The 136,770-nt window shown below is 41.8% G+C and overlaps 4 protein-coding genes across 9 annotated transcripts in view; 3 read left to right on the top strand and 1 right to left on the bottom strand.

Annotated features, from left to right (window-relative positions):
• The first annotated feature begins 28,410 nt into the window (after positions 1-28,410).
• On the top strand, positions 28,411-60,423 carry AP1S2 (adaptor related protein complex 1 subunit sigma 2). 2 transcript variants are annotated; one of them, XM_082304471.1, is made up of 5 exons: positions 28,411-28,560; positions 30,023-30,201; positions 37,662-37,770; positions 38,723-38,860; positions 58,423-60,423. In XM_082304471.1, the coding sequence occupies exons 2-5, from the start codon at positions 30,023-30,025 to the stop codon at positions 58,468-58,470; spliced, it is 474 nt and encodes a 157-aa protein (XP_082160597.1). In that variant the 5' UTR covers positions 28,411-28,560; the 3' UTR covers positions 58,471-60,423. The 2 variants fall into 2 exon arrangements, with proteins under 2 accessions (XP_082160597.1, XP_082160598.1); XM_082304472.1 differs by lacking the exon at positions 58,423-60,423 and adding an exon at positions 54,696-54,971.
• A 681-nt stretch (positions 60,424-61,104) lies between these two features.
• Positions 61,105-79,288, bottom strand: ZRSR2 (zinc finger CCCH-type, RNA binding motif and serine/arginine rich 2). 5 transcript variants are annotated; one of them, XR_014227404.1, is made up of 13 exons: positions 79,218-79,288; positions 77,270-77,349; positions 77,006-77,108; positions 76,604-76,712; positions 76,205-76,291; positions 73,970-74,008; positions 72,021-72,136; positions 68,916-69,129; positions 66,523-66,578; positions 66,259-66,368; positions 65,143-65,620; positions 62,789-63,221; positions 61,105-62,086 (listed from the first exon to the last, which is right to left on the bottom strand). XR_014227404.1 is itself a non-coding variant. In XM_082303877.1 (12 exons), exons 1-12 carry the CDS (start codon positions 79,262-79,264, stop codon positions 63,188-63,190), a joined length of 1,473 nt encoding a protein of 490 aa, XP_082160003.1. In that variant the 5' UTR covers positions 79,265-79,288; the 3' UTR covers positions 61,105-63,187. The 5 variants fall into 5 exon arrangements, 4 of the variants coding, with proteins under 4 accessions (XP_082160003.1, XP_082160004.1, XP_082160005.1 ...); XM_082303877.1 differs by having other exon boundaries at positions 61,105-63,221; XM_082303878.1 differs by lacking the exon at positions 73,970-74,008 and having other exon boundaries at positions 61,105-63,221.
• A 6,880-nt stretch (positions 79,289-86,168) lies between these two features.
• On the top strand, positions 86,169-108,005 carry CLTRN (collectrin, amino acid transport regulator; the record flags this gene model as incomplete). Its single annotated transcript, XM_082337683.1, has 6 exons — positions 86,169-86,235; positions 86,617-86,675; positions 92,440-92,525; positions 99,937-100,053; positions 102,978-103,172; positions 107,849-108,005. 6 exons carry the CDS (start codon positions 86,169-86,171, stop codon positions 108,003-108,005), a joined length of 681 nt encoding a protein of 226 aa, XP_082193809.1.
• Positions 108,006-118,244: 10,239 nt separating this feature from the next.
• Positions 118,245-136,770, top strand: part of ACE2 (angiotensin converting enzyme 2) — a gene marked incomplete at both ends in the record, with an annotated part of 24,557 nt that continues 6,031 nt past the window's right edge. Inside the window, 14 exons of the mRNA XM_082337673.1 lie at positions 118,245-118,427; positions 121,429-121,587; positions 123,509-123,602; positions 124,227-124,370; positions 125,681-125,793; positions 126,301-126,409; positions 127,139-127,236; positions 128,731-128,900; positions 129,956-130,182; positions 130,960-131,104; positions 132,699-132,797; positions 133,471-133,593; positions 133,955-134,127; positions 135,091-135,149. Of these exons, the coding sequence (XP_082193799.1) occupies positions 118,245-118,427; positions 121,429-121,587; positions 123,509-123,602; positions 124,227-124,370; positions 125,681-125,793; positions 126,301-126,409; positions 127,139-127,236; positions 128,731-128,900; positions 129,956-130,182; positions 130,960-131,104; positions 132,699-132,797; positions 133,471-133,593; positions 133,955-134,127; positions 135,091-135,149 (1,896 nt within the window). The remainder of the gene's footprint in view (positions 118,428-121,428; positions 121,588-123,508; positions 123,603-124,226; positions 124,371-125,680; positions 125,794-126,300; positions 126,410-127,138; positions 127,237-128,730; positions 128,901-129,955; positions 130,183-130,959; positions 131,105-132,698; positions 132,798-133,470; positions 133,594-133,954; positions 134,128-135,090; positions 135,150-136,770) is intronic.

The raw sequence follows: 136,770 nt of genomic DNA, 5'->3' as shown, positions 1-136,770 counted from the left end.
TGGACAGCTTTCAGAGAACAGAGCTGAAAAGCCTTCAGCATTTGCAAATTTATACTAGTTTAAATGTTGCAACTCAGCAAATGCGGGCGATTTTTCAAAGGGAAAGAAAAAGGTGTGCCTTCAAACCCTGGGTGAGTTCTCTGCTCTTGAAAAACTCCGAGTTCCTACTCCAAAGCAGGAAGATGCCTGCTGACACTGCTGAAAGAAATCACTTATAAAACTGTTTGAACTTAGTAGAGCAATCTGTTGTCTTCTAATTTCAGTCCAGAAAATGGCCAGACCACTTTTACTGAAAATTCCTTCCCCCCGGGGTCTCCACCCTCCTCCCCCCAAAAAAAAATACCAAGCCTAAACACCTAATCAGCCTACAAACATTCAGCAGGTACACTGAAGTTAGATGTAAACAGCAGCAGGGTAACAATACAATATCCATGTCAGTCGTAAAGCTGCAATAGGCCCTGGATTTTGCACTATCCATTACCCTTTTCCTAGGATTACTCTTCCACTAGGTTTCTGTATGACTCTCCTCTTATTTTGGTACTGAGCATCTCAATATTAGTCAGTGGAGTTAAGGTGCTGTATTTAATGTATATGGTCTAATGATATTTGGAACTTAGTTAAAAAATCAGCTTGTATTTCTTTAAATACAAGCCCCAGTTTACTTAATATATCTGTGCACGCGTTCCGCATTCTAGTATACTGGCTATAAAGTCCAGTTTGAACTAACATTATATTACATGACTGTCACTCATGATTACGCAGTCCCTTTTGCCCTTTGCTTTTCACAAGCATTAATCTCTAGAACTGTACAGAGAAAGGAAGTCCTGAAAAACCTTTGATGGTTTTCCACACATTTCTAAAAAATCTTGCAAAAAGAGTTATGAATATCTATTACAATCACATATTTAAATGGCTCTATAACATCTTTATCCATAATTAAATACTGCATAGCACCGAATGAATAAGAAATTGCTGAGCATACTGGAAATTCTGTATGACTTCTTTTGCTGTTCTAAAGCTCCCTTTTTGCTTTGCCGTGGAAGAGAGTTATTGAGATCTGCAAGCAGCTGGTTCACTTCACACCACAGAGGAATACATCAGCCCTGACTAGCAAAGCAGAAGATGGACTGTACTGTATGAGGAAGGCTGGAATTGAGCTAAGTCATGTTAAATTAATGGGTAAAGCTTTCAGAAATACCATTTTATACATGAAGCTCTGCTACTTTCACAAGTTGCCCAAAGCAAAACTCCTTAGTTGAATTATTCACTGAGGGCAGAGCAAATTCTTTTCTCCCCTGAGAACTGATTTTCTAACTCGTGTCGAGGATGTATATTCTTCAGCCACGGCACTCTCCTCCATGCTGGATGAGGTTGGATTGATGCTCTGTAGCTCCTGCGTTCCCTGGTAAACTTGCCAGGACAATCTTGACAGTGTGAGGCCAACTGATTTTCCAGCTGCTATTCTCTTGGCTGATCTGCATTTGCTAGGAGACACCAGATTTGCACAACTTGTCATCAGCTTTTCCCAGACTGCTGCTAGATATAGCATCATTCATGCTTATTAATCTTTGCGAACCAAACAAATTCAAACAGGAGGAAGGTGCCAACCTCTCCCCAGAGCATCAGTTAGCGCTGAAAGCAAGTAAGGTGGACACCCAGTGGCACAGGTTGAGAAAGATTCAAGGCACCTAGCATGTGCTGGATGTGAGCTGTAACCTCAATGAACAATATCCATAGCCACACTTCTCCTTTTTAATGTTTACCATAATGACACCTCTAGTTTTCAGGAAGCCTCCAGGAACTCTGCTGGTCAACCCAACTTCTTGCAAGTGTCATGGAGCAAAACTGGCCAAAAAGTCTCTTCTTGAGGCAGTAGTATATCACCAACCAGAGAGGCCCTGGTGCCTTCTCCCTGTTGGGGCTTGGTTCCTCGAGCGCACCTTGCACAGAGCTCTGTAGGGCACAAAACCTCCCTATGTGGGGCCAAGACTGGTGGCAGTCATTAATTTGTCACCTGTAGTCTTGGCAATGCATTGTGGATATAATCAGGTATCAGCACTGTAAATCTTTTTTCATAGCACAGGCTTTATGAAGCTCCGTAGCAATCCTGAAAATATGAAAAGCAAGAAGGCTCTTGAAGCAAGAAAAGATCTGCTTGGTAATGGCTGCAACATCAGTGCACGTGCAGAGGAGCTGCCAGGACTGGGACGTGTCCCATTTAAAGCCTTTGTAGCTTGAACATCAGAACGCAATTCCAAGGACGGGGAGAGGAAGATGGGTCCCTCTGCTCAGGAGGGAAGATCCATAAGTGATCACAGGCAGGTGGGATAGAAGAGCTCGGTGATACTAAAGCTGTGCTGAAGAATTGAAGAAAAGGTGGGAAGGGCATCCTGCACACTGACAAGACAGGTAAGGAGAAGACTAGATGTTGGACAAAAAGAGAAAATACAGTCACAAAGGATACTCCTCAGTATAGGGGGACTAGACTGTCAGTCCCTCTTGTTATCTGAGATGTGGGAGCAGCTCTAATTGCTAGACATCATAGAGAATTGTGCTTCATAGATTTATTTTTCTCTTTCTTTTATGTGTTTCTAATTCCAATTTCTGTAATCAAATGACATAATCATTTTCTTTTCTAGAATAAACTTGCTGGTTTGTTCTTAAATTTATCTGTTATCAAGACTAAGTCCCTCCTTACAGATATTAGGCAGTGACCAACCAGTAAGCCACAGCTTCAGGAACCCCACATGATATGAAGGGAGTTATACGAATAAAAATAAACCTTCATTCTGTTTCTTAGGGGAAGAGGCAGACACAGAAAAACTGCATGTGTACCTACAAATGAGTGGAGCTCTTAGAAACCCTGATGTCCTCTAATTATCATTGCTGCCGTTTCTAGTGTGACTTCTAGACAAATATCACTTGATGAATAGCACTTTATTTCTACATAACCTTTCTACAAAACCCTTTTTACTTATGTCATTTTTCATATCATCCCTATTTTGTCTCCAGCTATGCTGGCAAGATGCAAGTTTGCCTGATTTTCAGAAAGTTGATTGAGAAATATTTCAGTCATGATGCTGACAACAAATTGATTTAATAATCGAACACTAATTTAAAAGAAAATAAGTAGCTTCAGTCAACTAGACAAGTTCATCACTGTAACAGACAGGTTTTTTTTACCTCAATTCATAATTTTAGTGTATAGAATCTTCTAATAAGAGATATTTTAAAACAACTGGACCTTATGCCTTCAATAGTTTCACTGAGTAACTCAGGAAGATGCCATGCAGGTGTCCACTGAGAAATGATAATTATTTTCTGAGGTCTCTCTGTTAACCTCTCAGGCTTCATCCAGGGATTTGGAAGCATATGGAAAAGCCCTCAGCAAAAATAGTTCAGACTTGGCAAGCTTTCTTCAACGGCAGCCTGTGAAAGAACCTATTAGGGAATTTAATGATGGACTACAAGAGTTCATCAGCCACAAATTATATCAGTCCAAAAGCTGGCAGAGGTTCCAGTTAATGTATTAAAATACTTTCGCCCTCATGAGTGGATCATGGGGCCAGGGCATAGAAGAATAGTGAGCAATATAATATCTACTCTTACTGAGCAACCTTTGCACAGCTATTGGGTTTGAAGTGTTAGCTGTCAACGCTGTTTGTATTCTTCCTAAATTGACTGACTTGACCTCAAAAACTCCTACTAATTGGGATAAATGCGGGAAGAAAGGCTGATGTGGGAAAGGTGTTTTGGAAGTAGGTTACAGCTTCTTGTCAGGCTGAAAGGAAAATGCTGTTTCCACAAACTCTCAGCAACACTAATGTGATGATCGCCTTTCCCCAGCGTTGGGCTGTCCAGTCCCCTGCCCCACTGCAGCACACTGCGCTCTCGGTTGTGCCAAACAAGAAGTTCAGTGCTGGGGAAAATATAACCCTTCTTCTCATTTTTGACCTGGGTCGTTTCAGTGATCCAGCCACAGCTCAGCCCCCATGAAGACCTTGGTTGGCAGAGCTGAGGGGAACAAACACAGGGACAGCAAGGGCCGGGCTGGGCAGGAAGAAAGCTGAGGGGGTGGCACTCTTCAACGAGGCTTGGTGTTAGCAGCAGTGTCGGTCAATAGGAGCAGGTCTCTAGAGTGCAACAGTTGGTGCTGAGGACCTGATGCCTATGCTATACCCATCCTACATGGGATGTATACCCAGCTCTAGCCCAGCCTTGTAAACCGAACACCCATCTATGGCTGTGATGCATTCGTTGTGCCCCTGAAGCACCTCCACCCCTTCAGTTTTCCCAAGGAAATCCAGTCCCTGCAACCCTGCTCTGGGATCACCAAACCGACGTGCAGAGGGAGTGTCTGGGCTGGGACATTTGCTTCAAAAGCTCACCCTGAGCTGAACTAATGCACAACTGTGGGTGCTCTCTGCAGTGCTGCCATAGCCCCATTCAGCCTCAGCCGCTGCCAGCAGGGTGGACAGAATTGCAGACGGAGGGTCTCAGCACGGCCGCAACACTGTTGTATCCATGCTAGTGGCCTCCTGGGCTTGGGTCCAGGACCACGAGTGGCCTCTGAAGCCTCTCAGCTGCACTAGCTGCAGAACCAGGTAGGCGTTGATCAATTTAAACTTTTCACTACTGTTCTCCTCTTGATTTTATCATGCAGCTTCCAGAGGGCTCCTATCACCTTGCTTATCTTCCTTGGCCAAAAGTAGTCCTTCTTGATCTCCACAGCTCACAAACCAGGTCTCCTGCAGCTGGCAGCAAGGGGGGTCAGGAATGCTTCACAAACAAAGCAATCCAATGCACTTTTTTCTCTTGCCCAACCATCCTACAATGGGAACCCCACCTCTCCCATGCAGGCATTGGGCAGGGTCCATAATCACTGTGGGTGGAAGAAAGGAGGATACATCAGTATTGTGTATGTCCTCCATCTTAAGGGACAGAGTGATAACTCACCCTCCCTGCTAACAGCAGGTGGGGGAAATGTATTCTTGCACGGTAGTCTTTGTTTGTCCTATTAGATTTAGGTATCCACATAACCTATCCAGCTCACTCACTTCCAAGACTGGAGAATGAGAAAGGCCCTGGTACAGATTCGGAGACTGGATTCCACAGCTGCTGGTTCTATAAAAAGCCTGAGGACAGGTGTGTGGCATAATTAATTAGTCTTCTTTTTATTTTTGCATAGGACACATAAATGACAAACAGATAAACTAAAATGCCTTTTGTTTTTGTAAAAATGCATTGCAGAGCAGAGCTATTCTGCTTTCATTGTCACAATTTGGACACTGTGCAATTCCTACGCTACAGCTACTTGGGAGCTTCTATAGCATTACCAAGCAAATTTACTGAGATTACAACTTTTACAATGGATGACCGGAGAATTAATAAAGATGACGCATTTAATTTATGTGCTTGACAGGAATACACTATTTAGGTCTATTTAAAATTAGAAAAGGAGCCTGAGACTTTCTTTACCTCAATTTTACTTCATGGTTTATTGTAAGAAATAAATTCTACTGTTCAATTATTTACAAGCCTAATGGTGTTGCTTTCCTTTAATTGCTGAATATAGATAATATTTTATTTACAGATAAATATATATTAAGTTTATTCAGGAGTTAGGGGAGAGCAATAATTAAATACACACAAAATATCTGAATAACTGCAAATTAAAGAAATTAATAATAACCAAAGAGATAAAATTGTTTATATTACTAGAAAAATTATCTCCTATTTGTGACTAAATTCTGCCAATAATATATTACTGCTGTCCTCATATTTTGTTCTACGAAATTAACTTGTCACTTCTGCAGTAATCCTTTATGAAAGATGTATTAAGGTCATGTCACAATTTCTAAGTAATTTCTAAGTATTTCACAAAGGCAATGATTAAGTGTTAGAAACTAAAAAAGAATCTGACTACAGGATTACTTTATAAGTGATGTTTTTGGCCACTGGATCTGAGCGTGTTGGAGCCTGTTAAATATTAACAGACAAGTGCTAGGAAAGGATTAGCTTGGACCATGAGCAGGTACGACGAGAGGCAATCCCTTCTTGCTGGGTCTGAGTAGAACTGACAGTGCAATATTTTTCGATACCTCTGAGGTGAAAGCAGGAAAGTGGATGTCTATCTGATATTCTAAATGGACAGATATTTTTGTCCGAAGATAAAGTAAGTGGAAATAAGAGGAATTTTTCCAGTTCTTAGCACTGTTCCCACATTTGGCAGTTATAAAACATTGTAGATACACATTACTGAATATATTTTTTTTTTTAAATAAACTCTTTTTTATTTTCCTTGGCCAAAAAATCTGAAAAATAATTTGTGATGGCTATTTACCCAGCAAATCTAACTAGTGGGAACAAGAAGTAGGTTCTAGCATGTGGGAGGATGACGATGGCCTCATGAGTTTTGTTATCTTTGTCCGCTGCTTTGATCTTTCCAGGCGTGTCATTTCAGACAGTTATTGAGGTGCTGCAGCAGTGTCTTGTTAGTATCATCCATGCTATTAGAGTTGCAAAGTAATCCTGACCAGCTTCTACAAACTAAACTGTAACCAGGGCTGGATCTGGCAGAAGCTCAGTGACTATACTCAGATGCGTTATTTTGCTGCAGGAGTCCCCCTTAGGAGCTGTGGTTGGTGCCTGGGTGCAAGAGGCTGCTGGTTCTCCAGGCTGCTATGTCCTGGTGGCACTCAGATTTAAGTATTTCTCTCCATTTTTGGACTGCTAAAAGCTTCCTAGGTGACTAAATATGGGTCGTGCAAATTTTCATCAATAAAAGAATCACAGAATGGTTTGGGTTGGAAGGGACCTTTACAGATCACCTAGTCCAACCCCCCTGCCATGGGCAGGGACATCTTCCACTAGACCAGGTTGCTCAAAGCCCTGTCCAACCTGACCATGATCACCTCCAATGATGAGGCATCCTCAGCTTCGCTGGGCAACTTGTTCCAGTGTCTCACCACCCTCATCGTAAAAAATCTCTTCCTAATGTCAATATCTAAGTTTGAACTCAGTCAGTGAAGGACTATCGTGATCCAGAGGTAAGTAGAAACTTATACTTTAGCAGAAACATCTGAGGAGCTTAACCTGTTAGACAGACCACCTCGGACGAAGACCTGTGCTGACCGCTCTTGGTGACCAGCCAAAGGAGGACTGAGGATGTCAGAGCAGGACACGAGCTCCAGGCCTGGCCTGGGGATAATCACCCTGCTGAAGGCAAGTCAGTCTTGGAGAGTCTTTTGGACTTGGAGAGTCTTTGGAGAGACTTTTCAGCCACCCTGTTGGAGATATATCCATGTATCTGTGTCAGCTGAGTGAACTGACTGCTTCTCACAGAAAGCAATGAGTCAGGAAAGGGCTTGGTGATCACTATAACACAGAAAAATCAATACATAAAAAGGAATATCGGGCTAGGGCTGGAGACTGCTGCTAGAATAGTGTGCCACCAGGGAGGATGTCGGAGAGGCGGAATTCAAAGGAAGGGCACAGAAAATGATTCAGAATGGGAAGGGGATTCTTAGGATGCAGCAGGATTAAGTTATTCACCTTGTTCAAGAAAGGGTGAGTGGTCTTACAATCATTTTAGATGGCTATTTACATATGAAAAAAATTGCTGGCTTGGGGGTTGCTTTTACAGGCATGAATTCATGGCAAAGAGGGAGGAGGAGGACCTTAAGAGGGTTGCAATCTACTAACGGCACTGGTCAGGGCTGTGCCTTTGCTTTGCTAGTGATACAGGAGCAACACCCACACATTCCCCCTTCCGCCCCTGGAAAGCTGCACAGCTCCTCCAGCCCTGGCTCTCCCATCCTGCAGACAACAGCTTACTAAGATTCAGTAGCTAGAAGCTGAACTCTGCCAGCTAAACTCAGCCTTGAAATAGGACACAATTTCCTTGAAGTAAGGAAATTAACATCTGGAATGATTTACCAGGGGAATTGCACAGGCTCTTAAAATGAAATTAAGTGTCTTTCTAAACTGGCTGTCATCCAGTTGCAGAGAACAGCTCTTACGTCCTGTTCATACAGGAGACCAGAGCGCATGAACACAGGGGTTCCTTTCACCTCTACAATCTATGAAAGATACACCTGACGTTTATAGATACTTTGGTTCCTGGTTGTGCTGACTTTGCAGCAGTGTGTGTTCCTGACCTGACCCAAGGCAGGTGCAGTGCCGCTCTATTTGCTACTTGTCAAATTTAGCAGACACAGGGAGGAGGGAAATGAATCACTTGCAAAAAAGAAACAATGCATTTCCTTCACTTTTTTTTCCTAATGTCAATCAGTGTAGCAGCTGATTAAAAAAAAAAAAAATGAGGGCAGAGAGAAAAGAACCAACATCTAGTACAAAATTTCACGCCTGTTTGGGTGAAATTTTCAAAATAAATGCATGGATGTACAGAAATTCTACCTTTGCAGGCAGAAGTACCTGTACCAAAACAGGTCAGTCAGATCCCAACAACCAGCTCCGGCCGCTTGCATTTCGTTCAGCTCCATCCCTTTTGGTGCGGCACATCTGAACGAAGCCCGCAGCGCTGCTGGCTGCGCCTCAGCTGACACAGATGAGGATGCACCTGGGAGGAATGGGAACACCGTCATGCCCTCAGCTTGCTTCTCTGATCCTGATGCCTGCTGGCTATGAAATGGTGGTTTATCACTTCTGCTTTATACATGCGCTGGCCAAGCCTTAATGTGCATTCAGAGCAAGCTGTCTTTCTTGGGCATGCCAGCTGCAATGCAGAGTAAAAGGAAAGGCAAACAGGCACTTAAATGGGTTTTGAAGCCCTCATTGCAATGCAGCGAGAATAAAAGCCTTTTTGCTGCCAAAAAAAAATCAATTGGCAGCAGTACAGAGTCTCTCTTTTCACTGTATCCCCTGCTTACACTCGCACCTTTACTCCGTTATGTTCTTCCACAAATCGACACCACTTAAGACACGGCAGCACATGCCGTCTGGAGCTATTACGTGGCTAGCCTGGGAGAGCTCCCCGCTCCTCTCTTCTCATAACTCGCCTTGCTTGCCTCCCTTTCAGCACGGAGGCGGACACAGCACAGGGATGGCAATGCCTCCCCGCATCCCTCTGCGGGGCCAGGTGCTGACTGGGCCAGCGGCACCACCGGGATCTGGCTGTGGGCTCCCCTTCCTGAAGGTGAGTGTTGGTCACAGCACTGCCACAGGCTGGCTCGGCAGCTTTGGCCAGGCGTTTCCCATCACTGAGCCTTTGCTTTCCTCCCGCCCTCATCTTGCAAGCTCCTCAGGTCTGGGGCTCTTTTTTTTTGCTGGGCAATATAAAGTATTATGTCAAATAACAAACAAATAACCTGTAACAGTCTGTGTTGCTCCGTTCCTTCCCTGGCTGCATACGTAGCAGCGCTGTTACTCCATGCTCGTCCATCCCAGTCAACCCAAGCAGGTTCCTGAGCACAGGACCACAAGTCTCTACCCTAAACTGCTCCCTGACCCCCATTTTTGGCTGAGCTAGTGCTCCCCTAGAGCAGCTTCCAGGCACAGTCTGGCAGTGAAGGCAGCGGGGTGGCCATCCCTAGCAGGCAGTGTGCCTACAGCTGCCTCCCTCTACAAGCCAGATGGTGAACTGGCACTGAGACGGGCTGTCCCACAGCGGTCAGTCCTGATGCCCAGGGAAGCTTCTGGGCCTGCTTCATTTATGAGTATAGACACGTGGACATGGTCAGCATGCCCGTGAGCCCATATAGCACCGACACAGCCAGGGTCTGCACGCAGAAGGGGTGTAGCTGTACCCAGAGAGTGGGTCCAACAGATGCAAACAGTGTCTTTTTAAAACCAAGCTGGACTGAACTCGTAGCCGAAAAGGAGTGGGAGGTAAAGTGGCTTCATATCCATTTTATTGCTTTCATTCCTCAGCTGTTCCAGAGACTGGAGTTGTCTCGGACATAATTAGGGCTCTATAGCTCTGCCTATAATGTGCCCTGTACCAGAGCTCGTGGTACAGTTCCTGTGAAAAAACCTTGATGGCAGTTATCCTCTATTGCTAAAAGATTTCTGCAATCATACCCTTGGCTTTTCCTTCATTTACTGAAGAGTCTGGAATAAGAAAGTGGATCTTTATGTCGCACAAAGCATACCAGAGCATTGGGAATAGTGTATCAAAAGCAACAGATTGTATCTTAACTTCATGGGTAATTCTTGAATAATGAACTGGACAAAAATCTACACTTTAGTGCTCCCAAAGTCTATAAGCTTTATACTCCAGGCATATTTTGCATTTTTATTAGTAGTATTATTAGTATTGTTGGTATTATTAGTATTATCAGTATTATTAGTAATATTATTACTCAGCTTTGTACCTGAGGTTGAGAAGCGAGGAAATGTGAAAAATATAAGGTAGTCCTAACAGCTATTTATATCACCCTAAATTATGGAAAACATAAGCTTTCCCTTGAATAATGCTTGCACCACCTTTTTCCAAGCAGCTGCACAAAATCATTACACTTTGCAAAATTAATATGTTTGCTTGACTCTGGAAAAAATAAATTGCACATATCAGCATTTTGTTTTGATAACTTAAAAAATGATTATTATCTCCAAATGCCAATTTCTAGGTTATGATTAATAGCGGACAATTTTACCTCAAAACTGTCCAGTTTTTACTGTAAAGCCCCGTAGGTCTTAGTGGAGGACTTGGGTTTATAACTAAATCTGAAAATGCTGGTTTAGTTATTTTGCATCCCCAAGCTGGAAGCATAATTGAACTAGTTTCTCAGAAAAGCAAGCTCAGGCTTGTGAGATGAAAATCCGACCACAAGATGGCATCTCGTTCTCACAGTAACATTCAGTAATGGGCAGGAATATTTCTGAAAAGAAAATGAAGCGGTGATGGGCATTTCAGTAAACCAAAACCATTTTAGAGAGGGCACTCGCTCATAGCGCTGCCCAGTGTGGCACAGGACCGGAGCAGCAAAACATAGCGCAACGAGCATCTCTTTCTCTCACCCCACCCAGACGGCGGTTTCCTCCATTCATGGCTCCTAATGAAATTTTGACCTAATGTTTTTAATTGCTGTAATTAAAAAAAATAATCTGAATCCACCATGAATACAATGCAGGCACTTTGAGGCTTTTAAAGGGAAGGTTGATCATTAAAACAGATTTGAGAACCTTTTGATTGTGAATTACTCCAAAAGATAATCTGTGGCTGATTTTCTTGACAGCAAAATACTTTGTCATTCTCAAGGATGAGACAACCGTTTTCCATCATTCTTAATTTCAGTACATGCCTAATGGTATGTTTCCAGTTATCGAAGAGTGATGAGACACAAAATAAGGGTATGGACTCAGTTGAGAATTACTTTAGTAATATTACCACAGGGAAAATGTGACTGGCTCTGGAACTGACATAGTATGAAAGCTAAATTTAAAAATACACACATTTTAGCTGACACTGCTGTTTAAAACAGAAGGCTTTAGAAATGAAATGTCTTTTATTTCTTATGTGCCCTACTAAGTATTACCTTTCCAGTCTCCAAGCGCCGTATTAACTAAGGACCCAATCAATACATGAGCGTGGATTCTCTCCAGCCTCAGACATTTCCTTTCCCCAAGTAGCGCTATGTCCCTCTGCCCCAGCAGCAGTGCCCCAGGGACCCCAGTGCCGTGGGGGACGTGCCCCCAGAGCGGAGGGAGAAGAGAGGCAGTAGGGCTCCAGACTGCCCTCTGCTTTGTGGCATCATCATCATCAGCGCATTCACCACCATCTGGTTTCGGCTAGGGTTTAAAGAGGAGCTGTGTGATGTGGGACGCGGCAGGGAAGAACCAGTTGCCTGCTGGCTAGAAGCTGCCTGAAATCTCCCTCTTGGCCTGAGTCATGCTTCTCTGCGCTGGAGGCAGCCACGGTTACAGGCAGCGCCGAGAGCAGGGGAGCAGGAGCAAGCAGGCAGAAAGCAGATGTGCTGCAAGGTGGGTAGAGTGGCCTGTGAAATCCCCCGAAACATCAGTCTATTTGGACAAGAGAGTGTCTTGTAAATCACGGCCCTTCCAAAGGCTGTTCCTCTAAGGGCGCGCGTGTACACCAGTCCTTCGCTCAGGCACACTGCCCTGCTTGCTGCCGCTGTTCTGCTTGCTCTGAAGTGAAATATCTTGTAAATGTTCTGTAAATCACAACCTAAGACAGCAAAAATGCTGCATCCAGCTGAAACTGCAGGGAGAGTTCCAGGAGTCAGGCTGCTATCATCTGTATTGGATTGACAGCACCTCTTCACAAAATTCAACGTGGGATCTGTAATGACCATGAGAGGTCATGAACCCACCACAATGGCTCATCAGGAAGACAGCATCATGTTCCCCAGTAAAATACTGAGGCTTCAGCTCATCTGCTGAACCGTGAATATTGACTGCTGCAGCACCTTTGTCTTATTGAAGGCTTTCACTAATGCATTGGACAAGTATCCTGCTGCAATTACCATCTGAAATCTAAGAAACAAAAGCACAGCTCTTTTCAGCTGTGGCTTGGAGAAATGCCATATCAAAGTTTTCCCAAGCTCTGCCCCTTTTGTAGCTGCAGAAGAGACTCCTTGTTCCAAAACATTAAGTGAATGATTGTGTGCTACTCCCATGTTTATTAGTGGGAGGCAACAATTTCCAAAGCCTTGTCTGTTCTCGAACCGAAAGAACTGTGCAATAAAGAAAAAAAAAATACGAGAAGTGTTCAGAAAATATCAAGGAAAATATAATTGAAATTGTCCTTTTCTTTCACACACTGAATTCTGTGTCATTTTTATCCAGCCTGTTTAAAAATGGCTCTGTTCTGTTTGCAGTGGGAAAACAATAGCGTAGACAATTTATTCGGAACAATCACTTATTTGAGATCTGTTATAGTCAGAGAGCTTCAACAAAGCCTGTGTCATCACAGAAGCTCATGAATGCTATTACATATCCACACACACCTAATGTGACATTCCTGACGCTCCATTGTCATCTGAATAGCTGCAAAAAAATATACTTTGCGACACACTTCAGAGCTGAGAGCATCTTGCAAGAGTTTCCACAATTTAAAACACAGAATCCGGGGGGGTGTTTGATAAAATTTATTAAGAAATTTGTACTCAGAATTATTAAGATTTTGTTTCTACTACTGTGGCTTAATTTCAGCTTTTCTCCTCTGCACTGTTTTCACCCAGGAGAGCTATTGCTCCATCCTGTGCTGCACTAAGCCCCTGACACTTGGAGAAAAGCCCACCTGGAATGCCACTGTGCTGGCAGAGCTCCCCAGAACTGAACACTACTCAGGCAGAGATGACTGCTTTGCCTACATACAATGAGTCTGAGCTTCCCAAGTCAGAGAGGGAGCAAGACTGACCCAGATTTGAGATCTTTCCACATAGTCTTGGGACCAGCTCCTTCATTTACTAATACCTGAGAGCTGGGACTTCACAGCAGAACTGTTTAGTTTAAATCTGGGAGCGCGCTTGAGTTCTGGTACCTGAAGTAGAGCAAGAACCAACGATGAACTGGCCTCTCCTTCACTCTGGTTCCCACAGGCAGAATGATCAGATGAGAGCTGCAGTGTATCTGCAGGTAAGTACAGGTGCAGCTTCAGCTTAAACAGCTTAAGCTGCAGGTTTTCCCAGAGTTTCAATAATATGAGTACATGTCCTAAAGGACACATGACATATGTAGCGTATAATACATGCAGGCTTCTCAGATTCCAAAATGAGTGGATCTTCGCTAAGGTTATGCAAACAGTACAAAGAGATAGATTAAATAATAAATGCAATATGTACTTCCCTCACTTAGTATTCCTTCAAGTTGGAACGGGATCATCTAAGATATTCACACAAGTCCCATAGCTCCCTTTCTGACCATTATGCTTCTTTTGCCACTGAAGGTCAGCGCACCTGACGTGGCAAGTCCTGTGGTTAAAAGATGTTCCCATTCATCATCCCTCCTACCAAAAGAGCCCTCCCGACTCTCTTTCTCCCTTTATCCCAAAACTCCTCACATGGCTCCATATGGTACAATCTGCTTGAGAGCTGTGATTGGCACACAGTGAACACTATGTTCAGTGAGACCTCCCAGGGTCCAATGTAGTCACGATACCCAAGCCTCACCATGAATCAGAGTTAATTCAGACTTGCCAGTCATCATAGGGAAAGGAAGCTGTACAATGCACAGTCAGTATAACCTTGGTAACGCTGCCTTTGTAGCTCCAGGTTTTATACTGGTATCACAAAATTACTGTCACAGATTATGGTGAAAATCTTGGAAGTCACAGGTGAGGACCATCCTTCCTACCTACCTACAGCTACAACCTCCAACAGCCTGCCAACAAATACTTACTTATTTAATGGGGCTCTTTTTTTTCATCTACAAAGCCAACCTCCAGACACATTTTCCCTTGCAGATGTTTTATCTAGACACTTATTTCTACAAAGAGCTTGTACTTTTCCTTCCTTATGCATCTATTCATTTGTGGTATAAGCCTTGTAAAGGTTTTAATATTTGTTCTGTTTTTACATGGTCCATAAGCACATTATTGTGACACAAAATAAATGTTTCAGTTCAGAATGTATATAGCCTAGGGACAGATCACAGACACAGATGCGCCTCAGAAATACGCCAGAGACTGGTAACATTCACTATTTGGTTAGCAAGAAAATTTTCTGCTTACAGTAGATCATTCCCACCTTGGCTGCAAAATTTATTTGAAGAATGGGATTTAGGAGAGGGTACAAATGCTATGGTTCAGGAACAAAGAACAAATTTAAGCCTTGAACATTCTTCTGGTTCCATGACAAGTGGATCTAACCAATTAGTAAAATCAGTAACATCTCTTCGAAATGATGTTAAGGAATTCTTATGAAATGAATATGGGTGGCATCATGGTACACAGAATACACACGGCACATCTGCAAGATCAATTGGCCTATAATCTTCTCTTTTCCCTATGAAACAGGGAAAGGTAGCATCATAGTGCCAGTGCCACTGCTCCAAAGCGGTAGTGAGGATGTCCTGTGTGGTGCTCAAGGGACGGGAGCGGTGACAGCAAACTATGCAAACTTCTGCACTCACCCACGCAAAACCAGCCGGGGTCCAGCTGGACAACACTGGATACAGATGGAGGGATCAGACCATGAAGCCCAGCGCTCTTATGCCTGAACGTGAGGTATGAAGGCATTTAAATGAACCCCTGATTTAGCTTATAAGCATCCAGACTGCAGTTGCAGAGTGCCCAGCACACTGGGCTTTGGAAGCTCTAGGGATCAGAAAATAATAATATTTGTTTTCTAGATAGGATTTAAATAAGCACTATAGAACTATTTCAGCAAATAAATAAATATGCATTAATATGCCAGATAGCTTCCTCTACTTTAAATTAAAATGACCTAATAAAAATATCCAAATGTTTCAGTCAACTCACGTTTTTATCTGTGTGACTTAGAAGAGGATTATCTTGTGGCCATATTATTTACGTATTTTTCAGGCACGATTAAGAAAACATAGTGATTGGAACAGTATCCCAATTGGGACAGATAACATTTATGTGATACGTGGGCTGATTGGCGATTTAAAAGTGCTGTTTGTTATGCTACAGCCAGTTATGAAACAAATGATCTGGCTCCAACATAAACTGTTAAACTGAAAACATGCCAGAGGGAGACAGCTGTCAGTACATTAAAAAGTCATTTTCTCAGACAACAAAGACTTAAACCAATCATTTTATAAACATATTTCTTTGCCCAACCAGATTTCCATAACTCTAATGGTTCGTCTGCTGCATGGAGAAATAAAGTAAGTTTTTGCTCATATGATTTGTCAGGAATTTCTACTTGGGAAGAACAGATGGTGCTAAAAAATTGAACAAGGATAACAGCATTATCAGTCTTTCAACTACAAAATCCATTCTTTCTACACACATTTAAAATGGAAGCAATGCATACCACAAACCTTTGACCGCAGCCAATCCACAGTTTGCATTTAAATGACACCATTCCCAGTGTCAAGGATCACATTTTGGAATAATTTTCTCCAGATTTGTGACAAAGGCTTTGGATTATAAATTACAGACATGGCCAAACTTGCCAGTGGTGTAAACTCGTACATCTCTGTTAAACCGGTGGATGTAGGGATTTATACAGCACAAGGATCCAAAGTCACACTTTCCAAACAATCTATGCCATGTTTCATGCTGACCCAGGTGACTGCCTGGACAGGTCTTAGGGAGTTGGCCCTCCAGACAAAGCTCAGAGCACTGTGTTTTCCCCAAAATCATTTTGTACTTTTGTAGCATCATCCAAACAATTATTCCTGGATCCCCCACTGTCTTAATTCCTCTTCTGAAAGATCGTCTTTGCGACCCTCAGCCACCTAGAGAAACCAGAGATCCCGAATTACTCTGTCCTTCTGCACCTGCATATTCAATAGCCCAGAAAGGAAAGGTAGCACTCAAGTGTCAAAGCCTGAAATCCCAGTCCTCTCACTTCAGAAAATAAAATAAATTTCAGCACCAAGGTAGTCCATTACCTGGCCTGCTGTGGGTTAGAATCCCAAGAATCATGAGTACTGAGAGGACAAGAAATCTCAAGTTCACTAATTCAAGCCAGGGAATTTATGAGAAGGGAATGGGGTGGCTTTACAACCCTGTTAACGTCTGTGCTGGCATGGATAATTTTGAGCTGACAAGCTATTGCTGGATAAAATATACTCATTTACTTTGCCTTTCACTCTTGTTCAGCGAGCCAAGTCTTGACAGAGATACTTTCTCTGGTTTTATGTGAAACTTCTTTTACCTGTTACTTTTCTTAAAGGCACAGTTCCTGATGTTGTTTTGTAGAAATTATTTTTCTTTTCTTCTTCTTCTTGCTTGCTATTCTTCCCTTTTTCCCTTCCCTTCTCTCCCTTCTTCTTCCCCTCCTTCCCTCCTTTCCTTCCTTTCTTCTGTCCTTCCCTCCCCTCTTCCCTCCTTCCTTCCCGCACCTAAAATCTTAGCCCGCTGTAGAGAGAACAATGAAAAATGACCTGTATGGATGCTAAAGACCCAGAAGCCAAACAACAAGGAAAACCTTCCAATGTATTTATTTCTAAATTGCATAATTTGGGGCCAGGCTTCCATGGGCTTTGAAAACATGGAACTGACAATAAGGTCACCCACTAAGATTTAAAACCAGGGCTGTCTCTACAGCACAGTATTGAGAGTGGCAGGTGGCAGCCATGCACAGATACAATCTGTTAAAGCAATAATAATTACTACTCAGTGCTCCTCTCCAGAAGCAGCACCACTAATGAAAATGTGATCTGCTGTAACCTAAATATGTCATTACCAGAAACTTCTAAGACAAGTCTAACGGTACCGGTTGCATACACCACCGGCAAGGCCCACAGCTTCTGCTTCCTGAGAGATGGCGGGGCACTGGCTCCACTCTGCAGCACGGCGGGAAAAGAGCAACCACATACATCTGCCTGCCTGGCGTCTGGCAAATCTGCCTTTTTCTCAGAGATGGACCCCGCACGTCTGGCTCTGTCTGGCTCTGGGGGCGTCTGCCTGGCACGGGTGGCAGGGCGGCTGTGCCTGCACCCAGGAATCAGGAGCGCCCCAAGCCCCAAAGCTCGCCCCGAGCCCCAGCCAGGCACGGCCCTTTGGCACGGCGGCATCCTTCCCTGGCGTCCCTTCCCTGTCCAGGTGCTGTTCACCCCAGCAGAGCGGGATGATTCAGCGCTTGGTGGAAGGCAACCGTAGATGCTGCCAAAGTCTCCTCCAGTGTGGTGATGTCTAAACTGGAGAGTTATTCAGGGCTCTCAGCCAGTTTTCAGCCTGCACCCATCCATCATCCACTCCTCAGCCTGGTGATTTCATTCTGGCACTGCTTTAAGGCCCAAAACTGATGCAGCGCCCGTCTGTTTCTAGGACTGGGTGGATCTGCAGTGAGAGTACAGGCGAGCCTGAGTGCTGGTGGCCCTGCATCCCTGTCGCCCAGCCCCGCCACCCCTGGCCGCGCCAAGGTTCCTGTGGGCAGCACAAGGGCAGGTCCCGGCACACCAAGAGCCAGCAGCTCCGTGCTCCACTGCACACAGTGGGTACGGAAACAACGATGGGAGCATCCGTCACGCTGCGGCACGGAAATGCTCCCACGCTGGGCTAACGGGTAAGCACAGAGCTGCTCCCCTCTGAGGGAGGACCTCAGCAAAATGTATAGCGGGCAGGTACCCTGCAAGCATTCGATATAAACATGCACATCCTGGTCTTAAAACTTGCTGTGCAACGTGTCAAGTTACACAGAAAGAATCTTTTAAATGCACACCACTCCTAATTAAGGAGATACTCACAAAAGTTGTTTTGAGCGTTTACAACATATAAATGAAAGACAAGAAAGGAATTTTTTTTTTCAGCTTCTTCATATTCATAATGTGATCAATTAAATCAGCATAAACTACACCCATTTCCAGTTCAGACTCCACCTGGTTTTATGACGTTGCATTGCCACTGTACACAGAATTTTCCCAGCAAGGAACAAATGAGTGCAGTCAGTACCTCTTTCAATTTGCAGGTGTACAGTCAGCAATCCTTTCTCAGACACAAACGCGCACACACACGTGGACACACACACTTTGGGCTCTTGCTGAATGGAGGTTTCTGATGCCAGGCAGGCTGTGAGGCCAAGTCGGACAGTGACACAATGGTGGTGGTACCCTCTTTTCTGGGCCATCTACAGGGACGATCTCCTCAACAAGTCACTACCCTGTTCCGTGCCCCTTGCTCAACCAGGAGCAGGAAAGTCAGCTTCACGGTAAATATTTACAACGCAAGCATTCGTGTTTCCATTTTTAAATCACTGTTTGCTCATTATATTGCCCATCCCTTTTATGGTGATATAATTGATGTTTTCTTCTATCTCCACTTTGGTATCACAAGTAGTTCCATCCAGCTGCCTATGAAGACATAACCTTTCTTCTTCAATTTGTCAGTGAATTAGGTATCCAACAGAGAGGAGCCCAGCTGAATTAAACTGTTTCAGTAGGAGGTATACAAAAACTGTATATCCTGTATGACAACTGTATGACAATGTGATATTCTTAGGTGTGAGGCCTTCTTTTTGGGAAATTCAGCTGACACCCCCGATTTGTATTTATTTTCTTTAGACAGTATTTTTTAACCGATATGTATCATAGGCATCCATTTGACTAGCCACCTTCAGTTATCAGTCATCACCTCATCTTAGCCAGCTTGTGTGTTCCATGAAAATAAAAGGGTAACGTGGGAAAAAGCAGACTAGTTTATGCTCTCTTAAAAAGAGAGTTGTGAGATAAATTATGCCTATCTAGTAGCTCAGGTAGCATCTACACCTGTAGCCTCTACAAGTTTTAATAACCAAGGTACACTCTGTACTCAGGAGAGGAAGAAATCTTCTGAAAATGATGTTTTGTGCACAGAACTATCACTCAAAGCAGGCATCCATGATGGAGAAACTACTGATCTTTCGTTTTGGACAACCATGCTGCTTCCCTGGTTTTGCACTTGCATCTATTTCCTTTTTTATCTACTCAGCTGTGTGATGAACTGTAATGGGAGCTGTTCTGGGTAACGCAAGGAAGAGTGGGCTAAAGAAGGCGAGCTGCTACATAAGTTGTGCTGTTTGTTACAGCTTTTAAGTTGCTTAAACAGCCATACTGATGAACTGTTGGTAACCATCTGCTACCAACATTTGTAAATAAATATAAACCAACCTAAATATTCCCTGGCTTGTTGCTCTGTTTCAGGCATAGGTCTCTTGGTTTTGGTTTTCGGTGTGTTTTTTTTTGTTGTTTTTTGTTTTTTTTTTCTTTTAAGTCTATACATAGTTTATGCACAGACTTAATTTCTTCTGACTGTTTAGCTGCCTGGGGGTGATTTCACTATGCTGTTCTTTGGTACCCCTCAATGTAAATTACTCATGACTGAACAGAGAGGAAGGATGCCTAATTCTGATTATTCAGTGGCAAAGCAAGCTGTAAAACTGTAATTTCTTCATGGCAGACTGGGAAGAGAGATTAATTATAAGCTTTCTTTACATGAGTTCCTTTTGCAAATCTGAGCAAGTGGGACAAACCTGTTCTACTTACAGAAGGAAGAGATTTCATAGAATTTAGGAGCCCGGCCCAAAACTCAGCTGTGTTTGGCTGTATAGAAAGAGTCAGAATTTTGAAAGTTTCAATCTTTAGTTTTAGCCTTACATCAGGGTCGACTGTATTATACACAGCAGCTCTGGAACAGTACTCATTTCAGTGCATCCTCTCCCATGCATGCTTCCTTTCTGACTTGCGATCATGCAATCTCTCTTTTGTTTCCACAACAGTTGCTTACTGGGAAAAATAATATTATGAAAACTGTACTAGAAATCAGCTATTGGGTACTTCTTCAAGCATCTACCACAATAAATGTTACTTGTTGACTGTTGCTATCATTTTGCACCATAGTGCCCCAGGGAAATAAAAGCTGCTCACTCTCAGATCTGATTTCTTTTCTGACAGCTTTGTCTCTCTGCAACAAACAGTGCCGCTAAGTTAAGAGTGCTCAGAGGGAAACGCACATTTTGGAGAAAGCATTTAAAAAATTAGGACAAAATGAAAGGACTTCTTGACAGACAGATTTTCCTATTAGAGTGTTACTTTCTGACAACTGGTAGTTAAGTTTTACAACATGATTTTACAACTCCTCCAACACATCAATTGCTGTGCACATTTTAGACATCTTTTTTTCTTTTGTTGATGCTCTGCATTGAGTTATTATCTCTTATTGAGCATGACTTCTAAATAGTTTGCTGAACTGTAATATAGTAGAAACGTCTCTTGATTAATTTTTTTAAAAAAGTTTAAGTATTCCTTTCCCACTAGAGAGCTAGATCAAATATGAACATAGCTGTATTATTTTGCACAAACCAATGATCTTTTTTGCTTCCAGATGACTGCAAGGCTTATGAAAGCTGCCAGAATGTATTAAAATCATTCATGAATTTGTAATAAGGGCCTTAGGTTCCACACAGCAAGTATTTTGCATTGCCAAAGGATTCATCCTTGTTAATAGCACACTCTGCAGTTTTGAAACACTGGCCTTTCAGACTTGAGCAAATAGCTGAATCTCCTTTTGGCTTTCTTCTGCTAATGACCCATTGGAATAGGACAGAATCCTAAAGTCATAGAGTAAATAGGGTCTTCTTACTGGGACAGGCTTCTAACTGTATTTGATATGCTATTGTATAGATGGAAATAAAAAGTGAGGCTTGCAACTGAGGAACAAAGTGTTCAAGGAGAAGGGAAGAGCTACTTGGTTCTCTTGCAGTGATTTCTAACAAATATTAAGATTGGTATTAAGGGGGGGGAGGGAGAGAGAGAGAAAGTACCAGAAGAAGCAGTAGAACACGTATTAGAAAGAAAGGTATGTGAACGAAGAGAAGGAACAAACTAACATAAAGTATCAAACAAGACAAAGGAAGTATCAAACAAGACAAAGAAAGTATCAAACAAAAGAATAAGTTCAGAGCCATAAAATACCCAAAGGCAACAAGACATTCATGAATTTGTGAAGGATGGAACAAAATAGTGAGGCAAAGTATCCCAAACACCATCCCCTCCTACAGAGTATAAAAAACAAGTCCAAAATCAGTTCATTTGCCAATCAAGAAACCCAGAGGCACAATGAGGACTTAACAGACAGCATCCTTATCCTCTGTGTGATCACACATGTGATCTTGGCCAGACCATTTGAACACACAAATTTGGGTGCTTCCAAGTATGTGAGTTTGAAAGTATACAGAGAGACAGTCAACTGTTTACAGACATTTTGTTTATAAAACCACATTCCCCTTCCATAAGATCTCATGGTGAGCTCTACCACACTCATTTCCTATGCTCTTTAGTTCTTCAAAAGCCTTCAAAACCTAGAGATCCCAGGTACACACTCTTCCAACTGATGCACACATCCCCCTGGCAAAGATGTTTGCTGTAATTGCTATTTAGCAGCTTCAAGGTAGGACGAGGGTGGCACTGCAAAGATAGGCTTTACAATGTAATGGCAACAGAGGGGGTCTAGACAGCTTGAATGATAAAATTTTGAATGGATAAAATTTTCTCACATGCAGACACAGCCAGCACAAAAATCTACGCATCATTTAAATTCCTCTTGAGCCTTTAAAATTTGGGAGTAAATGGTTTTCAGGCCTTTGGCTGCCCCAGTTTCATCCTCGTTAAACACTTCAGCCAAAAAGAAAATGGCAATAAACAAAGGCCTTGCAGACTGCATCATCCCTTTATGGCAGTGGCAAGAATGAGACAGATCATGTAATACATTTTCTTTAAAACGACAGAGGAAGTTGTACTGAGTTTTCCAGAAAGATTTGAAATGAAACCTTAGTGTAATACTGTAGGATCACTGTGGATGCTTGGGAGATTTAGGAGTCTGATTATAACACAGAACATTTTAGTTTTAGGTTACCATTTCAGATTCAGACCAGTTTCCAAGTTTCCATGAAAAGTTTCTATCTATCTGCTGAAAATTAGGACACATTTTATGCAAGTCTGTATCTTCTGTCCCGGTTACACAAAGCAACGTGCCAATCTGGGAAAGTCAGAAGTTGGAAATCGGATTATCTCCTTGGTGCAAAAGACGGTACCTTCTGAGCTATATTAGATCAGGCTCCACACACAGCTGTATCAAGAGGCCTTACAGGATCATCAGTTGTGCATGTCTCATAGCAAGGACAGAAGACGACATATATGCCTAAATGAGGACTTCCGTGGATTTAGGGTGATCAAACTGTGTTCCAGAAAACCTACGCACTGTCTTACCGTGAACGTGCCTGACTTAACAGGCGTCCTATCCAGAATTGTGCTCTGGTATATTAAAAAAATTCCTCCTCCCAGGCAAAATTGAGCAGCTCTGCACAAGCCTGTCCAAATACTTCTTTCATCTGAGGGGATGGATCCAGTAAATACGTACTGCTTAACCTGCAGCATCAGCCACTTTACAAACCATAGTGGCAGCTACTGCTTTCTTAGGAGTGCCAGAGGATGAGCAAGATGTACGCGAGATGCTTTATTAGACAACTCCCTAAAGTAAAGTACTGACACATTCTCAGAAATCCCAGCCTTCTCCCTTTCCTTTCCTCTCTCCCCCTTCCTCCCAGCAACTGCCTTGTAAGGCTGAAAAGCCAGGTTTCCTCACACACTTACTTCAGAAACCATTCAATTCCTTGCTGCACTGTGGCACAATTTGTAGCAGTGGAGCAGAAAGGACCACTAAGAGTCGTGACAATTTCTTCAGAAATGTCTGCATAGCAGTTCATTTCTTCAGTTCTGGGGCCTCTGAGCACTATTCCAACATAAACATTGAAAAACAAAAGAACATCACCTAAGTAAAACAAGACAGAAATCTGCTGCTCACTAGCACAACATACACAATGCTACGAGCTGGCTTGTGCATGTCTTATTCAAATGGCTGCTGTGCCTTTCACAGGCTCAGGCCAATGAACATGGTAAGTAAGAGTAAGCCCTCGCTGACTGGCAGCTACCGCATTCCCTTGCCTCATTTCTGCATATTCAGATACTTTCAAAAGCAGGTTTTTATTTTCCAAAGCAAATTACATGTGTAAGCCATGGTTTCCGTTCTGTAATCCTCATAACCAGACTGGAAGACCACGTTTCAGATTCAAACTATTCTTTCAGCTCCAAAAATTCAGCTTCAAGGACGAACATCCATGATGCTCATTTTGTACCTGTGCCTATCACACATGTGGCCTGACATCCATGTTCCTGAGGGAGAGCCATACATGACTGTTAGAAACCAATCGTATTTAAAAGAATTTCAATGTCCAGAAGTTTCTCACATGCAAACCTGTAACATCTACACAGAAACGACAAGTGGGTAAGGATTCCAGGCATGATCTGATGATTTACCAGCATCTAGCAATCAGGCTACTAGATTGCACTAAATAGTATTTCATCAAGAGAGAGAGCTCCACATAAAAAAAGGAGCACAGCAATGAAAACTGTCATTTACAGTCGCATGTATACTTACTTTGGCTCCACTGAGATTAAGTGTTCTGCATGAATCATAGTGGTACACTGATAGTTTGGCCAACGCTCAGACAGTACATCAGGGAAGAGAACTGCATATAATAATGCAACATCCTGTTTGGAGGCTCAAGAGGCAAAAATCTAGCAGTAATCACTTCCAAGGCTAGTAACTCAGTTCTTATTGCCTTCATAATGACTCCACGGTTATTCAGTCAATGAAAATGGAGTCTGATATTGAGCATGAAGAAGATAAATTAACAATAAAATGAGTCTCACTCATATATCCACCACTTACTTTACTAGTAGAGGCCTGCAAAGATACAGTATGCACTTTTAAAGTATGTTGTCCTCCTCTTTAAGGTGCTGAGATGGTTGAAAGAGAGGCTGGAGCCAAGACTTTCTTTACTAAATACTAGGTTGCTTTCCTGAAAGAAGAAAAAAAAAAAAAGCTGTTAAAATTTAATAAACAAATTTTCCATTGGAATTAATAAATAGTTCATGTTATAAAGGCCTTTTGGTTTACCCATCATTTTGGCTAACAATGAAAACATAACAAAATTCTTCTAGGGGCTTCAGATTTGACACTAACACCATGCATGAAGTGCCAAATGCCAGGATGTTGGTCTTATTAATTTTGGTGTAAGACCCAATATTCCAGACAAATCTACTATGTTCTAATTAATTAATAAAAACAAACAAAACCCCCCAATCAACCAATCAAACAAAAAACCTCAGGAATTGACATAAACCATACCAGGGAAACCCAAGCAAATTTAATCTTATTTGATGTAAGCTTCCTTCCTCCCACCCTGTCTCTCTCCTCAGCCCCAGGCAGTTCTCTTCTGTGTCTCAAGTCATGCCGGAAATAACCTACAGAGCAAACTCTTGGCTGGGGACCCCGAATGTCTTATAGCCAATATATCCCCTGAAGACTTGCCTTACATCTAAAATGGAATACCAAGGATTTTACAACTACAGCAGTTGAAAAATCCATCCCTAATAAACCAGGGGGTTATCATTCATGGCTTAGAAACCAAAATCCTGAGCTCATTCTTTAAAATCCATCTTGTTAAAGCTGGTTATAAGACAATAAACAAAGGCTAATGAACAGAAGACTCACTGTGTCATGTCTAAAATTAGACTACATGACATTTGCATTGTCACTGGTTTGTGGAATACTCAAAGGCTATTGCATTATTGTTTTAAGCATCATATGTATCTTTATCAATTTGATAATTACAGCTAGTTCAGTATATTGCTAGTTCAGTGGGTAGGTGACAGGGTAATTTCTTACAGGAACAAACAATGGAGTCAGTATAAATAAGTGCAATTAGTACAAATTGCAACACTGAAAAACAATGCAAACAGCAAGTCCTCTGAAGCTCCTGAAAGAAACAGCACAAACAGAAGGGACAGCATTACCTTTGTTTTTCACCACCCTTCCAACACAGGTACTCAATCCTGAAACCGACTCACTCGGTTATTGTATCCTCACCTGTATGGCCAAAAGCAGCCTTGCTGGCAATGCCTTGTGTGAGACGCAGCAAAGTGCCAGCACAGGAAAAGCAATGGGAACACGGAGATGAGAATGGGAAGAGGGAGTGGGTGAAGTCGGGATTTAGATCATCTGAAACTGCCATGGAATCGCACCTTAAACTGCTTAAAATAAGCAGGGTCATTTTGAGAGAAATGAGTTAAGGAATGATCATATGAGTGGCAGTCTGGGCAGGCTTGAGAAAAAAGCATCCTCCGGCTGGAACAGTGATGAGGAGGCAGGACAGGCTGAGGAAGACAGAAAGCTTCAGCTGAGCTAGACCTGGCTAGACACAGTGCCCACCATGCCTGATGCACCACTGGTCTCACATGCCTTATCATACCACCTAAAACAGCATATCACAGAGTGATTCTGAGCAGGAGGAGATTTAATTAAGAAACTCCAGGTTAAAGTCTGAAGAAATCCAGCCAAGTAACAGAGAGGAGGGAGAAAAACAGCAGAACAACTGCCCTTGTATCACAGGATAAAACCATAAACTGAAACTGAGCAGGAAATCTGACAAAAAATTAAAACAAAGATACAGGACCAAAAAAAAGAAACGATGGAGCTTTGAGACTTTGTCTCTACGCCACCAAAATACATACATTTCTTGAACCATCTGGGTAGTTCATCTGATTGCAATCAAGTAAGCGTTTGTAGAATGTGTGGTTTGATCCATATGCAGAAATATTTCACTGAGCTGGGAAGTGACAAATCATAATACAGGTCTGGTGCGACTCCTTCAGAAATTCATTTCTGAGCTCCCATTACCATAATGATGCTAATATACTGGAAGTAGCTCAGATGAAGAGAAATAAAAGTTGGTTGCTGGCTTAAATAATGATTTAGAAGATGCAGAAGCACCTGAAGTGTGCATGCACTCATAACGGAGAACTCATGGGATATATAATGCTAAACTCAAGAATAGCAAAGTGCAGATTGGGAAAGAGATCATTTGTGAAAGCTTTCTGAACAACAGGGTATTTTAGACCACGGGATAGCCTCACAAGAAACAAGCCAAGCTGCAATATGTGGCAACTACTGAGGACAAGATAATACACTGGCATAAGGCAAGACGCTATGAAATAACAGATCCATACACATCTGTTTCTGTGCTTGATGAAAGGCAAGTTCAAATTGAGAACAGGATGGCTGCTAAACAAACATTAAATATGACAAGAACAAGCCCCTACAACAGTAGTTCTCACTTTCGATGTGACCTCCAATATTGTAATTGCCTTATCCATTCAGTTCGGTTTCATGTGCACCTCCTTGTCCTCTTGTCAAGTACAATAGCATTCCTTGAAATGCCAGAAAATTGGCTTTCCTTTCAGACCATCCACATTTTTACACAAAAGCATTTCCAGCACTGCTTTCTGCTGCCACAGCTGTTTTGTAGCCAAAAGAATAGGCTTTTTTTTAAAGTGTCAATAATAAAAAGTAATAAAAGCATGACACATCCCAAAGCGCTCAGAGCTACTCCTAACAGAGAGCTACGGAGGGGAGCACAATCTTTTCCCCTCATCCTGTCAATCACTGTGTTACACCATTAGAGGATCAGCTGGTTGAAGTAATCTTTTCCGATTACCGCCACCTTTAATCATGGGGGGGGGGGAGGGGGGTGAGCATCGATGACGTAGAGAGCTTTAGGTCCTGAAAAGATTTTTTTATAAGGTGCTCCAACTTTGGCTCTAAGACACACGTCTCTAAATTTCTTTCAACTAAAATTTCACCATGTGTTTTCAGCCTACCTCAATTATAACAAAAAAACCCCAACAAACCCACAAAAAACCAAAATCAGCCAACCAAACAAAACGCCAAATCAAACTGTTCTGGCACAGAAAACCTATTTAGCCGCACACGAATAAAAAATATAAATGCAGTTGCGAAACACAGCACCGCTAAATACATGACGGCGCCTCATCCTGCGAACCTCATTACCTCTCGCAATCAAGGTGACTTTGGGGAAAAAAAAAAAACGACACAAACTTTCCGGGGAAGCGCGGTCCCGCCTGCCCCAGCCCGGCTCCCCGCACGCCGCGGCCAACGCCGAGCGCCCACCCCGCCCCAGGCGGGGCCGCGTCTCCTCACGGCAGGGAGCCTCCTCACGGCGGGGGGGGGAGCCTCCCGCCCAACGGCTCCCCGCCCAACGGCTCCCCGCCCCGCGCGCGCCCCTCTGCCTCCACCCCCCCTCCGCCCACGCGGGGCGCGCACGTGCTAGAGGGAAACACGGGGCGGCGCAGGCGCGGGGCGGCCGGAGGAGGAGTCTCAATCTCCGGGCGCCTGATTGACTGATGTCATTTCCCCAACTCCGTGTCTTGTCACCCATTGGCTGCTTGCGGACCGCTATCTGCATTGTGCTTCCTGGTTGGCTGTTGCCGCGCCGGCTGCTGCCCTATCTTAATTCGGGCCGCGCGGATTTAGGTTCTTTAACCCCGCCTCCTGACTCAGCCCCTCCCACCGCCGCCGCCAGCTCCTCCCTCGTCGCCTTTTCCTCCCTCTCATTGGTCAATGCCCTGCTTCGCTCCGCCCTCCCGCCTTCTCGCAGAGCTCCCCGATTGGGTGGCGGCGAGCTCCCTCAGGACCCCCTGTCTTCGCCGCACTGCGCACATGCGCACATGCGCCCATCCCGCGCCTCACCCTCCCCGCCCCCCGCCGCGAGCCGGCGCGCTAATAAAGTTTTGTGCGGAGGGGAAGGGGGGAAGCGGCGGCGCCCTCCGGCCACGCCCCCTTCCTGCCCCGCCCCCCGCCCGGGAGCGGCGTCCGCGAGCCCGGCCCCGCCCCGCCCCGCCCCGCCCCGCCCCAGCGGGGAGCGGGGGGGGGGGTTGGCCGTTGAGACGTGCGCGCGCGCGCTCTCGCGCCGGGCTCGAGCCGGCGGCATCTCCCCTCCCTTCCCCTCAGTCCCGCTCGGCAGCCGCGGCGGCAGCAGCAGCAGCCCGGGAGCGGTGTCGCCTCCTCCTCCTCCTCCTCCTCCTCTTGGTTCTCCCCCCCGGGGCACGGTGAGCACAGCCGCTTGGAGACGGGCTCGCCTCCCTCGCCGCGCTGGGACGCGGCGTCTGCCGTGGGGTGCGAGGGGACGCGGGGGGGTGTGCTCCCCGCCCCGGGCTGCGGGACCTCCTGCTCCCCTGCCCGCCCCGGGGAGCGGCCGCTAGCGGCCGAGGGAGGGGGCGGCCGGCGGCTCTCCCTCTCGCCCCCCCCCGCCAGCACACAGAGACACCGTGGCGAGCGGGGCGCAGCCCCGGCGGCAGCGCTTCCCCCCGCTCCGCAGCCCGGGCTGGGACGGGCGGCGGCTGCCCCTCGCCCGGCGGAGGCGAGCGGGCGCTGCTCTTCCCTCACGGGTCGGGGCGGGCCCGCACCTCTGCGGCCGCCCCTCGTCCGCGCTGCCGGCGGCGCTTCTCGGGTCACCCGCGACCGCTCCCGCCTGGGGAGGAGCCGCGGCGGCTGCTCGGGGACGGCGGGGGGCCGGGAGGGTCGCCCGGAGGCGGGGGAGCGCCGGGGGGGGCTGTGGCGGCGGTGCCGGCCGGAGGGGAGGGCAGGGCAGGGCAGGGTAGGGGGGCGGCGGCGGGCTCGGAGGGCTGCCTCCGCCGAGGGAGCGCCCCGGCACCGCCGGGCTTCCGAGCCGCTGCCGCCGCCTCTTGTCTGCGCTGGCGCTGGTCGGAGTTGTCACCCGGGACCAGGCTGGGCTTTCTTACCCGGTTTCACGTCTGTCATATTGCCTGGGAAACTTCCTCAGCCCAATGTAACTTTGTGCAAAAAGGGGGGGGGGGGGGGGGGAAGAAAAACCATTTCCTTTAATGTTGCAGCTGCTGGAAAACACAGCAGACAAGTTCCTCTTAAAATATAATTGCAACATCACTCCTTTAGAGGAAGCCAGACCTGGAACATAGGACCGCAGGGAAAGCACTTAATCTCTACTCCTTTTGTGTAATGTGAGAAAAGACTAGGCTTTTCTATGCCGTAGGACTCTCCATTGGGAGATTTAATGTCTTTTAAAGTATTCTGAGGCTTTTCAGAAAGATCTTAAGTGCAAATTGCTCCTGCTGTAAGGCTCTAATCCGGTGAATTGAAAATGAGTTTGGGTATTTGAGGAGGCGGCTGTGCTGGGTTTTTTTTGTCGTTTTCTGTAGTAAACGCAAATGCAACCGTACCAGTGCTGGACGTGGTTTGTCTGAAATTTGGGTGTATTCACTCGATACCTGGTGGTTCTGATACACGTTTCTGAAACTTGTGTATCCTTTCTACTGTCTTTGCTTTGACTGACCTTGCTCAGCGGAATCCTTTGTAGTACTGGTACTTCCAAATCTTGTGTAACGTCTGCCACCACTATAGAAACAATAATGTAGTTAGAGTTTTGGATGGCTATCTTGCTTCCTGTTTGGTTTTCCTCACAGAAATCTTTTTAGAACTAAGAGACTGAGATTAATGCTTTTTTTTTTTTTTTCCCTCCTTCCAATTCAACAGATGCAGTTTATGTTGCTTTTTAGTCGCCAGGGGAAACTGAGACTCCAGAAATGGTATGTCCCATTATCTGACAAAGAAAAGAAGAAAATCACAAGGGAACTTGTTCAAACGGTATTAGCCCGCAAACCGAAAATGTGCAGCTTCCTGGAATGGAGAGACCTGAAGATTGTCTACAAAAGGTTGTTCTGTCTCACTAATCTTGTAATTGCCATACATCACAAACAGTGTAATAAGTAGCAAGAAAATAATGAAGGTTGATTGTTGTTGTTGTTTTTTTCTCCTTCCCTCTGCTGGTTATGGAGAAGACTGACTTTTCCCTCGAATCTAATTTGATAACCAAGTAGGAATCATTCATGTGTGGAAAATCACTCATGCGTTTATAAATGTGCTGAAGAAAAGAAATGAGGTTTCCTTCTACTTTCATAAGGAGTGGTGGTTCTTAGTTCTCTGTTTAGATTGACAGTACATAAACACATACAAATACGAAGCATGTAAGATTTAATAGGTGATAAAGAAAAACTAAATTTTATAAACAGTGACTCGGGCAGTGACTTCATAAATCACCTGAAAATGTAACTTGCTTTTGAAGGCTCATAGAAATAAGTAACCCATTCTTTCAGAGTACCTAGTTTGTTTTTTGTTTGGTTGGGGTTTTTTTGGTTGTTTTTTTTGCGTGTTTTTTTTTTTTTTGCTATGAATACTAAAAGGCATTTCTCCTAATTGAAGAAGTCATGGCTAGTTTTCTTTTGGTAGAAATACTGTATAATTTTCTTTGCAGTAGTTTCATTTCTCAGTTGTTCCCTAACTTTTCTAGGAGTATTTGGCAAGTGTTTTTTAGCTTTATGCTGATCTTTAGAATGTATTACAACATAGAGGTGTGAAAATAACTTTTTCAACAAATAGCAGTAGTCCTCATCCTGATTTGGTAGGCTGCATCTCTTCCAGCTAAAGCCGGTGCTACAAAACCTTGAGTTATCTCCCTTCCCTAGTTAGTTATAAACTTCAGAAGATTTATGCATTCTTATTTCCTCTGTGAGATGGTAAATAATTTGTGCCCTATGGTAAATATTCTTGTATTCTTTCTGTAGGGAGGACAGAGAGAACTAGAGCTGAAATGAAGAGTTTGTAACTCTTTTCCAGTGTACCAAATGGGTAGAATCAAAAAGGTTTAGATGTTTTAAGTCCTGGTTTGATATATACGTTTGTGCATGTGACGTCATGCATGTGAATGTTACCAGTCTATCTAATGCATGTAGTTCTTTAACGCAAGGGGGAGGAACAAAGTGTAAGGCTGTGCTTAAAGAAAGTGTACAGAGTTTTTTTTTTTCTTCTGCCTCTTGATTTCCTAACAAAACTTCTTGTACATACCTGTAGACAAGCTTGTGCAAATGCTTTGTGTGCTCCCTTAGGGGATAATGCCTGCAAGTGCTCTTACAGCTGGGCTTTTATGGGACTAAATTAGAAAAATTCGGCATGAGTAGGCCAGTCCATTTCCTTCCTTGCCCAGTCTTGAATGGCAGTAGCTGTTCTGGTGGTGAGTTGATTCCAGGCAGCTGCTTTCCGTCCCTGTCTGTTTATTGCAGGTAACAACTACTTGTCATGTCCTTTTGTGTCTAGGGAACTGGTGGAAATTACTGTTTGAGTTGTTGAAAGTTGTGGTGTTCGTGCATCTCAGTAGGGTGCTGTGGGTCCTGTGGTCAAGGAGAATGAAGAAATTTGCTGGGAGGTGTATCTAGACCATTTTGGGCTGGATATAGACTGCAGTCCATCTGCTAGACTACTGGTGTGCACAGCTGACTGCAGTAGCTTATTTCACCGTCTGCAAACCAATCTGGCACAGTTGTCCTACGAAATCTTGCTTAAGATTAGCTTGTATCAAGCTAATGAACATCTCAAATCTTGTTTTGCCTTTGCTTTTTTGGCAAGTTTCATTAGGCTAAAACATCACCAAGAAGGACTGGGTATAAGAGGTGATAGTTTAAATTCCTGTATCTGATAACATGAACAGCTTTTAGGTTTGTGGGACAGACTTTTTCCAATCATCACACTGTAATTGAAGTTTATGAATACCAACTAGTATGATTTCTTTGAAAAGGGAGGTCTGTTATAGCTCAAAAGTAGATAATTCTGAGAGGACAGCCATGATAGTTAAAGTCTAATACTTTCTGAAAGGTGGGTGGCTAAAAGAGAAACATGCCTGCAGGAATGTTGTGTGGCTTGTGAAATTGCAAAAGGTCCTCCCAATTGCTCACAGACGAAAGGCTCCTGAGCATCTCTACTAAGATCTCTTTTTGTCTGATCTATTACTGGGAATGATCTGAACCTCTTGGTACAAATGTTTTTCAATATAAGCTATAAAAGTATGTGTACAGTGCTATTGTACGTGTTGCATGCGCATATTGCTATTATGAGTCTTAAATTGTGGAAATTGATATGCTATTCTTTCTAGAGCGTATTTACTGTCAACATGTAAGAGAGAATTGACCTAGATATTGTGACTCAAAGAATGGTTGGCATTATTAGAAGTATACTCAAGGGTCTCATTGATGTACCTTTTTGCAAGTACAGAATGAACTCAAATGCAAAATTGGTAAAGCCAGTAGTTTTTGCTGCCTTCTGATACTTAACATTTGTCAAGAAAGCTGGACTATTTTGATTAGCCTTAGCTCTGCAGCATTTCATCCTTATAGGATGCTTTCTGAATGAAACTTCAAGAAAATAGAACTAAGTGTTTTAAAATCCATCTGAATGTGTGACTAATTTTTATTTTCCTTGGTTTCGTATATGTAGCATTGATAATGGTTGCAAAATAGTCAGTCATTGCCTTCTTAATTTTCTTCTTTAGTGCTACAAAACACAGATGGAAAGGTGCCCTGCTTTTGACATGGTTTGTGAATTGGGATGTATGTATTCTGTAGCTGGTTTAGAAGAGTTTTTAAGGCTGTTGCACATCAGAAGATTGAAAAAGGATGCGAGCTTCTAACTTCAAGAGACAAATAGAGATTTCAAGTGACTTGCTGGGGAAAAAAAATTCAAGTATGGGGAGCCAACAACAATTGCACTTTATGAAAATAGAGAGGGAGTCATCTGCAGACAGCTGATTAGAAACTTAGCAAACACAATTAATGATTGCTCTTCATGTTTTGTCATTTTAAAAACTAACTGTAGTGGTATTGGAGCATATAGGGTAGAAGTTCATGCAGCTTTCCCGTTGTGGCAAAGAAATGTGTTAAATGTTAAACTTTCTAATTTTACTAAAAAAAGGAACTTAAGATAGGATTTTTTTTTTCTTTGAAGATCTTGGCTGTTCACTATTTTAGCTTTTGGCAGTATGAGTTATTTTCATTGTGTAGTATATTGCAGTCAAAATCAGAAATTTCAGAATAACTGATTTTTATGTAAATTTTACTTTGTTAGCATTTGGTTAACTGAGATCATGGGACTGGGTTATTGTTGATTGGTAATTTGATTAAGGATTGTGGCTTTGCCTTTATGTGCCAGTTTGGAACTGTATTTGCAATATAAAGTTATAAAATTGTTGTAGCTTGTGCTGCCCTTAATGTTGCGGTAATAGTCTTTTACTTTAAGATAAAATAACCATAATCATAGGTTATGTTAAAGACTTCTGGAAAAATAAGTTTTAAAACTTTTTTTACCCTCCCCCCACTGAAAGAAACAACGAAAGAGCCTATTCTGCAAATAGTGTGCATCTTAGCTCAAAGTATTGTGAACCTTAGGTGCAGTCGTGTGGCTAGTGTTATGTGCCCAGCAGCTGACGTGATCCCTGTCTGTCTTTACTTACATTTTAGCTGCCAGTTGTATCCTTTAAAAATGTTACTGTGGTGTTGATGAGGTGGCTTTGTAAAACTGACTGAATGCAATGATTATAGGGAATTAGGTACTTGGGTTTGATTATTTTAATTTGATCAGGTCCTCTTTGTACAGGATTCTAGTTCATGTGGCACTACGAGGACCTCAGCATCAAGAAGCAGCAGCTTTTTCTTAGAGGATTACTGATACCAAGCTTTTGTTCATTTTTAAAACTGCTGGGGGATATAGCCTTACTGAAATGAGAAACTGTAAAAGAAATGCTTAATTTTGGTAGTGTTATTGTTGTTGACTTCTGTATCCTTGACTGAATAGTGACTGATCTGCCTGTCCTAGAGTCTCAGAACTTCTTGTTTTATTAAAGAAATGTGTAAGTTTTGGAGGAGAAAAAAATCTTGCCAAGCACAACTTTTTAGTGGTCCCAGTTTTCACTGGGTCAGCTATTGCCAAACCGCAGATTCTTGGGCTCCCTTAAGCACCTGTCTGCCTCTTAAAGGCAGCTTGGCTGTCATTTGCAGTTCAGCTCTGCTCCTGCCAAACTCTGTAAGCTTTACATATCTGCAGTTAGGATCTACATGCAAAGTGACTTGGATGCTTACAGACATACGGCTTGCTTCCAGCTTTACCTGGTGACAAACTTCCAGGGATGACTTCAAGCAGGTGTTCTCTCATCTAATAGGAGAACACCACTGAACTGGTAGGATTTGCAAGTGATGCTCTGCCTGCGGTGACCTGATCCCCCAGCAGAGTTACCGAACCTGCTTGCGAGCAGAGCAGTAGGGGAGAACTCTGCTGAAGCATTGCCTGCCAATTGTGAGGCTTCCCGCTACTGAACTACTGCAACTGTTGAGGGGGAGGTTCATGAATTTGTTTCCTATCAGAAAAAAAAACCCTTAGATCATCTATCTAAAAGCAGGAATATGTGTAAGAATTTATACCTCCCATGTTTCCTTTTTGTTCTTTTATTCCATATTACATTTTGAGGTGATTTTTCCACATTGGTTTTGGTCACTTTTCTGACAAGTGGAGGATGTTTATCATAAAATACTTCCCTAAATGCATGTGAGCAGCTGAGCTGGGTCTGAAGATTCTGCTAATAATGCCTACTGAGAAACTGTCCCCCTTCCCCCCGCAATTGCAATAAAAATAAAAAGGGCAGAATGTTTCTTACAGACTGCACTACATTTGCTTTTGTGTGGTGTGACATACTTTACTATCAGATTTTCCTTTTCATCAGGTGCATATGAAGGACAGGTTTCTGTCAGGCTCATTAGGAAGAAACAACACTTCTGCAGAGCAGAAATCTCTTTCTGCCGGAGTACAGTAATCTACTCATCTTTGTATGGGCACCCTCCACGTTAGCTTCTACACTTGGCAAAGCCTCCAGTTTATCTGCTGTAGACTATATGTGGACACTTTTTTCTGAAGCCCTGGCCTGCAGAGAAAAAAAATTACAATAAACTTGCCTTTGAGGTTTTGGTCTGAAGAAAGGTACACCTTTGTGTACACTCATGTCGCTTGCAATGATGGCTGACTTGTTTATACTCTTCCACTATTTGCCGTGTAGGCTTATTGAATCTGCATTTGTTTTCTTTTGTTGATTAGTGATCCATTAGTCGCTGTTCCTACTTAAAAACTACTTTGAAAAATATTCTCTGCATTTAATGATAGATACCCAGGCCTCCGTTTTGTGTTAAGATGTCCACTGAGTAGTTTTTGTTTCTTGGTATTCTTTCTCCAAAACTGCAGTTGACAGAGCTTGAATGTGTAGTCGACTCACTAGCTGCCAAATAAGGTCTTTCAAAACTATGTTATGTTTTCTCTTAAATGAAGACACTGAGAGCAGACCACTTTTTGGGAAAGTATTTTGTTAGGTAGTCTCCCTCTTCGCCCTCTCTCCCCCTTTTTTGTTGATGCTTGCATAAAATAGTTCTGTGCATCAAAAGAGACTCTTTAGTAGGGAAGCACAAAAGGACTGTCCCATGTGGATAAATTTCAAATATTTGAGTCAAATTTGATTTGATAAGGGCTGCTGATATGTGATTCAACTTGTGTTTAAGCACTGTAAGGGAACAGTTTAACTACACTTCACCATAATCAGTGCTGCTCATCTGAATATGAAGAAAGCTTTGTTTAGATGGATTTAGCCTGAGTGCTGGTAATTAGCGTAAATGTCAACTAATGTGCCAAAGCTCTTTTTTTTTTAGACCATAAAAACCTGTTTTTTCTTTATAGTATCACTTTCCAATACTTATTGAAATAGCTTTGTCTAAAAGATGCCTTCTACAGATCAAATCTTGCAAGCTACTACAATGACTGTAAATGTCCTTGAAAAATTAGTGAGGCACAGACACAACAGTGTAAAATCAAAAGAACTGTGCTCAGATAGGACTTCTGATGAGCTGACAAGTCACCATGGTGAAGAGATGAAAGAGCAAGGGAATTAAAGTGCTTCAATGGTGGTGTCTTCCTCTCTTCCCCCCCCCATCATGTTTTGTGGTAGGATGGAAAGAAGTTGTAGGCAGTAATTTTTTTACAATAGTTTAAAACTTTTGAATAGAAGTTATTCTGATTAGTTGTTCATGATGAAGCTATAGCAATTTGCCTCGGCTAGAGCAGAATGGGGAGACTTTCAGGTCATAAATGATGAGTCACTAGGTGAGTGGCTGGGAGACAAATTTGAACATACTACAAAATAGAGCATTTTTTTGCAGGACTCCTAGCCAAAAACCCTGACAGTTTCTTTGGGGGCTTACAAAGTCCCAACTGATAAAATATGCGTGATGTTTAAAAGGTGTATGCATTTCTGTGAATGGGAAACAAGTCTTAAACGTGGCATTCAGACCTGCATGACTTCTTTTCAATAGGGCTGGCTACTCAAAAGAGTGCTTAATGTGGCCAGTTGTCCTCTAAACAGGCAAACAAAAGCTGTTTCTAGTTCATGTAAATTATGAGTTACACCAGGTGTTACTTGAAATCTCATTTGTGCCATGTGTGTCTGTACGGCATATGGTTTTGGCACTTGAGAAAAGACTAAATGGGTTTTTCAGCTTTCATTCCTGTTTTGTTTTTGCATCAGCTTTTTTAAACATGCCTTGAACAAGTGTATGGCAGAGCACAGTAGAATTGGATGGCCTTTTTGCTGAAGTGGAACTCAAGATCATATCTGAAGGAAAGAATTCCCTGTCTTCCAAGGTGGAAGTGGATTGCTAGAAACTAGCTGATGGTCTCTCTTCAGTCTGATACCAGGACAGTTGGTAGTGATTGAGTTGTTGACTCAATAGCAATTGGCGTATATGACATCAGTGTTAGTACTGGAGTTTTTTGGGCATTTGTTCAATACCCTATAAAGACTGAATCCTTATTGCTAATTCAATTTATCTTTCCCGAGTAGTTTTTAATATCTCTGTGTGTAGCATATGTGATAAAAATTTAAGATTGAATCTGTTGATTAGTATACCAGTGTTTGGATATTACTGATAGTAGAGAAAATATCTTGCCTCAGAACTCTGCCAGGAGGCCAAAAAATCAAATACATTTCCTTTTCCAGCCACCTCTTAGGCTAGTTTAATTGTCAGCTAAAGGATGGTAAAGACTGAAGTCGTGCTTGACTCGGAGGCAGAACCCTTTTGTACATGCATATGTCTGCTGGTCTTTCAGCCATTCTTTGATAGAACTTGGATGGCTGTTGATTTAGAGTAATAGTGTGCTAAATTTGACTATGAAGGACTACTGAGAACATAATACATCTCAAGTGCATTCATTTTGCTCATGTTCTTATGCTAACATCAGGATTATTTTATTATTACAGATACGCAAGCCTCTATTTCTGCTGTGCTATTGAAGATCAGGACAATGAACTAATAACTCTGGAAATAATTCATCGTTATGTAGAACTTCTTGACAAGTATTTTGGCAGTGTGAGTTAGTAATTTCTTTTTAATTTTTATGGATTCACAGTCTCTTTATTATGTTATTTTATGTCCACAGCACTTTTAAAAAACATAATCAACTAGTTGTTGAAGAGGTGCATCTAACACATTTTATGTTGCTTGCTTGGCAAACTAAACTGATGGTTGCCTATATAACTGTTAAAATACAAAATTAAATTATTAATTTGGGAGAAGAACTGTTATTAATCTGGTGTTAATTGCCGATATTTATTTCATTTTGTAGTAGTCTCACTTGGGGTCAGATAAATTCTTACCTTAGCTTTCTGTCTAGGTGCCCAGCTCTCCTGGCACTGCTTTAGTGTGTGAGCACTTCTTACATCTGCTTCCAAAGGAGGCAGTTGGTTGTGAGCTAGCAGGAGCTGTAAGGAAAGACAGACATCTGCTTACTCAGATAGCAAACACAAAAAACTGTAGTAATGTACATTAGCACTCTTAGAAAAACTGCTGCTCATCCTTCTGCCTTCCTAGTCCTTCTGACTAGGAAATGCATGGAATGAATAAGAAATTTGAGATTATTGTGTTTTCACATTTTTCTGTAAGATTGCATGATCTGCCCTTGGATACTGCAGGCAAGAAGAGAACTTTTATAGGGATATTCTTTTGCCTCATGAAGAGCCATATCATACTGATGGTTGTGAATTGAACCCCTTTTAACAATGAAAACATTTTTCTAAGAGGTTGCTATAACTGTTCTTAATTCAAGCAAAAAAAAAAAAGATTTTTTTCATTTTTTTCTCAAAGGACTGATTTTTGTTGTTGTTGTTGTTGTTGTCCTGTTTCTTAAAAGGTTGTAGCCTGGGGCTAACATCTTGATTTGGTGAAGTCTGGTGAAGCTGTGAACAAGTTAAGTGTTGCGAGAGGAGATACCTCAATAGATAGTATCCTCCCACTTTGCAATAATGCTTGATGTTTTTTTCAGGTATGTGAACTTGATATCATCTTCAATTTTGAAAAAGCCTATTTCATTCTGGATGAGTTCCTTTTAGGAGGGGAAGTTCAGGAGACTTCCAAGAAAAATGTTCTCAAAGCCATTGAACAGGCAGATCTTTTACAGGAGGTAAGCAAATTCAACCTCTCTGGCCAAAGTATCAGCATGGTAGGCTGTGACTCAAAAAAGCTCCTGTTTCTCTAAGCTTATAGAAGGTGCTTTTTAGCATGCTTAGCATGTAGTTTCTAGGTAGTTGTCCTGATTGTGCAATAAGATGATATTAACTGCTCTTTTCATTTTTGGCATGTGTATACTGTAACCTACTATGATTTTGTGTTTTGCTAGACATGCAAGTGGCTGTTTTATGTGTATACCTAGATAACTTAGTTTTGTTCATGTCTTTCATTTCTTCTTTTTATTAATCAACCATTAGTTTTTTTGTCGTACCTGATGCATGTTCACTTCTTTACTGTTCCATTGCTGAAATCCAGAAGCTAGACTCTCTTCTTTGAGACTCATTCAGGTATAGTTCTTATTCTAAAGACCTGCCTTTCTGCTATAGGTTGCTTACTCTGGAACATGTCTGTCTTTTAAGTTGACAAAGCAGTAATAGTAGTGCCATAGAAACATAAGGAATGAAGTGTAATAACATTTGTTTTTTCACTTTGAATGCTTTTGTTGTTCTTTACTAGCTTCGAAGACAGACAGATTGCATCTCTACCGTTTTTCTTTGGAAAGCATTTGATGGGAAGGGGTTCAATGGTATAGAAAAACTTAGTATTGTTTCCCCATGTTTCTCCATCCTATGCTGGATTTTTTTTTGGGGGGGGGGAGAGTGTTTGGTTGGTTGGGTTTTTTTGCTAAATTGCATTAGTCTTGAGGTCAGTGTTAAGGTCCTTGAATGTCTAAATGGAAGTAAAAAAAATTCTGGTGTGCTGGGGGAATCATCAGTCTTATGTGCAAGTCATTGGAACATACAGTTTAACAGGGATGATGAGCCTTAATTTTTTTAAATGTACTCGGGTTCATTGGTAAGATTGAGTATAAATGTAAGCTCCTGTATTTTTTCCCCTCATGTGAACCTTCAATTTGTTATTTCATCCTGTGAGTTAATTGCTTAATTCTCATATAAGCATTCTGTGTTCCACTTGGTACTCTTTTTTTGTTGAATGTGGTATTAATAGGATGGGGAAACACATAATGTTCTTTACCCTTGTAGTTGTGTTTGTAATCCTTTCAGAGTACAGACAAATCCACAGCACATTAAAGTTCTTGTCTGTCAATAGCTAGTTAGTGTCATGAACAGGGTCAGCCATTACACACAGATTTGCTACCCGATTTTTCTGGGGAGGACATGCATGCACTTATTTACTGCTTGTGTTCTGATGCAGTTTTTGTTGGGCCCTTCTTTACTTTTAGAAGGAATTATCTTATCCAGAAGTCCTGTTGCAGTTTACAAAGTGTGTGTGGGGGAATAATCTGTTTATTCTCTTTAAAACCTTTTGCTTTTCTTTACATGAAAACAGATACAACAGATTATTTATCTATTCCAGTCTGTCTCCTGCAAATACGCAGTTAATTATATATAAAATAGAATTACTGTATTTTTTTCTCATTCTTACTGGTTTTGAATTTTATTTTCACCATTTTCTTAGGGCTATTCTAAAGCAAAAATGCATTCTGTCTCTAGGAATTAATTACTGATTTTTCTATCCAAACAATTAGCATTCTCTTTCTACACTTAATATAATCTCAAATTAGAAATTTTACACAAAAGGAAGTGTCACTTTTTCAATGGGAGACTTTCCCTTGCCCTGATAGCTTTACTCTGATTACCCTTCCTTTTCCCCATCTCTGAGACTGTTCTGTCAAGGTTTATTAGATCTTTTCTGATTAAATTGGAATGTAACAGTTTATCACAGCACAACTGTAGTCTTAAGTTTGATTTTTGTTTTTCATTCTTAGTTATATTGACCGTGGATCAAGTATAAAACTACTCTGTATATCTGATTTTTAGTTTATAAAACCCATTATTATAAAAGTCTGAGTTCATATTTAAATTGAGCTTCCAATAAAGTTGGACTCTTTCTGCAGAGGTTTGTTTTTGTATCAACTGCTGCTATGTGCATGCTGAGTTTGATGAAGAGGGTTGTTAAAATAATAGTTTGTCACAACTGGAGACTTTTCAGTACTTTCAGTTAATTTCTGCTTCCTAGAATACTTCAAAGCTACCTGAATGAAATGTGGTTTGATTCCAAATGCAAACCATTTCTAGCAGGATTGTCGTGTGTTTGTTTTTGACCATGTCAGATTCTAATTATGTGCAACAAAAGGACTTTTATTTGGCCCTGAATACTGATATTGCCTAATTTAAAAATTATTAATCAGTGTTGAATACACAACATTATTAATTAGTAACACTACATACATCAATGTATGAAGCACCTTAAAGAGGAAAAGCTGTACAGAATACTTACACAAAGGAAAATCACTACAGATACATTAAGTGGCTATTTGTGTGATGTTAAAAGAAAAGATGCAGAGGCATAAATGGCTGAATAGTGAATTAGTTCTTAATAGCCTTGCCTACTTGTATTTTCTGTGGCAGTTTTCCAGGAGGTACTTCTGTTTCTGAGCACCTGCTTCAGTTTGTCATTGTTTTTGGTGCTGTGCAGTCCACTTACTAACCTGCTAGAGTTGGTGTGACTGAAACATACTAAGTTTTTAAGCCTTTTTCACCTTCACTTTCTTGTTAGCTCTTCAATAATGTGCTCAGTTCAAATATTCATTCTCTAACAGTTGGTGTGTGTCCCCTGTTTATTACCACCTGGTAACTTACCAGTAGTCAGTCATCAATACTGGCTGTGTTATCTGTATGAATGGTAGTAAAACCTAATTACTCCAGTGCTTCCATGCTTCCTTGTAAATCTATTGCTAGAAATACTTCTGTTCAAAAGAATGCTGTCACGTGTCTTGTTTGATAATTTTATATCTTGTTTGCTATAGAAACTTTAAATACTTAACTAGTGATTACAAAGGCATGCATTTATGAAAATGTGTATTTTTGCTTGTGTGAACACATCAGTTATACTGAGAGAAGAAAATTGGCAGATGCAGTACGTTGTTGCATGAGTTATATACATGTGGTGTGTGGAACAGCTAAAAGATAATCCTGTGCATGATTTCATGATACTTAATGCATGAAACTAGCAACAAAATATGTTCTATGCAAAACAGGGTCTGATTTTTTTTCACTTAAAAGTCTAATTGCTGTGTTTTTACTTGATGATCCAAGTAATTCAGTGTGGTGCTTGGAAGTTCATGGTCATTTCCTGTGCTAAAACACTAAAATCAAGGAGTTAACAATTCTAATATCTAAAACAAGCAGTTATGTGTATATTTAAAAGCAAAACTGTACAGACTCACTCATCTTCATTTGAAGTAGAGGAAAGTTCCTAAACATTGGCTTTAAGTGAAAATTCTTTGTTGTTCATCCTATGTAATTTTTATAAAGTATTTTGGAAATTGTCCCCATTTTGTCCACCGCGATTCTTTTGTAGGGTGCGTATGTATTCTTTTAGTAGTTGATTACAGAACAAATACTTAAAAATACATATTTTTTAAGAGGTTTCTCAATAAAAAGACCAGTGGATCTATTGACAGATCACACTTGTTTCCATCACTATTTTAGTAATGATAAAAAATGTAAAAGCTATGTGAATGTTTTTTCTTAGGCTCTTGCAGTTTGGCCTCAGGTACTATTTACTAGTCCTTCCACATGAAGAATAATAGATATGCTATCAATTAACTGTATTTCCTTTGCTATTTCAAGCCCTCACCTCATCCTGTATCCAGAAGGATGCATAAATTGTTAATGTCAGTTGACTTGTGCTAGATGCTTAGGGTTGCTATGTAGATTTAAGCTTTTAGTTTTAGAATGAGCATCTTTGACTGGAAATGAAAATTTGGTGAATTTCCTGCATATGTCATAAAAATTTTTTTCTTGGAAATGAAATGTGCTAACTACAAACTGTAGGTTTGAAGGTATGCATAATTGTGGAGAGATGGTATTAGCTTGTCCTTGAGATATGACAAAATAAAGGAATGTTAGCATTAGCAATGACAAAAGAAAATTCCTGATACTTAAGCCTGGAGTGGGTGGGAGTATAAGGGGTTTTGTCTGGTTTAGGAAACAGCCTTTGTAAGCACCTGTTTCTTACTAGTCTCCTGAGAAACTTACCATAATTAATGCAATTAATTCAGTCTTCACTTAATGTCAGCTCTTAAATATAGACTGCTGAAATACACTGCCTTCCTAAGTTGGCAGTGACATTATTTGCCTCGGCTACACCTGTATTCCTCTCAATGTGAAACAAGAATGAATAATGAAATCTTTATTATAATGGAGATCTGACTGCCTTGATTGCTGTCTGTTCTTCATGTGTAACTTCTGGCTCAGTTTCAGGTAGTCAGCTTGGTTGGTCAGTTTAAGACTGCGGTTCTTAAGACATGTATGTCCTTGATTTTAGGCACAGATAATGATCTGTAATTACCTTTAGAAGATATGTATAGGGAGCTATGAGAATTACCATGAATGAGAAGGGGATACATTGTTAGTTCATTATTTAAGGATTAGGAAATAGCTGTGATCTTTGTGGATTTGGAATCCCTCCCAACTCGCAGAAGATACAGTAATATGCTTCACTTTGAAAGAATTTATTTGCACCTTGTCTTAGAAAAATTTGTTTATTTGTTATTCAGTTATGATGTGGGTTATTCTTGTGGTCATAAAAACTACACTGCTGCTTAAATTCGGCATTCACAGGATGCAGAGCAAGGAGATACTGAAGTTACAAAGTGTTTGATTGCGTGGAACTGTGCAAGCGTGGCATTTCCAAAGGTGTCAGTTAAAGTTCCAAGCCTTGTCATGCTATCATCTATTCTTTGTGTATGTTTTAATTACTTTGCTCTTTGAAGCATTCTGTTCAAGTAAAAAGTGACTTAAAATCTTTACAGAACTGCATTTCTGGCTTCATATATATATTTATGTTAATGTCAGCTTGTCATTGGCTGTACTATAGACTTGAGTTTATAAAATTGCTGATAAAACCTGCCAACAGTTTTTTAAGAAGTCATCATAGCTTCATAAATATCTAATATAAATTCAGCTGGACTTTAGATAGAATGAACTGTAAGAATACTCATAATCAGGAATCATAGGAACATAGCTTCTCTTTGGAACAAACCTCTAAAGACCACTAGTTGTAAATTTAATAGTAGCAGACAGGTCTGTATACCTTTATCAAAGGTGCTTCCATATTTTTTAGTAGATATTTCTGAACTGTCCTCCTTGTACTGTGGAGTAGGCTTTCCTGCAAATACTTATCAAATCATACTCTTGTGTTTAAATCAATAGGAATTGGTCCAGAAAATTAATAGAACCTGCATCTCTGTTTTTCTCCCAAGTAGGAATGGGGGGGAGGGGGGAGTGGGAGTTAACCTTTTCAGACTTAAATGTCGTCTTGAAAAAGTGGCATTGAGTATTCAGGAAGTTATCATATCATACTTCACCCCCTTTCCATTCTCAGACTGCTTTTTTTTCTGGTAACAAATATTTCACTGGTCTCTGTGTAAGTCTTTTGATTCTTTTTGGAAAAATGGAGTTCAGTATCTTAATGTTCTTTGTGAAGTTTCTTGCTCTTCTGAATGTGTCATGATGCTGAGGACTTATCATAGATTTGCAGGCTGTGATTTCTAAATGCTTTAGAAATCCAGTTGTCTTTCCAGAAACATGTTGTCAAATCTTAATCTATCCTTGGCTCTATGAATTGAAAATGATAGAAAGCAGTCTGCTTTTCACCTGAGCAGCTTTTGTTTAGCCCTTTAAAATATCATTTTAGTAAATCTGTCTCCATACTATTTTCCTTTTTTCTGGACTGTTTTGTTTAGTGTGTGTGTGTGTCTAAGATGTCAGTAATCTTATTCTATTAAAGAAATCAAAATGCTGGTTAGAAGTTCTTAAGACTCAACAAGTTGGGAGGAAGGAGTCTTCCATATAAGTATTAAGTATGCATTCAGTCAGCTTTGCAAATTGAAACATGAGGAAGTTTCAGTTATAAGTAAGACAAATTAGTATGTGAAGTCCTTGCTGTCTGGTAACTGTTCAGTACCCTCTCCAATGTGTATTGCAATACTGATCAACAACATCCACTTCGCAAAACTACTTATGAAGTTGATCATTGATTGAAATAAGCAATTCCTGTAGAATGGTTGAGGGTATATTAACAGTACACCGAACTCCTCATAGATTATAATTCTATTAAGGGTATATTTATTATCTGTACACTGAACTGATAGATTTTTCTCCAGAGATATTCTTCTGTTGCTGTCTGTAGAAGCACTGCGTCAGGGTAATACGATGAAAATTTTAGCACTGCTGTGTATGCCATAGCTGTTTTCAGGAGCTTAGTCGTGCGCTTTTGGTCAACAAACATAGTAAATTCAATGAACAATTGCAGAAGACTGCTTGACAGTAAGGAGTATCTTATCTTCAAAATTAGATGCTCTTTCTGAATGAGCACATTAATCTGCATTTTAATAGAACATGTTCCCTGAATCTGGCAGAACGCTGAAAAGAGCAATGTTAACGTTTGAACCTTGAGATAGTGAGCAGAAAATTCCATTTTTACTCTGTGTCTGAGAATTGTCTGAGATGATGTGTCATGTTGCAGTGCTACTACCCTTTCCTAAAATTCTCACTACCTATGAAGATGGTTTTAGAGTGCCACAGAACAGAAGGTGAAAAGAATATGAATGCCCCCAGGAGGCATCCCATTGTGTTCGGTTTTTAGATTCTCATTTCTTTGTGGTCTTATCTGTGTGTTGTACAGATGTCAGGCACATTGCTGGTATGTGTTTTGGGGCTTTTATTTATTATTTTTAAGGGAGAAGCTATGTTGTTTTTGTTGCCAAGGTGTCTAGTGACAGTAGTAGTTCTGGTGATGGATATCAAGATGCATTAAAAGTGTATATATTTTAAATCTCACGCTGAAAATTTGATTTTAAAAAGGCAAGGAAAAAAGTCTGAGAAGACCTATTGTTCACAATTCTTTGAGAAATCTAAGTATGCTTGATTAACAGGTGGATTAAAGTGAAAATATTCAACTTTTTGCACCAAGCATTGCTACATGAAAATGACTGGCTTATCACATACAGCTCAGCAAGTCACAGTGATGACTTAATAGTAAATAGGAGTACATAGCTCTTGAATTAAATTGTTTAAATTACTTCAGGGATGGTAGGTAGATAAGTTGAATGAAATTCTTATTTCCCTTCATGGAACAAATCTTACTTTGATATCAATGTTAGTAATAATACTGTGTGAAGGTTAGTCACTGAATTAAATATATGTAAATTTGGTAGCATCCTATTCCATTATGCTCTCAATCTGTTGAAATAATGAACAACTGATCTTAAGTTCTCTTTTTAGAAAAAAAAAAATCTTTGAATTAAATTTCCTTCAAGCACAGGTGAAGCTTTCTAAACAACTCTCTAGAACTTATTCTTTTAAGGTACTAATTTCTTTATCTTGTTAAGAAATGAAAAATAAACTTAAGAGCTTTTTTTAATGCATCTACTTGGAGTCTTTGAACAGATGTTTTTTACTGATGCATTTCTGTTGTTTGCTTTCTTAACAGTGGACTTTTAGTAGGACCTAATAAAATTGTATTAACTTAAAGAATAACAATAGCTGAAACACATTTAAGTGAAATAACTGAATTTACTTTTGTATATAGTTTAGAATATTTTCTAAGTTTTGTTTTAAATGGAAATAAGCTGTAAATAATTGGTAGGGTGTTGTTTTTTAGTTTTCTTTTTTGTTGTTAATTAAGTAGTTGGTATTACATTTTCACTGCTGCTTGATTTTGTGTTTGTAGAGCCAGAATGAAGACTGGGGAGGTTTGTCTGAGGATATCTTATGATTAAGAGCAATCTAAGGCATTAGCCCTTTTGACCCCCATCTAAATGATTGGTAACTACCGAGTTTACCATTTTGGTGGCATGGATTAAATGGGTGCTATGCAAAGACTGCTGCACGTGTAATTAAGTCCTTGCAAGGGTAAACAGAAAATGGGTGATGGGCTTAACTTTCTGCAACACTTGCATGATGGTCTTTGACGAGTGCTTTGAGTGTTCCCTTTTATTTTCCTTTTTTGTACTAACCGCATCAACTTGAAGTGTCTGACTTCTACTAGCTTTCTTTGGTGTTGATAATTAAGTGGGATAATGCAAGTTAGAGAAATGGATACCAAAACTAATAACTAAACAGATGTTTGGCTTTATTTACTTACAATCAACCCATGTAAATGTGTATTTACTGGAAAATGAGCTGTTTACATCTGCTGTGCAAAGAAAATGGGCCCCAAAAAGACTGGGTGCTGCTGCAATTGACTGTATATCAGGTGCCGGATGCTGCATGACAGAACAAAGCTTATTTGCATATATAGTGCATTGCAACATATTTTTGTCCAAAGCATAAGTGGAATACATTGTGGCAGTCCTACTAATAAAGGTAAGATTTTATTTTACATAAGGCAAGCTTAAAACACACATGAAAATTATTTGCTGGAGGAAACTTAATTAGTCCGCTGCTTATTTGATATCATGATAAACAAGTAGTTCAGTAAACAAATTGGCTTTTGTAATGTGGAACTGCAGTAATAGTTCTACTTTTATATGCAGCTTTATAAATATCAGGATTTAGTTTCCAGACAAAAGAAAATTATTATAACAGACAAAAATACTTTGTAACATGTTCAAAATCAAATTCACTGTTGGTGTATGGGTGTTTTTACCGTTTAAAAGTTACCTAGTGTATGATACAGCTGTTGATCTGTGTTGGGGAGTGGCTAATAACCTGCTTGTATGTTAGACCTGTAGAATTAGGGCAGCCAACAAGTCATTTGTTCAAAATGGAATTTCTTATATGAGTTTGGACATATTCTAAAACAATGATAAGAAAACCTGAATGCTCAAGCTTGATTTTTTCCGCAGTTTTTTCCCCCAAGTTTATTGTTTTTACTTTCTTCTTTGTGATAACAAGTTCGTGTACGAAGAGTGCGATTCTCATGGTGAGGTTAGTATTAATACTGTGACTGTAAAAGTTTCCTTGTGATTAAAACTTTTAAAAAGTATTTATGTTGCTTGGAACCTATACTAAGCATAGAGCTTTTACTTAGGAGTCTTAATCTTTTTTGTTGTCCTGGCTACAAAGACCAATTCTGGAACATGGAAGCTCAGGCTTAGAGAATTATGTGTGACTCCAGTTTACTTGTCTACAGTATGTCCCTGATGAATGCTATGTATCGGCACAGTTTTAGTTGAAGAAATGTGCTTTGTCCCTATTAATTTAATCACAGTGGCATTATCAGATGCCCATGGGGTGCTTCTTCCTGGCCTGTAGTGTTCCCTGGAAGGAGTGGAGGAATAGTCACTGTGTAGAGCTTAATTTACATGGTTGTCATGATTCCACAGAATATGGAGAATCGGGGATGGCATCTGCTGGGGTGAGTGGAGAGGGACAGATAGATGGTGGCACATAATGAGAGATGGGGACAGTTTGCCTGCAGGAAGGAACTGCAGCTTGTGTATAGGAATGAAGATGCCTCCTGAGGTAAAGAAGGTTGTCTTTGGGCAAGGGGAGGAGTTTGACTCATATAGCTTCTGTGCTTGGATTAACCTGACATTTAACTAACAGGTTATACACCTTCAAATTACTTAATCTGTGTTACTCTGTCAAGCATAAACAAGCACTAAATGTGTAGAGTTTGTTTTTTTGAGGCCTGTTTCAGAGATTTGCTTGTAAACTAAGGTGTTGAGTTCTACATGTGCTGTATGGCAAGTGTAATAAGCAACATATTCAGAAGTAGTCTATTCCATACAGAATTTGGTTAAATTTAAGGTAAGCCTTCTGTAATGTTGAAAAACCTAAGTGCTATACAACTAGACAGGCTGAAATTTTTTATTGTACACTCAAGTTCTAATGAATAGAACTTATGCTTTCTATCAAGAGCAGTTTACAGGTGGGAAAGTCATAGTCTTGAGTCAGGGTGCAGTTTCTTCATCACCTAAAACCATGCTGACAGTGACTCTTGTTGAGAAGGCCAGATCCGTTCCTCCTGCTACCTTTGTGGTGGCACTTGCGTTGATCCACTTGCCCTGTGATACGTGGCTCCTGGCTTGTTAGCTAAAATCTGAGAGTATGCAGGGGAGCATGAGGGAAGTGCCAGGAGGAGGAAAGCAGTGGCATTGAAAAGAGAAGTAAAAGGCAGCTGTTTTGGGTGGTAGCCAGGGCTTTTTCTAAAGCTAATAGTGTAATTAAATTATGTTTTATTTTTAACAATTCCCAGTGTATCTGAGTGTGTTAAAAGTCAGTGTTCACCTATCTTGTGTTGACTCATGTCTGCTGTGAACCCCCAAGTCAGCTAGCATAGTTAGATAAGTTCTAATTTACCTGTCCTATGCTGCACCCCTGCAGTTGGCCAGAGTCATAGGAGCATGTCAAGGAGCTTCAGCAGCAGTATTGACTTACGGAGTTTTCAGCTGTCCTTTGTCTCCCTCTTTCCTTTGTGCCAGAGAAACTATTTATATGACCATTCTAGAACTGGATTTCAGATCTATTTAAACTGATCCGATTTAAATTGCTCATTTCTAAAAAAGATAGTCAGCAGCTTTTCTCTGTTTACAACTTGGCCCTGCAAACATTTATCCAAACAACTATAAGAAGGCAAAGTGCTGCAGGAACAGGAAGGAAGGGGAATGCTTAAATGCCATTGCCATGGAAGCTGAATGATATTGGACGTGACATGGCTTGTTACAGCAGTATATTCTGGTCATCCCTTCAAAGATACAGTCTTGCAGTTTAAGAAAGGGTTCCTTGAGCAGAGAGGAATAAATAATGCAAACCTGTAACTGCAGTGCTGGAAGAAAATGGAAGAAAACATTAATGAATCCTTATGTACGTAGTTTGGCAAACTGCCAAACATACAGACACTGTGGGATTATCTGATCGAGAACTCAGTGATTTTTAATAATTTTGGCTCTAGCTTCACAATACAGAGTATTCGGCAGTAGTATTTGCTTAAAGCATTTGTGTTACTGTGGTGGGGAAGCAGAGCCTCCAGTGGATGCTTAGAACCATCCTTACCCTTAAAGATTAGACTGCCGGTTCTTCATAGCTCAGCATAGCAACTGATTGGCAGGTAGAAAGCACTGCCTCCCGGAGTGATTATCACCTCTGATCCAGCAGATGAGAATAGCAACCAAGAAGCAGGAAGCACCCACTATTATCCGGTTACAGTACATGAAGTTTCCACTGATATTTTTACTTCTGCTTTTGGGAGGGAGGCAGGTAAGCCGGCAGGCCACTGCTGATCTTGCATCATATTCTTCTGCTCTGGTCTGTTGAGGTGATGTTTTAGAGCTGAAGTGTGTGCATACAGTAGGATGTTTTTCTGAATAAAACTTGCATGATGACTGTTGCTGTTTCAGACTCTAGTTGAGTGTTGTGTTGACTGATTTGCGCCAATCTTGAAGATTTCTTTTTTTGTGCTCTCTGTATAGGAAGCTGCAGACAAGATCTTGACTTGGAGTTGGCATTGATGTAGGATTTTTTATTGTTTTTTGAACTGCATCATAGCTAGTATTTGTCTTTGAACATGTTCACGACCTCATGGGTGTTTCTAGGTTCTCTGAGAAAGCACTTTACTCTCCTTTGAAAGTAAAGTAGAATCTTCCCAACAACCCTGTAATTGGAGTTTCTGAATAGTTAGTTAACCAAGGATTGGGAAACAGATACTCTACTATTTTGAAATCCCTGAAAAGGCAAATGAACAGCAGCAATTTCCTAAAGCAGCCTTTCATTAGAAATATTTTCTAATAAAGATTCAGAAGTAGAATGTAAAAGTAATTGCCTCTGAAGCATTGCTAAAGAAGTGCTTGTTAAATGTTAATCTCTTCCTACTGTAAGAGCTTCATGTTTCTAAACAGAAGTCCTTATCCCTCCTTTCTCTTTTCCCCATAGCCTGTAGAATTGTTCCCAAACTGCTGTGCACTCCATGGTCCCACATATCTTGTCTGTTGTTCTAGCTTGGGGTTTGTTTAGATTCTGGGGGGGAAAAAAGCCAAGCCTTTATCAAAAGGTAGCAGTTGTATTTTTTGCCTGCAGTTTAACATGGCTTGCCTTTATAGGCTTTGTGCTGGTTTTGATGGGAAAGAAGTTAAAAAAACAAACAAAAAAACCCCAAACCCTAAGCAAACTTCCCCTGAAAAAGGTGTGCCAAGTATTCACAAAGTCTATGTCACTGCTGTGTGATGTTGTCAGTAAAATGGCAGCACTGCAAAACACTGAACTTGAGTCAGTTTGGTGTAGGCATAAAAAATTTGTCTCTCTTGCCTGAGGAAATAGACTGTTTTGTTGTCCACTACAGACATAAAGTAGCTTATATTGCAGCAAGAAAATAATTTCAAGGTAGATACTAGGCAAGTTTTCTAGTGGTGATGATAATGAAGCATTTAAGTAGATTGCCTGGGGGGCATCAAAAAGTTTCCAGCACTGGATGCCTTTAACAGATTAAATATCTCTCAGGAATGTTATAGGTATGCTGTTTGGGGGACTGGATTAAGTGAAGTCCCTTCTAATTTTAGTTTGGTTATGATTTTTAATTAGGTTGGGTCATGACAAAGTTGGCTGAGAAGAATGTCAGTTGGGTTGGGCTACTTAAATAGTTCTGTTGACTCAAATCAACTCTACGGTTTTTCTAATTTAAAAATCTCATGAATCAGGCTGACAATTTCAGAGTATTACTAGCTTTTTAAAATGAGTTGTAAACACAGATGTCATTTTGAAAAAGATGGATTCTAGTAACTTTAAAACATTGTGAAATTGCAATGTGCAGCTTGTATTGTAGAGCTATTATTGCTTTGGCAAAACTAGGATCTAAGACCTATGTGTTAAAGTCAGATAAACAATTTACATCCAAATTTTTAAATAAGTGATGATTTTTCAGAGTTAATATTACATGTTAGTTTGCCATTGTATTGTGCTGTAAGGATACCATTGCCTCTTTCCTAGCTGCTAGATCAGCTCATTTATAAAGTCATTAGATCCAGATAGCTGGCTATCTTAAGGGTATGCTTCACAGGCTCAGATGTTGTCTGAGGTCTGCAGAGTCCCACAGAAGGAAGGCAAGGTAGTCTAGATACTGACTGTAGAAGTTGACATCTGTCCTTTCCCCCAAATTGTCTTTTCTGGTATTGAGACCAGCAGGCTAACTGCTCTGGAGACAATGTGGCAGGGAACACAGTAAAAAATTAAACAAATAATAGTTGGAGCTTGTGAGATACTGTAGTTCTGTGATGGGAAATAGTTTGTCAAAACTTTATTTTCCTTTCTGTTGTTTGTCAGGCTGCCCACAGTGCCAGACCCTCTGTGCGTGATGGTCTTGGACATCCTCAGTGGAGTACAGAGGTCTCACTGAAACTGCAGTGTTTTCCATCTCACAATATTGCTCTGTTATCGCTTCGTATCTCAGTTACTGTTGTCTTCCATTTAATCTTTTAGATTCACCTCTACAAGGTCAGTTTATTGCTAGTCTAGTTGCAGCTGGTGTTTACACTTTCTGTAAGCTAAAAAGCCACCAGGAGCAGAATAACCACTTTCTTCCTATTGTTACTTGACAATCCATCTTGCTTTATCAGTAGATACTAAGTGTCTGTCATGATGAGATGCTAATCCCATAACAGTAATTTGAGTCAATCATCTAATTTTGTGTACCAGGATTTTTGCATCTAGGACAGTTAATTCCGCAAATTATAAACCATTGAAAATATGATCAGGGTGGGGAATACCCCGGGGGTGTGTGGGAGAGTAGAACTTTGAAAAGTACTGAAAGGTAAGAAGTGGGTAAACATGAAATGAACACTTCCATTTTCTTATTTGTTGATACCAGTTGTGTAAAGCAATGGGGTCAGCGCTTCTAGGACAAAGAGTGTGCTAAAGAATGTGTGCAGCCTGGGATAATCTTCAAACACAACAACAGTGAATGGTAATCAGCCTCATAACAGTACTAGAAAATGAGCTGCTCTCTTTCTTCTTTCTGTCCAGAGAGCTATAGTAAAATTAAGGAGAAATCTGTTATGAGATTTGACAGGCATTTCAGTGAAGACACCCAACTTTGGCTCCAGGTTTCCAAGGGTGAAACACTGGAAGACATGAGGTTTTTTTCAAGGAGGAAGAGAATCACAGTCACATGTGTGCATATATGTTCCAGGTAAAAACTGAAAATATGAAACCGTAACAATTGGGCATTTGAGATTGTTACAATATGCCTGTTTTTCAGTTGCCTTCATGAATCTGTATCATGCCAGCAGTGTTAAGTAAAGCAGAAGTTTTCCATAAGTACCTCTGGGAACTTTTTGTCTGTGGAGGCTCCAGCAGTTCTAGAGTTAATATTTTCTTCTTAGTGAAAGCTGCTACTTCTTGGGGCTAGTACTGTATACTACCATCATGCAATTTCTTTTCCAGTTAGGAATATGCCTCAGCATTTTGGTTTTAATGTAGGCTGACACCTGACTTAAGCACCAAGAGAGGTTTTAAGAGTTAAAATTCACATTCGTAATTCTCTTATATACCAAATTCTTTTGAGTTCTACCAAAGATCACAGCAGACTTCATACAACTTATTTGCAACTGTCACTGAGCTATAGCTGCTGTTATTTTGAGAACTACTGGATTCATAGTTGGCTTGTTCAGAATAATTTTAACTACTATGGAATAATGTTCAGATTACTGATACTGAAAAGCAGTTTAAATCCTGTAAAGCTTCTAGGATATTTCTGTTGTGCTTTTTTGTAATTGGAAATTAGAATTTAAAAATATACAAGCTTGAATGTGTGAATAAACTGAGATGGCACAGAGGAAATTGTTAGGTTTGGAAGTCATGGGAACTTTCTCAAGTTCTCTTATAAGACTTCTATAATTTTGGGGGGTGAGATACTAAAATAGATTGGAGATTTTAATTGGTACATCATGAAAGACGGTAACTGATATGCAGAGTTTTGTGCCTGCCCCCTCCCTCCCCCCCCCCCCCCAAGATGTGTAATGGGCATATGTGGGGCTGATAACTCCTAAATTGCTATTACTCCATTAAAAATGTCCTCATCTGTCTTTAGGGCACTGATTTTAATACAAAAAAATGAGTATTGCTTCCTTTCTAACTCATCTTTCAACAAATTGTATACTAATGTTCATGCTAATAACATGAGAGTATTAAGTTGAGCGGCATAATTGAAAAGCAAAGAAAACTTTGCCTGCTGTGAGAGGTGTCTCAGATACCTACCATTTTTTTAAACAGGCACTCTTTGATAGATAATTTTTGTTGCAAATAATGCCACTGCTGCGGCTACCCTGGCACGGTGCTGCTCACCACTCTACTCTAGAGGCCTGTTGCCGATGTGTGTTTATCAGAGCAGATATGGTAGGTGATGTCAAAAGTTCACTTAGGCCAGTACCCTGTCTCTGACAGTAGCCAATAGTTGATGTCTATCAAAGAGGCTAGAACGGAGCAAATATATAGGGTGATCCACCTCTGGAGCAGTATCTCAGCTTCAAACAATTTTTAGCTGAGAAGAAATGCTGAGCTTATATAATACAGTAGTTACGATGTGAAGTTGTCCTGTATGTTGTTGGACCCAGCATGCAAGTATAGGGGGGGTAAAATGATAGTTCTCCCCACGCCCCACTCCTTCCACCCCCGGAGGTCTAGAGTAGTCCAAAATACAATATTCTATTTCTGTATCAAATGTGCTTTTCACGTCAGAGATAGAATAGTGAGGTAATCTTTTTGTTTTCTTGCATATCTGTCCACCTTTTATTATGTATAAGAATATGTACATTTCTTTTGTAGCCACGTCATGAATACTTTAATGTCCCAGTGTACTAAATGGCTTCATTCATCATGCATGCAGAATTTCAGAGGAGATAGACCTGTGACTTACTCATGACAGAACATTATCATCAGCTTGGTGAATCCAGTCATCTTGAATCTAATAGAATACCACAACCATTCTCTGCTGTTGTACTTTCCTCGTCTCCCTCTGTTTTACAGTGTTGTCTCTTCACATGTCTCATTTCAACAAAACTTGTGCTTGTTGGCATATGGTTTAACTTTTTTATTGTGTGTAAGCTTGAAGTCTTATGCTTAAAAGTTCTGTAGAATTTTCTGAGCTAAACACCTATATACTGCAACACCTATGCTGTAACATTACTTGACCTGTGTTTATCTTTCAAATAAGTTGTAGTGGTATTTAAACACACATTTAAAACCTGTAGATGAAGTTAATATTTACAGAGAAAGTAGAGAAGGGGTAGTAGTATGTGAACTGTGTATACACACAAGTATTAAATGATGTTACACACAAGTCTACACAGACCTTGCATCTTTAAGATGCACATGCCAATATCCTTTTCTGAGACTGGCACGATAGTGTGGCTTACCTTATAAAGAGGAGGAAGGCAGAATTGATTAGGGTAAGTAAATCTGAAGTTACAACGCTTGTATTTAAATGTTCAAAACACTCTTGTGAGTAGTTGAACAATTGCTACTACTGAAGGAGAGAACAAGTTGTTTGCTTTACAAATGGTTAGGGTTGGAAAGACTTTTAAGTCCATTAACAGAATACTTGAAATATGTCTCCTTCAGTTGGCATTTCCAGTTTTAAGTGCAGACTACCTTGTATATCAGAGAACTGCCACGAGGACGAATATGATAAGTACCTTTCAATTAAAAAGTGTGGCCAGAGTGAGAGGGCATGTGTTGCATCCTCTGTTTGCCTAGTAGAAGAGAATAATTTGTAATCTAAAACCAATGCTGTTTTTGAAAAATATTTAAATGTAATTAGCAAGGAGGTGGTTACTGGGATTAACCACAAACAGCTAGTTCCACGTACTATATGTGGTAATGCACTACCTTTCAAATGTTAAACTGACATAAAAATGGGAGGTTTAGGGGTCTAGACAAGATTTGGATTGGAGTTGCAGCATTCTGAAATCTTAGAAAACAAGATCATAGGAGTGGTTTTCCATTTCCAAGTTTGCCTCTTTCCTTTAAGACATTAACAATGCGTCTGAATGTCTGGTTAATGCTGCTTTAGCCTGCATTATTTCATGCCTGTTGGCTTAAAATGCTGTGCATTGAGCTGTAATGAGATGCTGTTTTTCTTGTTATCTGTATACAGCTGCTTGCTTCTAAATGACTAGGTAATGAATTAGCTTTCCTGGCATGTTTGAAATAAAGTATTGCATGCACTTTTGTCTCATGTGAATGACTTTTTTTCCTCATCTGTGTTCTGATGTATTTCAAATTTGCATTGTTTGCCTTGGGTGATTCTAAGCTGCAGGTAGTGTATAATACTGCAGAATGTTTTCCATAACAATTGGATAAAATGTTTGACACTTCCTAAAACAAATAATGTGAACAAAACATAATTCATTCTGTTTGTTTCTTAAAAGTCATAATTGATGAAATTATTCCTCTAGCAAAACTCATTAGCCTTTAGGTATTTGTTTTGAGTTTCTGTTGTTGATGTGCACATAAGAAGGCCTCAAGGTTACTGCTGTAGTATTAAAAAACCTAAAATCTTACTGAGTTTTACTGGTGAGGTATCTGTGGACAAGTAGCCAATGTCCTTGAAATACATTGCTTTAAATTCATTGTTAGCCAATGACCTTGATTTACTGGAAGAAATTTAATCTTTATTTAAGTATATGCCTGGTGAAAATTACCTACGACTTTGAATTGGCAGTAGAGACAATAGTACTAAACTGCTCTAGAGATCGTAGCAGCAGTGCACTGTATTTCTTCATAGCTATTGAGCAACTTTTTTTCAGGTAATTCGGTAAATATCCTGTTTCACCACTGAGTAACTGTAAGTGTCCACTGCTGTCTAATCAATTTAAAAACTTAGTTTTATTAAATATTTTCAAGACCCTGAAATGCTTGGGAAGTTATAGTGTGTTAGAATACTGTTTGAGTTCTGTTGCTATAGTTAAGAACGTACAATTTTTTTGAGTAGATTGTTTTAAATTGCTGGATAGGGGAGATGCATGTCCTCTAAAATGAATGCAACAAAGTAACCTGGGAATATAATACAACAGGTTATATTAAAAATGCTACGTAGCCTTTTCTTCAATCAGTGTCTCCTTTGGGGGGATTTGTGTTAAAATGCACATGTAAATCTTTAATCCTGCCATCCATCCTGTCTGGCTTTATCAAGGTCACTGCAGTTCCACGAATATTTAAATATTGCATCAGTGAGAGAAAAAAAAGACCCTCTATATCTTTAATACACAGAGTATCTTGTTTCTAGTTTTAACTTGCCTTTTTCTTGCAATTTCTTATTTGCTGCTGGATTTTGGAAGCAATGTCGAAGTGCTCAGAGGTGGCCTGTTCCAAGCACTGACTTGCTTCCAAATGAAGTTGCCTTTAAAATATCATAGCTTGTTCCTTCAATACTAGATCACCTCATACATGAAATGAATGAGGATTGTAAACTTGATTGATTGTTTTGTGCTACATAGTCAAGGTTGATAGACACAATGTTCTGGTGTTATTTGCAAGATTTAAGGCATTTCATTATGCATTTTACTGACAATTTTTTTTAATAAATATTTAGAAAAATAATGTGTTTGCTGCCTTAACTATGATCTGCTTTTTTTTCTGCTTCATGACATGTCTTGTTTTAGGATGCTAAAGTAAGTTTATCCATACTCTGGATACTAAAACAGTTTGTTTCCATAAGGACACAGTATCCCTTTTTATTTACTATGATATTGTTAATTATTATGGCAAAGGACAGTCTAATGTTTCTAATAAACTATTACTCTTTTCAGATGTAATAGGAATAATGAACTCAAAACTGATGATGATCCTTTGGAATTTTGTATTAAACAACTTGCTCTGAATCTAAACAAAGCTTTTTAAGATTAGAATTAACCTAAAACTTTATGCCTGGTGTGGAATAATACAATTCCAGTCCTGGCAATTCCTCCACTTCTGCAGGGGTCAATTTATTGACAGCAGGTGTACCCAGGTACCGTGACCTGGTTTTATGAACTAAGCATGAGACCGGTGTAAAAAAATCTAGACTCTTCATAAAGAGCTTAAGGGATACTGTATCTTAGTTGCATCAGTCATCTCATTCATCCATTCATTCATTCTTCCCTAACAGATTTTTGAGACCCATGAAGCAATTCACCACAAAAATCACAGACTCCTTTGCAAGATGCTTCCCCATCCTCTGCCCCCCCCCCCCGCCCCCCCCCCTCCCCCGACAGTTTATATCTCTGTTACTGGGCTGTGATTTGTTCCCCGCTGGTACATCTGAATTGCTTTATTTTTATTACGCTTAAGGGCAATAAAATCTACCAGCTATTCCTGTGAACCATGACAATCTAATTAACAGCTCTTTGAAAAGTGCGGCTAATACCATGTTTGCAAGCTGCAGTACTTTTATATTTTCACATCTTTCAGCTTTTCTTTTTTAATTAAGCATCTTTCATACTAACTCATGTGTGGTACTGTTCAGTAGAAGCACAGGGTCCATTTACCACTGTCTCAAATTTTCCCTCCATAGGAAGCAGAGACCCCACGTAGTGTACTTGAAGAAATTGGATTGACATAAATCTTCACTTCAGCTGATGACATCTCAGTGTTTCATACTGTAAATGTTCACTGCCTTCGTTGTAATGTTTAGCTAATGGTGTAAGATGCTGTTTGTCAGTATTACTGTTTTGCTAAGCTGCTTCATTCAGGCCTACAAGAAAAATACTCCTTAGAAAAGGGAACAAGAAACTAAAGTCCAAAAATTGTAAATGAAAGGGAATTAGATTTAAATCGACTCAGTGTCTCCCTTCACTGCATTTATAGGAAAATTGCATTTGACTTCAATAAGTGTACTGTTTTTTTTATAAGCAAACTTGACTTCAGGAAATAAATGTGTCTTTATGACATAGCATATGTAAACAAAAAGAAACTACGTGGACAACTCCAAATCTAAAATGTTATGGTGTAGAAATTGTGTTTATGCAACCAAAGACTCTTGTTCATCTGCATTTTAGTCACCACTTGTGATAATTCTGCTTATTTCAGTTGGTGCATAAAGATTGGAAATATCTGTTTACTTCTGAATTTGTCATTATACCAAAGAATCCTGTTAGGATCTGCATATCAAACTGATAAAAACTGTTAAGGTGATACTGCTTTTTGCAAGAAAACTGCAAACTGATCAACTCACTAGAAATGAAGGTGTACTTAAGTGTAGCTACCTTGAGCAAAACTCTGCAAGTTACTATACTAAAAAGGGAATGCATGTAGTTAAAAAAAAAAAAATTCCAAATAAGGAAACTATTTTTAGATCTGATGTTAGCTTGCTCTGAACATAAACACAAGAAAAGAGAGAGGCTTTCTGACTGTAGAGAGAGGTGTGTAATGGAAATTGCATACTTTTGAAGATGGGAAAGGAGGAGCTTTACAAAAGGGACTTTTTATTATTTTCTTTCAAACTCTACAAATTAACTTGTATTTATTGGTGTTTTATAGTTATGCTTTAATGGATGTATAGGTACCTTAAAAAAAATAAAATGTTGTTTTAACTGCTTTCCTTGACTTACACTTTTAACATGTGACACATCCCTTATGACACTCCTGGGCGATGTACAGTTGAACCAACTCATTTGCAGTGAGAGCTTTTAAATATTAGATTTGTATAGTAGATACACTGCAAATCATGCAAAGTGATATCAAGTAATATTTTGACACTTCTAGCAAGCTTTCAGTAATGACAAACCAAACCTGTTTCACTTGAGGAAACTGGATTCACGTATGCTTTTGAGTTTTTGAGGAGGCAGTGCCACGCTTTGGAGTAGCTGAGTTGTGCTGCGTGCCTGCGTGGTCCCCGAGCAGGCGGGGCTGCTCCCCCCTCCCTCGCTCCCCAGTAACTTCACTCCAGTAGTCAATGTTTTGGCTCGTTCACTTGAGTAAGTAGTGCCACGTTTTCACAAAACTTAGCTTTGGCGTTGTTGCTGGCAGCAGTCACGCACTGCTAGCGTAAGCGTTTACTCAGCCAGCTGGAGAGCTAGGCTGCGGGCTCGATGCGATCTAGGTTGAGTTTAACCCACCAGGCAAGGCTCAGCACTGCTGCTTGCCAGTCCCCCACTCTGGATCCCAGTGTAAGCGCTTGGGGCAGGGGAGCGTTAGCACGTGTCTGTGGCTGTGCCAGGGTGGAGCCTGTGACCTCCCAGTGTCAGAATTTGTCTACTTACGCCCTTCCTGGGATTTAACCATATCCCATTGCTAGAGACTGTTCGTAACCTAGGGCATGCAAAAGCAATGGCGTGCGTCTCCCCAGTGCGCAACGCGCTGGGATAGATAAGGTTAAAGTGGTAGCAGAATGACCTTGTGCGTGAGATTGAAGTGGTAAAATTACCTTAAGTCAAACCCGAAGCAATTTTCTATGTATTCAACATGTTTTTTAAAGTTTACACTTTCACTTGTATGTGCTTGGCTGGATTAAGCTTTGTTGTGATTGTGACAAATAAACTGTTTGACCTCTGTCTGTCACATTGGTTTAGTTGTAATAAATGTCCATTTTTACACCATTGCTTTGTGTTTATGTGTAATTAGGTCTGTTTTTTGCAGAGGAAAGAAGAGGCTACTCAGTGCTAGCTTAAAAAAAGGGAAATTTTATTACAGTGCTTAACCTGTTCTTGAGCACTTTATTAAAAAATGTGTGAGTATACTGTGTCCAAGATTAGTTATTTACATCCACTTAAATTGTACAGAAAGCAATAAATTAGCAAGTTTTTGGAAGGTTTACCACATTAAACATGAAATTTATTAAAGTGTATGTTAAATTGATGCAGTAGTGCCACTTTATCTGAAAATTAAAACAAACCACATGTTGATTGAGGGTTCTGGATAATACAAACTCAATATTCGGTTCCTTAAATGGAATTATGAACAAGTCAATGCAACGTTGACAATCCTAGCCTCAAACAAAAATTTCTCAGATTAATCTCTTCTTCAGCTTTCTAAGAGAACTGAACTGGTTGATGTTACCAGCAAAAGCATGGGGAAAACTTACCATCTTAGGGCATTTCTTAAATCTAATATGAAATAAAATTTTGTTTCTTAAATTTCCTACCTTATGGGGAAGGGGGGGTGGAGCTAAAGACTCACTTAGAATTTCTGGATTGCTTAGGCAAGTGATTGTTGGCTTGAGTGTCTTCAACTTCATTGCTGAGTCTTAGTCTTTAACTTGAAGAGGCCTTCCTAAACATCTGCCGTTCCTTCTGAGTTAATGCCATGACGATGGTCGCCCTTGTTAAGTTACGGTGTGCCATGGGTTATGCTTGTATGGCTTGCTTTGTAATCAGTCTCCTAGTTCACTGAAATGTACCTAACTTGTCAATGTTCTCTCTCTCTTTTAATCAGAGATAGATACCAAATCAGTGCTGAATAGAAGGATATGTGGAATAACGGGGGTTTATTTTAATTACAACGAACTTGCAGTGAAAGCAAAATCAGCTGCACTCTTTAGATGATGTAAGAAAGTAAATTAAGCTTTTAAGTTATTAACTAGCATAGACTTTCACGTTTTGTAAGAAGTGCTGATCCAGGACAGGAAGCAATAGCATCTTTAAGCAGGCTCTTGCATTTCTTTTGAAAAAATGTTATTTAGCGCACAGGAATGTCACTGGTAAACTTCAGGGCAATTTCTGATACACTGAATGTGGTAATGCAAAACTGAATCTGAGAAAGACATGCTATCATCAAAGGACATAAAGCCGGGAAGCTACTGAGGTTGCATTTCAGACTGCCTGCCCTATAAGCCAGGGAGGGGCCAGGGAGGACAGGCCTTTCCACAGGTGCTCGTTCCCCTCCTGTAAGAAATGAAGGCTTTGCCTTCGGCTCAGGGCCTGCGCCGCCCGTGGCGGCAGCGGTTACCTGCTGCGGGCGGGCAGAAGGGGCCATGGCCTGGAAGCAGCCGCCAGCCAGAAGGCAAGGGCAGGATGCTGCTCCCGGGCAGTAACACTTACTGCCTGTGCTTACAGGAGTTCCGCCACGCTGTTACGATTCCCCTTCTGCCACTGGAAAAACGGGATCTTACTGCCCGGCTGGGCTGCCTGCCCTCTCCGGCGGGAGGGAGCGCCACGGCCGCCAGCTCCCCGCAGCGCTGTGTCAGCGCCTGCTGTCATAATCACTCTAATGCACCTCAGTGATCCTCGCAGAATTCACAACTGAAAAAAACAATTTTGAAAGCCACTGCTTTTAAGCAGTCATTAAAAACACACCAAAACAAAATTGGCCAAGATTAGTTCACTTTATAAGGCCCTTGTATGTGGAATATGCAGAATAATGCGCAGCGAGAACAAGCTATTCCTTGCAAATTTAAATCCTTTCTGTGTTCTTCTGGGGCTTCTCCCCTTTTGGAAAAAAAAAGAATTAAGCTTAACATTTAAGAACTTCTAGTCTCTTTGTCTCTTCAGAATAAATAGCTCACTCGGCTAATAAGGAAACACAAAACCATGCATATAACACTACTTAAGATTATGAAGTAGGGAAACAATATTGAAATACATGAACTCTGAAGTTCGAAAACAGGTTGAATTCCAGGTTTCATGCTAACAAATGCAAACTAAATGTCAGATCTACAGCACTCAATTTCTGTGTAATAAACAGACTGCGAGTGAAAGTGAATGATAATCACAGCTACCAGTCCTACACTGCACAGATACAGCCAGTAAGTTTGGGTCCAGACCTCAAGAAAAAAAGCTGAAGCTTCAGCCATTATAGTAGCAGAAATAAAGCGTATTTAAATTTTTACATGCATCTCTGAGCAAGTCTTTTTTTTAATTATAAGAACATTTTTTTTAAAAAAATACAGCAGCTCAGCTTCCCAGATCCCATTACAAAACCGTGGGGACAAGGAGCCTAATTACCTGTGGAATTCTCACATGGGTCTTAGTTGGCACTTGGTTTCTAATCCTACAGAGGCCTGCTTTGCTCATTTCACCCGACCGGTCACAGCTTCCCACCGCCCATTCCACCACTTCTGTTTGAGCTCCGGAATGGCTTTCGCTCAGGTAATGCTCAGCGATAGCCTGCTGCGTGGCACAGGACGTACAGCGTACTACAGACGGCGTAAGTCAACTCTTCCACCCGAGAGCCTTAACCATCGGGCTAGTCGGCCAGCAGGAGCTGTGGGACCCGAGGCGGCGCCAGCGGAAGGAAGGTGTCATTGGCCTGTGGTGGCGCACCTCGGCGAGTAGGAAATACCAGTTCAGTTCTGCTCCGGGGAACTGAACCAGAGTTTGCCACGTTCTGCACAAGTGACCCAACTAGACAAGGGAGCATCTATGAAAAAATAGAAACCTAGGGGAAAATCCGTCTGTAAGGTCTAGTCAGAAAAAGATACATTGTGAGAAACTGGCGGTCACAAATTTCTCAAATATAATTTAAAACTTAGTGCTGTCTCTCCTTGGAAATACGCCTTTCAAACAAAGTTATTATTTCAAAAGTTATGCTATTAAATTACAATTCCTACATCTGTTAATAACTAAAACATTTAATCAAATTAACTAAGCTACAATTCTGCCTACAGTTATGACAATATATAGTGAAAGTCGGGTTTGAACTGAACATCAATATATAGCACTTTTGTTGTATTACTCCATATTGGACAACAGTTACACATGAAAGAAGGAAAATGTATAATCAGCATGCTAGATGCAGTATGCATTTAGAAAAGCAAAAATATATATATTATATCCAGAAGCAATGTTCATTCACTCCAAACTATCCTGGGGGTAAAACGTTCTTGCTGTGAGAAATGCTATCGTAAAGTTTGGATATCCAGATTTTCTACGGGACTTTTATGTTGTATTGTTGGAGTCGTAATGAATATCTGTTTGGGAGCATTTCATGTCTACTTTAGGCTTCTAACTCAGGCGGTCTGAACTGGACTCTGAAGGCAGGAGCCCAAGTTCTTTGGAGAGGCTAAAGAGAGGGAGGTATCTCTGCAGACCATTCAGGGCACCTGCACCTTCAGTGCCACAAACTGCTCTCTCCACGCGTCTAAGGACGCCTACGTGCCTAAGTTAAATACCTGAAGTTAACCAGTGTGAAGTACAGTCCATCTAACAGCACAAGTCTTTCATTTAACAATGAAGAAATACTTGTAAGGATTTATCTAATTGCAGGTACATTGCTAATATAGCTGTCATTTCAAACAACAGGTTTTGTCCTGATAACTTCATTTTTATGTACCCTACTCTGCACCTTGACTGCAGGGAAGCTAGGCAGTAGGGTGCCTTAAACTGTTTGGAAAATAAGCCTAAAAAGGCTTTAAGTCAAGTCCTCCTCTCAGAAAAATGTAAAGTATTGTTTCAGGTATAAAACTTTCAGTTTCTTTAGCCACCCTGCAACCATCTTGAGCCTTCACAACTACATATATGCATCTTCAGTTAACCAGATGTACGCTTTTCCACCACTCCATCACGGGCTAGGCAGGTTGTTTTCAACTACAAATGGTATGCAACCAAGAGGTATGCAAAGTATTTTTCTATCCTCACTTGAGGATTACAAGTGCATGGTCTCCACTCTTACTTGAGGATTAAGGTACTGAATAAATCGATTGTTTTTCTGTGTACTTTCTACTTAGTCTACTGCAATCCCTACAGGCAATTAGCTCAGCAGCTCAGTCAGGGGAGAGAGAAAAATCCAACGCTTATGACCACAAAGCTCCTACTGGGCAAGTATTGTACAATTGAACAGTGATGTCTGTTACATTCCTTTTTGCCAACTCATAACGTGATTATATTTACTTTGTCTAGAAAGAGATTTCCCATAAACAGACGGAAAATATAAATGGCAGTCTTCTACACAGACTTCAATTTGCAGTATGCTGTGGTGTGAATTTGCAGCACGCTGGCTGTTCTGTACTAACTCCTTACAGGGACAGTAAACACTTAACACACAAATAACACAGAAATAAGCATATACCAAATAAGCTTTACTTCTCTTTCTATTTGTACTCAGTATGCATCCAGATGTTGCAGCAGTTCAGAGGGACAGAGTAGCTAGAGTACTTGACATTCACACCTCATATAGGACTTAAACTTTTTAATTTTCTGAAGCTTAGCACACAATAAACTAGGTTCCTTTATTAGGAAGAAACACTTTAATGTGCAAGAACACTTTATTTGAAACTCAAATATATCTGGTGCCCTACTGGAAAGATTTCTTTGTCAGCTCTATGTTTGATCAATTAGCAACTTCTAAAAGTAATTCTCACTTTGTTTTGGGAGTTTCACTATTTTTTCCTCTGCTGCTTGATCTCTTTTTACCCCTGCTCCTGGACCGAGAGGAACTCCGACTTCTGCTCCTACTGCGTGTTCGACTATGACTTCTGCTGCGACTGCGGCCTCTCCTCTTTCTCCCCCTGCTGCGAGACCTCCTCCTTTCTCGACTTCTTGACCTGCCAGACCGGCGCCTTCGCTTGTTTCTGCGGCGATTCTTTTTTCTCTCAGATTCTCCGTTTCTCCGGTAAGAATGATCTGGGCTTGGGCTGCCCCTTCTCCTTGACCGGCTGTAATAGTCATCACGATGACTCGTTCTGTTTCTCCTTTCAGAGTTTTTAGACAACTGATTAGTCCGTTCAGGAGAAATACGTATGTCTCTATTGGCCTCCCAAAACTCATTGTTTGGATTTTTGAATACATGAAGAAAGTTGCAGTGTTTCCCTCTTGGACACTTCTGCCTTTCAAATAAGCCTGCAACAGATTAGGGTTTGCTTTTTTTATGAACCAGACCTGTTAAATCTCTTTCTTCATTACGTACCTACTGGAAAGAAACTTACTAAACTGAATTTTGCTTCTTCAAACAGAAAAACACGGATCTGACCACCTATCAATTCACGCAAGATTATTTTTTCAATATGTACTTTTCTTGGAATTAACTTTCCAACTGCTAGGAAGGTTTTAGCTTAAAACGATTCTCATAAATAATTTTACTACCTTAATCTAAGAATGTAAATATAAATAAGTCAAATGTGATCATTACTGCTAAGAACTGTTGATGGTTCAGAAACTGCTGTTGCTTTTTAAAGAGATAAATTACTACTTCCTGTAGTTCCACCTTAAGATTATTATTTCCAAAGTTAGGATCCAAACTTTCTTTTCCAGTCCAAGGTAAATCCACTAGAATGATTCAGACAGTTACATGACATGGTACGAATATTCCCTTTTTTTCCTAGATCTACACAAACAAGTTAGCATATCTGTCTTCCAAACAGAAATGAACTACAACATCAGGCAGGTCTGAAAGCTACAGGCTAATCCCCTCTTTTTCACTTCCATAAGTACTCTTTCAATAAAACACATTCTCTTTTCCAAGTGTTTATGTGACTTACCACATATAGCAGTTTTCCACCTTGTCACAGGACAAAATTCACAATGAAGCTGTCGGCCTGCATACCATCGTCCACTGAATAGAGCAAGAGCTGCTTGACAGTCCTTCTCCCTTTAAAAAGTAAAAATCACACATAGCATTATCATCATACTGTCATTTAAGATGTTACTTACCAATTTTAGGCTCCCATTACAGTATGAGAAGGAATCATTTGGATTATACAGTGTTCACAGTTCTGAAACTTAGTAAGATTGCAAGTACTTACGACTGATACTGGACATACACATTTCCTCGCAGGTGAGGCTCGTAGTTGCAACTGACCTAAGGGGATGGAAACATTAAGTTAGTGAAGGTTTATGCTATACAGCAGCTCATGCATGTTGAGATGGCAGCCATTCTGATTTATGACAGCTCATCAGTATGAACTTACATGTGATTTTCTTCCGAACACTTCGTTTTAGCCAAATAAAAGGTTTTGAAGGAAAAAAAAAAAAAAAAAGCCCTTCTGGCTTATGTTTGACTGTTTCCAGCATTACACTCTGATTAACATTGGGACCTCTGCTTAACTTAGTCCACAAGACAGCTTGTACTCAATTGTCTTGCACTTGTCTGGGCCAACCCTACTGTGCAACAGCATACAGCCAAATCCTGCTCTGAAAACAATTAGTAGTATCCTCAGTGTGGAAATGTGGGATTCATTACAGTAAGAGAATCTTTAGAGCAATTTTGCTTCATGGCATCTGCACTGCGAGATGAGTTAGAAAAGCTGAAGTCACTAGCTTTCACCGTACAGTTCTGAAACACCTTTTTTTTTCATAATACTTTAGCATTAAATGTATATCTAAAGATCTCAAAAATACACAATTTAACTTCCAAAAAGCTTGTTGCTAGTCACAAAGGATTCTGAAACAGGCAGGCCCAAGAAGGCTAGAACCCAGTTCTCCAGGGCAGAACTGTGAGCCCATCCTCTTCTGCCCCCAGGTCTCTTCCGATATCCAGGCCAAATGAGGCAAGTGGCTCCTTTCATCCCTCAACCCTGGCTGACCCTCAAAGAACACCTCTCTGTGCACTGGGTTAGGCAGGGGCTTCAGACACAACACCAAGCAAGCAGTTGCATAATTACATATTACAGAACAAGCAGTCAAACTATTTAAGATAAACATCATCAGCACAAGAACAAGCAAGAATGATTTTGCCATGGACACTTTTCGGGTGGGAAAAGAAGTGAGTTTTGTAAGGGTCTGCCAGATTCTGGAGTAGCTTCCCAGAAAGAAGAGCAAGAATAAAACCTTGGGCTACATTGGAAAGGTAAGTCAGCTGGAAGAGGCGTGTGTACAATCTGATTCTAAATGGTAGCAGAGACTCAACTCAATCACAGCTAAGATCCCTGCAGCCAACACATCATTCTAAGCATCTCTAATATAATGAAAATACCCATGAGAATCATATTACAGTTGCACAATTACGTCAGAAGCCAAGAAATGCCATACTAAAAGCTCTTACGCCGTTACTAGTCACAGGGACCCAAGCATGTTCAACTTTGCACAGCTGCCTATAACAACAATGATACAAAGTCGAGGATCTGAGTTTGATGTTAAGACAGCATTTCAACCCACGCTCCACTGGGAATCTACGTCCCGTCTTCTAGGGCGGTGCACAGCTTGCTAATATCCCACGAGTGAAAATACAGAGGGGTTACTCCTCCAAACAAGTGCAGCTTTCTTGCCTATAAAGCTCATTATACCACTACTGAAAATTCATTTTCTCTACTTTCCTCTTGCTTGAAATGCTAATACAATCTCAGTTCTGAGGCAGCTGTCAGTAGATGGAAACAAAAGGAGAAAAGGCACTGTGTGCCTGCTGGTGACTGTGCGAAAACACTCAGGAATGGCACACAGAAAGGGATGCTGCAGTAGGTTCTGCTACAAGAAGATTTCACCATCCAAGCTGCATATTTTGGGGCAACATGGGACTGTTGGCATACATCATTCATCTCCGAGGCCTCCATTTACAGGTCCCCCTTTTTCCTCCATAAGAAATCATAATATAAATGGGTAAAATTCAGGAAAGAACATTCAGCAAACCAAACACAGAAACTAAGGATGGATAACAAATCTCAACACCATTTATGTAACTTACCTTTTTATAATTCTTCCTACCGAAATATCTACTACCTTTTCAGTTCATTGTCATTTGATTTTATTTTATTGAACCAGTCCTAAAATGACACTGTTTGGGTGTATACTCCAAATACATTTTATACCCCCACTACTTCATTCCTTAAGCACAAATACAATAGCCCAGATACACTGTCTACCAGTCTTAGTGGACCCTCTGGGGCTTATCACTGGCTAAGTAAAGAAGGGACTGTGAGGTAAGTGGACTGCTGAGCAGTATGAATAACTTGTACGAGCTTTTATAACAGTTCAGGGGAATGGGAGACAAGATTCACCCAGAGTAAGACAATGCTCTGTAACAGCAGTGACAAGTTACAGGTGACATGAGACGCACAGTTTACCGTAGGGACACTGTATAGTTCTCTAATGTACATGGGATTTAGCTAGGGCGTGCTGGACAAAATTCCTGCTAAGGCTAGTAAAACACAACTCACATGGTATATGTTATATATTTAACAAGCTGCTACACTCAAATGCATACCTTGAATTGAACAACCTTCCCCACGTTCTGAAACTCGGGCAGCACGTCCTCGTAGAACTCCAGGAACTGCTGGTAGGTCTCCTCGTCACTGTACTCAAGACTTGCGTCCGTGTCATAGTCATCTCTTCGGCACTGCTCCATGCCAAAAGTAATGAACATCCCTCGGACGAGTAGTGTCTTACTAGATGTTGGATAGTTATGCTTGCGAGAACACCTGGACATTGGTAGTGAAGAAAGAAAAGTGAAAAGATCAGCACTTTCAGCAGAAGATGCGCTTCTTGAAACTTCAAATACTTGCCATTTTGACTAACAGCTATTACGAAAGAAAATCCATTAGTGGAAGATCAACATATTTCAATTATTAAAACAAATCTTTTGGAAGTGAGCTTGCGTATAATCTTAATGCTTTCTGCCATGCAGAAATACATTCTTGCTGAAAAAAGCACGTCTGCAAAAGCTATAAATACCAGTAACATAATAAAAGCTAAAGTAATTTCTTTTAGGCTACCAGGGTTAAATGCATTCTCCATTTCTGAAGGACTTTACAGAAAGACTACTGACAATCTTTAAAGACATTTTAAAGCAAGTCCCTGCTCTTCTTTTTGCAAACTGAACAACTTTTACTGCAGTTGTTCTCATCATACGGGGCAGTGGGGAGGGAGGGAAAGCACGTTTAGACCTGAAGGTGGATAACTATGAGATTGATCTTTTCCACTTAAAAAAAAAATACTTCGTATAAGTAAGTCTTATCTTAATCTGCATCTTCTCGGCAGCCATAAAAGCATTAGATCTCCCTCACCATCCATCATATTCAGGCTACCTCCGTCACATGCTGAAATACAGTTCTTCCCCACAAACCTTTACATTCAGTAAGAACATAGATGTTAGCTTCCATGTTTATTTCACTGTGATCTCCATTTCAAACGCTTCCCTGAGCAAGTGGGTCATGCACCTCCAAAACATTTCTCCTTTTCATGGCATGATCAGAAAAACAGTCAGACTACTCTACTTTTTTTATCTAGCACTGGCAAAGCACAGACAAATTGGAGGGAGGTCAGGTCTCAAAATGGTCAATTACAACCTAGACTTCAGATAGGAAGTTTCTTTCCACATCCAGTCAGTCAGAAATTGACTCTGACTTTCTGGTTGGCACCTTAGACTTCAAACAACAACAAAAAACCTTCCAAAACTAAAACTGGAGACAATTAATTTGATTTTTTTTTTTTTTTAACATTTTAGAAGCTGCCTCATTTCACTGTTGTATATTTGAATGATAGAACTCAAAATATTATATCCAACCAATATTGTCTGTACACAAAATGAATATAGCACATGACAGAACAAAAGGAACCCCAAGGAAAATGAATGACCGAAAATCCAGTATTACTACAAAACATTAGGGTTTGAATTACTGGGGAAATTAATAATAGTGAACTCAGCCAGTTTTAACTTCTTCAAGACATAGTGAGCTTTGACAAGATTCAGCAATTATTTTATTGATAACACTGGCTCTCAATTTTTCACCATTGTGGTCCATTTCAGCTTCCAACCCATTCTTCCAGTCCTTATCCTAGCTGTATCTCAGTCCTTCAACTTACGGTCAACACCAGAAGTTAAAATGACCAGAATATAAGGGAAGCAGGTATGCAAGGAAGAAGAAGGAAGATGAAGGAGAGGTAGCTGAGACCAACAAATACAGGTGAGAAAAGAAGGGCAGAATATGATGTTTCTCAGTATTTATTTACCAAGCCTATTTATAGTTCAAAGCAAAACTGATTTTTATCCAATCCATAATTAATCCAAGGAGGTCACCTCCATTAAATACCACTGAAACAAAAATACTGCAAAGACTACAAAGAACTAAACATTTGAAAAGCTAAAATGCTGCCTGCAGTGGAACAGCTGTCCAGTTCTATTTAGGAATTCAGCACATATTTCAGAATAGAAAAAAGATGGGGACTTGAAGCTTCCATAGAGTTGAATTATCACATCATTATCCACAATATACATCACACTAAAACAAATTACTTCTAGGATAAAGACAACTACAATAGATGGACCACACACATTTCAGTGATACAAGTTAGTAAAATAGCCTTACTAGTTTATGTTGAAGATTCACATAATAAGTATCAGAGTTTTTCCATGATGAGCTATTTTTCCTCCTTAACACACACACAAATTCAGGGATTTTCTAGCTAGATGCTGCATTTGGCTCATCATCTTTAATGGTCATCTATGAACCTGTACTCCATGAATCCATTTATGCTTCCTCTGTGTCCTCTGGCAACAAGTTTCGCCATTTGTTTCATATGAGAAAGTACTTTTTTTTTTTTAAAAGCTGGTAAACAGTCAGGTGCACTTAAACTATTTCATAATTAAAAACAAATAATCCTTCCCATCCTACTCATGAGTTCAATGTCCATCTACCACAGCCCTCTTCCATCATCTCTTTGAAAGCAGAGTCTAGACTAGCTAGCGACTCCTCCTACTGAAGCTGTTCCTCATCTCTGATCATCTTCTTGTCCTTCTCTCTTCTTGCCTTTTACTATACTTCCTTTCTGAGAAAAGGAACCCATAACAGTATAAAAAAAAATTACCAAAAATGAATGTATCATGCATTTAAACAGTATACAAACAGGAGAATTCTAGAAGCTACAGAGCAGCTTTCTCAACTCTGCGGATGTACCTCAACGTGCTTTAGTCCATTTGAGATTTGATTTTATTTTTTAAAAGATGCAGCATATGCAAATTAGACAAGATAAAAGACAGTATCTGACATATCAGGCCTGTACTAACAGCAGATATCAAATATATTCTGTCTGAATGTATCTGTGCATCTGTCACAGCTCAGGAAAAGTGAGTTTGACCTACGTAACCAGAATGCACCATCAATAATATGCCATAACAATAAATAGTTCAATTCCAGCCAGGCAACACTTTTGCTCTCAATGTCTAGTTCCATCATGAATAACAGAACCACATCCAAATACATGAAAGTAATTTATATAGCAATTTTTCTTCAGTTTGCATATGATCTAATGAAGTTGCTTCCCTTTCATCTCTCCAAAACACTTCTATGCTGGTAAATATTCAATTGATTACCTGTCTCCAAATCGGCAGGAACCTGTTTTAATATAGAATGGGCAATTCGCTCTATCCTTCTCTGTTCCTATATTCTCTGGGGGCTCTGGGTTATGCCAGGTCACACCATTCTCCAGCTGTGGAAAAAACATTAAAATACACAGTTAGAAAAGAATAAAGAGATGTAATGTCAAAACAAACCTACTAATTAAATCCACATGCAATTATGGGTGCTGTGTTACTATAAGGCAAGCCAAACCTATTTTAAGCATTGTTTTATAAAGTTTCCCAGTGCCTTAGGTACCTGGTGATGGAAATCTCTTTTCTTGATAATTGTTCAGTTTTAAGAATAAGTCTATATTCATGATTTCTTTTTAACAAAACAAAAAATCACCCAACTGGATGTTTTCTTTCGCTAAAGGAAAAGCTTCTTAAGATTTTGTCACCACAAGAGTTGCAATAATATTTGCTCCTCAAACAACAAATTCATTTGTCATCTACAAGAATTACAAATATTGGGACAGATTCTTTCCATTCAGGTAAGCCTGTTACCTACTTCACTCCAGGACCCACTGAGCAGCCCTTTATACACCTGGCAGATAGAACGCTAGGACTATTAACTTGTTTGTCTTTGCAACAGCTCAAGGCTCAGTAAGGTTATCACTATCACTTTTTTTGCAGCTAGAAAAGGTTAAAATAAAAGTAACCTGCCCAAGGCCAGAATTAAAAAAAATTAAACGCTCAGTTAGCACTGGAATTAAAAGCCTCCATACTGCTCATCTCGGTCCATTAAGATTTCTATAATTCAAAATGGAATTATCAAGTTGCAAGCGTTGACTGACTACAAACAAAACACACGTTTAAAAAGGGAATTTTCATTTTGTTAGCCAAAAGGTCTGTAAAGCTGAGTAGCCTAAGTTCTCGTTTTAAATCAACTGAAAACTCGTGTTTATTTACAAGCAGCGTTTGACCCTGCCACCAGTTCTATTCATGACTCTCAGCCATAATTTTCTTTCAACAGAACAGCACTGTCACTTCAACTGTGTCAACAGTAACTTAACCCTGAACTGATACGATAATGAAGTCTCTAACATACCACATTTCTGCCTATTCCCTTGCAGAAATGGCGGCTAATACATCTTGAGCTCTGGGCAGGTAACAGTTCAGAGCATTTTTCTACCCATATTATGAAATAAAAGTTAGATTCCCTACCTAAAAAACTGTTTAAACATAATTTGGAACTGAATGCAACTCCAATGCAGCTATGGCAATCAACACACCATGGGTTAATTACATTAAAAGTTAACTTTCAGATTCATGCAGTGGTTTAAGCAGAGCAAGAATCTTCACAAGTTTAACCGTATGAGAGGGATAAAAAGCCAAATTGTTCTTTAAGGCAACAGGAAAGACTGAATTCATCCTCTCTAAGATTCAAATGAAGACTGCAGTTTTCTTTACTACGCACTGCCAGCTTGAGATCCATGCTCTTCCAGGCATCGGAGCAGTCAGCTTCTCCCTCCCCCACCTTTTTTTTTTTTTTTTCCCCTTAAGAATCTGTGCCCTCCTCTAGTGCTGAATCCTTTTATTTAGAGACTGCCATCTGCTTAAAAAGACAAGTTTGTCTTGCCACCCAGAAGGACTGACAGATTTATTTAGAATTCCAATTCACAAACAAACCATTGTGCATAGTGTTTTCTAACAGCACACAGCAGTATTTCCAGATTCATTTTGACTCAGATCTTCTGAACAGGAATGAGCATGCACAACTGCACTGCCACCAACTAGCCAGAAATATGCTTAATTATGTTCCACCCAGTAAATAATTGTTTACAGCTCATGCAAGCCACTACGTATTAAATTTATTCAGGCCATTAGGTTCTTGAGAGCAGATGGACAACACGCTAGAAGGCAAACACTGGATGGCAATTAAATTACTTTTCAGTTCTTCTTCAAAAAGTCTCTGAGCATACCTGGCTTTCAGCTTGATCCAGCATCCTCTGCACAGCTGCCTATAAATGGTGCAAACACAGGACTAGTGAAAACCCTGAGGACACGCAAAACATCTGGTTTCTTCAGTTAAGAACCTAATTTACAGTACTCAATGATTATGCATAATAAAAGTTTGATGGGGTTTGCTTTAAAAACCAAAGTCTTACTTTTGGTCTGTAGCAATTCATGTACTACAAAGCTGTTAAAGGATACATCAGACAAGACCCTCATGTAGATGATTTTCTAATCTAAATGCTAGACAACTTAAAAAGTTTCATTTTCTTCTTTTTTTAAAACTATCATTGAACTATTGAATACTTAAATATATCTCCTGCTCTAGTACTCAGTCTGGTTAATTTCATAATCATTTAGTTGCACTAAACTTTCTAACTTAGAACGTTCTATGTAACACAGAAAAACACATTGCTTAGTGAGTCTCTGTTAAAGCAAAACATAAAACTTAAGAAACTTTAATATCATAAGTTCACTGTATCTAGCCTTCTAAATACAGGAAAACAATGAGAATGTTCTTTCCCTTCCTTCTTCTAAGTGGGCTGAGCAAAACAATAAAGTCACTCTCCAAAACTGGCTGGAAATTAGTTCTAACAAATTATTCTAGGAAGTTCCAAGAAAAAAAAGACATTTAAACATAACTAATACAAGAAAATATGCTAGCATTGCTCTAATTTGGAAAATAATTAATTAAATTAAAAAAGAAGAGCAAATAAAAATAAAAAAAATGCAATCCACGATGAGGACGCAGACAGCATCTGGTACTAATCATCAAGTATGTCAGATAGTATCCACCCTAATAAATAAATAAATACCCCAAACCAAAAAAACCCGACCAAACCAGAAAATCTATTTTCTTATCTTAGGGAGGAAAAAAAAAAAAAAATTTTTTTTTAATCAGTCAGTCAGAATTTGAATAAACTGCTGTTTCAAGAGACAGGCCAAATCAATTGAACAACTTTCCGCTGCTGAAATGGGTGGCTCCACTCCCAGCTAGGTACTCAGTTTCCCTCTGGGTGCCTTTCAATGCCCTCCATGAGCCAATTTAGCTCACTAAACCAGTAAAATAGTAACCCAGAAAAAAACAATACAAACAAACCAACAAACAACAAAAAAGAAAGTGGCTTCCACCTAGTTCAGGGAACCAAATTAGCCCACTGAGGGCTTAGACAAACCCAGACACAAGGAGAGGGAAGGAACACAATCCTGCTGTTACCATAGTTCAACTCTCTTGGAACTATCTCTCAACCTTAAATAAAGGATGTGACCATCATTTTCTCTCCCTACTCTGCAAACAGAGAAATGGACACTTAACACAAGAGGAAGTAAGACAGGAAATACAACAACTGCTGTTCTTTTTCATTCCTCATGCAAGCGTTATGCAATCAGTGACACAACCAACTATTAAACGCAGGAGACAATAGTGTTTGCTCCTGTCTCTTCTCCTGCTGTGGCTACCAGACACAGTAGCAAGACACCTCCCAGTGAAATGACTGGAATTTTTTGTGATTGTGGAGAAGCTAAAATGACCGCATCCTAGAAAGCTGCAATCACCCTTTATTGGCGATAGGCCAGTCCTCACATTGGATTTCTGTACAGGACATCTTACATCCAGGTTATTCAACTTCTAAAACTTAAGAAGAATGTATTGTTAGCAGAAATGTTATCAATGACTAGTATCTTCAGTATCATTTTTTTCTCCACTCAAGGAGCTCTGAAAAAAAGATACGTCCTGTTGGATGAGTCAGGTAAAGAAGAGCTGTAATATATCTTTTGATTAAGAACCGTGTTAAGGAACAGCAGCAATGTAATTCCATATTCCATATCCTCACTGGGCATTTTCTTCAACATGGATGGTGTTCAACTGGGACATTAAGGATTATCTTTAATGCATGATGCAAAAAGTGCACATATCAGAACCTGCATTCACAGCGTGCCTTTGTATTTAACTGATGTAAAAAATTACATACTATGAACAACTAGATGTGTTAAAACCAGTTACCCTTCTAGGTACATGGATTCACTAGATCCTCTTTAACAGTGAATAATAGTTTCAGGAATTTAGACAGAATGGAGAGAAGAAGTAACTAGCACATTTATACGTTTGCTAATTAGAATAAAATCCCTCTTCAACATGCATAGACTGTTGCATCTGATAATGTAGGAGGATATGTAACGTTTATCCTCCCACTGCCAGGAATCACCTCTCTCTCTCTCTTCTCCTGTTGCTTCTGCTGTGCCGCTTCTCTCTCTTTTCTTTGCTGCTCTTCCCATTCTTCTTTGATCTTCCTCTTTATGATAAAAAATATTTTAAAAAATTATTTAAGGAAACTAATGCTTTATAGTCAGTCAAATTCAAAACTGTCATGTTGTATTACAACTCCTTGACCATTAAGTTTTCATCCAGTCATAAGCAACTAAATCTCTGGACAAAAAGACTTTTTTTTTTTTTTTTTTTGATTTTGCTCTTCTAGGATGGAAGAGCTTATGCTTTCAAACATACCAACATCAAGAAAACTGGGTCCACTACAGAACAGTAAAAGATATTACATTAACTCTCCCTTATTGCCACACACAACTGTAACACTCAGTTTATACATCACCTCTTCTTCTTCTTGACGTTTTCTTGCAGCCTCTTCTTTTTCTTTCTTAAGCTTGAACTCTTCTTGGGCCTTTTCTTCTCTCAGTAACCACTGCTCATGTAGTTTTTGTCTACCAAGGAAACCGGATACCATTTAGACAAAATTCAATGAGTACCCACAACTGATGCAATTGTCATGCATACATTTCAAATTTATTAGTTCAGCAATTAGTACAGCTTATCTAATCTTCTTTAAAAGAGAAAATTCCATAGGAATCATTCAGACTTTAGAGAAAAACTGTGTAGCCTGAAATATACAAAAAGGATTCTATTTTACAGAATATATTGGAACTTTTCAAAGTATCAAAATGGAATTGGCTACAGATCTATCTACTTCATATATGCCATTTTCTAGATGTTTCACCTTTCTGCCTCAAGTTTTTTTTCTTCTTCTTCTTCTTCTTCCTCCTCTTCTTCCAGTTCCTCCTCTTCCTCCTCAGACACCGATTCATCTTTTTCTGTAGCTTCTGAGAAAAAACACAAAACAATGCATCTAAATAGCTGGATGTTATAGTCAGCAAAGATAAATAAAATTCTAGCCTTTTAAGAAATGAAAAGGAAAAAAAAGGAAAAAAAAAAAAAGAATCACTACTAGTTCCATTGACAATACAAAACACTTCACAGTTACCTGAGTCTCTTAGTTTGGCAAGCGCCTGCCGCTTTTTTTTTCGCTTTTCTTTCTTCAGAATAGCTCTGTATTTTTGATGGCTGAAGATGAGACGATATTATTTATGTTAAAACAGCCAAACAAAAGATTTTTACTGTCATACATGCACTCAATTGACATCAGCAGTACAAAACCTCACAAACCGCAAAATTAACAGCTATTCATATGAAACAGTAACTCTACAGGGACATCTGACATGTCAATGAAATCTGTAGCTATGCTGGTAGAGCTGCATGTGGACAGCAGCAGCAATCCCATTCGGACACAACACAGAGGGTCTCATCCTTCTTGAGCTCTGCAGTACTTGACATTACCACCAACTCCATGAAATCCCCCTTAATTCCTGAAACCTGGTCACTAGATAGGATTAGGGAGAAAAATTCGGGGGTCTCCTACCCTATAATTTTGGCACACCTTTCAGCACATTCTAGTCTCTCTTTTACAAGGGATGAAATTTTAAGTCCCTTCCCTTCTCCCTCGATATTCTCTACAGGCAGCAGTCTTCACATACAGGTAACAAACGCACACTTCACAACCACCACAGATAATGCTCAGGTCTACTCTTCTGCTACTGAAGCTTGGCCAGTCACCCTTGCTCGTCTAACAGCTCAGCAAGGCTGCCCAGAAACAGCACCATGCTTTCATTATGGTTAAAAACTCTCTAAGTATCTGAAAGGCTTTTCACATCAACCCCTTTTCTGTCATTTTTCATTCTAGCTCTCTTCTTTCTAGCCAGTTTGTAATGGTAAAACAGGAAGGAGAAATGATCTTCAACTCCTGTCGTTCTGCCATGCCAAATATTGACGGGAGATCAAAATCTTCCTGTTTCACAGTAAATAATTTTGAAAGATTCCATAGGCGTAACTCAGACAGCCAAAACCTCACCCGCATCTCTAGCCCTTCCGTTCAGGGTTACTCACAACCTCACCATCTGCACACCTGTGCATGCCATCAGTAACACCATGGTGCTTATCCCAGCAGCAGCGTGCTTGCCCTGAAAGACCAACACCTGACTGCATGCTCTGCCCTCATCTGTGCCTTCTACCTTTGATCAAGCAAGCCTAGCGTCTCCTCCTGCAGCATCACCTGCCTGAAACAAATCTCGCCCGCTCAGCTGGTGCCTAGGGCTGAGAAGCGCGGGTACCTCCTTCCCAGTTCCCAGGCTTTCTTAGGTGCTCTTGAGGCCCAAGGAAGGAAGGGAGACAGCCACTCTCCTCACTCCCAGGCCACAGCAGCGCAGGAGGAGGTGGGCAGGCAGCTGAAAGGCAAGGAGCAGCGGCGCCCCGGCCGCTTTAGGGCTGGGTCTCGCCTCCCCCTCCAGCCACACGGCACCGGCGAGCAACGCCACCCCAGCGAGCGGGGGCCGCGGGCCCTTGCAGCGACGCGGAGGCCTGGCCCGGGGATCCCACCATCCGCCGAGGGGGCCGGGCGGCGCTCAGCCCGGCCACGCGCATGCCGGCTGCCTCCCCGCGCCGCGGCCTCGGCCGAGCCTGACGCCGCCCCGCGGCCGCCGCCGCCCCGGCTCCCCCCGCCGCCCCGGCAGCGCCCCGCGCCGCTGCGCCCCCCCCCCCCCCGCGGCCCCGCCCGCTTCCGGCCCCGCCCCCCGGGCGCCCCCCGCGGCCCCGCCGGCCGCCCCCCGCGCCAGGCCGCGCTCCCCACCGCCGTCCCCGCCGGGCGCCCGTTACCCCCCGCCCCCGCGCGCGGCGGCGGCCGGTCGGCCATGACCGCTGCCGCACGTAGTTGCGCCACTCCCAGGCCCGGCCGCGAGGCGGCCTCGGCTTCGGCCGCCGCGCGGCCGGGCTGTCTCGGTCGGGGCTGGGCCGTGACCCTCCTCGGGGATCCGCGGGCCCTTCCCCTTCCCCCTGGAGGCGGCGGGGAGGCTCGGCACCGGCCTCGGCCTCCGCCTCACCTGAGCTTCCCCAGAGGGGACTCGGGCAGCAACATGGGCGCCGCCATCTTGCGTTACCAAGGGGATGTCACGTGACCCCACGACGGAAGGGCGCAAAATCCCTTCCGGCAGCTGAGCAGGGAGCGGCGGCGGTGGCGGGCGGCAGCTGCCCCCATGCGCGCGCACGCACGCACGCGCACAGGGCGGCCGTGGGGGAGCCGGGCTGTCGAGCCGCTTCGGGAAGGGGCCTGGCCCCGGCCCCCGCTCCCGCCCCCGGAGACGGGGAGCATTGCGGGAGTGGGGTGGGCGGCTCAGTAACCGGCATGGGACGGTTACGGGGCTGGGTCGCTCATCAGGGCGGGCCGGGGCACCTGCCGTCCTTGGGCAGCCCGGGCGTGGTCACTGAGGAGAGCGGTGGGAGGCACGAGGGCTGGTGGCTTGAGGTCGTGGTTTTCCAGCCCCTCCTCGGGCGGTTGTGGTAACCGTCTGAAGGTGCGGCTGTAATCGGCTGGGTAGCGAGTGCGGGGGGGAAAGAAAAGCAGCTTTGGGTGATGACACTGAACTGACTAGTACGGCTGCTTTCAACATGCTTATACACTGCTAGAGCTGCCTTTGCAAGATTCAGAAAACAAGACCAGAGCGATTCATATGTTGAAAGATGAGATGGAGTTTGTGTTATTCCTCCTGTCAAAAGCATTTAGGATTAGGAATGCGTTGAAAAGTAGCACTTTAAATTTCAATTTACTAAACTGTCTTTAAGAAAACCCAGAAAACATTCAGCCCACTGAATCTCTCCATCGGGATACCTGTCATTTTCCCAGCCCTTTTGAGTACAGCAGTGCACGTGGTGTGCGGTGTCACAGCTAGGCCGGGTTTTTTCTGCACGGTGCAGTGTCTGCTGCGTGGATGCTCCCTGGCTGTAGTAACTAGCTGCTGACAGCCTGTGCTCTGTAAGCTGCATCGGTTACTTTGTGAAATACGCGTGGAAATGTGAGGTGTACTATGCCTGCCACGAGGTGGGATTCTAGTGTGTCTCTTGGCTGCTGTGAACACAGGTGATGGGTGGCTGCCCTGGCCTACGGCCTCTCAAACAGTTGAGGGAGGTCCCAGCTCCAGTGTAGCAGGGGCGCACCAGACAGGTATATTGGTGAATTTAACCGACGCTGCTGGTACATTCTCATCATCATCATCTCTGAGGCATACTACCTGTCTTGATTATAAACGTATTTCACGGCAGGAAATGAGTTACAATGCACAGAGTGTCATGGATATGATGGGTTTAAAGTTGTCAGTAATCAGTTCCTCGGTGGCATGCATTATAGATTGCAGCCTTCAGGCAATGAATTTGTTGGTTTTATTTGGGCATGTTTAGCATAACCATTAATAATGTACATTGTTTATTAATATCTAAATTATTGTCATAAACCACAATGCAGGAGCTTACTTCGTGTATCCTAGAGGTAGTACATATTGCATAAATAGTCTGAGCTGCTGGCAGTGAAGCATACCAGAGCAGGCTTTGTCAAAATCAGACTAATTGACTGTGCTGGTCATTAACAGCATAATGAGTATCCTCTTATTTATTCTGAAGCTTAGTGAAGTTATTCAAAGCAAGCATGTGACTGCTATAGTCAGCAGTTACATTTCCTATTTGACCAGTGAATATTCAGACCATGACCCCTCTGCTATTACTTAACCATGTTTCAGGTTCTAGATTGTCTTTTAAAATGAAGGAGTTGACATCACTATTACTGTTTGCTTGTGCAGAATGTACATGTAAAATAATACATAATTTGCTGCTGCTTAGATACAGAAGGTGGCAGTATTGTGCACTTTACAACTGATGAACCATTGACACCCATGAAAGTTTTGAAAAAGCAACTGTGTTTCATATATCTTATTGCATTAAGGAATTGCAACAATAACTTTTCATCCTCCTTTCAACAGAGTAAGTGCCGTAACAACAACCTTCCTTTAAGCCTTAAGTTAAAATTGAGAAATTAAATCATTTCTTTCATTACTATACTACATTTCAGTATGGTGTTTTCCCAATATACTTGGGGAAAGAACTGTCTTAAGCTTATGTATCTGAGTAGTGAAAAGGAGGATCTCTTTATAAGAAAACACAAAATATGTCAGCTATTATGGATACTCATAATGATTCTGGAAAAAGCTACATGCCTCTTTGAAACAGGAATACAATAATTGAGTTTTTCTCCATTTTATTTATTCTCATTAATTTAGATACATAACATCAGCTTGATATTCACATAAAGGTGCAGAATTCCATACAATTTAACTGATACAGCATGAGAATGAAGCAAATACGGCCGCTCCAGGCAAGAGCCATTCACGTATCCAAAGTAATGTAGCATTCTGGTCAGTAGTCATTAGCCCTTACGCTGAGGGCTAACACTGCATAGACCACAGGCCTTTTCAAGCATAGTTTATTTTTGTGGAAACCTTCAGGAAGTTTGTGGAACTCACTCTTCCATGTTTCCTAAAGAAAAATATACCTGCACGGTATGGTACTACGTGAACCCCATCATGCGAAGGTCGATACCAGGTGCACTGATTATGCTTTACAGAATAGCACAGAACAGAGAAACTTTTCTCATCCAACTTGAAGTTACATACTATATTCCATTATAAATCTCTGCATGTCTTGTCAGATCTGTCCACAGAACCATGCATGCACAGTAGACCAGCTCTGAGCAAGAGTACAGGTACTCCGTTTAGCACACATTTGCACTTCGTTTCCATGAGGTTCTTCTGGTGTCCATTTCTCTCGTATTTCCTACCAGTGTGGACTGACATAAGCAGATAAGAAGTGTTCACTCTCTTTCTTGTATGCCCAAGCCCTGTGGGGAAAAAAGAAAGATAGATTTTATAGGCATACAGATCATTTAACTGTTGTCATAATTTTTGCTATATGCTCCAGAAGAGCAGCACCTTTCCTCATGGAATCGTACAGCTTTTATTTTCCTGGCTGAAGAAAATGGACATAGGAGAACGTGTGGGAAATGGCAGTAAATCACTAGAGTGGATCGGGTTGAGTCGGAGAATAACGTGTTGATTAGGAGGCGTTCAGGAAGTGTTGGTTTGTGAGGAGGAGCGGTCAGTTTCCACTCAGGGCTGTAGATTGTGCTATAGACTCGCTGGTGAAGTGGGGGCAGCAGCACCATCCCTCCCCTCTGCGCTGGAAGTTGCGGTCTCTGTTCTCAGTGCCAGCTCTGTTGTGGGCGATCCTCGGTGCTTTCCACTGCAAAGTGTAGGTTTCAAGGCAGTATATGTGAACTCTAGAGAGCGCATCCTCCCCCACATGCTGCCTAATGGCTACGCTGCTGTCTCAAGGGGTAAATGATTTCTCACATACTCTGTACTTCTGTGAGCACTGATAAAACAGTGACGCTGTAAGTCAGTCACTTTTGCATCATTACAATGATGACAGGGGTTGTGGGCCTCATTCAACACCCTGTTCCCCCCAGAGTTACTGGAAAAACTCCCATTTAATGAGGCTTAGGCTGGACCTATATCAGCCAGCCCGGTCTATTGGATGATACTGGCATTCGCTTAGATCCTAATCTCACCGACTTCTGAAGTCTGCAGCAGACGTGCAGCGTTCGTCGTTTCCATTGCGCCCAGGGTACTGCAAGGCACCGTGTACAATTAGACCTGCAGTTCTCCAGGTACATTTCCATGAGTGACTAATGCTGACAGTAGCACATTGACTCTTTCCCTCATAAGAGTTGAACACAATTATTTAAGACTAAAGATTAACTTCCTCGGAGTTTAAAACTGTTAATTTGTCAAATTTGAAAACTGAGGTTAAGTTTGGCCATAGCTATTAATTAACTTATATGATAGCTATCAATTTTTTACTTTCCTGGGATTTTCCATTTCAAAGACATTGAAAGAAGCAGAAAAGTACATTGCTAATCACGTCAAGAAGATGGAAGGGTTTTGTTTGTTTTACCAAGTCATACGCTTTCTTGAAATTTCAGTGCTTTCTTGAAATTTCAGTCCGCTCTTGATTTGTTTAGAAGTCCAAATCATGGTATACTGTTAAGTATATACATACAGGTAATACATGAACTTCTGGAGGTTATAAGCAGTGAAAAAAATTATAGAGATACTGTTATTTTCAACCATGCAGACAAATTCATTTAGTACAAGAAGACAAATAGTTCTTTGCACTAGTTCAATGATATTTCTAGGATACAGATTGTGTATGAGATTCTGCATGGCTATGACCTGTAGCTCAACAGTAGTTAGGAAAAACAAAGTTGCTGTAAAAGAGGAACTATTTAAAAATCTAACACCTCACAAAGTACTGAATTAAAAACATTCCTTGCATATATGCATGTAGATTGTCGTTTGTTCAAGCAAACTGATGCCTGACTGATTAATCAGTGACAGACAAATGCAGACGTGCTTAAGCAGTGCTACATATCTCACCAAAATGGGAGAAAAGAGGCTGGGCAGAAAGTTACCCATGCATGTAGATTTATTACAGAGATATGAAGTGTCAAAATGCCTGTCTTTTTAGATTATGCTGATGTACTCCATTTGTAACCTGAAAAGTTACAGAACTTTTTAAGACAGTATTTTAAAATGTCATTGATTTGAAGAAAAGTTAGCTTTCTACTAACACCTGGTCTAGGCTTGCTTGTCCACCTGGCTTGTTTAAAAAAACATGCCAGGTTTGGAAAAAGATTTATAGATGTGCAGCAATCAGTTGCTTCTGTGCAGCGCTCTGTGCATACACAACTGGATAAGCGCATGGGCGGTCAGCTGGATGCATTTGGCATGCATCCAAGTTGCTGTGCACATACATATCAGCTGCACGATACTCTCCCTGTGAGCTCTGAGCTGGGGTGTTTATCACGCTGCTTCTTCAACTGGCCTCTTCCCCTCTCCGCTGGAAAAAAATAATTTGTCTTGCTTGCTTGCCAGCAAGACAAATTGGGGAAAATCAGCCATCCTGGCTGGAAGTCAGCAGCCCTGATCAGGGAATCCAGTCATGTCCTCTGAGGTTGTTCCTGCTGGGCGTCTTGTGCCTGCGGTGTACTTTGACACCGCCTCTGTGTGATTCTGAGGGAAAGAACCGATTGAGAGTGGTTTACAGCAGGGAGAAGTGGTGATGCCGCGTATCGACACTCGGTGTCATTTGCCTTCTGGCAGCGGGGAAGCAACGCTTGGCGTTTCCGCTCTGTTCCGATGTTCTCCAGTATTTTCCCCAAAGGTACAACAAAGTTCAAATGCTCGTTATTGAAGCAATGCACGTGAATTTAGCATGAAAATGATAACATTCACGTTCTTTTAAGATTTTTTTAAGTAACAAATTTTACAGAAAACTGATAGTCTTTCACACATCCGTACATGCTAGTGCTCTCCGTTTGATGCGTCTACACACAGCGTGTTAATTGGGGCTGTCATTAGAAATGAATACATCACTTTTTTGTTTTCATAGGCATAGATTGAACGTCTAAGCAGATAATGTATCCAATGGTTTTGTACTCAGAGCTGGTTGCCTAGTGAGAGTAAACAGATGCCCAGGAATCACCTTGATTTAATGACTTTTAAAGATGGGATATCAAGTGCTTTGACGGTGGCTTCTAAAAATAAGATTAAATTAGTGAAACAGTAAGTTCTCTGTTACCTGAAAAGTCCAAGTATTCTTACATAGTAAATACTGGTTATTGTTTTCCATAAATTCAGTCCCACATTTAAGTAAAATTTTCTCACTGGTAGTCATTCTTGTGAAGGTCTTCAGGTTTGCAGTCTCAAGACACACTTCTCAGTGCTAAAGGACCAACTGAAAGTAATTTTGAAGCGATCTTCAATTTAGGAACTAACCATTAATCAGAGTGGCTACAGGGGGAGTACAGCAGCAGAGTGGAATAAAATAATCCTGTCTTGCTGCCCAGATTGCAAAGACTGTTGAAATACTTGCAATACATTTCAGTTTCTGAATTCTTTCTCCCCTGCATTTATTTCTTTGCCTTGGTAAACATTTGGCTAATAGTGTGGAGTGCATCGTTAAAATATTGACATACACGTGTGCATATATGTCTACACAGCATGTGATATTGACAAAACAAGAATCTGTCCTTACTCAACATGCTTCCTATGAAGTCCTTTTATTGCACCTCTTCTTACTCCAGTTGCTGCCCTAACGATCCTCCAACAGCAAGAAAGTTGTTCTCCACCTTTATAACTGTTCTTTTCGTGCAAAGCAATGCCTCAGATGTGGGGGGTTTTGTGTGGAACAAGGCATTCGCTCTGCCGGACTCAGGCAAGCTCCCGAGCCAGGACGCAGGAGTGGGACTGGGGTGGGGATGGGGGACACGGCACTGGGGCCTCCAGGCCGGCCCTTCAGAAGTGCTGCAAGTTCGAAGGCACATGTGGGGCAAATCTGGACCCCTGGTTTTGGGCCCGGGGCTGCTGCGTTCACCACGCATTTCTTTCGGAGGGATGAAAAGGGTGCCCAGACCTCCTTTATCCTCAAGAGCCCTTTGTGGGGCCAGCGAGTTTCCCAAGGAAGCTGGGTGGCAGCCGAGCTTCAAATTCACCTGCTGTGGGTAACAGCATGGCATCCCGCCACCGCAGTTGCCGGCTGCTCTGGCGCGACGTCAGACATCTTATGTGCCTGTCTGACATCACATCTGGGGTGAAAAAAGGCTGGCCTGGAGCACTGTGTGAATTTGTGTTTTATTCTAAAAAGGAAGAAGGAAAATTAAAAACTTGTTACAGCCTTTTTTTTTTACTACAGAGAAAAGTAGTAAATAACTAACAAGACAATTGTTTCTAGTGCCTGTTTTAGCTAAAATAACGGGGGTTAATTATTAAACCTTTTACTTGGTTGCTCACTTGTGCTGCTGATGCTTTAATCCTGGGTCACAGAAAGTTTAAGAGTGCTTTACAGGGGAGACTCGCTTCTTTTTGCCTCAACCTTTCTACGCTGACGGGATGTTACGGGTTTTGCTGCTTACTCTCTCTGTAGTTGCCAGTGCTCGTGCTGAGCTTTGCGAGCCAGGTAAGTTTTGGAGCTGATTCCCATCCTTCCCCAGGTAAATGTAGCTATGAGTTTATGCCTACAAAGCTGTCAGCTTCTCAGATTTTTATTTTAACTGCTTGTCTCCAGTTTGAAGATTGAAACGCTGAGCATTTGCTTCTTTTATGAGTTTGCAAATTAAGTACGGAAGTTGATCTCATTTTAAAGAGGTCACGGTAAACCTCTCTGAGACTGTAGGGCTGCGACGTTTTTCATGCTAGTAACTTCTGTTCTCTTAACCAGGTAATCTGTTCAGGCATGTTTAGAAGCTGTGATTTGTGAAATAATTAGAGAAGTAAATGATTTAAAATCCTGTTTTGGATGACTATCAATATATGTTTGCTTTTTTTCTCTTTGTGTCAGATGCACAGAATGCTTTCAAAGTACGGCTTAGTATCAAAACAGCTTTGGGAGATGATGCAGTAAGTAAAGTATCTTCACATATTCTTCCTAACTGAATATCTGCCAAAACAGAAGTAATATATACTGTAAAATTTCTGAAATCAGCACAAGCCATTTGTTCTGAAGTGTTAATTGTAATAGCTTGCTCAAGTCATGATCCAGGCATCCATTTCTTGACATTTGACTAGCCCACTCCTTAAAATGGCATCCGTTAAGAGAAGTATAAAGCTTGCCTTTTCATAAAGGTAATTTTCTGTGAAAGATTTTTTTTTCCCTAGAAAAACAGTAGAGATGTTACACTTTATGCATGAGAGGCGCTGCATAAATCTAAGTCTGTAGTTTGGGAAAAACACTTCTGCTTGAGAGTGCTAAGCGTGTCTGGGAAGAGAAGCAGAAAAAGACTGTTAGGTCTTTATGAAATGGGACTTCATGTCAAGCTCTCAGACAAGCAGGATCTGTAGAGATCATTCAAGCATATCTCATCAATTCCCTACTAATGTAGGGCTTCAGATAGTGGCCTTTCTTCTCTGCCTGTGGTGCACAGGCTAGTCTCATGAAGACTGAAATGCTTTGGCTTAATTCAAGTCTTTGGGCTTAATGTAGAAGTACTGGTGTGAGCAATAAGGGTCTGTGATACATAGGAGACTGGGACATTAGATGACCGAATGGTCCTTCCTGATCCAAAGCGGTATGAAATATGGCAGAGCCCAGTATTTCGTTTGCAGTTTTGAACGCTTGGAGCAAATCTGCAGTGTGTTACAGGGCTCAGCATAAAATTAGATATGAAATGTCTTGGACAGTCATCTCCACTGGAAGTCTGGTGTCTGATTATGTTAGGAGCCCTGGGAAACAAAAAGCAGTAGGTTACATGTTATAAGAGATTGGAGATATGAGACTCTCCCTGTGACTGTAGAAGTCGTTCTAAAATTACCCTGAAATATCAGGTAATTTAAACTAATATTAGCAGGGAGCTAATTCCGCTGGTAGCTTCATAAACCAGACAAATTGAGAAGAAATATTAAAGATACATGCTAAAGTATTTGTCTGTGGAAATTTGTATTGAAGTCAATTCCCTTGGGTGAGAGACTTTAATTAAACAATAGTGCGAGCCTGGCTTGCTTAAAAATTTATTAAAAATAGTGTAATCCTGTGGCTGAAAATACGTCAAAATCATTATTGAAGCTCCTTTTGATGAAGACTGCTAATATTTTGATTTAATCTTGGTTCAAAATAGTAGTAAAGAATGAAAATTGCCATTCCCAGTAATGCTCTTTCTTAGTACTTTTTACTTCTCCAACTGTAGTAAAATAAGGGGGTTTTGTTTGATCATTTGTGATTTTTTTATTTTTCATCCAAAAGGGTATGTGGGCACTTTTTTCATCCAAAAAGGGCACTTAAGAGTGCCTTTATATTATAAGAAAAAAGCAATAACTGAGGAGTCTATTGTTTTTTGTAGAGAGAGAGTAGTTTATTTCATATAACAAAGTGTGTGAAAACCCTAAGAATGGGACAATCTAGAACAGCATTTTAGAACAACAACATGCTGAAAGTGTTATGATGCCATGCAAAATTACCCACCGATAACAAGCAATTTATTAAGTGCACAGGTAGTAGTTCCTTTTCATAGCCATTGCAATCTTCTCTGCAAATGACTGAAACTGAAAACTGAAACGACTATCAAACTGAAATTCATTTTGGTTGAAGTATTTGGAACACTTTTTTATTTTATGTATTTACTTTAGCGAAGAAAAGCATAAAACTGTCGTTGTATCGCAGTAAGACACAGCCAGCTTAGAAGATCTTGGTATGATGCTCTGCTACTGAATTCCGTTTCATTCATTTCCAAGTCACTTCAAGCTAGATGATAACAGGAAACCCTGATACTGTGGGCATTTTGCTCTAGGACTGGCAGGATAACTCCAATGTATGTTCAGGGGCATAGGAAACAGGTTAGTGTAGTTTTCCACATGGTTTAGTGCATGCCATCCACTTTGTGCGAGGCTGATAAAGACAGGACACCATTTTTTAATTTGTTCACAAGGTAGGCTGTACTTTGAGGCAGGGAGTGTCATTTAGTGTATTTATGTAGTTTTTATCACAATGGAGCTGGAAAGAGCAGCTAAGATACGGTAAGTATTTAGCTGTTATCATTTTAATTGCAAATAATGGGTGTACTTGACAGAGACATTGTTTGCACACTGGTGGGAGGAAACATGGTGTCTGTAAGCCTAAATGGAAGGAGGATGATTTATGAGTCTCTCTGAAGGTGGCGTTAACTTTATGAGTAGCTTCTGGAATAGCTGCTAGTCACTAGTTGCTTCCTACTCATGCAGTTAGCAGAGCAGTAGAGAGTTAATTCGAAAGGGCTAAAGACAACTAGGGAGTGAGCAGAAGTGATGTGTACTGAGAAGTCAGTGTAACTCTGTGTCACTGCTCAGTTTAAGCGTAAGAGCCAAGGTGCTGGCACCTCAGGGGCTGCAGCCAGGTGAAGTAGAAGGTGCACTTCCCTTCTGGCTCATATATTAAGGCTGTTTCCAGGGTAGAGGATGAAGGGGAGAAAGGCTGATGTCCACCTGGTGTCTTGCCACCAAATGGGATCCAGAAGCGTGTTCATGTGTCTGTAGCCACACTGCAGTCTTAATGGCTGTCTAGTTAAACTACAGAACCATTCAGGAGGGAAGGGACCTTGGAAGGTCCCTAGTCCCGGGCTGCTCAAAGCCAGGTCAATGCTGAAATCAGATCAGGTTGCTCAGGGCAATCTTGTAATATTATGATCTTGTTCTACTAGCTTAAGTTTTGTCTTCCTGAGAGCACTACTATAGCATTTCACCCCATCAACAACCTATGCTCATTATCTTTTATCCATTATCTCATCAACCTCCTCTTTCACTAACAGGCACTTAAGACTGGCTTTCACGGTCAGCTGTGTCTAATTCTGCTCCTCCTTAACATATAAGGGATGGCAAGTGCAACCGAGCCAATGTCTTTGTGTTTGTTCCTTTGTGGAGCAAAGAAGATGGTAAACATCAATAGTTCGGATACCATCATGTAATGTTTTATTGATAACAGAGTTATCTTATGTTTATAGTGTGTGGTTGCAAATGATGTTTAATACATTTCCTCTATAGCAGCACAAAATGTGCATCAATAGCTGCACTTCATAGGAACATAAGAACAGAAGCAACATCCTCAGTCATCAGCTGCAGTCCAAGCCTTTGCAATTGGAGGATTAAGATGAAACTGATAAAGCCCCATAGCAGAACGATTCAGGTTTCTTTGCACCTATCCCTCTGACTGAAGAAAGCTGATGATTAGAAATTGGCTTCTGGTGATTTGTGCCCACTTGTCCTGTCTTCATACAGTTTATTACCTTAAAGGTATTCTTGCCATACTTTTCCTCCTCATTATGTTGCCTCCCCCCTGCATATTCCTGCATGCAGTCACGTACAGAGTTTCTTGTTCATGTGGAGCCCACAGCCATCTCCAGCTCCTCTACTTCCTGTCTAATCACCGTTTTCTTGGGGCTTCTTGCCCTTCTGCCCAGAAGGTTGTCTGCAGCATCTTCTCCTCACTCAAGCAGATCCCTGATTTCTGCTGAGCTTTCTCTGCTCGTCTCCTCCCCCATTTCTTGCAGCTTTCTGTTTATTCTGTGTTTTTTAAAGTGCTTACTCTTTCAGCTGGGGCTGGAGTTCCTCACTACAAATTACTTGCCCTGTTTTGAGATACCCTTTTTGTTACTTTGACTTAAAGAAGCTCTAGGCTACTGCAGTTTATGAAAACTGAATACTTGATAGTGACAAATTGTGCATATATACATGTACTCCACTAAACATAAACCTATGCAGTACATGTACTTGGTAGTGCTGCATTGCATTTGTGTCCATGTAAGCATGAAATGCAGTGTGCTTCATCATTATCCATTTTCAAGGCAACTGATTAAATTATCTCTACAGCTGGTTTAATCCACCGGATAACAAATGATTTTCTTCTGTCCTTTTGGACCTGTTCTCAAAGACTGCAGTTGGCATGTAGGGATTCAGTCAATAGTACTACACACAAAAAAAGGAAGATCTTCCCTTTTAGTGCTGCAAATTGTGCTTCGTGATTTAAACACAGATGTCTTTAAAATTACGATAAATAGTTTTATGGCTCTCATCTGTATTAATTCCTCTACTACATTATCTCTTTTTCTTTTAGTACTAGTTGCTGTCATTACTGTCATGTTTTCATCAGTGCAGTGGGATCAAAATACAGGCTTTTATAATTTATTTTCAAAGAAAGAGTCTCTCTCTTTTTTTTTTTTTTTTTCTACAGTTTAAGTCCCCAGACTGGCATGCATTATCACAGTATGCTTACACCTCCCTTCATTCACAAGGCAAGAGTAGTGAGTCAGAACCCAGATTCTCAGTGCTGCATCTGGATTTTAATGCTACTCAAGTTGTCTGTTTCTCACCTTTGTTGTCCCTGTCCTACCACATCTCAGACAGCCCATTTCACAACTCATCGTTTGTTTAGGGATGATAAATACAATCTTTATGACTTTCTGCCCTTTAAATGACTGCCTCCTTCCCTGCTTAGGTTCCCAGTCCACAAGATGTCAGAGCAAAATGAGGGCTGATGCCTGGAAGTTGGATTCCTTCTTTCTGCAGAGGGATTGCAGCTCCATGCATCCAAAATCGGAATTTAAAAACCAGAATTGAGATTTGACATTTTCAATGCTGTTTACTGCTTTTTGATGTACATTGCTGGTTTTTGAATGTGTTATAAAGGCCCATGAAAAAGTAGGTCCAAGTTATCAACAGGGTTAAGTATCCACACTGTTGGGTTTCTGGTTTGGATGATTACAGTGCAGATTTTTTTAATGCTGAAAGTTAAAGATTAGATTTGTGTTCTGATTCACTGAAGAAAGCTGCCTCTAACCTCCCTTAATATCATTCCAAGAAACTATTAATCTTTGTAATCTGCTGAAAGAGGAAATTCAATCGGTATGCCTCAGTCATAGTTCTTGTTATAAAAATCTAATAGGTGCAGTTCTTACAGGTCATTAGAATTGCATATGTGAATGAAAGCCCAGGGGAACCTAGTGAAGCTATCTCAGAAAACTGAAATTATGAAAGCATGATTTTTCATCAAGACAACAGAAAACAGTTTTTGGAGCCTGTATATTCCTTCTTATTGAAGTAGTAAGGATGCTGCTGTTTGCTTTCTTTTGTCTCACGTGCGATATAGTAATTTGTACTACAGTGTGTCTTCTTGTTGCAAGGATGGTGTGCGGCAATAAGGCTGTAATCTCATTTCATTTCCTGGTGTCCTGGCATCCAGCTCCCAGAGACTGCCTTCAATGTTAGCTTTCTTTCATTTTTGGGCAGAATCAAGTGGTCTTTGAGAGTGAATTTAAACCTTCTACTGTAACAGGGTTTATCCAGAAAAAGAGACAAGGCCACGGGTGCAGCTGTGTGGGGAGAATTCTAGTAATATGCCTAGTCTTTGGTATAAGAAACTTTACATCTCCAGTTTGGTCAACTTTCAGAAACATTCGATTCATTCAATTTTTGGAAACATTCTTTGCAATTTGTATTGCACTTTATAACGCACTTTATAACAGCTGTTAGAAAAAGTCCTTTGTGCACACTAAATAATGGGCAGGAATTTATTCTCGTAGCACAACCAGAGAATTTATTCATTTTCTTGATCAATATAGCATTTCAAATTCAGTGACTCTTTTCCCTCTCTGTACTGCCAGCACTGATGCTGAAACTGATTATTTTCCATCTTCCTTTACAGTATGCCTGGGATGCTAATGAAGAGTACCTCTTCAAAGCAATGGTGGCTTTTGCAATGAGAAGATATTCCAGCAAGAGCACAACTCAGTAAGCATCTGCTCTGATTTGCCTTATACATATTAACAATGCTTCATGTCGTGGCCCTTTCTCTGCTGTACTGAACTGTAGAAATCATTATATACAGCTTCTAAAAACAGACTGTTCCAGTATATTCCTTTGACAGCCATATATATATATATATAAACATCACACTCTTTCTCTCTTAAGCAATGTTTGATCTTTGGACCAGTATCCCTGTTGATGTGTCCTGGTTTCGGCTGGGATAGTTAATTTTCTTCCTAGTAGCTGGTATAGTGCTGTGCTTTGGATTTAGGATGAGAATAATGTTGATAACACACTGATGTTTTAGTTGTTGCTGAGCAGTGCTTATACTAAGTCAAGGACTTTTCAGCTTCTCATACTGCCCCGCCAGTGAGGAGGCTGGGGGTGCACAAGAAGTTGGGAGGGGTCACAGCCAGGACAGCTGACCCCAACCAACCAAAGGGATATTCCATACCATATGACATCGTGCTGAACAAAAAAACTGGGGGGGTTTGGCTGGTGGGGGGCAGAGCGCAGCTGCTGTTCGGGAACTGGCTGGGCATTGGTCAGCGGATGGTGAGCAATTGTATTGTGCATCACTTGCTTTGTGTATTCTTTTATCATTATTATTATTTTCCCTTCCTTTTCTATCCTATCGAATTGTCTTTATCTCAACCCATGAGTTTTACCTTTTTCCCTATTCTCTCTTCCATCCCACTGGGGGGGGAGTGAGCAAACGGCTGTGTGGTGTTTAGCTGCCTGCTGGGTTAACCACGACATGATGTGAAGTGACCCAGCTGTGGATCTCAGTGGGATTGTGCCAATTCGCTCTAGCAGAATCTGGCAGTAAAACATGATACCTTCTGGAGACCATACTGGGAGGAGGGAAAGGGACACATTGGCAAGGTCAAGAATTGCAGTACAGATCCTTGAATAAGCAGCTTTGGTGCACATTTTCTTAGAGCACAGCTTCAGCAGTATGCTGAAGATGAGGTGACTCAGAACTGGAAGCGGGGTAGCTATGCTAGTGCTGCGTTCTGCTGGCAGTATCTATCCCTAGTATCGCAGCGGTTGAGTTACTTAGCATCAAGAAGTTTCAGATGTTGCAGTTCAGACGTAAATCAGCCTTTAATTGGTTTTGGGATTAAGTCTACCCTGAGGTATTGAATATTCTTCTCAGGCTTCTGATCCTTGCTACTTATGAAATTAGATACCAGATTAGACAGACCATTTAGCAAGTTGTATTTCCAGTATGTTCTTATCTTTCTTAAATGAGAAACCTTGTCAGTGTATTTCTATAGGCCTATTATATTTTCATTGTTTTTCAGTCTTAAAGGAAAGATTTATGGTTCTGGGAGGCTAATGAGGATAAGGTTCTGAATTTACTTAAAAAAAAAAACTGCTTCAGGCTGTCATTGCATCAGATGAAGCATATTCCACATTTGCAAAGATATTAGTTAACTTTAGTCACATGATGATTATTGTGACTGCCACACTTTCTCTTAAATAGAAGGGGATTTCCCCTTCCATGTAACAGGAGTGTTTGGTTCCTTGCTGTTTTATTTTTATTCCTCAGAAGTTGTCTCCTTTGAGCAAGAGAGCCATTACACCAAGCTTAAAACCAGCCAAGTATGCTACTGCACCCAATTAAAATGACACTTAAAAAAATGAGTTCAAGATACAAGATAGGTAAAGGTGATTATGCAGGACTTTTTCTCAGGTTTTCAAATTAGCAGAGTTTTCACCCAGTATCTGATCCATAAAGATTTGCTTTTGTATACTTGTTTTAGTCCCAGGTCCTTTTTTTAAATTATTCTCTTCCTTCAAAGTCATGGTGCTTTCACACAGCAGAAAACCTGTGTCAGAAGCCAGTGATCTTTTTCCTCCTCAAGCACCATGGCTCTCAGCTGAGAGAGGGAAACTCAACTAATATTAGAGAGCTTGGTGCAGGAATGGGAAAAAAATCAAGCCAGTATGAAAGGAGTTAAAGTTTTAATGGAAGTTATCTCTATCCACTCTGGGAAATCACAGAATTTATGCTCATTTATTTCAGTTTCCTACCAAGACAATTTTTCCTATGGACAAATACAATAATGTCAGTGTTACTCCAGTTTGGAGGTGGGGTTGCACACATCAATAATTTCCTGCTACTATGTTTGTCAGAGGAGAAGTCAGTATAATATTTGGAAACAGCTAGGTGTGGGCATCTTTACCTCTTTTTAAGATGGGATAGGACTTCCTCATGGGGTATAACTTTTTGAGGTGTACCTTGGAGGTATAACTGATAACTCTTCTAGGACTTCTAGATATCTTTGGGGTCATGTGTCAACAGCATGTCAACCAAAGGACAGCTGTGCAGCTCTGCGATCTGGTACAACTTACTAGGCAACAGGCTGAGGACTTTCCTATCCATAGATCTCTTCCCAAATCCCAAGGGACCTCAGAGTTCCCGTTCAGTGATGGAGAGCTAGATGAACCTCCCAATAAACTCCAAATAACCTGCCTGTTACATGGGAGCAGGAAAGCTATGACAGCCTCCACCCTGTTAGAAATCCTGGAAATAATGCACTCCTTTCCTGACCCTTGTGGCTGGCAGCTGGAAGGAACTGGGTACCGAGGGAGGAGTGCAGTTCATCTCCACCCCCTCAGTGGGTACGAAGGTATGGGAGCGCTCAGCATCCCAGAGAGTACAACAGCGTGCCCTGCACAGAGGAACGGCACTCTCACATAGCTGGTGAAGAGGGAGGCAGAAGCAGGAGCCTGTGGCAAATAAATTACATTACACTACAGGAACTTTTACAGATAAATGCCAACAGATTTTCTTTGGGAGCTGTAAAAGATCAATGATCAATTATTCTGTCATAAAAGAACAAATTGCTTGTGACTGCATTCTGGTAGCATCTAAATTTACCCAAATTTGGCATCTGGTTAATTAAAGATTTTTGTTAAAATAAAGACTTATGAAAAATTCACCAGTATTTTACATAACCAAATACTGGTTCTGCCAGGGTGTAAATTCTGCACAGGGCCATAACCAGGATATGATAAACCTGCCCTTTAACATCCCATTAATTCTAACACACCCACAGCCCTGCAGTAACTCACAGCCACATCTAACTCCCGCATGATACCAAATGCCGTTAACTTCAGCAAGCTGGATCAGGCCCCAAAATCATTTGTCTGGTGGATCAGCATAACTATTGTTGCAGTCTGTCCCAACATTTTTGAGATTCAAAGTCACCTTTTGTTAGGCTTCTGAAGCTGGATTAAAGCCAGCCTGTAATGACAAGCGTTTGAATGTGCTGCTGGAAACAGCAGTTGATGCTGTTGTTGCCCTTGTGTAACCACTGAGTGACCCAACGCAGAATGGACAGGATTGCACATTACATCTCAAGTTCTTTAAAGTTAATTTCTAAACTAAAATTTAATAAAGCATGGAGCTGTGTTTAATGTTTGAAAGGCTTGTCAAATTTTCAGGTTTGTGTGAAACAGAAGAAAGACACAATCCATCAAATTGCTTAGTAATTGTTAATACAGATAAAATAAATACTTATTTTTCAGTGGAGAAATAAAACCCCTTTATTTCCTGCTCTATATATGGCCTTTCAATTCATTCTCAATACATACATCCATGAACTACATAAGCCAACCTTTGATCTCTCAGTGTTAAAAAATTATTATCTGTAGTCTGTGTTAGTAACCCTGGTTTCTCTAATCTGTGACTCATTTGAAATAATATGCATCTCTTTTGGGCCTAAGACTAGTTAATCTTTAGAGCAGAAAGAATGTCATCACATTTACTTTCATTCAAGTACCAGAATTTACTTTTGGTACATCATCCCCCCATTTGTAGCTAAAAAACCCTGCAGTTTTCTTCATGAAGTGACAAAAAAAAAAAAAAATCATCAACATTGTCCATCTTCCTAAGACAGGCTATTTTGATACTAAAAATATTGTGACCATTTAGAACAACAAAACAAGCTTCTGGAGTTAAAACTGTTACATCAAGGTGATCCCATGGCTGCTGTTCACAAAAAGGAAGAAAATAACATTCCTTTGCAGGAGCAGCAGCACAGCACTGGGTTGGAAGAGGCATGGTGCTTTCGAGAGAGCTGGAGATAGGCACTTGGGACTTGGGGACTGTGGTTCTCCCATGAGCTAATGGCCACTGTAGGCACTCAGCTCCCTCTGAGTCTCTGGCAGCTCTTTCTTACCCCTAAACAATCCTTTACATCTCCGTAAGGAACATTCATGGTGGTTCAGGCCAAGGAACCATCAGGGTTTCCTGCACTCTACTTACTGGTGTTTACTTGTGTATATTAAAGGAAATGCAATTCTGGACTTTTGCCATGGTGCCATAAGGCAGAACCAGGATCTTGTCGTTTTGATGATAACAGTCTCCTATAATCCCCATGACAAAAGTCTGTCACCTGCTAAGGAAATAAAAAGATGTGCACATATATGTTTACATATACACTTAATTAGTATAGTACATGGAGAAGTCAGGTTTCTCAAATCTAAACAGTGTAAAGGCATAGTTTTGTAATGCTTCTGCATGCTGTGAATCAAACCTGTGTGCAAATAGCACAGGGGAAAAAAAAGGCATACCTGCTGCAAAGAAATTGCCGCATTGGTGCTTGTTGAACCAGTCTGTTTTGGTGTTTACTCAATCCCCTTGGAACTTCTCGTGAGCAGTATTATTCTCTTTGGAGCCTGGGAGGATTTAAAGCATTCAGATTCCACTGATGAAAAAGTGGTGGCAGTGAAGCCAGGTTTTGGATGCTTATAATCGAGCAAGGATTTTAGACACAGCAGGGAGCAGAAAGGAGGCAAAATTTACATACCCTAGTGTAAGCCTTGCTGCCCAATTGATTCAATGCTGTTTGTTCTAGAGGGAGAGAGATGCTGGCCCTAACGATGACCGACTGCCCTATCTCATGCTGAAAGCCTTGGCACTGTAGGGAAGACCCCAGGTTGAAGAGTCTCTTTGAGTCTCTGAACGAGAATGAGAAAGTCAGGGTGTTCTGCCAGTCTGTATCTACCGAATTTATCTTTCTCTTTGGGGATCAGACTTTCCTCATTCACCCCATTTCAAGAACATCTGTAGGGCAACACGAACCCGGATTTTCTACCTGGACCAGTTTTTGATTGCACAACAGAAATTCCAGCTTTAAGAACTGCAGTAACATGAAGCTTTAGGTCCTACTGTTATAAATTCTCCTGATGGAAAACTTCCTCTGCAGATACAATTTTAGATATTCTGTGAAGTCAGCAAGAGTTTGTCAGCCACCAGCCAACAGTAGACTCTTTTTTTCCACCCTCCTGTAAATTTTGTGCTTTGCTTTTGTTTTGGGAGGAATTAATCTGCTTTCATCTTCTGACTGTTGCCAGCAAACTGATGTGAACATCTTTTCAAATTCCAGAGGATGGCTTTCCTCTTTTATCCATAAAAATTCTCTGTATTTGCAAAATTGACATTGTTCCAGAGAGGTAAAAGTGGGTATTTCAGCTCTGCAAAATCATTGCTTTCCATTTTACTGCGTATCTCTATGGAATACATGCCTTCTCTGTAAAATGAAAGGTTGCACTACCCAAGGCACCCAGACCACCACCCAAAAAAGCTTTCAGCAGTAAGTCAAATATTTCTCCAGAATTTCCATAATGAACTACTGTGATCAAGCCAATGCCTGTCCTGCCTTAAAAGCGAACTCGTTCTTTTCCAGATGGAGACTACACATTCATCGGCAATTTTGGCTGCTTTATATTCCTTCCTACCTCATGCTTCCTGCTCCTCAGGCCAGTGCAGGGGTCATTTAATTATGTTTGTCATTAGCCAGCAGATGGCACTACGAAACAGAGCTCTGTGGCAGGGGAGATTGCTTGCAGCCAGGGGATTTGTCACCCTGAGGCAGAGCACAGGTTGGAAAGGAAAAGTTAAAATTTGCACTTTGATGATGGACAGGCTAAACCTTAAAACCAATTATAGCAGTTAGTAATGGGCATTACAAACATCACTGCAGTTAATTAAAAGAGGGGCTGCGTTCTTCTTCGCTGGCTCGCTGCAGGGTTTCCTTCTCCAGAACAGCAGGTAGTATCTGAAGACTGATCATCCCAAGCAGGGTCTGTTAAGACAGGGCAGCTGTGTTGTGCTTGTGGCCAGGTGGGCCTTCTGCTAAGGTGAACCAAGTCCAGGCTGCTCCCTGGAAGTAAAAATGATCCTAACTCTTGGTCCTGGACTTTCAGAACTCGCTGCTTGGGCATGGCCAGTAAATCTGAATCCTGAGCCAAATTCTTTGGGTTATTTATTAATGATATAGAATGAAATATTTTTTTCCATTTTTATCTCGCTAGCTATCTGTCATTGAATTCATAAAGGCTTTGGCTGTCCTTGTATGATACGTACTATGATGTTCCTTGCCATGCTGTAATAAATGCCACCTTACACAATTCCTGTATATTACACAAGTTTGGCTGGTTTGTTTCTTAGTTGTGTGAATAGACTAGAAACAGATAGAAGAACATAGGGGCACCATCTATCCTCAGTCACTATTATGATACTAAGGTAATAGCCTTCACGTCTTTAGTTTAAATACTCATGATGATGTCATTCCATGAGGTTTTTCTAATGGTAGTTCCACTATTTACTGGTATCAGTGGTAGAAAACAAATTTCTAAGAATCTGAAAAAAGGCATTTAAAAGACATTTCACACACTTTTTACTTAGTATGATATGAGAAGCTGCGTGCCTGTGCCCTTCCGCTATTGACTTCACATAAAGCTGAGCAATCTCCTTTTAAAACAGATAAGAGAAGTATTTGTCATAGCATAAGCTAAAAGGTATAGGCCAGTGCCAGTATAATGTCGAAATTTAGCCTGTTGCCTCCACTTTGTGCCTGACTCAGTGCAGAAAGATGTCAAAAAGAGTAACATCAATTCCATTACTCTTCCCTCCAACAAATGTATTGTGTAGAAGGACTGCACTCACTTGAAAATCATGTGGGGAATCCCCCATGCCTGGCTCCTGTGGTATTACCTGTTAAAAACTAAGTTTTTCGTTCTTTAATGCATTTGGTCCATTATGTAGCCTTTGTCACAGTCCTGCTGATTAAGATACAAATATGTATTTTTCCATTTGATTACGCTAAATGCATGCCCAAGACCAGGCAAGTTTGTAATAGATTCAGAAATTTGTTTGAAGATTCAAGTTTGGTCTCAATAAGCTTAAATGTTTAAAAATCACATTGGGAAATGGGAAATGCTGAGTGATATTTCTTCCTTGAGCATTAACTGTTACCTTTTTGAAATGTAAGAATTTTTCCCCCCTCTAGATGAAAGCAATATTTTAAGAAAATCTGAAATATTTCAATAATTCCTTCCGTGCTTCTTTAATGATGATTTTTGTTTTAACCATCTGCAGAATTTCCAATGTGCTGCTCTGCAATGTGACAGATCGGGTGTCATTTTGGTTTGTGGTCACAGATGCTTCCAAAAACGTGACAACTGTTCCTGGAAGTGAGGTAGAGGCAGCCATCAGGTACAGTCACTGGTCCTGCAGCCTTTTCTTCCTTGCTGACTGGGGAAGCTTTCTCTCTCTAGGCCTTGTATGAATGAGCACTCTGCCTCTTTAAGGATAAACTAATCCAAGTCATTAAAACACCAAAGGGTCAGTACTCTTTCATGCATGTGAGATTAGAAGGATTTTTAACAATCCCACAGAATACAAAGTATGAGCCTTGGCATTATAACTTTGGAAGGAGTCTCTCGTGATGCTGGAGCCTCAGATGAGATCTAGTCCCTTTCCAGAGCCCCACCTGTAATTTGCTGTACAGTCCGTGGCTGCTCTCATCCTGCTGCTGCATTTCCCAGTGAGAGACCCTTCTTCCTCAGATGATGGAATTGCACACTTTCCGGGTGGGTTTTATATCATTTAACTTTCATTGCATGCCACATGCACATCTACACCTGGATTAATGACCACAGGCTCCCTTTCAGTGCTTCTCATGTACAGTTCATCTGACTTACTTTAGAAGTCAGCTTTCACATGAGAAGAGCATGTGTGAACTCTTCATGAGCACAGCTGGCTGTGTCCCAGCTCGGCTTAAACAATTTTATACTCACATTCCTTTCATACCAGCTCTTTATAGAATGCCAGTCACTATCGTAGCTGAGCATTGCTTTTACAAAGTACCATGCAGTACAAATCAGTTTGCTTTCTACAGGCTGCCCAGGGAAGTGGTTGAGTCTCCATCCCTGGAGGTATTTAAAAGACGGGTAGACGTGGTGCTTGAGGACATGGTTTAGTGGTGGACTTGGCAGTGGTAGGTTAACGGTTGGACTCGATGATCTTAAGGGTCTTTTCCAACCTTAACAATTCTATGATGCTATGATTCTATAAATATCACATTCTGTAGCCAATAAAAGCAGGAGTGTGGAGCTGAAGAGGGAAAAAGAAAAGAATAGGCAATCTGACTTCAATGGTCCACCAAACCTACATAAGAGGTTTATAGGGATGACTCCCACGAGCAGCATAACTCACGTACATTTCTCAAGCACGGAGTGGAAAACAGACCTCTTTGTTTTTAGACATTCTGTACTTTGTCTTGAAAATTCATGTTATCTCTATGGAGGTGTAATGCCTAATTCCCGATGAATGAGTATGCGTTCTTTTGGAAAGATTAACTTCTAAGCTTATGAGCAGATTAAACTATTTCCTACAGAGACACCAAACAATAGCTTCATAGCATTAGTGGAGGAAGCAGATTATTTATTCACTGAAGCTCTCTGTAAGAGTGCTGGAATGCAGGGTTTTTGCATTTCTGTTATTCTTTGATACGTTCAGTAGCATAAGCTGATTTATTTAAGTCTTTTATGTGCCCTGTTTGCCACAGAAATTGGATGCTATTATAGTATGTTTGTTTTTTAACTGTTGTCTATCACCCGATAAAGAAGAATATGCTATTTATGAAGAGTTTTAATTCCTACCTAACTTAGAAACAAAAAATAAACAGATCTATAAAACTACAATACTTTTTATTCAATTGCTTCTGATTGCAGGCTTCCATACGAAATCATTATTCTAATTCTTCATACTACAGTAGCACATAAGAACGCTACCCATGGACCAGGATTTTCTTGTAAGAGGTTCTCTACAAACTAAGAACAAAGAGGAAGGCAAACCTTCTCAGAGCTCTGTATGAGTCCCAAGATCATATACAAACACAAAATGCACGTGTAGTTACCTGCATGTGTTTCAGCACATAGTTCTGTAACTCCAGCCAGTTAGATGAGGGTGAACAATGCTTATTTCAGCTGTTCACAATGATCCTTTTATATCAATAAGGATGAAAATCTTTTCTAAATCAAAGACGGCTTGCCGTATTACGAGTCTTATAATATGTCATGGCTTTCAGTCCTCTCCAGGAATGCTAGCTTTCCATTAAGGCTAAGAACTTCCTGTTTAAGGGACAGTCAAACATTATGGTTTCCAGGAAGAGAAATTCACAGAATCTTACCTGTATTTCCCATATATGTGCTCTTAGGAAGTACTTGCTTTATGGTAAATCGATTGAACTGTATACAAGAAAGAGCTGCTGTGAATCATACAACTGCAATCAAAAAGAATCTCTCAGGACCAATATATGTAATATATTTTCTGAAAAATTTCTAGCATTTTGAAAAAGCTAATGAAAGATACTGCTAAAGCCTTTTAAGGCTGCTTAGAATCAGATCCAGAAATACCTGCAAATGCTTAGAAGTAATTATTGTGGGTGAAGATATCCATTAAAGGGTAGCAGTTGTACTACTCATATGAAAAAGCGTATTTATCGCTTAGTTTCTCATAATGGAAAACACGTGCAAAGTACAAATCCCTTTAGCTGCATCCTGCAGGGAAGAAGGGCATGTCGGCAATAGGGATTCTTCTGGACCAAATCATATCCTGTGCCTCATGGACCTAAGAAAATCTACAGCAACAAGAGAGATGTACCTGCCCATAACATGCAGGATGGTTCAGTTTGAGCAACCAAGGGGCACCGATAAGTAAACCCTCTGAGCGTTGGCAGGGTAGTTCTGCCACTCCCATGCTAATCTTGAATGCTGCATAAGCAAGACAACAGAACCACCCTTACAGATTACAATCTGCTGTGTCTTCAGCACATGGTTCAAAACGGAAACAAGTAATAATACTGTACTTCAGGTCTCATCTGTATTTCCCAATTTTTCAGGTAAATACAGACGAAAGTCTGATGTTCAAAACCTTGTAAGTGTGTGAGTGTCTATGGATTACTGACAGGGTCTATGTTAAAGTGAAGGTCTGTGTAGTCCTACCAACTTCATGCTGGATCAAATTCAGCCCTGCCCGACTTGCAGCATGTACATGAAAATTCCTTCTTTTCTTCTATCCTTTTAACTTACAAAATACCTTATAAAGAGTTGTGATGTTCTTTGTGTTTTATGAAGGATGAACCGGAACAGAATCAACAGTGCCTTCCTACTGAGTGACAAAACACTGCAGTTCCTGAAGATAACCTCAACCTTATCACCACCTGTTGAACCCTCCACGCCTGTCTGGCTTACCGTATTTGGTGTTGTTCTTTGTCTCATTGTGGCTGGAATTGTTTTCCTCATTGTTGCAGGGATTCAGCAACGCAAGAAGTAAGCTTAGCTTTTCTTCTGTTTTAACTGAATACTGGCAAGATAAGTCAGCTGGGCTGGTTTGGCTTTTCCGATCAGCCTCAGAAAAATTATAGTTGTGCCCCCCCTCCCTCCATAGGTAAAGATAACCCATGTGTCCTTTTCCAAAGGAAGGGGTTAAAATTTTTAACTGTGAAGTATAGATGCCTTAATAATGCTGGGTGTAACGAGGAAATAGGGACCATAAGAATATGATCCTGGAGGCCACCTAACTAAAGATGATAGCTTTACAAAGACATTTGCTGTCATTCTTCTGAAGGTTTAGTGTGCCATAGGTGAGCCTCCTCTCACAGAGTACCCAAATAGCTACCAAGAGGGAGAAGGCTGGCAGTGACTGTGCCCCTTCCAGGGCAGTAGTGTCTGTCATGGTTTAACCCCAGCCAGCAACTAAGCCCCACACAGCCGCTTGCTCACTTCCTCGACCCCAGTGGGATGGGGGAGAGAATTGGAAGGGTGAAAGTCAGAAAACTCGTGGGTTGAGATAAGAACAGTTTAATAATTGAAGTAAAATGAAATAGAATAGTAGTAATAGTAATAATAATAATAATAATATAATATTACAATAATAATATACAAAGCAAGTGATACACGACACAATTGCTCACCACCCACCAACCGATGCCCAGCACATCCCCAAGCAGCGATCACTGCCCCGTGGCCAACTCCCCCCAGTTTATATACTGAGCATGACATCGTACGGTATGGAATAGCCTTTTGGCCAGTCTGGGTCAGCTGTCCTGGCTGTGTCCCCTCCCAGCTTCTTGTGCACCTGGCAGAGCATGGGAAGCTAAAAAGTCCTTGGCTAGTGTGAGCACTACTTAGCAACAACTAAAACATCAGTGTGTTATCAACATTATTCTCATACTAAATCCAAAACACAGCACCGTACCAGCTACTGGGAAGAAAAATCAACTCTATCCCAGCTGAAACCAGGACAGTGTCAAAACCTGGCAGGGCTAAAAAAAATTTGCTGCTGCAGTTTGAGAAGCCTCAGTAGAGGACACAATAATGATTAATGTGTGGCTGAAGAGGGCCTGCTCAATGGAACGGTGCATGGTCTCACCTACCATTCATGACCTGATGAGTCCAAAGTACTCAGTCCTTCACAAGTTCATGACCAGATCTCCCCATGAGCCTAGGTGTTTGCTGTTTGGCATTAGGGTAGGAGAGAGATACTCTCTTTTCCTCTCAGTTTCTGCCCTGTGGTGGCACTGGTGAAAAAGAAAAGGGTATTCATGCTTGCCTAGTGTGAGCATATTAGAGCAGGCCAGAGAGTAAGTGGAGTTTTGGTCCTGCCATCTCTGCTGGCTCAGAGTTGGGCATAAGGAACAGAAATTTCTCAGCTGAGCTGAGATTCTGCCATAGAAGTTCAGCTTCTGCCACAATTTAGGCTGCAACGGACGTTAGATTAACACAAAATTATGAATTCAGCAACAGAGTCATACAGGAACAGCAGAACTGAAAAAGGGTAAATTTCTGCTGACAACTAGATGATGTTAGAATTATTGAATGTATGGTGGACTGCATCCCCAAATATATAAGAACAAGGGATTCTTAAATGAAAAGTGGTGTGTTGCAGAGACTTTTCCTTTCTGCCCCCGTATCACCTTGAAGAACAATGTTAAAAGACCTCAGAAAAACACTTATTGTGAAAGATAAGTGGTTCTCATAGAGAACCTTTAGTAGTGTAGTTAGAATCCCCTCAGTTCTATTTTGCATTCAGAAAGTTGCAGGAATTTGCGAAACCCCTTTCTGTTTTCAAAAAACAAAATTCAACAAACAATAGATGAGAGATGCTGTTGGGGAAAGAGCCTGGGCAGGTACTGGAGAGCTGTGGATAGTTTAAGCCCTGTCACAACCTTCCATGTGGTATGGGCTGAGTTATTTTATCCCCTGAACCTAGGTAACCTCTTCTGTAAAACTGGAGAATAATGTTGCTACCTGAAGCCCATACCTGCTGTCTGTGTAGGATCATGGCTCTGTGTGTCTGTATAGCACGTAACTCAAAGGGGGTCTTTGAACATTTCAAATAAGTGTAATATAAATAAATTATGCTAAATAGCTATGATTTCTCTAGCTAAAATTATCATTTGTGCTTTATATCAAGCTGAAAGACAGCATTTTCCCCCTCTGTTTTCAAAATAACTCAGCTGAGCTTGAGCAATTCCCCTCAATGTGGTGTAAACTACAAGCTCTTATCATCGTACCACCAGTAATATGGCTTGTTGCTGCCTGCCTACAGTCATTTGGCATCCTTTCTGTCTCATGCTTTTGTTGTCCTCTTAGTTGTTATGCTCCTTTTCACTTCTACCTCTTTTTCCCTTATCTGCCTTTACGTATAACTTTTCCTCAAAGCAGATTCATCCGTGATTGAACTCTACCCCTCCTTCCACATCAATGGCCTCTGCAGGCAGGGGCAGGGGAGTGAGAGAGAGGGTAAACCAAGTATATATTTCTTCCATCTACTGTTGCAAAGACTGGAGAGGTAAAAGGAGTGGTCTTGGCTATTTGGTGTCTCAAAAGAAGAGCCAGACACCAGGGAAGAGAATTTCGAAAGTGCTCATCTCTTTTTCAGGCACCAAATTATGTGACCAAGTTGTCAAAGACTTCAGCATGTCCAGTAATGAGTTTTCTTGGAAACCTGTCCAGAGCTGACATAATGGCAGCTCTGTTGCCTAGTAAGCTGTGTTGAAAGGCTGGCCCCAAGGATGGTGTTGACTTCTCATAAATCTGGCATTTTGTCTTTATTGGCCTTTAAAGTACCAGTTAAATACCTCGGTTCAGTTAAGCCCAAGAGCACGTGCTTCAGGCTGTTCATATTCAGTGTGGTAGGGAAGCACATGATTGGCCTATAATGGAGTTTCAGTAATGAGTTAGACTCATGCGTCATTTCTTGAAACAGAGGAGTTTCTTAATTAGGTCTTCACTGTGCATCACTGCCACCATGTAAAATTCCAAACCACAGCTGCCTGCACCTCGAAAAGCTCCATGTGATTGTAGCCCTTGGCTCTATGGTGAGCTGGATCAGACACACTGTCTCCCAGTCTTATGTTTGTTCTCCTGTCATCACAGCAACAGGACATCTCCATCTCTGGTAATAGATTTGGCACATACGCAGGGCAGGACCATCCTCTACTGTCTATGCTGGGCTTGACTGAAGTCCACCCCTACCCCCAAATTCCCACCTGCAACAGAGGCCATAAACATTTGCCTTGAGAAGAGTGAAAACAGAGTAAGGGCACACAATGCTTCCCTCTATTACTCTCCCAGCATCTAATTTGCAGCTAGGGGCCTTCATGAGCTGGATTTGGTCTTCATGTCTTGGGTAACTCACAATGTTTTCTCTTCCCTTAACTTGTTGAGTCTTCCCTTGGACTCATAGAAATTTTGAGCTTCTCTGAATTCCTATGGCAATGAGTTCTACACATCTCCTACTCCTCTCGTTTCTTTTAAACCTGCTCCTTAGTATCTTCTTTTATGTTCTGCCCCTACAGTTTTTGTATTAAAGAATACTCCTTTTAAGTGTTGTAAAGGCAGATACAGTGGCCAGAGGTCAGAGGTTTCCACTACTGCTGCCCACATTTATTTTTAGCTAGTCTGTAATGCCAAGAATCTCCCAAAGGCCAATAAAATTTTATTATAGTAAATATCGCTGTTATTAGCAGTTACACTGAGTCAAGTTTTTATGATTGTCATGAGTCAGATTGTTACAGTACATATTGTGGGATAGGAAGAAGCAGTGGAGCTGACCTTTGAATTTCTTATCCTCTAAAACCGCTGATGCTGCAGGCTGTAAAGTACAGCAGGTTTTTCAACTATGAACTAGTAGGTCTCGAGATCGAATAAATCTGGAATTAAAGGAACATCATGACATGTTGACTGATATTTCTGTATTACATCTTGTCGTGGTTGTACTTTTAGATAATTTTATTCAGCAACTATTTTAATATGCTTTTGGTGAGAACTGGAGCCTGGAAAAGTGAAAGCCATGCAATTGTTTGATCTAGAAAACAAAACTATAAAATACTGGGTAGGAGGGTGGCTGTTAATGAAGTTTAAACTAAAAAAGCAGATTTGCAGCATTAAGAGTACCTAACTTCTGGAGAAGATCATCAAGGAGTGTGAGGACACTCCAGTCTCCATCATTGGTGGCTGTAGTCTAAAGCTGATCTGTTTCTAAAAAGTGTGTTTTAATTTGTTGACATCATGGGGTGAAATCTATGACATACATAACAGGGTCAGACTAGATGTTTAGTGCAGTCCTTCTTGACGTAAAACAAAAACAGATTTAGAGATTTTTTCCATTTTTGTTTTGCACCAACTTTTCCTTCTGCACCCTCCAGTGATTTTACAGAACAAGGAGCTGAAGTGTTATTTATAACATATTTACAACATGTTTATTCTGATGTTTTCCGATTCCCAATCCTGACCTCAAACCACTAAACCAGGGCTTCCAATATGTGGGCCTCCCACCTTCCGTGGTATATTTACAACAGCAAAGAGGTGCACCAGGTTATGCCTTTCAGACATAACCTATGATAAACTTCTGACTAAATGTGCAGTTTTCTGTCTGTGGAATCATGGTGGAGTGCTGCAGATCAACAGAATAAGATGATTTTTTTCTTCCTTGTTTTTAGAAAGAATAAAGAGTCAACAGAGAGAGAAAATTTGGAAGAGAAAGGCGAAGTGACACTAACAATAGAAAATGGGATTCCTTGTGAAACGCTGGATTTAAAAGCAGGCCACATTAATGGAGTCTTTGCAGCAGATGATGAACGGTTTACGTCCTTATGAAGTGCTGCAATTGCTATCTGGCGGTTTTTTGAAAGACTCCTGTGCCTACCTTATATCGTCTCTGCTCCTGAATGTCAAACATGAAGACAAGAAAAATGTCCTTTCACTTAATTTCCCTCGAGAGAACCTTTTGCTGATAACACATACACTCGAGCCTCCATTACAAAGCTTTTGTTCATGAGCAAAGCAAATTATATCCATTAAAGATTTCCAGAAGATGTGTGGCAGAACAGGGTTGAAACCTGCCTTATGTCAGGTGTTTAATTTTTAATGATTATTTAAATATGTCTATTGCTTGTTTTTCCCTCATACAAATGTGAAATTGCATTATTCCTGAATGTCACTGGGGAGATCATCTATCATTGTCAATTCTGGCTGGGCTTTCTTTCAAGCCATATGCAAAAGTTTCTCTGTAAAATGACTTCCGTTTGCTGACATGCGATATGCCTTTGGATGGAATAGTGATCAGTGCATGAAAGTTTTAATTTATCGAGGAAAAAAAAGCAAGCTTTTACAGCCTTCCTAAGAGCAGGTTGAAAGCAGCTGGGTCATCTGTAGCTTTAGGACTACCAAGGATGTGGTACTAAAAATGTTTTTCACTTACCAGTCAAAGTCACAGATTACATGACCTGAAAATTAAAAGTCGCAGAAGTTTGAAATTTGTTGAAATTAAAAGTTGCAACAAAGGGCAGATTTTCCAAAGGTGCGGTCTGTGGTTAGTGGCCCAGCTCTCATTAAATCTATGAGGGCATTTTGTAGGTCTTTGAAAAAATCTTCCTTACATTTTTTAATAATAAAACTAGAGCAGATTTCCAAGACATAGCGAACCCGGGGTCAGCTGAACTCTTCATGTGACAGCTGGATAGCTTTTGAAAAGATTCAGTGCTTGAAACACCAGCTGCCGGGCTTGATGCACCCGGACTGATTGAGAATGAGTAGGCGGTGGTAAGTCAGCAGAGACCACTGAGACTTGTGTTTCCTATTTGTGTGGCTGGGAGTTGAGGGCATCAAATGGTGCCAGACCCTGAACTGCACTGTTGGATTACGTTGAAGTTAGCCATGCGTACAGACTGTGCTATCTGTGCCCTAATCCCCTTCCCATTTAAATCAGTGGTAAAAGTCATAGTGATTTCAGAAGAACTGGGCCCCAGTAAAGGGGAGTTGTGTGTGTGGTTAACTGCACATAGAGAATGGAAGTGTGTTGAAGCAAAATATGGTATCAGCAGTCACCAAACAGCTGCCCACGTCACTGGAGGCAGGATTTGACCATTAGCCATCCCATTTCCAGTGTCACGTTTGGAGGCAATATTATAAAACCCATTTACTTACTAGGGTTATTCCATCAGACTCATCACCAACAGGAACAGGGTAAAACAGGGTAAAAGCTGCTTGTAAAGGACCCTCTAGTGTCCTGAACAGTACAAAGGTTTCTTGTCTCCCAGGGTACAAATCCTTCAGCATTTTGGCCCTATCAAGCACCTTTGGCTGTCCATTTGACTCAGTGCTGGCTCTCGGGTACGGGGTGAGCAGGAGGGGAAGAATGGGGAGAAGGGAAAGCAGCGGGGCGAGGGGAGGAAGCTGAGCAGGGGAAGCCCGAGACTAGGGGAGGTGGGGAGAGGAGGGCTAAATGCAAAATAAAACTATGGAACCCACTGACCGTTTGCCTCACGTGGTCTCATCTGTCACAGTTGTCTGTGATGTCCTGCTGGTAGGTCCCTCTGGACGAGGACTGCATCTTCTCTGTGTCCCAGAGGGTGTGCTGCTCCATTCTGGAAAAGGATTAATAAAGTCAGTTAATAGTGACAATACCTCAGTGCTTCAAAATTACCATCCACAACATGGAGAGGTATTTCTCAGAGGAATGTCAAAGATTAAGCTTACCAGTGTTTAAGATCATTTGGAGGGAAGATATAGAGTACGGTGGTGTTATTGCTTCCTCAGTCATTGCTCCAAGGTCTTTCACTCAGGCAGAGTTTTACTGCGATAATTCAGATCCCATCATTTCTAAACCTTCCCACTTTTCACATTCTTTGTGTGACGGCTGCGCTGCAGAATGACCACAATGGATTGCTGTAACTGCAGCACCTCTGCAGGAACCCGTGAAAGATGTCGGTGAGAATAGCTTGGCGGTGCAAGAGCAACCTTGAGCTACTGATTAAGAATTACTGTTATCCTGTATTGTACTATGTGATACCGAAATAAAACTCACTTGATATGAAAAAGGGCCAAGCATATCTGAGCATACTTCTCAAGGCCTGAGTGAAGGTTCAATTCAGCCCCATGGCACTGGCCAGCGATTTGAAAATAGATTGAAAGCCTTTGAGCAAAACATGATGTGATGTGGGCTGACTCGGGTGGCAAGGATTTAATCACTGACTTCCTCCCAGCTCACCTTTTAGCCGCATAATTACTTTACAGCAGTTTGTCGTAATTTTCTGCTAATGATGATAAGGCATTCACCCAGAGCATACGTCTTGCTTGCCTCTCTGCTGACAGAAAATGGCTTGAGAGAAGCAAATGATGTATGAACAGGCAGGTATCACACTTAGCAATGCTTTGAAGTCAGTGTTGGTATTAGCTCTTTCACTGAAATAATAGGTATCACGAACTAGGTTAATCAAGGGCACAGTGCTACAGAAGAAATAAATCTCTTTTCTAGTCTCTTTGTGCAGCAGGTTCGTATTAGAAAACAAAGAGTTCTTTGATTTGGTAAAGCCTGTCCTCCAGAGCCTGCAAATGGTACGATGACAATTTATATCCCTTGAGGATCTGGCCCAGATGTTTTATGTAACTTGTAATTTTTGCTTTTTTTTCTCTAAACCACCTACCATCGAATGACCTGATAATAAACAGTAAAGTGAGTAACAAGCAATATAGACTATACTGTAAACTACTTCCTAAAAATGAGTTGGTTCTGCTTTCAGTTACGTTTTTGCCGTGCCAATGAATTTCGATAAAGGAACAGGGTGTGCCCGAGACTGAGCCGTTTCATTTTCAAAAGCTGCATTTGAGAAAAGAGAGGAGAAAAGAAAATTCAATTAAATGAAGCAATAAAGCCAGAGAAGTTCTGTTTGAAGAAAATCTGCAATGTTTATCGCTAGCTCCACATCCCCAGCGAGTCGACATTTTAGGAAGGACATTGCAGTTCTGTTTGGCTTACTTGAGAGAGAGTATTGATGTCTAGGCTAGAATGAGCACAAATCATGCATGAGTAAGTTGTTTATGCTGTCAGTCATTAGCTACACATTTGGAGTGCTGGAGAACGTCGGGAGCTCTGCAGTGCCCTCCTTAAATTAGGGACCAGGTCAGTCATGACGCAGCCATTTGCTGTGCGCAACTTTCAGCGTTGTATCAACCACAGACTGGTTTTGTAAAAGAAATTAGTAGTCCTCGTTTATCAATATTTATTTAGGGAAGATTGCAAACTGTGGGCAGATGCTGAAGTCCTTACTCGAGCCGTTCTGCCGCTTGCTTTAAGGAAAGCTAACCACTCTGTCCTGCAAGCTGATGCTTACTCTGTGTTGCAGAAAACTAGACTGAAGCTTGTTCTGTCACATCAGCATTTGCCTCTTCCTTTCCAAGACAGTGTACAAAGTCTTGAGAGAGTCTGTCTGTGGTAATCTCCTCCAAATATCTCCCTATTAGCCCACCCTGAAGTCTGGTACCCACAACTGGACCCAGTATTCCCCTGGGGCTCTGCTCGTGCTGAAGAGCCGGGAGGGGTGACCTCATGGGCCTCTTCTTGCAGACTATATGCTCCTATTTCTTTGTCCAGGTACGACATTTGCTTCTGTCGTGCTGACCTTCATGGAGAATGCTTTCCTGGCTATGCCTTCGTAAAGGGACACCTTTGTTCTGCGTTTTGAGGGAAGACATAGCTGAAGCCAGTTCACTGTTTCTGCTGTTGTTCACAAAAGGGAAGGGTGAAGTGGGCACAAGGAGCCTCAGGGCAGGATTCAAATCTTGTTCCTTCATCACTGTGAGAATGAAATAATTCCCAAATTAATACAAATCACGGCATTAGCACAAGAGCTTCTGGTTTGATAATTTGGTTCCAAGAACTGGGCGTCACTTTTGACCAAGCAAGGAGCATTATCACATCTTGACAGAAAGAGTTTTTCATGTGTAACCTCCCACATGTGAGAAAACAAAAGAAATTACTTTAAAGGTCAGGGCAGAAGTGCAACAAAGACTTAAAATAACTCCCAGTGAAAAGTGTGAGTCTATGTTTCTAGATACTCTTAAAAACATGGCTCAGATGCCCTCAGAAATTTGGTCACTTCATCAGTGCAGTAACCTGTCGCTCATGAAATAAGCTGTTTTAAATGTGCCAAGTTTTTGCGGAAAATGCATTGACCAACTGTCCGCAAGCCATTAGCAATGAGCAGTCTGTGCTTGGTTTTCTATGAGCAGTTCCTTCTGGCCTCTCATGGTTTTTGTTTCCTTTTAATGTGGTGTGCAAGAAGGGATGTGTGCAACGGAGTGACACCGCAGCTTCCTACGCTACTGGACAATTGCTAATGAAAAATTTGCACTGTTAGATATGCCTAATTTGTCAGACCGAACTTGCTAGTTTTCAAATCACATAAAGCTAAAGTACATTGACGGTGATGGGTGATACGCACTTGCCAGCACAAATGTGTCAGTATATTCAGTTTTGTGAATACATTAAGCACTGTGGATGCACTTAGCATAATGCATTTGCGTTTTGACTGGATATTCTGTGGCTGGATTGATGTCTGCATTTCTGCCCAAGATAAAATGGTGCAGAGGAATTCCACATATATAGCACGGGTTCACCTTTGTTCTCAGTAAAGCAGCAGCTTCAGGAGGAACTGAATTTGACTTAAGATCAAAAAGAAAAGTTTGCTAGTCTGTCCTCTTCCTTCCTCCTGGGTTTCCCTTTCCCTTAGAGGTGGCAATCTGAAGCTGTCAAAGCATCTTATTGGATACAGCAATGGCTAAATAGAAAACATTTAATTTTGGAGAAATGGTGAGAGTGTTCTGGCGCCATCTCTCTATCTGCTTCTGCTGCTCTCCTATCATTTAGATTCTAATTGCTACAAATTACAGTGTGTAGCTTGTGTTGTAGATCAACAGGAATTTTAGACTTTGGACTAACGTTCTGTATGATATTGTATCTAAATGACATTGTAGATGCTGATGTGTGGACACATGGTCACTGTAAAATGAACTGGGACCACTCACTCCTGCCTTAGTAAAACTGAAAGGAGAAACACAGGTGGTTGCCTAGATGAAAAGCTGTGTTTCACAGGATCAATACCCTTCCCTTCAGTGGTGAGGCAAGGTGACATTTTGTAATGGACAGGGTGTAAGGAATACAGAATATTGTGCCCCTGAATGGTTCCCTCTCCTCTGTCTCCTTAACATGTGGCCTTGATTTTGACTGTGGCCTTCAGCAATACAAACTATGACACATTATGATATCGTAATTTAACCTGCCGATATGTACACTCATCTGCCTTCCTGAAAATCGTTCAGCTTCAATGCTTTCCCCTATACCTTGCAAAACAGCTTTGGTTTCCTGATGCTTTGGGCAACTGACAGCATCTTTACACAGCTCCTGATACTGTCTGCAGATCTGGGACTTGCCCCTGCCCATGGGGCACTTGCCTCCTTGGCGGTGCTGAGCACGCTTTGACCTGGGGAACAGCCGCCAGCCTGTGCCTCCCTTGGAGCGTGAAGGAGTGGGGCAGAGGTGACAGCTTCTCTTCGGGTCTGAAATCCAGGGAGTGAAGCAGCCTGTCTTGGGACAGGAGGTTATGGAGGGATACGGATTCGTCATCCAATGCACTGGACGTTTCTGTAGAGGAAGAGCCAGCTAAGCCCAAACTGCTGATGCTTGAGCCGAGGCTGGCTGCTGGTACGTGCCTTTTGCGTGGGAGCCAGTCCCAGGTGGCTCAGAGGCTGGGCAGGATGGGCTGTGCCTGCCTGCAGAGGAGCAGAGTTGTGGCCTCCTCACCGCCACGCAGCTCTGCTCCCCACCTAGAGAGCTGACACGAGGATCTCACGAAAGCACCTTCTTGTAGGGGGGCTGCCAGCGTGGGGAGAACCCCCATTGCGTGGTCTGAGGGCAGCTGGTGAGCCAGGGAGGGCTTTCATCTGAGAAACGGCAGATGTCACGCATGCAGAAGAGTTAGTCATGTGGGAGAAAGGCAGCTCGGGGGATTAAAGGACTGTTTACCCAGCCCCCAGTCTGAAGCAGAGCAAGAGGGAGAGGATCTGGGATTGCCCCCCAGCGATGCCCAGGTGCGGCTGCGGCAGCGTGGCCCCTCTCCAAGCACGTCTGCTGTATCAGGGCGATGTGCGGAGGGGCTGAAGCCACCCCCAGGCCATCTGCTGCCTCCACAAAGCCACTTTGCGGGGAGTCCTCAGAGCAAGGATTTGCCACGTGTTTAACTGATGTGAGCCGCTTTTTGGCAAATGGCAGAGGAGTGGCGGAGAGTGGGGCAGGCGCAGCCCTGTGCAGGCGGTGGGGTGGCTGTCCCATGGCAGCTCGTCGTCCCTGGGGATGCTCCAGGCCAGGCAGCCCCGGCGCCATGCAGCCACAGCCTTCCAGAGCCCCTCTGCAAATCAGTCACCGAGCAATGCTTATGTCGGTCTTCTATGCACTAGGCAGAATGACAGAGTGCAGCAGAGAGTGTAAGCAGTGCTCCTGCCTGGAAAAATGGCCTGACAATGGTATTTTAAGCAATTTTAAGGGTGTGTGGTGCCCCATACACAACACAGTGGTTACTTATTGAAGCATGCCCTAAATGCAATTCTCTGTTATTGCAGTCCTAGTTTCATAGCACAGCTCAGCCAACAACATGAGTGATGAGGCAGAAAACTGCTCTAACAGAGCCAGGGTACAGAAGAACATTAGTGGGCAGCTATTTAAGCAGATGTCAGACAACTCGGACCTTGGGGACTACCGGACTGGGAGTATCAGGTAGGAGCTGGGAGCCACAGCTCCTGCTGCAGACCCGAGGGGTGGAGGGGAGGGCTGACACTGGAGAACGAGCCTGTGTTATCATGTCAGGTTACCCGCAGCCTTTGTACTGTAACGGTGGCAAACTGACATAGTTGTCTTTGCTCTGAGCCAAGCAGGCTGGCTGCCATCGCATACAACGTATTTGACTGAGACCAGATTTTAACTCTCAGTTGCTCTTCTCCTGTCACCCAAACCCAATGGCTGCTGCCTTGCTGCCCTTGCTGGAGGTTTGGATTTCCTGAAATGGCTCGAGATGCTTCTCTTTCTCAGTTGTTTGCTGGTTCCTTTTTGGTGTGGCACAAACTGTCTCCATGCTCTTGCCAGCTTTCCAGACCAGCCTGAAGGTGCATCCCAAGAAATGCTCCCAGCTCATCCAAGAATGGATGGCATCCTCTCCCTGTAGACCTGCCGTCACCATCTCAGGCTACACAAATCACTCCCAGCTTGGTGCACGGCCATCCTGCAGAAAGCCTGCCGTGGTAGTAAGGCTGACACAAACAAGTCTGTATCCAGTGGGCTCCCATGTGTCTGCTCAACTGGAGCAAATCCATCCATGAAAGTATGGTGTGCTGTTTTTCAAAACATAATTTTGTGCTAGTTCATCTCACAGCTTAAAGTTTTTTCTCTTGTATTAAGGCAATGGCAAGAAAGATGCAGTGTAATTCTTTTATTACTCCTCAGATATAATATCAAATATTGCATTTAGGTATGCAATAGAAAAGAACTTAGAAATAAGGCTGGAAATTTGCAGCATAATTCAGTGTGACTCTCCCTGCTACATTTTCAGCTCACCACAATGCTTGCAAACACACTTAAATGCAGGTGCAGATGCACTCGCTATATAAAACGAGGTGACACCCTTCTCTCCCCTCCAGGTATCCTCCAAGTATCCCACTGCTTGGGGGCCCCTGGTTCATGCAGGCACCCCTGGGCTGTGCATGGGCAGGTGGCAGCCGCGGGCTGGAGCAAGGAGCACAGGTGACTCCTGCACCACGGCAGGGAGATGACAGCCATCAGGGCTGTCCCTGAGGAAGGCACCAGAGCACTGTAAAGCGGGAAAAAATAACACCTGCATGTAAAAAGGGAATTTTGGATCAGCCAGCTCTGTTTTAGTACCCTAAAAAGTACTGGTTCCAGTGATTTTGCAGTTAACTTACCAGCATAGAAAAGAAAATAAAAGAGTTGAAGCAAATAGTCAACACAGTCCCTGTTCTCTACTGGAGGAGGAGAAATCATATCAAGGCAATCATAGTCATAATTCTCTGCTCTGACAGACAACAGATGAAACACCACCACAAAGACCTTTCAACATTTCACCACGTGACAGTCTCACTGGCAAATTAAGGAATGATGAGCTAAACAAGAATCATGAAAGGCACGTAATTACTTAAAAAACAGGCTCCATGGTTCTCAGTCAACAAGAGGAACCATTTTAAGCAATAGGTCTCCTGGGCCTTGCTGTATCCCATATGATCTGGATGTGGGAAGAGAAAACCTATCTATTAACAGGTTCGTGGGCATTGCTAAGCTGGGAGTCCTTGGAAGGATTAGAATTCCAAATGATCATAAAAGATTGGAAAAATGGTCTGAAATCAATGTGATGGACTTCAGCCCAGACAAATTCAGAATGCATTAATTAGTGCCACCCTAGAACCAGATGTACAGAGACAAAAAAGGGAACGGCTGAGCAGGTAGCAGTGCTACCAGAAAGGTCACAACTGGAATATGAGTTAATGTCGCCAGAAAGAAGGTGTGTGTCAGCAAGGTACAGCAGGTAAGATGCAGACAGTGATTGTGCTACTACTGATCATTGATAAGGTTTCGATTATGATCAGATGTAGACACCATCGCTGAGGAAGCACAAAATGTGGCAAATTTGGATGGCTTGAAGAGTAACATGCAATTTAGGGGAAGTGACTTCTGGGAAAGGGTTGAGTGAATGTTGTTGGCTTTCCCTGGAAAAAAAAGACTGTTAGAGGATTGCATATGGATGACAGAGATCACTTGTCCCTGGTCCACAGGACAGGGGTATCAGAACATATTGAAGGAAGGTGCTTCCTCAAGGTCCCTGGTTTCTGGCTCTGCTTGCTGGGGACCCCGGTTGCTGGTGGCCCTGGTGAGGCCGTGCTGTGTTCAGTCCATCGCAGATGGGATGGCTGGAGCTCCTTTCTTGTGGTTTGGCAATGAAGGGTCTGATTGCTGCTGCCGCCATGTAGACAGACTCATAGTGGTTTTGGAGAAGCTCTGCTGGGAACTGGAAACCAACCCCATGGATGTAGCTGCAGAGTTGCGTCTCAAAAAGCACGCTGCACCCCCAAGAAAGAAAGAAACAAACCCAAAACAAAACCAACCAAGTGATCCTGAGCAGAAATAGGCTAATTTTAAAAGTGCTAAGGTATTGTCTGATCGATAACACTCAACCCAAGCTGCATTTCCAGAACTAATTCATGCATTGATTTTCCCATTGATTTGCAGTAAGTGCTAGGTTCCTAGCTAGATTAGCAAAGATATTTAGATATTAAACTGGAGTAATCTTAGTAGTCTTAGTCACCTTAGTACTTAAATCCAGTTGATTTATAGTTCAGATTAGGTCTCTACACGAGATGCCGTGATCCCACGAAGTCTCTTGCTACTTTTTGATAGTTCAGTGAACACATTTAAAAATCTGGTTTTGTAGGCACCAGTTGCTTTAAAAATGAGGTATATTCTCCAAATCATTTGGGTTTTGCAAAGCCTTTTAAAACATCGGCCTAAACACCCAACCAGGTACCGTATGTCAGGCTAACTGAGGTTTCTTCCTGCCTTCGAGTTAAGGTTCATGGCTTAGTGTTTCAGTGAAGTTTCTAAATATTTTTACAGCTTATCACCAACCTGTTAAAGGATTCACAGATTCTGAGCTACCAAAGACACGGGCAGGCTATAGATAAAGTGACCAGCTGTATCATTGACAGCACATTTGGGAAACATTAACCAAAAGTAAAAGCCTTTTATAAGAAGGCCATAAAATGGCAGGAGGAATTATGTTTTTCCAAAGTTAATCATTGACTTTTGTTTATTCGACTTCTTATAAAAAACTTTTTCCTTTCTCTCCTGCAATGGATAAAACCTATAAAAGGCCAAGGAAATTGGATTCACCCTTTTTTCTTCACGCTAGCCATGCTTGAAGGCTGATGAGACAGAGCCTGACACAGAAGCTTACCTGAGGAAACCTACTGCGTTGGGACGTTCTCAGCCCGGACACGAATATGTTGGTCCAGCTCTGGCTTCTTTGTGGTCTGAGCGCTGTTGTTACCCCTCAGGATGTCACACAACAAGCCCAAATGTTTCTAGAAGAGTTTAACAGGAGGGCAGAAAATATCAGCTATGAGAGCTCTCTTGCCTCATGGGACTACAACACGAACATCACCGAGGAAACTGCCAGGAAAATGGTAAGTGCTCCGTCCTGTGGGTTTTAGGAATCTGACAGCTACTTTCTAGTTTGTTTTGGTTCCACTGAGGTTGGCTGAAATTGGAGTGCTACTTCTTTGGTAGCTGTGGTTTAGTTTCAGGAGGGTAGATGGGCTTGCTTTAAAGTAGCAATGCCTCACTGGAGGTGCCCGGGCCACTACCAGCCTCTCCAGCCTAGGGCTGCTGCCGGGGCTGCCCTCGCACTGCACAGGGATGGCTGGAGGCTGGACTTGTTGTAGCCATCACCTCAAGTCACTCTGGTGAGCGGAAGAAAAAGGCGAGGGAGCACTGCATGTTCAGCCTCAAAATCTGAGCTGGATGGAGAGAGACGCCTTCTTCTGTCTGCTTGGGGTCCACCACCACCAGTGCCTCTCGGCGTGGCGTTTCTGTGTGGAGCCCCTTTCCTCTTGGAGAGGGCACAGCCCAGAGGGGATGGTCTTCTCCCAGGGCCCAGGCTAGGTGCTGCCCTGTGGCGTGAGGGAATGGGATTCGAATCTTGCGCCCATGTGAGCCAGGTCTCCCACTTTTTGCAAAAGTGAACTAACACTGGGCTTTTTACTGACACGGACAACGCTCTCTCTTCTCTGTTGCTAAAATTGTTTTACTTCTCACTGAACATGCAAACATTTTCTGAATGTTGGAAGTCTATTAAATGTTTGCTGATGGTTTCATATAGTGGTCCACACCCTTTACCCAGTGGGGAACCTTCCCCCCCCCCCTCCCCCCCATCACTCTTCTCATAGTCAGGGCCCTTGGTAGACTGCCTGGAGGTATTTAACTTGGAAAAATGAAGTGAGATCATGGATTTCCAAGTGCCAGCAGTGGAGTTCATAGTACAATGGTATAGTACATTGGTTTGAAAGTCAATTTCTATCAGCAGGAAGGACCACAGCATTTGTACTTATGCTATTTTGCAGCACAGTTCTCCCTGCTTCTCAGCACCAACCTCTAGCTGACCCAACGGGGTCTCTAGGCAAGTATCATGTTCATCAAGAGCAGTCAGCCATGATCTGGCTGGTTACCGATACCGCCATGCCTCAGCCTAGCATCTGGTAATCTTGGAGCTTTTCAAAATGAACAAAACCACCTTGAATTTTGTAGCTGTGTGTATTTCAAAGTTAACTGAAGCTTTAGAGGAAAACAATTCAGAGCATAAAAATGAAGCTGAACACCCTACATCTACTTTTGCATAATGGTTTAAGTCTTCCACTTTGTGGTCTTACAGCTTAATTAAAACATGGTTTAATTATCGTATTTCTTAATTAAAGCAAGGAGACTGGTTGCTGGAAGAAATCCTAATGACTAATCATTGTCAATCTGGAATGTTTTCCGAGGCACCAGGTACTTAAACTGTAACGTTTCCAAACACGTAAAATGAAAGCCCCATACAGTACTTTCAGCATTAATGGGATGATAATAAAATACATGAGGAGATACCAGCAATAAGAACCAATTAGTCCAGTGCTCAGAGAGAACATTTTCTCTCACTTGATCTCTTCAGTAGCACTAGTAATAAACCCACTGCTTCCCCTCCTCCCTTTCTGCTGGAGGAGCAGAGTTAATGAATACTGTCCCTTCTGGCTCCTTCCCATCCATTTTCCTTGTAAATTAAGCCACAAACCCCATACCTATTCCTCTGACTTATCAACCAGTTCCTCTAGTTGGGGAAAAATCAGACAGTAAGCTAACTTCTTTCCCCCAGCTTTTGTAGCCAAAGAGCCCCCTCTTCTGCCCCGCTGCTCCTAAGGCACCTCTCCGTCCCTGCTCAGGACAAGGAGTTCAGAAACAGATTTACACATTGATAATCTTTCCTCTGGGTGTTTATCAAGCTCTTGCCCACTGAGCTTTGCAAGCTGCTGATCAGCGGCAGGGGTGTTTGCTCTGCTCCAGGGAAGGGGAGAGTTTGGAAAGCCTTCCGGTGATGGCTGCCCTCCCGCAGAGGGGCTGCATGGGAAGGGGGAGACACCGGGATGGGGCTGCCAGGGGCTTACGTCTGCCACCGCCTCTCTCCACCAGAGTCTAAAGCAAGGTACAGTGGGTCCATCACGCACGGGGCTGGGCAACCCGGGCACAGGCCTGGAGAAAGCGTTGGCCTTGCACAAGGGTGAAGTGTGCCTGAAAGAGCTCTTCAGGCATAATATGATGTTTGTGTTTCCTGATGCCTCAGCAGGGAGGGACGGGCATTACAGGTGCCCTCCCCACAACCCGGGCAGCTCTGGCATGAGCACAATTAATGAAACTATCCCGAGGACCCACGTTAATTAGTACTGTTCTTGTTGCCATTTGGGAGGGGTGCTGATGTGCTAAACTATGTACAAACACATTAAAAAAAGGTGAATAAGAATAAGACAGTCCCAAATCCAAATAGTGTTATTATGGTGCTACTGAAATTTGGCAGTTTCATGTGCCATGGTATGTAATTGCAGCAGTGGTAAAAGCAATATCTCATGCAAAACATTGTCTCGCATGCCCAATTTAGGCACCTGTTCAGTGCCTCCTACAATCTTTTATTTACCAAAACTTCAGGAGAAAGTGATCTTGGCTGCTGTCGGTCACTGCTACTGAAGCAGAAATGGGGAATGACATCTGGGTCACAGAATTCTTGTGCCCTGGCTTGTATCTAGTTTCTCTAAGGCACAGGTAGGTGAAGGAAAGCACTAACAGAAGAATACGTGGTGATTTAGAGTAGCAGGGAACACAGCTAGGTGACGCTGGATCAATTATAACAAGCACAGTGTGAGGAGACAGTCCTGCTTTTTGCTGTTTCCAAAGAAAAATGGTTATTTGGATGTGCGAATAAAATGAAGCCAAAAAGTTCTCCAGCCATTTCGCTGCACATTGCAAGTGCTCAACCCACAATCATCCACAGGTGGTCTCCACAAATGAAGTTCTCCCCAGAAGTAATATTTTTGCCCATTGAATACATCAGGCTGCTGCACTCTTTTGGCAGAGTAATTCAGGGTTTGTGTGAACCCCTTTCAGAACGAGGCAGATGCCAAGTGGTCCGCGTTTTACGACGAGGCTTCCAGGAACGCCAGCAACTTCCCGTTAGCCAGCATCCAGGATGCTCTCACCAGGCTCCAGATCCAGGCTCTCCAGGACAGAGGATCATCTGTGCTGTCACTGGAAAAATATAGCAGAGTAAGTTGTTGAATGTAGCTCATTTTTCTCGGGTGAGTTGAGCTGCCTCCCACAGCACCCCTGAGCGAGGGCATGGTGCTGTCACCACCCTGCTTGTCTCGGGGTGATGCTGTCTCCCAGCATCGGTATGGAGAGCGTACCTGTACAAGGTGCTCATAGCAGTACAGGACTGGAGGGGTGGTTTGGCTTAGGAAGCCAGTTCCCATTCAAATCAGCAGTTTTGCCATGTAATCCATGCAACTAATTTCAAACACACACACACACGCCTCAGAGTTGTCCTTGCACAAATGGCCGGATTAGTTATAAGAGGAAAAGAGGAGCTGCTGTAAGTGCTTGGTGAAGTCCAGACCTGGGGCAATGAGCAGAAAGAGACAGGTGAAAGGACATTCAATGAGTCAAAAAGTTGAAGGTGGAGGAAGTTTTTCTTTCTCTGCACACGTTGTATTATCAAACTGTGAAAAAGAGGGGGGGTTTCTACACAGCGGGCACCCTGGGATGCCTGAAATTGGGGAGGGTTGGTGACCTCCTTCCACAGAAAGCTGCTGAAGGCCAGTAAGATTTATCAGGATTCATAATGAGATTTGACATTTCCACTAACAAGTTCATGTAAAAGGCATGTATACGGGTAACGACTATATGCAGAATTGGAGTGAGCAGCTATTCAGATTCAAAAGGGATTTATAACTTGAGGGTTAAATTAGTTTCCTTTTGCTGGAGATCAAATTGAAACACAGCGCTGAGTCAGGGGATCCCACAGTCCTGATTACAGAAGGATCCTGAGATTTTTCTGCTAAGATCACCAGCGTTAACCACCGTGCAAGAAAAGCAGTGGACTCTGATCTCCTGTCTGATCCAAATGAGATGTGTTTCTGGAAAGACAGATTACCTTGGTGGGAATGCTGACAGTTCATACAAACTTATATTTATTTTGGAGTACAGCAGTGCGCTGATGGTAACATTGTCTCTGTTGAGGAGGTATTTTCTTCAGTATCCTCCCTGTTTAGACACTTGTAGTTTCCTCGATAAATGGCCTTTGAGGCTGAAATTGTTGATTCTGGCTTGAAAAGTGACTTTTTGTACAGTTTGGTGGGATTCCATAGGAATATTTAAATATTCTTTACTGATGCAAAAATTTCCCTGGGTGCCCACTTATTTTAATGCTGACAGAGATGAAGGTAGAGCTAGTCATTAACTACCCCTCCCACTGACAGCTCTACATAGTTCTGATTTAAAGTTTTAAATGAGAAATAACATAGTCCTAAAGGAAAAGCTAAAAGTGGTGCATGTTTTTCTTGAAGCATGAAAACCTGAAAGCATTAAAAAAAATAAAAAAACAGAGCTATGTAGCACAGCTTCTGAGATAGAGCTGAATGATTTCAGATGCATCTGGCTTTCAGCTGACCCAGGACATGAGCCATAACTTCTCTGTAATGGAGTATAAGCAGATCTATGCAATCAGTGTGATGTGATGTTAAAAACCACAAGCAACAGTCAGCCTGGCAGCATCTGCAGAAGGGGCCCTTTATGCTGCCATTCAAAACCACGACCTACGTGGAAAGTTCAGGTGGGTCCACACTTATGGAAGCACATTGCTAAACTTTATTGTTTTATTGCTGCTGTATATTGATAGCTCTCTCATGACAGTCTGTGCTCATTAAATCCAGAGCTCTATCTGACTGGATATTAAGGACCTGTAGATTACGTCACATATTTGGGAGATTATCTGTCTTTTCCAGCTAGGTCCTGGTTCAGTAATGCATTTAGGCAAATTCTTTCATTAATCTCCACTGAGCTTAAACATATGCTTAAATGTTAAGGTGGTGGGTGAAGTGTTGAATCGAGCTCTTAAGGAATTAGCATAATTGGCTGTTATTTTGCACAGAGTGGGTTTCTAATGGGCTATCTCTCATCTAACTTGCAGCTAAGCTACGTGCTAAATACAATGAGTACGATCTACAGCACCGGGACCGTCTGTAAACCCAACAAACCGTCTGAGTGTTTGGTGCTAGAGCCAGGTACGGTACTAACCACTGCCCCTACCGTGTCCTTTACACTGAGGGTTCAAAAAGAAAAAGCCCAAGGGTGGCTCCTGACTGCAAGAGAACAGGCTGTAGTTTCAATAGATATATCCTGCTATCTAAAGCTTAGTCACAATTTAATTGCACCTTGCAGTTCAGGGACCTCCGGCAGGCCTGCTGCCCACGAGACACACTGTCTCCTACTTGTAGTAGACAAGATTTGGAGACGGCTGCTCAGGTTGTGTGACAGCCTGCCTGTCACCTGGGGTTTGCCTGCATTACAGAAAATCTATTTTTTTCCCGTGTCATCAAAGTCTTGTTGGACTCAACGTTGTGTTGAGGCCAGTCCCAAGAACACTACCAACTTAAGGGAAGCTAATGCAGAGAGAGCATTTAAGGGACTCATGATCTGCTCTCTGTCTTTTAAAGAGAAGAAGGGGAAAACCTTAAATCAGAAAAGGATGCAATAAAATAATGGGATATTTCAGTATATCAGACACAAAGTGTTTTCTTCTTAGTTCATGAAATTTCTTTCACTTTGGCTCATTTGCCTGCTGCAAAAGAAAAATAAAGAGATTCTGCTTTTTCAAGGCCTAGTACTTATTTTTTTTGTTCTGACAGGTCTGGACATTATTATGGCTAACAGCACGGATTATCATGAGAGACTGTGGGCCTGGGAAGGCTGGAGAGCTGATGTTGGCAGGATGATGAGACCATTATATGAAGAGTATGTTGAACTTAAAAATGAAGTTGCAAAGCTTAATGGTAAGTCAGAATTTTTTTTTTTTTTTTCCTGGCTTCCAGCAATTAACAAACGTACCACAGTCTTGCACAATTTCCACAGGAATTCAAAACCCATACTTTTTTACACACTGGTGAGCAGCGCTTTGCACATAATTAGCTCTTGGTGTACACATCGCAAAGAGAGCAGCAATGCAGACAGGTGCCATTGACCAGATCAGAGGTCTGTCACCAGCCTGGAACAAAAGGGGGATGTCTTTGTTGGCACCTTTCCCAAACGCCATCATGTATCCGTGCCCTTCATTACATACTGCCTTACCCAGAACTGCACTGCTTGTGACTTATGGGCAAGCATGCTCAATTTAAACAACTTCTGAGTGCTCCTGAGTCTTGGTGATGCCTTCTCTTTTCCATAGTCCTTGACCTTCTTGCACCAGCCACAAGCAGTGGTACATTTATAAGCATTATGCCCTTACTGGAATGATCAGATTTGGTAGGCCTGGGCCAGCAGACACAGCCAGGTGCTTAAAAAGGATTTTGCACTAATGGAAGTGTGCTTCCAGTCAGTGATCTCCACACAAATCATATGGAACTGTCTTTTCAAGGAACAATGGCAGGTGGCTGCTAATTTTCTTTGGGGAGTCTTCTAAAATAGCTTCTGAAGTAGCTACATCAATCTGTCTTTTGGCCAAACTGCAGCTGTATCACCTACTTTCCTATACTCCTTATTTTGTGAAAATTGTCAAGCTGGAGCTAGACACCAGAATAAGAAATTATAGTCCAAATAGTTAGACAGGAAAAAAACAAACATTAAGAAATGGTCATTATGATCTTCCTCCATACCACTAAGGAAGAGACGTCATCTATGAGCCATTTCTACTCCAGGCTTGATGGAGGTCAGTGGACTGGAAGACTTAGTGGAATTGGGAGCTGGTGTCTGCACCTGCCCTGGTGGTTTTGTTGCTGGAGGTGGGGACCCATATTCAATGATGGCCACCATCTTATACCTTCTGTGAGGACCCCTTAGTATCCAGCCTGAGCAGAGGCTGCCCTCCCTCACAGCTGCAGGAGCTTTAGTCAGGAGTGCTGATTTCCTTTGACCCCCATCTCCAGCTGGAATGACCCTAATTAGCAGACAACCTGCACGTTCATGGGACAGAGCCTTGGCGGAGCACTCTCCTACCCCCTAGACCCAGAGCATCTCACTCTTTGCTGCTTTGCTTTGGGAAAAAAGGCTGCAGGTCTGCATGGGATCAGCAGGGCGCTGCACTGCTCCTGCAGACCTGAGCAGTGCCATGTGTGGTGTCCTGATGTGATGCATCCATGCTTTACAGGATATTCTGACTATGGAGATTACTGGAGAGCAAATTATGAAGCAGACTATCCAGAAGAATACAAATACAGCCGTGACCAGCTGATTGCAGATGTGGAAAAGACATTTGAGCAGGTAGAGGCAGGAAAAAACTCTCACCTGGGCCACAGGGTTGTGTTTTGTGATGGTGGGCTCGTGTCAATGTTGTGAAGGAAGAGGAAACTTGCTCTAAACTTGCTAATCTCAATCTACATGGGGTTAACAGACATTGGGAGACATACATGATGTTTTTACCTCTGCAGCCATTCTAGGACCAGCTTGGTCCCCTTGGGCTGCACTGTGCCAAAGGCTCGTAAAGAGGGAGCTCTGCAGATCCAGGTAGGGCCCATGCGGGGAGGTATGTTTCCCATGAGGTAGATGGCATCCTTGATACTCTGCATCTGAAGTTAGCAATGCTCCCTCCATCATACCTGAGCAGGACGTCTGGGGCTAGGATCTGGACTCAGCGCTTGAGCCCCTGGGGTGCACTTACCTGCCAGGAGAATTTCATCAGAGACACCTTCGAGGCTCTCTGTTTAGGAGGGATGAGTGGCGTAGAGCAAAGAGAAAATAATTTTTTTCCTTCTCCTCTTCTGCTTTTAGATAAAACCTCTGTATCAGCAGCTGCATGCCTACGTGAGGCACCGGCTGGAGCAGGTCTACGGCCCCGAGTTCATCACCTCCACGGGATGTCTCCCGGCTCACTTGCTGGGTATGTCAATGAGGCCGTGTCGCGCAAGCCTGACTTCGTACACAAGACAGTCACCTTCAAGGCACATGGGAACAGAGTAATCTGCCTGTTTAATCAGGATATTAACAAACAGGTTCCAGATAAGAGAAGGGGAGAGGAGAAATGGAGAAGTCCCTGGCAGAGATGACACAGGTGCTTAGCAGCAGAGGCAGGTAGGGAAGGCAGAAGTCCTCATCCTTGCCGAAGCTGGCAGCACTCAGCTCAAAAGTCCAGCACTGGGCTGGGATATTTCCCTGCCCTCTGCAGCACTTGTCTTCCTTAGAAATGAGAGTTTCAGAGACACTTGCTTTTCCTTTTAAATCTTATCCTAAGCTCCCACGTTTCATGACTTTGCTTTCAAAGCATGCAACATCAAGCTGCCATAACTGTAATGTACATGAACATGTCGGTGGCAATCACATGGACTAACAACATGAATGTTCAGTTTTGAATAGACCTTTAGGAAGGTGCTCAGTCCTGAGACTGTATTGTACAAGAACAGCTGATCTTGGGGAATAAAAGGATCTTTGATCTGAGTTTGACCTATGCATGACTTCCCAGAACTGCTCCCCTCCACATCTGGATCAGACCTGTTTAGATGTATAGGAGCCTCTATTTATGACACTGCACAATTTATAGAACTGTCTGGCACTTTTGAACAATATATAATCAATTATTTGAAGTATCTCTATGTTTCTCTCTTTTTTGAAGGTGATATGTGGGGTAGATTTTGGACAAATCTGTATGCCTTGACCGTTCCCTATCCAGCCAAACCAAACATTGATGTCACTTCTGCAATGGTTGAAAAGGTAAGACATGCCTTTATGCAATATGCATTATGTAACAAATCTAGATGGTATAAAAATTATACAGCACGTCAGCTGCTCTCTAGAAAACCATAGCTGCCCTAAGGCAGACACAGCACCAGCAAAGCATTGCTTTCCGCATCCTTTATTCCTCTTCACCTTAATGTGTTCATGCATCTTCCACTGTACCTTTTCCCTTAGCTGTTCTCCTCTCTTTCTTCTCCGCCCTCTTTGACTGGCTTAATCTTGGCTTCAAGTCTATTTTCCTCAGAGACACCTATCCATTAAGAGATATATTTTGTACATATAAATATTTCAGGAGTCATGGAGTTGGCTGGTATCAAATATGACCTTTGCCAGCCATTACCATAATCAAATAGTTTGTATATCGTAGGGGTTTTTTTTTGCCAGTCTTGTTTATTTGGATACAGCTAGGAAACTGCAATGCTGCCTGTTATCTTTTGATAACTGCATAGCACCATAAGGTCTGTGTTTGAGATCTGTAGTGCTAACAGACGTGACAGCACCTTTACCAGACCGAGAACATGGGTGAAGATAACTCTCTGTAGTCTTGCCTAAGCTTCACTCCTTTTATAAAATAAAAGGTGATGGGTGGAATTTGATTTCTGAAATGTGATTATTCACCTGAAATCTACCTTTCTCTTATAGGGAGCACTCCATGCAAATGCTATGCTGGCAAGAGAAGGAATAGCTAAATTTGATTCATAAGCAGTTTGCACAAGTCTGCATTAATCTCACTTCTGTTTTACAGTACTGACCCCCTTGTAGTCATAAATTTGTGTATATCGAAGTACGACCATGAGGAGGGAAGCATTACTTACAGAGCCTCAGGGCAAAGGCTGGACTCATCCTTGTTGGTTGATGTGCCCAGTTTAGGATTCTCATCCAACTGAGCTGTCTGCCACCTAAATCTCTGTGAAAACTCAGTCCAGTAAATGCAGAGCTCCTGCTACGTAGAATAATAAAACTGCTGAATGACAAAAATATTCTAGACATTAGCATGCAGGTACCATCTGATAAGTAACTCCTCTAGATACATTTGCCAGGTTTTACGGTTCTGGACGAGATCTCCTCTCATGCTCATCTGCTGGGAGTGCAGCTCCACTCCCTCAAATGAGTTGTCCCTGACTGAAGTGGCTGAAGGGTCAGATCCCTGATCTGACATGCTACGGACAGGAATGGCTTTTTTATCTTCACTACCTTATATTTTATTGAGGGCTTCTCTGGTCTGGGTCAGGTGCTATCTGCTGAACCTCTGACTACAGAAACCTATTTTGTTTGCGGGGAAAACACTTAATTCCAGTTCCCAGCAGAATTTACAGAAGTGCCGAAGGGAGACACTACCATCTTAATCTCAGTAAGTCAGGTGCTGATCTGAAGTTGCTGGGGGATAGATATGCAGTCAGCTGCCTTGCGTTAAGCCAGCCATTGGGAACAGGCAGAAGCAGTGGTTAATGGTGGCGTTGTCTCTTTCAGAAATGGGATGCAATAAAAATATTCAAAACTGCTGAGTCCTTCTTCACCTCCATTGGCCTCTACGCAATGACTGAGGGCTTCTGGAATAACTCCATGCTCACAGAACCGACTGACAACAGGAAGGTTGTCTGCCATCCTACGGCATGGGATCTGGGGAAAAATGACTACAGGTACTGCAATTGCTACGGCCCCTTTTTATACCATCTCCTAGAACATTCATATTTTCACTAAAGGTGCACCATGCTGGTTTAAGTCATAATTTTTCCTTTTTTTTTTTTTTTTTTCTGGCTGATAAGAGGGGAAAGGAAGACAAGAGAGCACGGATCTTATGGGATTGTAAACCTTTCTGTGTAACTTTTTTTTGCGAAGACCTAAGGACTACTCTCAAATTTAAGCAGAGAAGTGACTATTATTTATATGAATTAGAGAAATAATGACTATGTTCTAGGGCTTAAGGAATAAGCAGAAATGTGGGTGCTTGTGGATACCAGTGAGATTTGTGGACACCTACATGTTCTGCAGCAATAGCACAGGGTCCTTGTGAAGTGAAAGCCTCCTGAGATCCCACCATCTATCTGTAGCAGATATATCCATTTTCATGAAAATCCATCAACCTCTTCCATATTTGGGAAAGGAGAGGGACAGCAAGTTCCCACACAATGAATTCTCTTGTGGCAAATTCTGTTCCCTCTTTCAGTCCCTGTAGTTACCCGGGGAAAGAAGCTTGTCCTCAGCAGGGCCTTAGTGAAAGCTGCCAGCCTCACACCTCACACCTCAGCAGTCTGGGGAAGGTGAAAGGAAACCCTATTTGGAAGAAATTCCTTTATTAGATAGTACATATATGAGCATGAAGTAGCAGGAGTTGCTGACACACCGGGTTTTTTTACGCTACTATCTACCTAAGTTTGATGGTGGGTGCTCACTCCAACACAGTGAGTTTATCACCAAGTTTCAGAGACCAGCAGCTTCTCACAAAAGAAGCAATTTTCTCTTACTTCCAGCACAATTTCAAGGTGGCTGAAAGAGTTTTGCCAAGTTCCCCTCCAAGCCTCGCTCTTGCAGGAGGAACGGCACCCCATGCTAGGATGTGGCCGTGCAGGTTTTGCGAGGGGCATTCACAAGCTCTGCAGGCTGCTTTGCGCCGCAGATGCAGCAGGCAGAGCTCGGGCAGCAGCTGGCTGGGCCACCGTCTCTCTAACCACAAACACTTTGCTCTGGTGTGCAGGATCAAGATGTGTACCAAAGTGACCATGGATGACTTCCTGACTGCACACCATGAGATGGGCCACATCGAGTACGACATGGCGTACTCTGCGCAGCCCTACCTGCTAAGAGGCGGCGCCAACGAGGGCTTCCACGAAGCAGTAGGTGAAATTATGTCACTTTCTGCAGCCACTCCTCAGCACTTGAAATCTCTTGACCTCCTAGAGCCAACTTTCCAAGAGGATGAAGGTAAATAAATGCATAAATATTATATATTTAAGTGAAAACACTTGCAGGCCTTATTTTGTAGCAGAAGACGGTGTTTGTAAACTGAGGCTTCTGAAAATCATACCCCACTAACTTACCATACTATTTTTTTCCCAAATCACATCGTGAGGCAAGGATCACTACTTTATAATGCTGCTACGTAATTTAGAAACAAATAGCTAGCACTTCATTGCCATCAGTACTGAACAACTCATCCCAAAATCTTCATAGTTCGTTTAGAGGAGCCTCCAATAGTCTTTCAAATTTCTGTTGCATGAATCCGTACATATCTCTACCGAGGTATGTATTTAGCAGTTCAAATGAAACTGAAACCTTGAGATTTACATCTCCAACTTAAGTGAATATTGAGTGGACAATGTAGGTAGGCCCTCATTATAATGCAGTTTGTCTGGCTTCTCTGAGTATTACCTTACAAGGATGGAGATGTACCAAAGTCTTCAGCTCAAAATTCCCCAGAGCCTGGGGAGGTTTTCAGTGGAGGATAATGAAATGTAAATGCCAAAGGGCTAGGTTATTTAAGAGGCGGGGGAAAAAGAAAGAGAGACAAAACTGTATACAATACCTAAGTGATCTTTTCTCATGTTTTTTTCAGTAGTATTCTTCCTTCCACATTTTCCTTAGTGAAAATCTGTAATTCAAACCAGATGTAAGCATTAGCTGTAAAAGGAAGCAACTTTAGCTGTCTAATCAGATAGTAATTGCTACCATAACCATTACCTTAACTGCTTCTCTCTTCAGAAACTGAAATCAACTTTCTTCTCAAACAAGCGCTAACGATTGTTGGAACAATGCCTTTTACTTACATGCTGGAGAAGTGGAGGTGGATGGTGTTTAGGGGTGAGATTACTAAGCAGGAATGGACGAAGCGGTGGTGGGAGATGAAGTAAGTTTGAGAAACAAACAGGATTTTTTGCAAATGAACCTGCAAAACCAACTCTTCGTAATTACTCAACATACTGAGGTGCCTGTGCCCCCATAGGGCAGGGTCTGTCTCTCAGGGTGTTTCTACAAAGCCAGGTAGAATGCCAGCTAGAAACACCCAACATGGTGCAGACAACATCTCACAAGCCATGTATTCCCATTAGCACTGTGTACAGCCCCAGGCAGTTTACCCTGCCTCTCGGCAGACTTTCTCCTCATTTCTAATGTCAGCTTCTCTGATAAAGACAGCCCATGGCCTTCGCACGGGATGTTCCAGATCCCAGGACCAACATTGCCACTCTCCCAACGCATGCCCCATGACATCTTCGTAGCTTAAGTACAGCCCTTCCCAAAGTCTCATCAGGCGTACGCTCTGGTTTGCTCCCCACCTTCTTAAGGACAAGTGAAGGTCATCATACTTGTCAGCCTGAGAAGCATACAGATCTCTGTCTACCAAATATCTGTGCACACTTCTCTGCTTTGCGTTTCCTCCCCATTCTAGAGTGGTTTTGGAGGCAAATTGTCTGAAAGACTCCAGACTGATTCTTTCCTTTCTTATGTATTAAGGTACCACCTTTCTTGGTCAAAAAAATACAGTTCCCTTGGCAAGTAACATCCAGAGGTGCTTTTTCAGATTATGCCCACCAGCCAATCTATTTTCAGCACCTTGGAGCTCAAGATTAAAAAGCAGTTTGATTCAGACTGGAGCCTTTTATTTCCCAGATTGGTTAACATGGGGGCAGAAAAATGCAAAGAAACCAAACGAGCCCCACACTGAAAATGGAGTCTGCACTCTAACATGAACACAAACAGTGAGCCTCCATCAGCAAACAAAATCTATAATAAAACTTGATATAAGCAAGGCTCCTGACGCACTGTAAAAATCAGTCAGCTTGGATTTATTCAAAAGTAGCAGAGATGTCAGAGAAATGGAGAATGACAAATTGTTCAGGGAAGCTTATCACATCTGTTGTAGCAGCACTGCAAAGCTCTCTGCTGGAACAAGACCTTGAAATACAGGTTTACGGAAAATATTTCCATGTAAGCTTATTACCATTTTCAGAATTTAGGGCATGGGTTTGTTCCCATAGTACTGCTCAGGAAACACTCTCTCAGGAGAGGAAAATAAAGAGAAACCTCATCTCCAGCCCAGTGGCACAGCAGGCCATACACCTTTTGGGCCACTCAGTCTCTGCATGCACTTACCCAGCACAAAAACGCAACTGTTTGTTAGTCTCCAAACTTGGGACAGCCCAGAGCATGAGGTGTGTGTGAAGCTCATGTCTTGTAGATTATTTCATACCACTAAGTACTCCCTGCACCCCCTGCTGTCATACAAATCCCTTCCTTGCACTATCAGTTTCAAAGCAGCTTCTTCTCTGTGGTCTCCAGCTGTGGAGCAGTACGCATTTGGGGTTACTGGGAGCTGTATGGACTTCTGTTTGGAAGTCAGGGAGGTGCCCATACTTATCAGACAATACAGAGGAAGAACAGAATCAGATTATTTTTCCTTATTGTCTGTTAACAGAAATCCTGTGTTTTTTCTTCATCCCCAGGAGAGAAATAGTTGGTGTTGTTGAACCAGTGCCTCATGATGAAACCTATTGTGACCCTGCAGTGCTGTTTCATGTGGCCAATGATTACTCATTCATAAGGTAGCTCAGTGTTTAATTCATGACTGACTGACTTACATTTTGGGTACAGAACAAGCCCCAGCTACCTAAAACATCTACTGGAGAGTCTCAGGATGCAATCTTATTTGTTTAAAGTCCTGACTGAAGGTCACTGATTTTGGTGGAAGTTTTTCTATGGACATCAGGGGCTGTTCCATAGCAATCTCTGAGCAGCAAGGGGGCTGCCGAGCTTGTTGCTGAGCAGAGAAGATTTGTGCTGCCATCAAACTGGCAGGAGCACATCTGTATGAGGTGCTTGCCTCTTGGGGATACAGTGTGCCCCATACCACTGTCACCTGGGCCATGCACATACAGCCCTGACACAACTAAATCTGGACATCCCTCCGTCCCCAGCCATCTCATTTTAGAGGGCTCAGCCCGAGCAGAGAGTTGGGCCTTAAAAACCTTACTCACTCCTGGTTTATGTGGCAGCAAACAGATTTGGGGGTCTTCTGCTGCATTTGATCTTGGCATATTGTTAAATCTGATATAGCGTAGCCTATAAATATCAGCTGGCCTCTCTCCCTGCAGTGCAGTCTCCCAAGCAGGAGCGCCGGCTGACACAGCAGAGCTTTCCAAAGGCCAAGGGCTTGCGGGTTTCCTCGCCAGATGACTAACAAAACCTATGCCTTCCTTCTCCTTGCCCTTCCTTTAGGTATTACACCCGGACCATCTATCAGTTCCAGTTTCAGGAGGCACTTTGCAAGGCAGCTAACCATACCGGCCCTCTTCACACATGTGACATTACCAACTCCAGAGCAGCTGGTCAGAAATTGAGGTAACAAAGCAAATTTCTCACATGTAATAAATCAGAGTATAAAAAAGCCTATTGCATCCTTGAAAACTTCTGGAGTCAATGAGTTTGCATCAAGAATGAACCTAGCTTGAAAATTTAGCATATATCTACTCAGTTTATTTTGACAAGTTGACTAAATTTATATCCCCTGAGGATCTAAACATCAAAGGTTTAATTGCCTATTAATGAGAAAATAATTTATTTTTATTAATAGGAATGATGAGAGGAAGGAGGAAATACAGAAGCAAAAAAGAAAACTTTGATACCGATCGCAGATTTTTTTGCTAGATGTCTAGACGGAACATGGCAATAACACATATTACCTCTCCTTCCACATACACAGACAATTGCTTGAATTAGGCAGATCCAGGCCCTGGACTGAAGCACTGGCAAGTGTAACAGGAGAGAAATACATGAATGCAGTGCCCTTGCTCCACTACTTCGAACCTTTATATAAGTGGCTGCAAAAAAACAATTCTGGCAGATACGTTGGTTGGAAAACAGACTGGGCTCCATGTACGTACGGCTTGTGGGTAAATTAAGGACACTTGGTAGTCCTCACAACCCTTGACCAGCAAAGTCCCTCTCTCTTGTAGCTGTTGAAGTCTCTTCTCCCCAGGGAAGCAGGGTTATGGGAAACACACACCAAGCAGTAAGTTTTACTCATGGGAAGGCAGACCGGCTTCCTCATGGCCAAAGCTGGAAAAGTCATGGAGTTTGTCACAGCCTCACCCAGTTTTCAGAAATACTTTTTTTTTTTTCCGATAGTGGCAGCGCTAAGAGTGTGGGATGGCTGTGCAGAGGGAAGAAAGAGCAGAGGCTTGGACTTGCGTGGTGCTTGCCTGAGAGCCGTGTGCCTGTTCTGGGGGGCTGGGAGCCACCAGTCCTGGAAGCCAGAGGACCCTGAGCTGGGGGCGTAGGGGCAAACCAGTAGAGAAGAATTACTCCTATTTTGTTTGCTGTCATGTGCTAGCCAAAGAAGGGAGCTCAAGGGGAGGAAAAGGAGGAGACTGTGGGAAAATGCATTTTTCAGCCTATTGTGGTGACATTAAGTGTTGAACCACCCAGGTTACGTACGTGTGATCACTATCAGTACTGGAGAGCACTGTGACTCTTACAGCGCTGTGCCAGTCCCTAATGGTGGGATTTACCTAACCAGACACCAACATCTGCATCTGAGCTGCTCATTCCCAATGGCAGGAAAGAGGCATTTCCTTCAGATGTCTAAAGAAGACCAGATGACCACACTCTAGTTGTGCTCGCTCTTTCTGTCTACTACAAAGCCAGACTTGGGTGACTGACAGCTCAGGTGCGGATGTTTGCAGTAGAGGTGGCTGAAGGGAAACAAGATTAATCCCACCAAGCTGGCCAGGGCGAGCAGGGGAACCTGTAAGGAAACTCTAGCCATCCCAGCCTTTCCCAGGGACAGACCTTCTGTCGCTGCAGCTCTAACACGGCCCTCGTTTCTTTTTAAACCAGATTCTGACAATGCCATCAAAGTGCGCATCAGCCTGAAGTCAGCACTGGGGGACCAGGCGGTAAGTGTGTTTGCGCTGTGGCACTCTTCCCATTGCTCGGGCAACAGAGATGTTGTGCTAATGGCTCTCAGAAAATAAGGCAGGGTACAGCTGATCTTTGTGTCTGAAGCCTGGCATCAGCTCAGGTGAAGGGTTATCACAGAAAAGATGTTTTGTCTGACTTTGTGGTCAAGACTCCCTTTACAAGTAGTGGAGGGACCTCTCCAGGGAGTGATCCCACCCATTTTGAGAAAGACATCTCGGCTAGATAAGTTGAGTTATTCTGTGGAAGTACTGATCCTTTTTCACCTGCTACAGGACAGGTCTGGAGGGCTAGCATAGGGGAACCCATGTACCTGAAAACGGCTGTATTTTTCCCAGCTATGTTGATGTGTCTAAATAAAGTCTCTACCTAATTTCTTCTAATTTCCATTGTCATGGCTATGGTGGCTGCCTTCAGAAGTTATTATTATTAGAGCAGCTACTTCACATTTAAACGTGGAGCCAAAGCAGAGGGGTTGAGTCCCACTCTCTATTCTCAAATGCTCTTGATTTCACACTGAAACACCTCTGTCAGCATTCCTTTATAGATTTTTGTTTGCCTGTTTGCTGTGATCTTTCCAGGCCCTGATATATTCAGCTGCCTCCCTCCCTGCCAACCCTTATGCAGAGAAAGCTTTGTTATTAAGATTGTGAGGGGCAGTGCAGCTGCTTCTGTTTCAGACGAGGAGAAGGGCTTTCATTCCCAAGAGCTGGTCTGCTTTCCCCAGTTATACCAGCTGGTCCAATAAAATGTATTATAGCAACCAAAAAAACTCATCAAAGCCAAAGATGGCTTTTAAGATTTTAAACAGAGCATTGGCTTAGCCCATCTGCTTAACCCAGGCTGAAAATTTGCTCCTTATTCTAGCTGTGCCTCTTTATGCTAATCTCACGGAGGCAGCATAGAAGGCTTAAGTGCAGATACTTCATTTCTGTTAATAGCCATTTTCACCTTGCAGAACATTAGTAATTTTCCAAGAACGAGTATGTCATCAGACAGGTCATTTAGACCTGCCCGTTGGAGCCTATTGGACTAGCAAGGACACAATACCATGAGCTCATTTTTCATATGAATTGATGCTCTCACTTCTATCACTCTCTCACATGCAAGCCCCACTGGAGTTTTATTGCTTCCTAGACCGCTGAGTCGGGTTAGATACAATTCAAAACTGATATCAACAGCATGAAAAGGTTCCATATTACAACACATTTATTAGTCATTATGGTTAATGTTTATCTTAATACCATTTTTATGCTTGCCTTTTGCCATCATAGTCTTTTGTTGTGCAATTGAGCAGCTGTAAAACAATCTCATACAGATTACTTAATTTGAATTATTGTATGGATGGTAGGTTCCTAAGCTCTGAAGAGCAAGCCATGCATTTTCCTTTCAAAACCAGTCCACATCACCAACTTGCAAGAAAACTTTTCCATTCGGTAGCTTTCTGCCTCGCCTCCCCACAAATTTCCTGTACGCTGAGCTCCCAGGGACACTGAACGCTGGTATGCCAGCCACGGGTAATGGTACATGCATGAACTGGCACAGAGAAAAGGCATGGGGGACCTTGGGCAGGAATCTCAGCCTGGCTACAAAGAGTAA

Source organism: Platalea leucorodia (assembly GCF_965183815.1).
Source record: "Platalea leucorodia genome assembly, chromosome: 2".
NCBI classification, from domain to species: Eukaryota; Metazoa; Chordata; class Aves; order Pelecaniformes; family Threskiornithidae; genus Platalea; species Platalea leucorodia.
The sequence above is the reverse complement of the archived record's forward strand: the minus strand, read 5'-3'. Positions and strand labels throughout refer to the sequence as shown.

Excerpts from the sequence above, each read along its gene's own strand:
- ZRSR2 (XM_082303877.1), bottom strand. The coding sequence starts at position 79,264 with ATGGCGGCGCCCATGTTGCTGCCCGAGTCCCCTCTGGGGAAGCTCAG. Across the intron at positions 77,109-77,269 it reads TGCCAAACTAAGAGACTCAG|AAGCTACAGAAAAAGATGAA; the intron begins GTAACTGTGAAG and ends GTTTTTTCTCAG. Across the intron at positions 63,222-65,142 it reads AGTGAAACTCCCAAAACAAA|GTTTCTATTTTTTCATAGAT; the intron begins GTGAGAATTACT and ends ATTTTCCCCTAG.
- AP1S2 (XM_082304471.1), top strand. The coding sequence starts at position 30,023 with ATGCAGTTTATGTTGCTTTTTAGTCGCCAGGGGAAACTGAGACTCCAG. Across the intron at positions 37,771-38,722 it reads TTGACAAGTATTTTGGCAGT|GTATGTGAACTTGATATCAT; the intron begins GTGAGTTAGTAA and ends TGTTTTTTTCAG. Across the intron at positions 38,861-58,422 it reads AGGCAGATCTTTTACAGGAG|GAAGCAGAGACCCCACGTAG; the intron begins GTAAGCAAATTC and ends TTCCCTCCATAG.